Below are 144179 nucleotides of genomic sequence, written 5' to 3'. Positions count from 1 at the left end.
CACCTTGCTCTCAGTATTCAGTTCTGCTCAGTGAAGAGAGTGATCGTTCCTCTGGGGAATACAGTCAGAGCCAAGTCCATGGTACCTCGGATGGGTCAATTGCACAGAGAAGATAGAAGAAGGTCAGTGAAGGATGAGTTATAGTTCAGATAAAATTACTCTGCAAGGGCCTGCTGTAAAAATCTATTGACCTCTACTTCTCAAAGCATGTCATTGACAATGTTTGATATTTAACTACCGATGCATGTTAAAAAAAAATAGTGATTGGAGGATTCATTAGTTAGGAGAGCAGACAGTGGGTGGGCTTTTCCAGTCATAAGAACATAAGAACATAAGAAATAGGAGCAGGAGTAGGCCATCTAGCCCTTCGAACCTGCCCCGCCATTCAATAAGATCATGGCTGATCTGAAGTGGCTCAGTTCCACTTTCCCGCCTTCTCCCCATAACCCTTAATCCCCCTGCCTATCAAAAACCTATCTACCCGCGTCTTAAATATATTTAGCGAGGAAGCCTCAACCACTTCAACGGGCAGAGAATTCCAGAGATTCACCACCCTTTGAGTGAAGAAGTTCCTCCTCAACTCCGTTCTAAACTGCACCCCCCCCCTTATCTTGAGGCTGTGCCCTCTAGTCCTGCTGTCCTTTCTGAGCAGGAAGAACCTCTCCACCTCTACCCTATCCATCCCTTTCATCATCTTATATGTCTCAATGAGATCTCCCCTCATCCTTCTAAACTCTAACGAGTACAAGCCCAGTCTATTCAGCCTCTCCTCATAGCTCGACCCCCTCAATTCCGGTATCAGCCTAGTGAACCTCCTCTGCACTCCCTCCAAGGCCAAAATATCCTTGCGCAAGTGCGGCGACCAAAACTGCACACAGTACTCCAGCTGCGGCCTCACCAGTGCCCTGTACAGTTGCAGCAAGACCTCCCTACTTTTATATTCAATCCCCCTCGCTATGAAGGCCAGCATCCCATTTGCCTTCCTGACCACCTGCTGCACCTGCAGGCTGGGTTTTTGCAACTCATGCACAAGGACCCCCAGGTCCCTCTGCACCGTAGCATGCTGCAGCTTTTCACCATGTAAGTAGTAGTCCTTCCTACCATTATTCCTACCAAAGTGGATAACCTCACACTTGCCAACATTGTATTCCATGTGCCAGGTCCTCGCCCACTCGCTCAGCCTATCTAGATCCCTCTGCAGACTCTCCACACCCTCCGCACAATTTGCTGTTCCACCAATCTTTGTGTCATCAGCAAATTTCAACACCTTACACTCGGTTCCCTCCTCCAGATCATCTATATAAATGGTAAATAGCTGAGGCCCCAGCACCAATCCCTGGGGCACTCCACTAGTCACCAACCATCAATCCGAATAGCACCCATTGACACCCACTCTCTGCCTCCTATTTGACAGCCAATCCCCTATCCACGCTAACACCCTACCCCCAACTCCATGCCCCACTGGTTGGATCTTCTGGTCTCGCCAAAGGCGACCCCCACAGTAAGCTCTCGCAGTGGTGGGACAGGTGAGCCACGCAAAACGCAGTAGACATTGGTGGGATCAGAAGATCCCACCAGTGGCCAATGGTACGACCAGAAAGCACATCATGGGGGTGGTGATGGCAGAAATTCCGGCCCAGTGCTTCTGTGGCCACAATCATACTTTCAGGATAGTATGTCCTCCAAGGTTAATGATGTCACTGGGCACCTGGAAAAACATACCTAAAAGGGGACAGTAAATAGCCAGAGATAATGGTCTAAATTTATAACAAGGACATAGCTAGAAAGAGGGAAAAGATCCAATGGAAAGATTTTAGGGAGCTAGGAAAGAAATTATTGAACAGCACCTCAAAGGTAGCAATTGTTGGGATGGTCTTTGTTACAAAATGTGTCTGTTAACAAAGGCTTTGGTGTCTTTTGTTTGTTAACGGCAAGTAGATAGGAAATATCTACTTCCATTACCAGAGAGGTCAGTACCTATATCTTTGGAGTGACTGTTAGAAGGATTAAAGGGGAGATTGAAGAAATCTTTTCATTCGGAGTGCGGTGGGGTGTCTGGAACTCACTGATTGTAGAGTAGAGGCTGAAGCTCTCATCATTTGCAAATAGCATGCACAATTTCATAAGCGTAAACATTGGAAAATAAGATGAGGCTAAATAGCTCTGTTCAATGCCACAAACACCAAGGGCTGAATGGCTTCCACGCGTGCCAGAAACTTCTTATGATTGAGATGAAATAGTGCACCACTAACAGAACAAGGAATGAATCTGGAGCCGTCTTGATTTGTGTGGCACCATGTCACTTTAGGTGACCCTAGCAAGTTTGATTTGTTTGTTTCATCTGAAAAAAGCTGTCTTGTCAAGATTTTTTTGAAGCAGACTCACATTTTTTGTTAGCAGATATTTCATATCAAGAAATTTGATAATGTTGCGCTGCCTCAGGTAAAGCTGTCTCAGGTAGAGCTGCAGAGACAGACACCCATTTCCTGGAGACAGGATGCACTGCTGGCTGCTTCCTGTGCAGCCCAGGAGACTTTGCAGCAGATATAGGACACATTCATCCTCTGCATGGGCCTGAAGACTTTAAGCTGCCATTAAGCTGACTTCACACATGGTTAAGCAATGGATGCAATGCCAGGATTCAAAACTTGGACCATGTAGGTCCTGTGTATGAATGCATTCATTACTCTTCAAAGATCTGTTGTTAAGTTACAAGTGCACTGGTGCTCTTTAAAGGGCCAAGAATCCAAACTGGAATTTTGACAATGTTTCCAAATGCAAAGTGTCTGGAAGTATTCCCCCACAAGTCAAGCTGCTTGATTTGTTACAGTGGAATAGGTAACCTGTCCACACAAAGACTCCAACAGGTAAGGGGACAGTGGTGGATAGGATTCTACAACAGACAGCAATCAACTCTGCCAGATTACCACGAGCAAAGTTGAAATTCACCCCCAAAATTTGCGACTATCCTCAGACAGAAAAGATATATTAATTCCAAGGTTTTCTAAAAATGGCAACATTTGCTTTCAATAGAGCTTCTTTTCTGTTCTGTCAATAAAGAAGAAACATTTTTGAAAGTGCAAATACTATACAGGATGAAAAGGCAAAGAATAACAAAGGCAAAGCTTCCTCAGATGGGTAATTCCAAGTAGAATTATTTTTCTTTTAACATGCATCGGTAGTTAAATATCAAACATTGTCAATGACATGCTTTGAGAAGTAGAGGTCAATAAATTTTTACAGCAGGTCCTTGCAGAGTAATTTTATCTGAACTATAACTCATCCTTATTTAACAGTTCTGGAATTCATTGACGAACAATAGGAAGTGGCATATCTTACTTTCTGCAAAAGAAAACTTTAAATTGCCACAAAATTCTAACAGAAGGGGCTTGTGCACTTATCTTGTCTCTCTGCCTCATGGCTTGAAGGTATTTGGCATAAAGCCATTGCGATGCCACTGGAGTGAATCTTTAGTGTCACTATAGAGAAAGATTAAATTTATAATCGCGACCGACAGCAATACATATGCATCATGCAGCATGTACATGAAAGTGCCAACACAATTCCAATCTACACTTCGTGGCTCAGGTCACAGGTGGGCACTACAAATTTTTCTATCATTAATGGAAGGAAAACTGCGGATAAAATCCCCGATTTCCTGATTTGCTCTGTCTGTGGACAAAGCATTGTGCCAGGAGTGACCATTTCAGAAAATCAACAGGATTATCACAAATTGCAGAGCCCCTTTTGCTCATTAATTTGTGTTGAACTTACATATGAATGTGAAATAGTTTCAGTGATTCAAAATTTGATACAACAAAACATGAATAGACCACTTGAAGATAATTGAAATCTGTTTGTCAGAAGCATATGTTGAAGCTGCTTTCTCCATTTCCCCACAGTCTCTGAAACACACTCCAACAAAGAATTCTTTACACCAAAAACATTAAAATAAATTGGAAGAGAAATGCAACACTCTTAAATAGAAGCTGTTTCTGAAATAAGTAAAAGATTTCCAATATTCCATGAGGCATTTCATGTTGAACTTCATCAAATAATTTTTTATTTACCCTGTCAGTATTTACCCTGCTTATTTCCAACATTATACACACTTTCCCTGTTACAAACACAAAGGAGAAGTATATATGACAGCAATGGTACAGAATCAATCAGCAGCTTTAACTTCTGATGACAGGAATGGTTTGAAGTTGACTTTTATTTAAACTAATGTTGCAGAAAAGTTCTTAAAAGTTATCTGTTATTGAATATCTGAATTTAAAAGCCTCTGTAAGCCAAATCATAATTCTGTCTGTAAATAAATTGAATTAAGTCTGGTGTTTGAGCTTTCGTGCATTTTTGAAAGTGGAGGAAAGATATAAGGCAGCCCAGCTACACCTCTGCTCCTTTCAAATTATACACATCTCTCCTCATTGTACAAAACCTACAGCAATGATATCTCTGGATAACTGATGGAAATTTATAGCAGAATTTGAGAATTCATTGGTTGTATACAGCATTTTTTAGTTCTTGGAACAGATAAAATCTTCAGAGTTATTCGGCTTTTAATTTTGTTGTTAAAATAGTTCTGCACCCCATCAAGGATTTAGCTTAACCTGTTCTACAACCCATTCAACAGCATTGGGTATGTGCTTCCTGCAGGGGTGGTTTGTTTGAGGGCTTTTCAGATAATTATGTGCAGAATGGGCTTGATGATGGAAATGTTATTAATTGTATAGAAAGGTCATTTACACTGTAAATGGTCCTAGTTACTATTTTGGAGTGGCTTGGGAATGAATTGTGGTGTATGAGTTTGGTAATACGCTGCATGTCAGTGGGTCGACACATATGGGCCAGATTTTGTGGTGCTGGTAATGGAGATACAATCAGCTACTTCAAATGGCAAGTATGGAACCAACACAATGGAAATTTGGACTAAAGGCCCACTAATTCCAAATTAATCGCACTCTAAAATTAACAACTATATTTCCAGGTGTAAGGGGCCTACACTCAATTTGTGAATATTTAATAAGGAGGCCCAAACATTTAGAAGTTAAAATGGATTTACTTGTTTAATGTGAAACCTTTTGAAAGCCTGCTGAATCTTTTCAGGTGGATTGGCCATGGTAAATTGCCCTTTAGTGTCCCAAGATATGTAGGTTAGATGGATTGGTCAGGGTAAGTATGAGAGGTTACGGAGATAGAGCAGGGGAGAGGGCCTGGGTAAGATACTCTATCAGAGAGTCAGTACAGAATCAATAGGCCAAATGGCCTCCTTCTTTCTGCATTGTGGGATTCAATGAAAAAGTAAAAACTTTGGTTTATTCAATTTTTAAAAATATCGCATTTAATTGATCAAAATTATTGTACTTTTAAAGATGTTGTTGAAAAACAGGTAGCAAAAAAGAGAGAGAGCAACAATCATAATCACTAGAGAAAAAGTACTAGGAAAACTAATGGGACTAAAGGCTGCCAAATCTCTTGGACCTCATGACCTACATCCCAGCATCTTAAAGGAAATGAGTGCAGAGATAGTGGAAATGAGAGGCAAACTTCCAAAAGATACCCCCTAGATTCTGGAAAAGTCCCAATGGATTGAAAAAACCATAAATTTAACACCTCCATTTGAGAAAGGAGAGACTGAAAGCAGGAGACTCTAGAGCCCAATAGCCAAATATCTGTGAGTGGGAGATAGGAGGGAATTCTCTCTCAGCCAAGATCCTTGCCATTGGGTTCACAGCAGGTTTGAGTAAGATTATATCAATGTCAGCGATGAGTGCTGCCATTGTGCTGCTGACCACAAGATCAAGGTCATTGAGCCTCATCTCTTTGTTAAGCCTTAAACAGGGAACAAGAGATAATGACATGAAGGCAGATACAGCCTCACTGGAAGGAAGAAGAAATAAAATTCTACCAGGTACCTGCTATACTTCCACATGACAGCAAGGTAAATAATACTGAGAACAGAAGGACTGTTTACATGGAGGATAAACACCAATAAGTTCTGACCAGACAGTTGCAATGCGTCACTGTGAAAAACCACACCCAACCTCCTCAGAAGACAAACATGGAACACGGCGGACAGAGTACCCTTCATCGTCCTGTACTTCCCTGGAGTGGAGAAGCTATGACATCTTCTCTGGAGCCTTCAACATGTCATGGCCATCCCCACACCCCCACCTCTTGCCTTCAAACAGCCACACAATCTCAAACAGACCATTGTCCGCAACAAACTACCCAACCTTCAGGAGAACAGTGACCATGACACCACAGAACCCTGCCAAAGCAACTTCTGCAAGACATGCTGGATCATCACATGTGAGAACACCATCCACCAGATACACAGTACATACTCTTGCAACTTGGCCAATGTTGTCTACCTGATACGCTGCAGGAAAGGATGTCCCGAGGCAAGGTACACTGGGGAGACCATGCAGATGCCATGACAACAGATGAATGAACGCCGCTCGACAATCATCAGGCACGAGTGTTCACTTCCTGTTGGAGAGCATTTCAGCGGTCACAGGCATTTGGCCTCTGATCTTCAGATAAGCGTTCTCCAAGGCAGCCTTCACGACACACAACAACGCCGAGTCGCTGGGCAGAGACTGATAGCCAAGTTCTGCATACATGAGCATGGCCTCAACCAGGATCTTGGGTTCTTGTCACACTATCTGTAACCCCCACAACTTGCCTGGGCTAGCAAAATCTCACTAACTGTTCTGGCTGGAGACAGTACTCATCTCTTTAACCTGTGCTTCACCCTTTCTCCACTCACATTGTCTGTACCTTTAAGACTTGATTACCTGTAAAGACTCGCATTCCAACCATTATTTTATAAAATGAGTTTGTGTCTTTATATGCCTTGTTTGCAAACAGAACTTACCTGATGAAGGAGTAGCCCCCAGAAAACTAGTGGCTTTTGCTACTAAATAAACCTGTTGGATTTTAACTGAGACTTCTTACTGTGTTTACCCCAGTCCAACGCCGGCATCTCCACATCATGGATAAACACCAACACAGATTGACTGGACCAATTCAATTTTTCTGTGTTGAATTTCTATGTAATTCTACATACTTTTATGAATTATAAGTAATGATAGAACAGTGAGTGAATTGTTTATGATTCATTTTTATAATCACTATTATTATTAAAAAGCATTTAGTTCCAGCCTTTGAACTTTTTTGGCCTGGTTGGATTGTGTTGTTGCTAAGTTTAATTTTGTGAAATCTTGTAACACAAGAAATCAGCTTCATGATCCTTTGTCACATGAATTCCAGGCTTTGGGTGTTTTCCCCATGTTGCAGTCCCCAGAATTAAGTATGAAGTATTCAAGGTTCTGGCCAGAAGTTTGAGCAAAGATGTTTCAATTGTTGTAATAGAATGGCCGCTACAAATGGTGGTGTCACTGAAAGTGAGTTCGCTGTAACTGACCTCGATGCACTTAGATTAATGAGTGAAAATAATCAGATTCCTACTCACTTTTCAGCCTACTGGAGAGTGTGTGAACACAGCTCAGGTCATCAAGGTTGGAATTTTAACTGTGACCTGCAGTTCCTGATGGCGGAACAGGAAATGAGCACCATTCCCGCTTTTTTGGTTATTGCTGGTTCCCACATGATTTCAATTAAAATTAAAAGTGATGGCAGCAAGCGCAGGAGACATGTGTGATCACATAGTGGGGCAAAATTTTCAGTGGCAAAACCTGCCATTTGCTGACAATGCTGCAGCTACTGCCGGCCTTCAAAGAGCTTCCTGGACAAATGGGCTGTTCATCATGGTCACAGCTTCCCACCAAACTCTATTGCCATGAACATAAGTCTTACTGAGAGCACAAAGGCGTTTTTCTAAATTAAATTTACTTGTAAATATTTTACATTACATTGGTTTCACTTAATTCATGTGTGCAGCTTCATTGTTTATTGAGACTAGCTTAGTCAGAGAGTGAAATGTACTGGTGCACTTCATGGTTGACACACATTGATGATTATAGGGACACTTTTTTATCATGGCAGAAACAATTGTTGTGTCTGAATTCACTCTTTATTGAGTGTTCATGTAAGTGTCCAATGTTGGGCTTGTCACTGCACAGACATGCATTGTAAAGGACACTGTCAGCGATTACCCTTAGTGGGGATAATTGAAATGTAGGTGAACTTGAAGTCCTGTAAAGACTCTGCCAGTTAACATCCTGATATGGACCTACATGTGGACTGTACTGATACCACCCTTTAGGATCCTCTTACCTTGATGGACTGTTCCTACCACCCATGACGTAGGCCCTTCCCACTTCACTCCTCTATGTTTCTGACCCCTGCCTTTGTACTTCCTTGGATTTCTCTTTCACTCCTCCATGCCCCCTCACATCAAACCACCCCTTTCCACCACCGCTGACTCACTCTTACTGGTCCCGGATCTCAAGATCACAAGATCACGAAAGAGCTGAAAAAATGGGTATGTGCCTGATTGCTCACCTCTTGCAATCTTAACCAGCACCAGATATCTGGCGAGATCAGCCTCATGTCCTTGGCTGATCGCAATATTTAAATTCTGTTGAAACTAGATTTTAACTATTATTAGTGAGCCCAGGATGCAATCATTCAGACTCACTTAACTTAGCAGCCTCACCAGTTAAGGTCCTCACCGGCGAGGATCACTCATGGTCCCTATCAACAGGGACCTGTCATAATGGCCTCACAGTAGGACTGGAGGCCACTGAGGCCCATCCTGGAAGTCAGGGCAGGGCTGGTACCCCTCAGGAAGTGGCAGCGTCCACTGGGAAACCTAACAGTACCACCCGGCACCCTGTTTCTGCCTGTCTGGCACACTGACAGTGCCCACCAGGCAGCAGGGATTGCCAGGGGTTTAGGGCCTAAAACAGGCAGGAGGGATGCTGCGCACTCCGCAACTGGGATTGGCTACTCTGTGCGGGGGTGGGGTGAGGGGGTGCACGATCAATCAGTCCATGATGGCAGGGGGAGGAGTGGATCGGCCGTGGAGCCCTGTGAGAGTGTGGGTGACAGCCACAGAACCACATGATAGCAGGGAACCGCTGAGGCCAGTGGTAGCTGGGAGTGGCAGTGACGGACCTCTCTCTCTCTGTGCACAGAGCAGAGAGATCTGAGTATGCACAGTAGCGCCCTCTGCTGCAATCTGCTGGCTTTTGGCAGGCTTAGACCCCCACCCCTCTTCCTGTAGATCCTGCTTAATTTTTCCTTCAAAATGAGGTAAGATTCAATTTTTAACTCGCCCAAAAAAAGTGTGATGCTCTCCTGGTTTCTTGCTTGTTCAGCATTTAGAACCTTTTTGGTAAGATTGCCCCCTCTATATTTCAAATTTTATATTTTTTTATATTCTTTCTTCCAAAGTAGATTAGCTCACATTTTCCCACATTACATCCCATCTCCCAAATTTTTGCCCACTTACATAACCAATCTAAATCCCTTTGTAAACCGTGGGCAAAATCTTACCAAAAAATGGTAGGGTGTTGTTCCTTACAAGAAAACAGTATATTTCTCTTCAGAGAAACTGGTTGGTTTCTTTCCGTGTCTTAGACACTCTGCCCAGAAAAAATCAAGGGGGTTTGTTTCATGCCGTCATACAGGGGTCAAGACCTCAACACACTGGCAAAACCCTGCTGAACTGAGATGAGGGTGCCATCTTAAAAGAACGCCCCAATCAGAACCTGAGTAACCCTTCCTCTCTGCCCACCATGGAGGTTCAGAACCACGCCTCCCCACTCCAATCAGAATTGGCAATTCTTTACTACCCCCAATCATCGGCCCCATCTCACCCTGCAGCCCTGATCACCCTTTTCCCCTCCTACCCCAACCCCACCACAGTCTGAACTGGCACCAATTTCCACCACCTCAAACTGCCAGCACTGGCATCCCCTGCTCCTCCATCCACTCCTGGCATGATGCCAACCTGGCAGTGCCAACCTGTGCCAAGGGACACTGTGACAGGGCATTGCCAAGCCACTGTTTGGCCATACCCCTCTTTCCCAGGGGCTATATTTACCTTTACACCCCCATGGAGACCCTCACAACAGGTTCACATCCATGTGAACTTGTTATAAATGACACCAGCATGACGTCACACCAGGCCCCACTAAATATGCAGTGAGTGCTGGAGAAAGTGCTCACTAATGACATACCAAAATACTAAAATGAGCAGTGTGTTTAACCGCACTCCACCAGCAAGGGGCCAGGAAGACCAGAGCTCGGACACTCGCTGGCATGAATCATGCTCTCTGGATTTTGAGTGTGTGCCACCATTCCTGCAGATGGAGACTCAAAATCACCCCCAACATATCATAATGACAATTTATTTTCATACCTCTCTTCATGACAACAGCAAATTTAGTAACCATACTTTTGGTCCCCTCATCCAAATCACAGATTTAAATTATAAATAATTGAGGCCCCAGCAGTGATCCCTGTGGCACTCCACTCTGACATTTTACCAACCTGAAAATGACTCATTTATCCTTCCCTACTCTCTGCTTCACGTTAGCTAACCAATCCTCTATCCATGATGATATATTGCCTCCTATAGCATAAGCTCTTATTTTATGCAGTAACCTTTGATGTGATGTCTTATCAAATGCTTTTTGGAAATCCAAGTAAACCATATCCTCTTATCCATGTCACTTGTTACTTCCTCAAACAGATTAGTCAACCATGATTTCCCTTTCACAAAACCATACTGATGCTGCCTGATTGCATTAGGATTTTAAAAAGCAGGTACAAGATACACCAATATATATAAATATAATTATGGTGTGATGTTACAATTTTCAATCGTTCTGAAACTGTAAAATCCTGTCTGAGGTCAACAGACCTTTCAATGTTCCATTCCTTGCCTGCTTGATTCCCCCGTGGTAGGCAGGGCGGTAAAATTCCAGCCAGATTGTCTATAAATACAATATGGTCTAATGACCATATTTGAAATCCATGGCGAAGAAAGTAGATTGGAAATATGATATGCTAAAATAATTTGAATTAATATATCCTACCATTATCTTAATAGGATACACTTTAGCCCTATGTTATTATTTTATGCTACTTCATCTTCCCTGTCTCTTAAGACAGGTTTACAATAGAATGTCAATGGAGTTCATACAAGATCTGTCCATTATAGTGCACTTAACATCAATTAAGCTGACACCAGCTTTCAAATGATTCATGTATTATTATTTGCCACCAATCATACAAGGATACTAGAAGCAAAAAGGTTACAAATAAAATGGTCTCCCAAGTTTATTCTATTCAGCAGCCCAGATTAAAAGGCAACTTTTATTTTTGAACTATTAATTCAAAAACTTATAAAAGGAATGCCTTTCATAGTGATTTTCTTTACTCTTTTGTATTCATTTCAATATATGTTGTTGAAATTGTGAGCTAGTTTAGCCCATAATTGATGCATTTTGAAACTCAGTGTTTTACATTTCTCCTTAGTTCTTTACAAAATATTCTTTAAAACTAATGAGTTTGACTCATAAACAAGACTATTATTGCAGCAGGGTACTTAGTCCTCCCAGCCCAACGCTATCATAAATCTTGACTACTTTCACATTTTGTGAGATAGTGCATTTTGGAAGGTCCAATGCATGTAGGAATTATATAGCAAATGGTAGAACCCTTAAAAACATTGATAGGTAGAGGCACTGGGTGTACATGTCCACCAATCACTGAAAGTGACGACGCACATGGATAAGGTACTCAAAAAGGCATACGACCTGCTTTTCATAATCGGTCAGTGCATTGAGTATAAAAATTGGCAGGTCACGCTGCAGTTGTACAGAACCTCAGTTAGGCCTCATTTGGAATATTATGTACAATTCTGGACACCACGCTACCAGAAGAGGACACAGAAGAGGTTTACCAGGATGTTGCCTTGTCTGGAGCATATTAACTATGAGGAGAGGTTAGATAAACTCAGTTTGTTCTCACCAGAACATCAGAAGTTGAGGGGGTGACCTGATAAAAGTTTATAGGATTATAAATGGCATGGACAGAGTGGATAGTCATGTGCTCTTTCCTAGGGTAGAAAAGTCAAGTAATAGGGGACATAGGTTTAAGGGGAAAAGTTTAGAGGAGAAGTGCAAGGCAAGTTTTTATGCAGAAGATGGTGAATGTCCAGAACGCGCTGCCTGGGAGGTGGTGAGAGCAGGTTCAAAAGCAGCATTTAAGGGGCATTTAGACAAATACAGGAATTGGATAGAAATGGAAGGATACGGATTCTGTAAGTGCATATGGTTTTAGTTTAGACAGGTATCATGACTGGCGCAGTCTTGGAGGTCTGAAGGCCCTGTTCCTGTGCTATACTGTTCTCGTTTTCTTGTTATTATTTTCAGAGAAAGGCAATGGATGGGATTTTTCAAACCCACCATAGTGAACAGACTTTTGGCTAGTCTCCAAGTTTTCATGTACACTCACCTTGATTCCTGCACGGAACTGAATGATGAAAAACACAGAGAAAAGAACCAGGCCCCAACGCATGCCAAAACCCAATAAACAAAACATGTAACCAATCAGTTTCAGCTAGCTCAATTTTGCTGAATAAAACCAAAAAGTAAGTTTACTAAAATCAAAAACTAAAGTTGTATCCATAAAATCTTGAACAAGTAGTATAGAACCTAGCAAATTGCTCATCACTGACTTATAAAACAAAGGGCATTATTTCACAATATGTCATGTCCATGTAATATGGACCTCTGAAATTTAAATTTGAAATGGGCACTTTAAAACAGAATGGAATTGAGAGGTCAGGTGACCTTCCTTTTTCCTGCCAATACACATGGAACTACAAGGCTGCTGAACTAAACTTCGTATCTGGATAAATCATTAAAATGTAAATTACCTTTCAGGCATATCTCTGCCAAGACATTAAAATGCCAAAGACATTTCCTATGGTCAATGGTCAAACTTCTCCAAATAATTAAATAAATTGTTTTCATAATACTGTTTACAGACTTTGCAACTTCAGTGTTGTAATTCAGAAAATGGGTATGAGAAAAGCCTGTTCTATCAAGGTGCTATGTGAATTGGTGAAACACGGATTTCATTGTTTGACAGCGTTATAACCATCAGAAAACTGTTTTGGGAACAATGGAAAGAAAAATTCTGGTCACATGACAGAAATTAAGAATGGTAAATCCCACCGTAGATTTTTGATAAGGAGATTTAATAAGGCACATTTAGCAAACAGGAGGGAAATATCTAGACCAACTAAGGGAACACGACTCTGCCTAAGAAACATTAGGCATTTTGGGTTAGCCATGACCTCTCTATTTGAGGAACTAAACCAGGGCTTTGTTATTGAACTTTGAATGCGCCTCAACTTAAGTGGCTCAAGAAAACTGAGATACTGTAAGCAACAAACCATGGAATCATAGAATCACTACAGTACAGAAGGAGGCCATACAGCCCATTGAATCTACACCAACTCCGTCAAAAAGCACCCACCTACATCCAACACCCCACTTCCCCCCACCCTATCCCATAACCCCATGCATTTACCATGGCTAATCCAACTAACTACATATTTTTGGATGCTAAAGGACAATTTAGCATGGCCAATCCATCTAACCCACACAGCTGCACAGCAAATCCATCTTCCTAAGTCTTCAAATACTTTTTCAGTGGACCAAAGGATTGCAGGCCTGCATCATTTTTCAAGCTTTCACCCCAGTGAAAAGCAAGCACAACAAAGAATTCTCAAACTTTTAAGACTAAATGCATGCTACTTTTGTAATCACAATATTTTCTTGAATATGTGTGTATTGATATGAGTCTGTGACTGGGTATGTTTAGTTGAATAATAAACATTTATCTTTTAAAGTTTATGAGAAAACTTGCCACTTATCTGTTCCTCTGCTTCTGCTTTAGTTGTATTAGCATTACAGACTTCTATCCATATACTACCAACGTTTATATGTATAGAGCTTGCAAAACTAGGCATGAGCTGCTGAAATGGAAGCCATGATAATGAAAACTTTTAAATGAAAAATTCTAAAGATAGCTCTTGAAGATTTCCAGTGATGGGTTGTGACTATTTCCTTTAGTAGCTTGTTCCATTGTGGAATTACCTTGGGAAGAAAGTTGTTGATACACTGTCTTGGAAACAAACCATCTTTCTAATTTGTGTGGATGGCTACTTCGTATTTTGTAATTACTGGCGGACACCAGCTATTTGTTTCTATTAATTCCCACCAGCCCATTCCATATTTTATAGAACGTGGCCAATCTTTGCTGCAGTGATTCCTATTGCAAATTGTTAATCAAGGATAGAACACTGGTGTATTTCCCATACTGATTTGTAAGAGCCATGCAGTATATCTTTGGTTTATTTAAATCTTACAGCAAATAAGGATCCCACACTAAACTCCAAAATTGAACAAACAAATGTTTGGTTTGCTATAACTTTAATATTTTTGTTGCACTACCAAAGGTTGCTCCTCAGAAATTCAAGGATCTTGTTTGCTTTGGATCTGCTGAATGTGAAATCTCCACTGAAGATTGTTTCTAGGTATGATTGTGTATCTAGATGTTGAGAAATTTGGCCATAGAATTTTTGTTAGCATATGACATTGCATTTTTTTGGCATTGAATGTCATCCACTGTTTGTCCTGCCATTTTCAGCAATCAGGCTTTTTTTAAATCTGTTGCCTTTCATCAGTCGAGGGGATCATAAAGGGGGAAACTATCCCTATCATCTCTCCCCGGTGCGTAACATATGAGACAGAGTGAAAGTGAAACTCAGTTCAATTGTAAATTTTACTTATGCATCAGACCATGCTGTGAATCAGACATTATTAGGATAATTAATAAGTTGTAATTATCTTCATCTGTAGTACCTTCACAACTTCAGGGATACCAGGGTATCAACAAGAGCCCTTTAGTAGTTTTATCCCCATTTTAAAGGATAGATCAACAACTATGTTTATATGATTTGCACATTTTTAACATCCCACTCTGTGCCATTCCAGCACAGACTGATCAATTTCAAAGACTTAGAAATTATACTTAAAATGCAGTTCAGTCTAAAAATCTTTAGCTATCAGAATAAGCTTGGGGAATTGGGTCATTTTGTGCTAGAAAAGTGCAGTTCAGGTACTTCAATTAGATTTTATTGAAGTATTTAAAATTATATGAAAATTAGACAGTAAATTCAGACAGTGGAATTCACTCCCTAACAGCACTGTGGATGTATCTCAGGGACTGCAGCAGTTCAAGAAAGCAGTTCAGCAACACTTTCTCTTGGGCAGCTTGGGATGGGGAATAAGACTAGCCAGCGACATCCACGTCCCATAAATAAATTTTTACAAAGATTATTTGAACTACAAAAGTTAAGGAGAACAAGGGTACATGTGCACAAGCTGTCTAAGCATTTAGTCTAGTCAGACAGCAGGAGATTCCTCTTTTCTTAGGGGATTATTGACCTATAGAATAAAACAAGTCATTCAATAGATGCAGATTCAATGCAAAAAGTACCAAAGCTGGACAATGTCCCTGGAGTAGGCTGACAGGTCTGCATATGAAAGGTGCATACATGCATTGTGGAGTAATGTAGCTCTGGGTCATTCTTATCCCCAGAACTTGCTTTTGATTGCTTTCACGGATCGGAGAGAAACTTCCTAAAATTCTGTTTCATTGAATTGTTCTAGGGATTTATTTTACAAACTGTTTCTTTGCCTCTTGGTAAAGCCAGGAGTTCACACTACTGAGGGTTTTCATAAGTGAAGAAACCTAACTGAGGGGCAGACTTCCAAATGCAGCCATGTCACTCTCTCTGCATGGTGACTCCCAGAGTGCAGCACTGGCAATGTACTGCTGAGCAACAACAGAAAGCTGGTAAGGGTTCTCACTGTAATACTTAACAAAATGAGGACTTTGGGACACACTATGTAAGAAGCCAATCTCCGTGTCAATCATAAAAAGCTTAAAAAGTTTAAAAACATATCCAATTTCCAAATTCAAAAAGTAAACATTTCCACTCTATTAAGCCACGAGCAGAAATCAGTTCAAGAGGGAAAGAAAATCTCACAATAGATCCCATCAAAAGCATTTTTCTCCTTTTTGCAATGGGAAATTTTTCAGCATGTATATTGAAGGGCTAAAAATCTGCAGATTCTTTGCTGGATTTTAATGCCAGCTGATTTACCATTCCTCAATATCCATACTTAGTTTTTTTGCCTTTTTCAGCTGTAATTTCCAATGGCTGGCAATTACAATTAATTTAACATGTCCATATGGCATTTGTCTGTCTGTTATTTCAAAGCAGCCATTTGTCCTTTATTATGAACCTGCCTTATTCTAAATCTCCACTAAAGTAGCTGACAATGGGATGTATTACCAGTACATTAAGCATTTGTTCACTAATATTGCAAACAGTGATTTATAGCTTACTTAATTTAGGAGAATAAAATATGCTTTATTGTCTATTTATATTATCATTTTCTATACAAAGCATTTGAGATCTGCACCTGTTGCAACATGTGACGATCCATCATCCTCCATTGCTTTGTTGTACCAGGGTGGATCTGAAACATTTTCAACCATTTAAAAATGCTTCTCCAATTAAACATAATGATCACAATTTTCAGGGTAATTTATGCATTACTGTAGAATAGGATAACTGTGACTGTATTAACAGTCTGCCAAATTACACATACTGTTTCAATGGTTGAACAGCTGTTGGGGTGGATTCACTGAGGATGGGGATGTTCATGGAGCCTCCTGTTCCTATTCATTGTTTAATTGTTCACCACCTTTCACATCTGGATGTGACAGAGCTTTGATCTCGCTGGTTGTGGGGTTACTTACCTCTGTCCATCGCACGCTGCTTCTGCTGTTTAGCATGCAGGTCATCCTGTTTTATAGCTTAACCAGGCTGTCATCTCATTTTTAAGCATGTCTGATGCTGCTCTTTCATATTTCTTCTTGAATCAGCATTGGTTCCCTGGCTTGCTGGTAGCAGTAGCATGAGGGACATGCCAAGCAATAATAATGAGATGCAATATAAATCTGCTCCTGCTAATGACCTACCATACCTCATACATGCCCATTTTTGAACTGCTGGGGCCACTTGGATTGTATGGTGGTCACTCCTGCCAACACGGTCATGGACAGATGTACCTGTGATAGTTAGATTGGAGACAAGGTCAATAGTGTTTTCCCTAATGTTGGTTCTCTCACCACAAACCTGGTCTGGCAGCAATGTCCTTCAGGATTCATGATGTGGAGATGCTGGTGTTGGACTGGGGTAAAACAGAAAGAAATCCCACAACACCAGCTTAGTATCCAACAAGTTTATTTGTAGCAAATGCCGCAAGCTTTCAGAACAGGCTGTCCCTTTGTCAGGTGGCTGTGAGTTCTGATCACACACAGGGCACAAAAACACAAACTCAATTTACATGCATAATGATTGGAATGTGAGTCTTTACAGCTAATCAATTCTTAAACGTACAGACAATGTGAGTGGAGAGAACTTTAAGCACAGGTTTAAGAGATGTGTATTCAGGATTCACCCAGCTCTATCAATACTGGTGCTGTCACACGATAACAGATATTGAAATCCCCCTCCCACAATGCCTCCAGTTCCCTTGTTGCCCTTAGTATTTCTCCCAAGTGATGTTCGGCATGGAACACTATCTCACCGACTGCTAATTCATCAGGTGAGGGAGAGTGATAGGTGATAATCAGCAAGGGCTTGACTTGTCTAAGTTTTACTGGATGCCCTGAGACTTCATGGGGTTTAGAGTAAATGTTGAGTACACCCAAAGCTACTCCCTCCTGACTGCACTGCCAGCTCTGGTGTGTCTATCCTGTCATTGGGACACCCAGGGATGGTGGTATATGAGTCTGGTAATGTATTCTGTGAGCAGGGCTATGTCAGGCTATTGCTTGACCATTCTGTGGAATGGTTGTCCTAATTTGGAATTCCCAAAGTGTTAGTGAAGAGGACTTTTCAATGTTGACTGGGCAGGATATACCTTTTTTTATGTCTGTAATCAGGTGCATAGGTGGTCCATCTGGTTTTATTCGACTATAGATTACTGAAGTGGTTGAGCCACTTACAAAGCCATTCTAGGAGTGTCACAACAGGAGAAACAATGCTGACTGAACCAAAAGCAGTGGAACAGAAACTGCAAGAGAGAGAATGAAATCAAAACGGAGGAAAAAAAATAGTTAAAGCTTAATATTTATTGTCCATGATATCAGTAGCTAAGTGCTTAAGAGTGGCATTCCTCTGTTCATTATTCTAACAACATTAAGGGCAGAATTTTACATCACCCAGGCAGGTCCATGCACCACCTGAACGTGTGAGAAATCACGCAAGAAGGTGTCAGGCCTACATCCTGATGTCATCACATAGTCACGCAATATTCCAGACAGCTGGCCCATACCAGAGTCAAAATCAAACCTGACAACAAGCAAGTGGCCGATTAGGCCAATTAGAGTGTTAATTAAAAGTGATTTCACATGGCCTGTCTAATTTTACAGTTGGCAGGTGGGCCAATTGGCTACAATCTCAATCCAGGGCAACATGAAATGACAGGGCTGAAATAAAATTTAAAAAGATGTCTGGGGACTGAGGTTGCCTGAGTCCTGCTGTCAGGTGTTTGAATGTGCTGCCTGGACACAGTGTGCTGCGTTTCTTCATCACATTTAATTCATACAAGCCTGCAGCTTCCTGAGGCAGTTCTCCAACAGCTGTCCATCTTGAGGGAGCCCATTAGAAATGACAGCCTGCACCCTCCCTTTCCCCTTTCTCATGGTTTCACCATCTTGTCCGTTAATTGCTCAGTCAGTGCAAAATTACATTCCCGGGTTGGGCGTGGCCAGAAGCATTTCACATCCGCTTCCAGGCCCACCAAGAGCAGCTTCTTCCCTGTTGCCATCAGATTTCTGAATAGACCAATCTCACATTAAGTTCATCTTTCTCTACACCCCAGCTATGACTGTAACACTACATTCTGCACTCTCTCATTTCCTTCTCTATGAACGGTTTGTTTTCTCTGTATAGCGCGCAAGAAACAATACTTTTCACTGTAATACAAGTGGCAATAATACATCAAATCAAATCAAGTACATATGCCCATGGGCCTAAAATACAGCCTAAGTCATTTATTCCAGAAGTTAGCAGCAGTCAGATCAGTATCATACAAATTAGCAAATATTCATCTAATAATATTATTCACAATAAATTTTAAGCTACAGAGTAAAGGAAGGAATTTCCATTGAGTGCAAATTAAGTGAAAGGGCCAAAGTTATGAAGTGCCATATTTTTTAGTGATATACAAATATATACAAAAACCCATTTTTATATTTCAGACATTGTTTATTAGTGCTGCTTCATATTTTGCCATTCCTACTCACATTTAGAGAGGTTTGCATGAAGTGATTAATTTAGATAGTTAGGGAACATGCCCAAATTTCAAGTATGTGCTCCTGAGCTTGAGAAATTATGGTTAATATGACTATGTAGAAAATAATTGATTAATCATTGATTAATTTCAGCATAGTACACTGCCACCTGCTGTATTTTGGATATATTCCAGTTACCATCATGCTTTTTATAGCTTATATGTACCCTCTTCACAGAAAGTGAGTAAAATGAGTATGACAGCAACCATTTTAGGCTTTTTCACTATAATAATTACATTAATACAAAACAATATTCATTTCACATTTCTTATATAATGTATTCGCACACATGCAGAATGCCATACTTTTCTCCCTCTCTATCCTTCTTTTCCTGAAGTTATTGACATGCTGAGGTAGGCTTCAATTGACCTCAAACTCCCTGGTACCCTATTCAAGTTACCTGTGACAACAGACAGAACTGGTGGAAAGATTGTATTTATATAGTTCTCTTCACAACCAAAGGACTTCTCAAAGTTCTTTACAGTCAATAGAAGTATTTTAAAGTACTGTAATACAGGAAAAACAGCAACTAATTTGTGCACAGCAAGCTCCCACAAACAGCAATATAATGATGTCCAAATAGGTTTTTTTTGTGATATTGATTGAGGAATAAATAGTAGCCACAAGACTTAGGATAACTCCCCCGCTATTCTTCAAAATAGAGTCAATGGGATCTTTGACATCCACCAGAGAGGACTGAAAGAACTTCAGTTTGATAGCTTATCCAAAGACCAAACTTCCAATATTACTGCACTCCCTCAGCAATATTCTTTCTAATTCTTTCCACACATGTATGGAATACACTTTGTTATGTGCACCAATATCTAGGTAATGTGCAGATGTACATCATCAGCAGAAACGGAAAAACATTTTTTTTAAGGTACCATCGATATGAAAGAAGAAAGGATGGGAGACAGAGTAACACCCATTGACACCGTAAAATGCTGGTCTACAAATGACCAGATTTAATGAATTCAATTTTAAATTTATCATGGTGACATTTGAATTCTAGTGGGGGGAAGTTTTCCTGTCCCGCCCACCAATGATATCATAGCGGGCAGGGGGTGGAACATGCAAAGGTTCGCTGACCTCAGCTGGGATTTTCCCGTTTTGATGCAAACACAGCCAGAAAATCCTGCCCCGTAGGTAGGGTTCAAGTTAAATATCACAACCACTACACTGCATATCTGAAAGAGGCACTTTGTTTTCGTATTGCAGCTTGTGCCTGGAATTTTCCAGCTGTTCTTGCCAGCAGGATCTTCCGCTCCCACCGATGTCAAGCCCCCAGTGCAGGTTTCCCAGTGACAGAGGGTGCATAGAGCAGCAATCCTCATTGACTGTGGCAGGATCTTCTGATCTCGCCGCTGGCAAATCACAGCCCACCTCCGCCGTGATGAGACACACCACTGGGGGTGAGGAAAATCCTGCAAATGACTAAAATCAAATGATTTTAGTCATTTGATGAAAGAAACATTGAATTGGAGCACTGGCTCAAAGCAAGACAAGGATCTTTGTTTCAATTTGACGAGCTTAGAGTTGTGGAAGCTTCACTTTTGAATTCATAGGGGAATGTGGAAAAGGCAACTTTTATTCTTTCAGCTTCCTTAAAATTGTTATGAATAGAGAGGATAACAGTTTAATAATTCCTTCACATCAATAAGCATAATCAGTCAGAGCTGAAGTGTCTCTGTGAATCTGGAGAGAGATTGGCTCTTGTGAAAGGAACGATGAAGCTCAGGGAGACAAAGGGCCGAATTTTTGTCTGGACCCAGGAAGCCCTGACTTGTGGTCTTGCATGATTTGCAAAATGCACGCCCGACTCATGTGTGACTTTACAAGTGATTTTTGTCTTTCATACAATGTGGGCTTGCAGTGCATTTTGTCAGCTATGATGGACTGCATGAGGAGTGTAGGTGCACAGGCAGCCTGGTTAAAAGGCATTCCTTGGCCCTCCAACCCAGCAATCCAACTCCCAACATCAGTTAGAGGCCCCTAAATCTCAACTGTCACCCCATCTCACCCATTCCATGCCACTTCATGTTCCCCCATGCCACTCCATGCCCTCTCAGATTTTCAATGCTACCCAATACCACCACACATTCCCATTACCATTCCATGCCACCTCATATTCCCCATGTCATCGATGCCACATCAAAACCCATGTATCTTCCACAGCAGCTCACACAGTATACACTGTGTATAGTTCTCAGAAGCTATTGCAATAGCAATGATAATTATTTTTAAATCATTATAAAACATTAAATACCTAACAATTTTAAAAACACTTTGAATTCAAACACACTATCATTGATACTGGAGCAAAAATACCTTGGGGAAATAAAAGTTGTAATCCTTTAAGTGCCTATTAGGTTTGCAAATGAAATAAAAACCACATTATAGACATATTCTGTTATCGTAGGCTTATAAAAGTTTCAATAATTATTGGTTCAATAAAACAAGTTGCTGGTCTGAGGCTTTTGAAACCCAGCCAAGCATTCATAATGAATGCTTCCAACTCTGTTACTCCATTAACAGAACAGATATTCATTTCCAGGCAAAGTACCTGTCAATCTATGGAAGGGGAATAGTTAGAGACTTCAATCCAGGAAACAACCTTCCACTGGCTGTGAAGGTCAGCTTACAGGTTATGCAACAAGATCCTTCCAGGTGGAAACAAATAATATCAGCAATGTGTCACAGTTCTCCATGGAATCATTAAGGAGGTGGCAGGAAGGGGGGGATTTCATCCTCATCTCATTGATCTGGGAAGGCCAAGAAGAAAGGGCATGCAGTTTAACCAGGCTAGTGACTTCCTAATGGTTCGGGGTCCCATTGACTTCAGGCATGCACTGTGCACCACTGCCCCCAACCAACATCAATCAGGGACAAAAGCAGGGGCTATTACTCTGTAAATGTGCATTTAGTTTGCATCCACATCAAGAATGTTTTGTGTTTAAAGACAGTAGTATTTTCTCATTGGAAGCTTTTATTGAACTGACAGCAGCTTACAGATCTTCCTGCATGACAAAGGTCACATGACAGATAGGACATGTAGCACTATTGCATTTCAAAGCTCAAACAAAGCAATTTGTCTCAGTGAATGTCCACTATCTTGATAACACCCTCAATGCTTTCATCCCATAACAGTCCGCAAGAGCAACTGTGCTCAGGCCTCCAGGTGCATCATAGGATGACTGCCCAGTAACAAGGTTTACCTCCTCCATGCATGGCTGATTACCTACTCTGCATCATAGAGTGAGTTTCCTAAAGCAAATGTTTCACTATTAAGGTTGCTCAGAGGAAATCTCTGGGTCCTCCAAAATCTTCCAATTCTGAGGGATCGCTATCTTCTGGGATCCAGGGGCCACATTTGGATTGGGGGAAAGGGAAATGAATTTTCTCACCCCCACAAGACGGACCCACCATTCTTGCACAGAATATTCATTTTAGTCTCACCAATTGCAATGTCCCATTGTCAAATATCATTCCATAAAGGTCAATCTCGAAAACCCTGCAGCAGAACTGATGTGCAACTTAACTGTCCATGGAGTTGCACACAAGCAGACCTGACCCCCTGACCTGGTTGGAGCCCAGTTGTGCCCAATGACTCATCATGTGCAGATCCTGATGCTAGTCTAATCTCTAAGGTGCACGCAATGAGCTGGAGCTGGAATTGTAAGATCACATGACAGTAGTTCTTCCTCAGACATCCGCTCTTAGAATTATAGAATCCATACAGTTCAAAAGGAGACCATTTGCTCCAGGTCATAGGAACATAAGAACATAAGAAATAGGAGCAGGAGTAGGCCATCTAGCCCTTCGAGCCTGCCCCGCCATTCAATAAGATCATGGCTGACCTGAAGTGGATCAGTTCCACTTTCCCGCCTTCTCCCCATAACCCTTAATTCCCTTGTCTGTCAAAGACCTACCTACCCGTGACTTAAATATATTTAGCGAGGTAGCCTCCACCACTTCAACGGGCAGAGAATTCCAGAGATTCACCACCCTTTGAGTGAAGAAGTTCCTCCTCAACTCTGTTCTAAACTGTCCCCCCTCATCTTGAGGCTGTGCCCTCTAGTCCTGCTGTCCTTTCTGAGCAGGAAGAATCTCTCTACCTCTCCCCTATCTATCCCTTTCATTATCTTATACATCTCTATAAGATCCCCCCTGATCCTTCCAAACTCCAATGAGTACAGACCCAGTCTATTTAGTCTCTCTTCATAGTCCAACCCCCTCATCTCCGGTATCAGCCTAGTGAAACTCCTTTGCACTCCCTCCAAGGCCAAAATATCCTTGCGCAAGTGCAGCGACCAAAACTGCACACAGTATTCCAACTGCGGCCTCACCAGTGCCCTGTACAGTTGCAGCAAGAGCTCCCTGCTTTTATATTCTATCCCCCTCGCTATAAAGGTCAGCATCTCATTTGCCTTCTTGATCACCTGCTGCACCTGCAGACTGGGTTTTTGCGACCAATGCACAAGGACCCACAGGTCCCTCTGCACCGTAGCATGCTGCAGCTTTTCGCCCTTTAAATAGTAATCCCTCCTACTATTATTTCTGCCAAAGTGGATAACCTCACACTTGCTAACCTTGTACTCCATCTGCCAGGTCCTCGCCCACTCGCTCAGCCTGTCCAGATCCCTCTGCAGACTTTCCACACCCTCCGCACAATTTGCTTTTCCACTCATCTTTGTGTCATCAGCAAATTTTGTTACCCTACACTCAGACCCCTCCTCCAGATCATCTATATAAATGGTAAATAGCTGAGGCCCCAGCACCGGTCCCTGTGGCACTCCACTAGTCACGAACCACCAATCAGAATAGCACCCATTGATACCAACTCTCTGCCTCCTATTAGACAACCAATCCTCTATCCACGCTAACACCTTACCCCCAACTCCATGCCCCCTAACCTTCTAAAGCAACCTTTTATGCGGCACCTTATCAAACGCCTTCTGAAAATCGAGAAAATCCACATCCACCGGTTCCCCTCTGTCTACCGCACTAGTCACATCCTCATAGAAATCCAATAAATTCGTCAAACACGACTTCCCCTTAACGAATCCGTGCTGTGTCTGCTCTATCAAACCATTCTTTTCTAGGTGCCTCGCTATTTCTTCTTTGATGACGGATTCAAGCATTTTTCCAACTACAGACGTTAAACTAACCGGCCTATAATTCCCTGCCTTTTGCCTGCTGCCTTTTTTAAAGGTCCTATCCCCTTAACCCCACCTATATACTCTGCTAATCCCCCAACAAAGGGGCAATCTACCTAACCTGCACACCTTGTCCCCACCTTCACTCTTGAGGGTGCAGGGCAGGTTAATATGGAACTATGAATTTGGAAACTGCGGAGGAGCAAGGGATAATTTTTAAGTAAAGTAAGATTCCGATATGTTGTCATAGTTGGTGTCAGAGAATATTCTGATGGTTGGCTGATAGGAAGCTGTGATCAGCACTTTTGTCTTTTAACCTGTATAATTAGACAATAGCAAAGATCAGGACTGTGCTATATTAACCATGTTAGCTAAAGGCTCTGCTGTTTAATAAACAAAAACATCATGCGTGAGGGACATGTAATTTAACAACACAGTTATGGGCAATAATGAAATAATGACAAACTTATCAGTCACCGAATATGGTTCAAGGCTAGATGCAAAAATAGTATAAGAAGAGTCTAGAGACCCTTGGTACACCATCAAGAGAAGATAGACTACAGTCAACAAGAACAAGGCAAAAAAACAAAGACAGCAAGAGACAGAGCCCCAATCATCGTCCTGACCCAGTGCCAGTAAGAACAGAGCAAGACTGCTGCCTTATTAGAACACGTTATTTTATTACTTGTGATTCTGCTCAACTTACAACTGCTTATGCCAAAAGCCTCAAAGCCAGAGTCGTCAGAGACTAGTCAGGACTAAAGAACCAAAGCATTGATTTAAATTTAGAGCAGTGGCTGACCAGGTGACAATTCTTAACTCTCTGAGAGCATAAAACTGTAAAGGGTGAAGAAGGGAGGGAGAGAGGGTGGGGGTGAGGGAAAGGGGATGAGGGGTGGAAAGCAGGAGACCCACAGTCAATCCAGCTGCAGCTTCTATTTCATAATGAGGGTGAGGATTGAGTGGAAAAGGTTCCAAAGGTATCAATCTCCGATCATACTCAATGGTCTTGCCAGCACCGGGTGCCACTAACTCTGTGGTATTGGTGCCGATAAACCTAAGCACCATCTTCTCCAGGGTACTGAGGGAGTACGTGCATGTTGGTGATCTGCTGGTCCTTTGGATCTCTCTCTCATTGAAGGCTGCCTTCTGCAAGAGCGAGGGTATAAAGTGAGTGATTTGCATGTCAGTGTATTGGTTGATGTGCTTGTGTAGTGAATAGTTGCAGGTTTGTGAAAGTATGTAGAGGTTTCTGTGTGACTGACATGATTGGAAGTGTGTGTGAGTGAGGTATAGTTTAATGACAATTGGGGTGAATCCTGAGTGCCAGGAAGTGATGGGAGTGGGCCACATTGAGCAACACGAGAAGTGGACAGCGTGCTGGATGTGAGATGTGATTTGAAGATCCATCCACTCACTTTGATCATCTGAGTGAAGTCATTAAACCTTTTTCTGTGTTGCTACCATTCCCTGAGAGCTACATTCTAAGCATTGTTAACCTTTATCATTCCCTGCGGAGGCTCAGTCTTGACAGCATCCTGCCTCCCCCTGCCAACTTCCCCCCCACTCCAACCCCAAAACCCCCATTGATCTCTTTGCTGCCTCCCACATCTTTAATCAGTGTATCCAGGCTGGGAATGGGAAGCTTAAAATAGGAAATTCTTTCCTTCATTTGGTGCACCATCCTCGTTCTCCCTCAGTGTAAGAATCTGGCAGCCCATGGGGCATTGCTACAACTTCCCTTTTAGAGGGACTGGGCATTTGAATGCTGAAAGCTGCCCAGAGTACAATTTCCTCATAATGTTATTCAGTCACCTCTGGTGTACTGAGGACACTGACAGCACAGGGACCAGGGTAAGTAGCAGAAACATCTTTAACATTGTCAAAGCATTTCTGCTCCATTTTAGATGTTATTTACTCTTCAGGTAGTGCAGCACTACTGTATTGCCCTCTTGCACAGCACTGAGATTCCTCTTGTTGATAGGTATCAGGCTGGGAGCATGTCATATATCCTTAAAGTATCCTTAAGGGAATGCATAAGAATCATGGTAGTGTTAGGAAGGAGGTGGGAATTTTCCCAATTGCAGTGCTACGAAGGAGAAGGAATTCTAGCCCTGTACGTTTCTAATTCCAAAATATTTCCCTACTTTTAACATGTTCTCAGTATTCAGTTTAAAATATGATCCAGCACATTTCACGCTTCAAACAGTTTTATATCTGCACTTTGAAAGTCTTTACTCTAAACACGGTAGGGAGAATTTTACCCCCACTCCCCATTCAGGTGAGACAGTGTCAAGTGTCAAATCAGCAAATTTGGGAAATCAAACCTAATGTCAAATATGCCTGCTTCTGATATGGCAGCAGCAGGTTAGAGGACATCCAAGGATTCTTGAGATTGGTTTCTGGATAGAAAGCAGAGGGTGGGCACAAGCAGAGCTTTTAAAGTTGGCAGGCAGATGCTGCAAGAATCAGTGCTGGGGCCTCAGCTATTTACAATCTATATTAATGATTTAGTTAGAGAGATAGGGATTTATGTGTGTGTCTAAGTTCACTGATGATACCAAGCTAGGTGAGGAGACACAAAGTGGCTAAAAAGAGATATTCACAGCTCAAGTGACTGGGCAGCAAGATGGCAGGTGGAGTATAATGCAGGGAAGTGTAAAATTATTCAGATTGGTCACAAGATTAGAAAGTTAGATTTCCTTTTACATATGTTTGAAAGTTGTGAGTGTTAATATTCAAAGAGATTTGGTTGTGCTTGTACAAGGAACGCCGAAAGTTACCATGTAGGTGCAGCAAGTAATTAGGAAGGCAAATGGCATGTTGCCCTTTATTGCAAGAGAATTGTAGCGTGCAAGAATAAAGGGGCCTTATTACAGTTGGTCAGACCACAGCTGGAATACTGATCTCCACGTTTAATAAAGGATATACTTGCATTGGAGGCAGTACAGAAAATGTGCATTCGTTTGGTCCCTGGGATGGGGAGTTGGTCCTACTATGAGATATCTGGAATTTAGAAGAATAAGAGTTGATCTTATTTAAAAATTAACAGGGGACTTGATAGGGCAGTTTGTTTCCTTCAGTTGAGTAGTCTAAAACACAGGGGCACAGTCTCAGGATAAGAGGCCAATCATTTAGGATTGAAATGAGGAGAAATTACTTCACTCAAACAGTTGTGAATCTTTCAAATTCTCTACCCCAGAGGGTTGTGAATGCTCCATCACTGAATATGCTTAAGGCTGGGAAAGACAGGTATTTGGTCTCTTTGGGAATTAAGTGACATGGGAGCAGGTGGGAAAATGGAGTTCAAGCCTGAGATCAGCCATGATTGTATTGAAGTAGACTCAATTAACCAATGGTCTCCTCCTGATCCTATTTCCTGTGTTCTCGAGGGGCAGTTCTGCAATCCTAATGTGGAACCGAGACTCCATTCTGAATATTTTGGCAGCTATTTGAATTTAACACTGGCTGACCCAATTTCCCAAGGCTCAGGAACCTATCAGCTAATGGGAGCTGGGAGCAGCCAGATCCAACAGCAAATGGTTTTGATAGCACTGCAGGACTGCTTTTCCCACCTCCAGCCCATCAAGCAATTCTGCCACGGTGAACCAACCACTGACACTCCTAAAGGCAAAATGTCTCCCAGTCACCCCTCTTTCCTGATTACAGTACCAGCATCTCACCCTACCAACCAATGAAGTTTCCCAGATTCCACGGACCGTTCCCCGAAGGTTCCCAACTACAGCTGTCAACTTCTGTTTAACTGCCTAGCAGATGCCCAGCCTGTTAATCTGGCCTTGCAAGGCAGGAAACAGAGTACAAAAATTATAATGTACTGATGCTATGAAATCTCAGGACTTTGGTATTTGCAATATTTCCGGCCTCTGCCTTGCACTTCCCACATCAGCCACAAGCTGGTGCCCATGTTCCTTCCTTGTAGCGGATCCTGAATGCTTCCTTACTGCCACCAATTGTTGGCAATGTGCAACTGCATCATAGACATCGCTCACCATTTATGATGTTGGCTGGAACACAGCAATCCCTTGTTGCTTTGTGGTAATGGGATTGGTTGACCCTCCTTCCTGTCCATCAATCAGGACTGACGACAGGACTGTGCCTCCAGACAGAAAGGTGGTGACAAGCCTGTAATCATCGCAATGTGTGTTCCCAACACAGGTAAAGTTTACTTGTCCCAAACCGGCTCTTGCTTCAAGTCATCACATGTTTCAAAGCTGGAATATTGTTTTAAAACTGACTTTGCTTAATTACTGCTTATCAATGTTTCTGATTCAATTCCTGCTGCTACTTTATAGATTTTAAAAACATTCTCATCAGATACAATCTTGAAACAAATACTTTGTGAAGGCAATCTCCAGCTTGTTTTTTACATCAATAACATAACCGATGGAGATTATTGCCTGGAGTGCACTGATCATGTCAGTGATGGTGCAACTCCAAGAAAAAAGAAGTCCCTCGTCTTAATAGTGGTGTTGATTTGATAAATTTTCAGAGAAACTAACATTGAAAATATCAAAATACTGATATTCTTATCGTTCTAAAAATGAGAGGACTGGCAACAGCCCATTAATGGAAGGGAAGGGCTCCTTTTCTTATATCCTATTCATTTTCTCATACCTTATTACTTTCTTCAAAAGTTTTCATAATCCTTGCATATTTCCAGGTGCTTGATAGTACAGAAGCTGAGTGTTGCTGAAAAGAGGAGCACATTGCTGAAGCTATCCGTCAGGAACAACACAGAATGCCAAATTTCTAATGATCAGAACAATTTATACTACAGGACAAAAGGACGCTGGTTAGTTGCCAAGTCAACTCTGATGGGATAAGGTATTACCACTGAGAAAGCAAATGGGGAAACTGTAGACTCTACTGATCCTGGGTATTTTTTTAAAATGTGCCAATCTTGAATGTATTCCTTTAGTTTGTAGAGTATGGGTTGCTGTGTATGAATGTATGTCGCTTCTAGCAAGTATAAATTAGCCACATTGCAATTTTAACTGATTACATTGACAACCAATTTAAGATAATTTTAATGCACTCAGGGTTGTTCAGTAAGTGCTGCCCAATTGTGGACTCACTTGATGTTTTGCTTTGGGTTTGGCAAGCTCAGGCTGGTTGAATGCAGTCTGTATTCTGTTTATTATAAATAACAAATCACACTGATTGATTTGATCAACCAATCAGAACATACGGCTTGTATATCTGGCACCTTACCAGCACCAAAATTCATACATAATATTTCTCAATTGTGTGGTCACGTGACTGGTGTTTTCAACCAACAGGATTCTTCCTTCAGTCCAGAAAGACGTTTTGCTCTCTTCATGTACCTGCTCCTGGGCCTGGCGAGACATGCCATCAACAGGTCCAGGCAGCGGGCGATCAACAGGGCCATCCATCCCAACTGTCTGCCCCTCTACCGCGGCTACGTTCGCGGCCAGGTGTCCCTGGAGAGGGAGCACGCGGTGTCCGCGGGCACAGTCGAGGCCTTCCGTGCCCGTTGGGCACCGCAGGGGCTGAGGTGCCTTATAGACCCCGATAATCACATTTTGATTTGGCGTGTCTTAAGTTTCCTTTGTACTTTTTGTTTCTGTTCCGGCCATTCCCCCTCCTTTTGGGGAGTTGCCCCCTTTTTCTTTGTCCAAATGTAATTTAAGTTTGTTTACTTGGTTTGACCCAAAAGACACCTCTATTCTCATCATAAAATAACCTACCTACATTCCAGAGCTCTGATTGGCTCTGGGTATCACACCCTCCACACCCTCTCCCTCATTGGTGCCTGGATTCATCACCAATTCCTGATTGGCTGTCTGAGCTTGCCAAAAAAGAAAAAAAAGACGTTCTGCACACCACCTGTCTGGCCCCCTCCAAGATATGCATAATTCTGACTTGGAACTATATGCTCATTTACTGTTGCTGAATCAAACATCCTTCCAAACAGCACTATGGGTGTATCTACAACAGCTTTTTAAGAAGGCAATTCACCATCACCTTTTCAAGGCCAATTAGAATTAGACAACAAATTCTGCCCTTCACAGTATTGCTCGCACCACATGAAAGGCCAAAAAAACTATATTCTCCTTACCAAAGTAAAATATACATGAAACTGAGCAAAACAATATATTATTTTTCAACAGCAATCTGATTTTATTGTTGAAAGAAACCCTGGATGTAGACTTAGTTCTTCTTCTTAATCAGTACCTTAATCTCCTAACTTATGCATAAGAGGATGGCATGGTGGTTCAGTGGCTTGCACTGCTGCCTCACAATGCCAGGGACCCTTGCATTCAATTTTGGCCTTGGGTGATTGCCTGCATGGGTTTCCTCTAAATGCTCCGATTTCCTCCCACAGTCCAAAGATCTGCAGGTTAGGTGGATTGTCCATGCTAAATTGCACCTTAGCATCTCAGGATGTGTTGGTTAAATATGTGTGGTTGTAGGACTACGGCCTGCATAGGATGCTCGGTTAGAGAATCGGTGCAGACCGAATGGCCTCCTTCTGCACTAAGTTCTATTTGACCCATATTTTCAGAAATTTCTTCCAGTCCTGCCACAAATTCCCACATGATCAGGAAAATTTCACCCTTTACATTTTTTTCAAATAGTACCATGGAACCACTTGACCATGCTCAGACCAATACTTTAACAATCAAAAGGACTTCATCCAAAACACTTATTTCTGTACAAAATCTAGTAATACTATTTTAAAATCTAGCAAAGAATGTTTCCTTTCAGTGCAGTCTGGCTAGCCATTTGTGAGCATGTCTCAGCATTTGTGTATCTGGCTAATGCAAGAAGAGATAATTTATAAGAGCACGTTCAAGAAAAATCAGTGTCTATGCTCCAGTTACTGTGGTGAGTCAGACTAACTGGGTCCAGGATTTCAGGAAAACATTTAAAAATTCTTTTCTGGAAAATGAGTGTCACTGGCAAAGCCAGTATTTGTTGCTCACCCTAATTACCCTTGAACATCTGCAGTTTATGTGGTGTAGATACACCCAATGTGCTATTAGGAAGGGAGCCCCAGATGTTTGACCCAGTGACAGATATAGCTCCAAGTCAGGATTATATGTGATTTGAAGGGGAACTTACAGATGGTGGTGTTGCTCTCCTGCTGCCCTCGCCCTTCAAGGTGGCAGAGGTTGGAAGGTACTGTAGGAGGCTTGAAGTGTTACTTGTTGTTGGTACAGATTGCAGCCACTGTGTTAGTGGTGGATGGAGAGTGAATATTTTAAGTGGTGGATGGGGTGCAAAACTGTCAGCTGCACACTGCAATATCTTTCTCCGCTAGAGTTGCCAATACCATCTTCTTCCATCGGAAGATATAAAGACCTGAGAACATGTACAACCAACTCGAGAACCACTTCTTCCCTGCTATCATCGGACCTTTAAACGGACCTGCCATATACCTTTCACTACACATGCAACACTACATTCCGCACTCTCTCCTTTCCTTCTCCCCATGTACTCTATGAATGGTACGCTTTGTCTCTATAGTGTGCGAGAAATAATCATTTTCACTATACCTTAATATGTGACATTAATAAATCAGATCAATAATTGAAAATCAGTCTCCAGGAGAAATATCATTAAAAAGTGTTGTTTATTTGAATGTGTCTCTTTATCTGATAAAAAAAATTGAAAATAGAGGGAAAGGCTATTTGGCTGACAGTCAAACATCTTCCAAGTGGGCAATGGGCTCTTTTTGCTATCCAGTTGGCAGAGGAAAGATGTTTTGAGCTGTTAATGGCAGGAGAATAGGGACAGATCATAGAAACCCAACAGTGCAGGAAGAGGCCATCTAGCCCACCATCTGCACCAGCCACAATCCCACCCAGGACCTACTCCCATATTCCTATACATTTACCACTAATCCCTCTAACCCATGCATCTCAGGAAGCTGAGGGGAAATTTTAGCATGGCTAATCAACCCACACATCTTTGGATTATGGGAGGAAACCCACGCAAACGCGAGGAGAATGTGCAAATATCACACAAATAGTAACTCAAGCCCGGAATCAAACCCAGGTCCCTGGGGCTGTAAAGCAGCAGAGCTAACCACTGTGCTACCATGTGATGGTCCTGCAGGGATTTATTGAATGAGGTTTAAGCCCTTTAACCCCTGACCTGAGGGTCACAGAGGGTATCTCTGATTGGTCAATGGGAGAGGGGAAATGATGCAGGCGGAAGTGATTCTTTGACCTTCGCTGTGAAGATGGCGGCTCTAATTGAGGATGTTCTGGCTGAGGCCGAGCGCTCTATCCACGTGGAGAAGCCACTGGAGCTGCTGCTGGACCTGGGCAACCTGACGGCGGTGGATATCAACCCGCTGAAGGCCGCCTCTTTACGGCAGAATCCTGAGCAGTTCCTGCGCTCCCTGGCCCGGGACAACACGCAGCTGCTGCTGAACGCCGTCTGGCAGCTGCCGAGTGAGCGGCTGGAACAGACCATCGTGGCCAAGCTGCCCCAGCCCAGCACACCCATCCCCCGGGAGAAAGCGCTTCCCAAACCCCGGCCGCTCACCCGCTGGGAGGAGTTCGCCAAACTCAAGGGTATCCAGAAGAGGAAGAAGAGCGGATTGGTCTGGGACAATGAGAAGCAAGAATGGCGGCGCCGCTGGGGCTACAAGAGAGCCAATGACCAGACTAAGGATTGGGTGATTGAAGTGCCTGAGTCGGCAGATCCCAACGAGGATCAGTTCGCCAAGCGGCGAACCGCCAAGAAAGAGAGGGTGGCGAAGAACGAGCTGAACAGGCTCCGTAATATCGCCAGAGCTCAGAAGAGTAAAATACCAGGCGAGGGGCTCGCCCCCACCAGCCAACCCAGCAAAGCCGAGCTAAGCAAAGCCATCCGTGTGGCCAAGACCTCCACAGCTTCCGTTGGCAAATTTCAGGCTAAGTTGCCCAAAGAAAAGGAGCAGAGGAATACTGGCAAGAAGAGGAAGTTCCAGCCCCTGATTGGAGATTTTTCAGCAGAGAGGCAGAAACAGCTGGAACTCTTAAATATCATGACCAGCAAGAAGCCAAAGCTGGACCTCACCCGAGCTGTAAATAGACAACTTCGTGAAGATGAACAGGAGCAGGCGGCGAAGCGAAGGAAAATGCAGCCAAAGGGTAGCAAAGGAGGAAAAGGTCATAATCGAAATCGAGGGAGAGGCCAGGATCGGAAATCGGCCATGAAACAACGAGGAAACAGAAAATGAGCTATATAGAACTGCTATTTGAATATTGTACTCTAGACTTCAAATAATCTAATTTTGAGAGGAAACTATCTAGTCTTTTGAAATATGGCCTTTTCGTGAACTTAAACTATTTTGTATTTCCTGTGGTATGTGTAACTGTGTAATAATGTAAGTGGAGGATTATACTTATGCAAAAAACTGAATGTCAATCTTTTGTATGGCTCAAGACTTGTTACTGTTAATCCTACTTGGTTGCTATCAAAAGAGCTGTATTGAAATTACCTTGTGGGTAACAAATAACTCCACTAAAGATTGTAAAGCAAGATCACTTTCCATGTGAGCTAGCTAGTGGGGAGGGTGTTAATCCTCTGGATAGTTGCAGTTCTGAAGATGAAAGGACTGAATGTTCCAGAAGTGGGGCTTGAGCCCACAACTAGAATAAGTTTATAATGCTCCCCACTGAGCCACAGTTGACAACTTAGCCCAGCTATTTTGAGTTTGCTTCCCTGGAATTTCTGATACTAATCAGGATTACTATTTTGGACAAGTAGAAAGAATCTCACGATCTTCAGAACATCACAACCAATTCATTATTTAATTGAAATTGCCTTCATCACCAGCAATGCCTATAATCAGATGGCTGTGAAATGCCTCAAATTACTAAACTGACCATCATTCAACTCATCTCCCTTTGTTTTTTACATCTGTTGGAAAATCCAGCTGTTGGATTTTCACCTATTTCTTAGTTTGTTTACCAATCCATAGCCATTCCTCATTTGGAGTTTGTGAGGTTTTGTTTTACATAAATTGTCTGAGTAGCCAACTGTTTAAATAAAAAGGCTGTGAGGTCCTAAAAATGTCATTTTTCAAGAAAAGTAAAAATATGTTTTAAAAATTGCTTCAGTTCAGTTTCCGATTCAATTACTCATGAATTCTGTGCCTTTGCAAGTCACCAAAGGATACTTAAAAGTACAGAGTATTTTAACTTGAAGCATTAAAAGTTTTGATTTTGTTTTATTCATAAGTTGCACTATATGAAAAATTGGAAGGCATGTTTGGATCACTTGAAATGAAGTATCAGCATGCTTTTTTTAAAAGTAACAAGATGTCAGGAGGGAGTTAGAGTTGTCTACCTCAGAGAAATTAATTTTTTTTCTGAGATGCTTTGCGAAGAAAATAGCTTTGCAGTAGGGGCTGGAGGAGGTGGCTGAAGGCTAGGTTGAAAAGTTGGGTTGGAGACATTAAAGGAAATGAAATAGACACAGGAGATAAGGGTCATAGTCATTAAGACACAGGAGGCCATTTGGTCTGTCAAGTTCTCTGTGGAGCAATTCTATCTCCCTCTCTATTTCCAGTGGCATCAGTGAATAGAAATGAATTCTATAGTGGCACTGAGGCAACTGAAAACAGTGCCCTCACAGTGTAGCAGATAGGGAGAAAGCTGCGAAGACAACTGAATGAAAGGATGATGGAGGGAATGTAAGGTTTTTGGAGGTTGCAAAGACAAGGAGGGCTGAGTTGTGTATAATTTGAAGCTTGGGTAATGGTCCAGATTTTGGCATTACTTGTTGACTTCAAAGAAAGCTACTGACAAAGCTCTGGTGAACTCTGTGGCATGAATTTTCCCTTTTCTGACAATTTGAATCTGATGCCGGGTCAAAAGGACTGGTATCCAGCAACAGTGATGTCATTGAGCAAGGCAAAATGGCCACTCGGATTGAAGAATTCTCACCAAGTGCCAAACCAAGAGGTTAAAAGGCAGTGATTGTCCCTCACCTTGTGATATTTTGCAGAGAGCAAAATGAAATTTGGATCATATGTATGAAATTTCGGAAGATGAGCAACTTTTTTTAGCACTTTTAAAAAATGAATGTTTTATTTTATCATAATGGAGAAATTAGACATTCCACAGATATAAAGTTAGTTTTTCAGGGTTACACAAGTTATTCAGCAATAATTTATGAATTTGGTGCAGAATTAAAAATATAGCTACGCTCATTCTACAAGATGTAACTATTTCAAAGATTTTTACAATGAGAATAGCAGTTTAGGAGTAGAATTTTACTTGAATGATTTTGAATTGATTGCAGTCAATGGGAACCTCTGCAGCCCACCTAGTGGAGAAGCAAAGCATTGCTGACCACAACTTTTAGATTGTTGCTTTTTAACTGCGCACTACAGAAGTTCTCTGTTTCAAAGGAGTAGATGGTGACTGACGGTTTTGCTGCCATTACTACTTTGAATCACTTTGAGCGGATGCATTTGAGCTTAGAGAGTTAATATAGGGCAACAAGGATGAGAATAAAGGACAAGTGTGAATTAGTTAACGTACAGGTAGCTGGAGATAAATCGGAGCTTTTTCCAAGGTAGATATGGAAGAACTGTAAAGGTAGTATTTGCATCTAGATAGAAAAATACGGTTAGGGGTATCAGTGGTAGGAAGACCCAGAGAGATTGGCAATGCTGCAAAGGTGGAAGTAATCAATCAAGGAATTGAGTTTAGGAATTGAGAGATAATGTCGCAGCTATATAGGACACTGGTTAGACCCCACTCGGAGTACTGTGCTTAGTTCTGGTTGCCTCATTATGGGAAGGATGTGGAAGCCATAGAAAGGGTGTAGAGGAGATTTACAAGGATGTTGCCTGGATTGGGGTACATGCCTTATGAGGATAGGTTGAGGGAGCTCGGCCTTTTCTCCTTGGGGAGACGAAGGATGAGGGGTGACCTGATAGAGGTGTATAAGATGTTGAGAGGTAATGATCGAGTGTATAGTCAAAGGCCTTTTCCCAGGGCTGAACTGGTAATTACAAGAGGACACAGGTTTAAGGTGCTGGGGAGTAGGACAGAGGAGATGTCAGGGCTAAGTTTTTCACTCAGAGAGTAGTGGGTGCATGGAATGGTGGTGGAGGCTGATTTGATAGAGTCTTTTAAGAGACTTTTAGATAAGTACATGGAATTTGGTAAGGCAGAGGGTTATAGGTAAGCCTAGTAATCTCTAAGGTAAGGACATGTTCGGCACAACTTTGTGAGCTGAAGGGCCTGTATTGTGCTGTAGTTTTTCTATGTTCTATGTATGTGGTCTCAAGTCACATAACACGAGCTACAAACCATATTTGCTATCAGTTCCCAACTGCTATAGGTGGTACGTGGCTTGGGAAGAATACACTTTTCCTGTCTTATAATTCTTATTACAGAGAACATTCAATGTTTCTTTTGCATCAGATGCTGGAAGTTAACTGAGAGAAAGAGGAATCATGCTATGCTCTGCTTGTGCTGTGTCAAATAGTAGCATTCCCATGATTATTTCCCTCATTTCAGTTTTTAAATTTTGTGATCTAATATGTTTTACACCCCATTTCTACCTGTAATTAATTTTATAATTCATTGATATCCAGCCTGTAACTGTAATCAGATTCGTACTGGACCAGGTGAATTTAGGCAGCAGTTGATGTCACTTTTAACAGACCATGATTGTCTTCTTGTCTTTTGCATTCGGGTTCTTCATGACATTGAAAACCCTGACTAGGAATCCCAATCAGAGCAGATGCATATTTGGACTTCATGCCAAAACTGGTTGGCACAGACTGACCTGAACCAAATCAGAAGATCATACAAGGGTAGCCAGGTTCTTATGGGACACAACTTGCAAGACAGGTCTTGAACTCGGTTCAGCACCAATATTTCTAAACAATTCCCTGTGGACATGCTCAAAAAAGGAAAGCTTTTGTGGAATGATCGAAAATAGTGCATTGGAGGAGGCTAATCATCCCTGATATTTGTACCAGCACTGGGGCTCTTTCCTGGATCCCCATTTCACCCAACTCGTTTTATATCCTTTCCCTATTCAAAAACCTGCTTTCCTCATAGTCCCCTTGATTATTTTTTCCAGTGAACATCCTTGGCCTCAGTCCTTTCGTCCCTCGTTCATCCACCAGATGTCAGCTGTGGTTCAATCGGTAGCACTCTTGCTTCTGAGGCAATTACTTGCAAACTCACTTCAGGACTTGAGCACAACAATCTAGTCTAATGCTGAAGGACTGCTGCATGTCAGATGTCACCTTTCAAATGAGCCATTATGTCCAGTTTACACACAGGGTAGATATAAAAGATTCCAAGGCACTATTTTAAACAATAGCAGCAGAGTTATCCTGGCTAATACTTAATCCACAACATCAAAAAAATAGATTATTCGGTCGTTATCACATTGCTGTTTATGGGAATTTGCTGTGTTTCTGACTTTCCAGCAGTTGCTATGCTTGGAGAAAGTACTTGGTGTCTATAAAGCACTTTGGGGTGTTTAGTGGTTATAAAAGGCTCCCATAATGCAAGACTCTTTTCAGAGGTAACAATCTCCCTGTATTTAATATTGTGCCTTCAGTTGCCTAAACTCTACATTTTGTAATTTCACCCCAAAACCATACTGCCTCCCTCTCTTCCTTTAAATCCTCCTGAAAGCCTACATGTGACCAAGTTGCTGGTCACCCTGCCAATATCTGCTACTTTGACTTGCCATCTATTTGCACCTCAGCAAGAGGCCTTTTTAAAGTTCTTTTAATGTTAATGGTACTGCATTAATGTATGTCATTGCCTGTCCAACTAGGACCAGTTTACCTGTTGAAGCATCATGCAGAGCTGAGAGAGAGCAATCTTATATCATGTAACCTGTCAGTGACTGAACACTAAACCTGGCTGGATGGTGGATTGGAACTGTGTCCTGGAATATTGTATTTATGCCAAAATCAAATATCACATTACTGAGTCTGCCTCAGAGTTTGCCTTGGATCCAGCCACCCAATACCTGAGGTGTCATTTGGGAGCTAATTTGACCCAAGAAATCCCACTTCAAAGAAGTGAATCAATATAAAAATAAAAATGATAGGAACACTCAGCAGGTCAGCAACAGCTGTGAATACACAAATGTTATTTCAAGGAAATGATCTTTCATCAGAACTGGAAAAATACATCAAGCAGATTCTAAGCAATTATAGAAGTCAAGTGAGTGACCAGAGGGTGGGTGGTGGAAAGAGAGAATAAGAAAGAAGGACTTGCATTTACATAGTACTTTTCACAAGCCCAAAATCTCAAAACAAGATTCTCAACCTGCAGCCTTAACTTGGGTTCCCTCTTAGATTCTGCATGAAGGGTAAGTCAATTACTGTTTCCTTTAAAAGTAGTGCTTGGGCCTTGGATAATTGGGCATGAAGGATTTAAAAGAACAGGTGTTGCATCCCCTACATGGGCAGAGGATAGGGGAGGGGATGCTGGGGGTGATTAAGGAGTGGGTCAGACTTTAACAGAGGGAACGGATCTTTCGAGTGCTGAAAGAGAAGGTGACAAGTTTGGTGGTGCCATCACACAGGAGATTACAGGAAGAGAGGAGGATGATCAATTGAATTTGGAAGCTGATGGAAAGGAAGGTGAGGGCAAGGAGAATCCTAACATTCTGAGCAGAAGAGGCAGGACTGACAGCAGAACTGCAGAAAACAGAATGGAATGGGGCACTGCTGTCTCACAGTGCCAGGGGCCTGGGTTCGATTCCCAGCTTGGGTCACTGTGTGGAGTTCGTATATTCTCCCTGAGTCTGCGTAAGTTTTTCCGTGTGCTCTGGTTTCCTTCCACAGTCCAAAGGTGTGCAGGTTAGGTTGAAAGGGCAAAATTGCCCTTTAGTGTCCGGGGAACTAGATAGGTAAATGCATGGGGTTATGGGATAGGGTCTGGGTGGGATTGTGGTCAGTACAGACTTGATGGCACGAATGGCCTCCTTCTAACTGTAGGATTCTATGATTCCAGCATAATTGAAAACCCTGCCAACCATAGTAGAGAGAAATCCTTGGTTGAGGAAACAGGAAGATATGGGAATCATTGGTTGGGCAGATAGGTAGTATTATTCAATTAGAACAGGTACAGAGAAATTGAGGAAATGGACTAGTGTCTGTACAGGAAAGAGGTGTAGTCAAGGTAGTTGTAACAGTGAGCTTACATTGGATATTAATCAATAGCCTATTTCAAGAAATGGAGATAGAAAAGTAGGAGGAAGGGAGATGAGGGATCCAAGATGGACCATGTAAGACGAATGAAAGGCAAAATTTAGAAGTCAATCTGTTGAAATGTTTTAGTTCAGGGTACGAGCAGGAAATAATACCAAGATAGTCATAAATATACCAGAAAAAGAGGTAAGGAAAGGGATCTATGTGGCACTAGAACAAATAATGTTCCACACATCTGATGGAAAAGGCAGACATTGTTAGAACCCATATGGAAAGACGTTTGTAGTCACCAGCCAAATAAAAGCAAACATATCTTGCGACAACACAATGGAGGCAACAGGGAATTAGGAACTCAGGAATTAGGTGGAGAGAAGTCAGAGCTGCCACATTTTATACATTTGTTCAGCCTCCAGGAGTTAGTGAGTGTTCATAGTCATTCATTAGGTGAGCAGGTAGGTGGCTGGTGAGTTTTAAGATTTTATTCCTGTAGCCAGTACTTGGGACATATAAATATTGCATTAAATTTATAGTTTAACTAGTTAAACCACTTAATATAACCACAGATAACAGTTGAGTGATTTTTAAACATATTTAATTAGTTAAATATATATAATGAAGATGGTAGGGTAAGTGATGTGTTGCTGGGGGGCTGGTGGACATTAATGTAATCCATGGCAGCCACATCTCCAGTGTCTGCAACCTGAGGAAATTCAGCTCAGAACTGATGAGCTGGAATCCAAGCATCAGATCAATGCATTGGTTTGGGGCAGGGGGTGGGTGGGGGGGCAGTAACCTGGACACTTTGTGAGGAAATGGCAAATGCATTGAACAAATATGTTGCATCTGTCTTCACAGTAGGGGAGATATGTTACATACCAGAAATAAAGGGCAACCTAAGGGCTAATAAGAGCAAGGAAATTAATGTAATGAATATCGACAATGAAAAAGTATAAAAGAAACTCAAGGGACTAAAACCTGACAAAGTTCCAGGACCTGCAGTGCTATTTTCTGGAACTCTAAACAACATAGCTGCAGAGATGTTGAAGGCACAGACAATTTTTCAAAATTTCTTAGATTCTAGAACCCTCCTGGCGGATTGAAAGTTAGTAAATGTAACATTGCTGTACGAGAAAGGAGAAAAAGACAGGAAATTGCAGATCAGTTAGACTAACATCAGTCATAGAAACTTAGAAACAAGAAGCAGGAGGGGGCCATTCAGCCTTTTGAGCCTGCTACACCATTCATTTTGATCATGGCTGATCATTGAATTCAATATCCTGATCCCCCCTTCCCCCATATCCCTTACTTCTGACCCCTACTTCTGGACTCCCCCACATTCTTTCTGAATCTACCTTGTCTAACCCTGTTAGAATTTTGTAAACTTCTATGAGATCCCCCCCACTCTCCTAAACTCCAGCGACTATAATCCTAACTGACTTAGTCTCTCCTCATATGACAGACCTGCCGTCCCAAGAATCAACCTGGTAAACCTTCGCTGCACTCCCTCTTTAGCAAGGACATCCTTCCTCAGATAAGGACACCGAAACTGCACACAATACTCCAGGTATGGCCTCATCAACTCCCTGTATAATTGTAGCAAAACATCCCTATCCCTATACTCAAATCCTCTTGCCAACATACCATTTGCCTTCTTTACTGCCTGCTGTCCCTGAGCACTTACTTTTAGCGACTGATACACGAGAACTCCAAGGCCTGGTGAGTATCCACCTCTCTTAATTTACACCCATTCAAGTAATAATCTATCTTCCTATTATTGCTACCAAAGTGGACATTCACACTATACTGCATCTGCCATGTATATGCCCTCACACTCAGCCTGTCCAAACCATGCTGAAACATCTCTGCATCTTCCTTACTGCTCACCCTCCTGCCCAACTTTGTACCATCTGAAAATTTGGAGACGATACTTTCAGCTCCCTCTACCAAATCAAATCAATCCCGATCCTGCCTAGGTGTAACCCATCCAGTTTGTACATGTCCCACTTCCCCAGAACTGGTCCCAATGCCCTAGGAATCTGAAACCCTCCCCTTCACATCATCTTTTCAGCCACGTATCCATCCTTATGTATCCTGTTGTTTCTACTCTGACTAGCACATGGCACAGGTAATAATCCTGAGATCACTACCTTTGAGGTTCTACTTTTCAACTTGCTTCCTAGATCCCTATATTCTGCTTTTAGGACTTCATCCTTTTCTATCAGTCATCAGGAAAGTTCTGGAATCTATGAAGGAAATCTTAACAATGCATTTAGAAAAGTATAGTATTCTTAGAACAAGTTGGCATGGTTTTATGAAAAGGAAATCATGTTTCACTAATTTGTTAGTCTTTTTGAGGATGTAACTAATAGGATAGATAAAAGGGAACCACTAGATGTAGTATACCTGAATTTCCAAAACAAAGTGCCACACAAAAGATTGATACAAAGGATAAGGGCTCATGGATGGAGCGATATATTCAATAGGACTGAAATCAGATACCAAAACTTCTGCAGAGACTGAAACAGTTTGAAACAATACAAAAAGGACACAGAGTTCAGATGAAGATAATTATCCCAGAGGTGCAGTACAGGTGGCTGAAGAAACTAGATCAAGAAGCTGTGCCTGATTTTCTATTTGAAGATAACATTGATGGATCTGTGTATTCCAGACTGTCATGAGCAGAGTTGATGAGGTTCTGCAGACATGTACCAATTCTGGTCAAGTTGTGTTGGTGGAAGTCAGGTTGGTTGTGCCCTGCTGTCTGCTGAAGGTCAGGATAAATCCTAGAAAAAAAGGACTGAAATTCTTTGTGAGGAAGACAGTTTTGAAGGATTTTGTGTCTGAGATTGATCTATATGCTGAGTGGACTGCCGAGCCAATTTGTAAAATCTGTCTTAGTTGTATCTGCCATGTGTATTTATAGTTTACAAATGACTGCAATTTGACCGTAGGTTCATGCTTACTTTATGTTGATTCTAGGTTTTAGAGTATCGATGATTACCCAAGATAGTATTTAATATTTGTTTTGTTTGATTCTTGTTCTTTTGTTTGAACCATGGAATCTTGGTTTCAGCCTTTTGGATTTATTTCGTTTTACAGATTTCGGCTGAGGTCATTATGTATAGTTAAAAGGAAATTTGTGATGGAGTACAGGGAAAGACAAGATAATTCTTTAGGAGAAAGAAAACTCCTAAGAGCTGGTACAGACGGGCTGAATGGTCTTCTTATGTGCTTCAGAATCTATGATTTTGTTTTGTATTAATGGCTGGATATCAGTAAACGCTGCTGAGATTTTGGAAATACTGGAGTAAGGTTTGAATATATGTTCAGTTTATTCCATATCCCATAGTTCTTCACTGTGTAAAAGTCATGGCCGGTCGGGAAAGGATTGTACACTTGTTGAAGCAGCTGCTACAGGCGTCGTAAGTGACCGAGACCAAACCAATGAAGTGAATGGAAGGGATCGATCTTTCCGCATGGCTTATGGGCAGTTGTCGGCCGATCAGAGTGGCCGGGATCAGAGTGGTCAATGTTAGTGTACTCTGGGTGTTGGCAGCCAGCGATCCAGCCCCGTTCCAAGCAGGAACAGCCAGACCTTGAGCCGCTGCTGTGGGCACTAGAGGATATTGCAGCCACTGTAAACATAGATGTCAGACCCTGAATCGTATTGTGTAATTTCGCTTCGATTGTTGGCGACGCCCCGACCCGCCGCACCTGCAGCGTCAATGCAGCAACTTCTAATGTAGAACGAAACGACCGGCTGCACATCCAATTCGGGCCTTACGTGCAAGAAACTAGCCAATGCCAATGAACCCACAGCATGCGTACTGTATATGTGTATATTAAAATCCACAGTAGATTATTTTACCAGGAGGTCAAACAACAATTTTAAATCTTTAACTGATCATTTTTTTCATTCAAATACCATTGGTGAAAAGTCATGACCAGCTTTTTGGAGCGATTTTAAAAATTTGTTCAAAGGCTGTGGCTGTCATTGGCTAGGCCGACATTTATTGCCCATCTCTAATTGGTGGTGAGCCACCTTCTTGAATTGCTGCAGTCCCTGAGGTGTAGGTACACACAGTAAGAAGTCTCACAACACCAGGTTAAAGTCCAACAGGTTTATTTGTTAGCGAAAGCCACTAGCTTTCAGAGCGCTGCCCCTTCGTCAGGTGAGCCTAAGGGGCAGCGCTCAGAAAGCTAGTGGCTTTTGCTACCAAATAAACCTGTTGGACTTTAACCTGGTGTTGTGAGACTTCTTACTGTGTTTACCCCAGTCCAACGCCAGCATCTCCACGTCATGTGTAAGTACTGTGCTGTTAGGGAGAGAGTTCCAGGATTTTGACCCAGCACCAATGATGGGACCGCGGTATATTTCCAAGTCAGGGTGGTGACTCTTGGTAACTCTTTTTTGGTTAGCGCACTCTTGATAGGCTAAATGACCTCCTTCAATGCTGAAATTTTCCATGTTGCGATGCGTTTGCTTTATAAATAATGAAAAGTCACTCACAGCTTTGCACGCAAAGCAATTTCAGTTAACAATGACCCTGAAGCTGTAATATGAAAATGGAAGTGAGAGGGGGTAAAGAGAAGAGAGAGTGTTGATGCTCAAAATGTATCAGCCTCCTTTCACCTCTCACCACTTCTGAAATTTCTGCGATTTCTATTGGACCACTTCTTCTGAGATGAGGTGTATTTACATAGATTAGAGTGTAAAACATGGAAACAAATAATTTAACTCAGTCAGACCATGCAAGAGGTTTTGTGAGACAATGTATAGCATCCCTGCCTCTGAGCCAAAAGCCTAGGTTTCAAGTCATACTCCAGGACTTGATGGCCACATCAGAAGCATTCATAACATGGCCAAAGGGGTTAATTATCAACTTGTAAATCTTTCCAATCACCTGTGATAGGCAGTAAGAGCAGGAAGTCTCCTAGTCAGCCATGCTTGATGTGGAGTGGCACCCCTCAAGCTATAGCCTCTAACAACATGTTCCTGCAGAACTATCTATAGAAACAAATGTAAGCATGTGTTTTGTTTGCCTCAAGCACATCTAGGCCTGGGGAGAGAATCAAGAAGATTTTTGCTGATCTTCCACACCATCCTCTCGTCACCCTTTTTTGCTAATTCCATGTGCATAACTATCTATTCCTTATTCTTTTATAAGGTTATCTAGCTTCCCCCTTAAATGCATCTATAATATTCATCTCATCTACTTTTTTTAGGAGTGAGGTCCACCATATGACAACTTTTTAGATAATGACGTTTCACCTGAATTTTCCATTGAATATTTCAGTGACCCTGATTTTGGAGCCCCACTCCCAGGTTTAAGCATACTCCCTATATATACCTGATCAATCCCTTTCATAGACCCCTCTATCAGGTCACCATTCAACCTTGTATTTTCCAGAGAAAAGATCTCCAGTCTGTTCAGTCTTTCCTGCAGGTATAATCACTGATTTATAGTATTGTCCTTGTAAATCCATGTAGCTTTGTATACAAGTTTAATGTAACTTTTCTGCTTTTCAATTCTGTCCCTGTGGAAATGAGCGCCAGTATTTGGTTTATTTTTTTTAATAGCCTCATTGACTTGTATTGTTATTTTTAGCTATTGTGTATCTGGGTTCCAAGATAATTTTATTCTGCTAGCTCATTTAGATTCAAATTTTCCACTTGTGGCCTTCTCTTACCAAAATGCACCATGTCACATGTATTTGTATCAAGCTTAATTTGCTCCATTCTGCAAGATTCATAACGTCTTTTATTTTGTCTTAGTCTTTCTGAGTTTTAACTATATCTTCCAATTTGGGGTTGGATTTTATTTGGGGGCCATATTATTTGCTCACCCCGCTGGAAGCAAAGTCAATCAGAAAAGGACCAACTTTAAATAAGATAAAGGCAAATTCCTGCTGGAATCTGAAACAAAAACAGAAAATGCTGGAAAATCTCAGCAGGTCTGCCAGCATCTGTGGAGCGAGAATAGAGCCAACATTTCGTGTCAGAATGACCCTTCATCAGAGCTCTGCAATGACACCATACTTAGGTAAACTTAACAAGCTACGGGTGGAACTTCTGCCCTTTGATCATATATTTTTCTTTGCGGTTAGATGGAAGAACACAAACAACAGTTTTGATAGACTGGGTAACATTAGACTGCAATGCCTTTAAAAATGCCTCACTTCGATCGTCCACCTCAATCACTTAATGCCTCTCCATCCTAATGTCAGTTGCATTTACCACTTTGCCTAGAGTTTGGAGAAGTTTCCTAGCTCCATCCACATTCCTTCAGAAAAACTAGCACTCAATTATCCAGTGGAATAGGATTAATTAAGAGCTGTCAGACAACCTGATTGGGAAGCAAATCTTGCAGGTCCAGAAGAGAGCAATGGGTGCTGCTGGGTATGAAAGGAGGCCCACAAAAAGTGGGAATGCAGTCTGGCTCTGACTGGAAACTGGAATCAAATGTGATTTCTTGGAAGAATATGTCTTGCCATGCTTCACCTCAGAGTTGTGTGGACGTTTACACCGATTTACACGGTTGAGTGTTGATGCAGATGGAAAGTGTGGTGCACTAGTACTGAACTTGTCATGTAAATGCACCCTAAGGGTCAGATTTTCACCTCCAGGCAGACGTAGGAATGGCTTAGAGAAAGTAAAACTAGGTGTTTTGGCAGCAAATTTAAATTTGCAATGCCTATTTTTGTGTGGTCTTTTTGCAGGTTGGGAAGGCCTTGAGTGAGAATCCCACACGCACACACCCCCTGAGGTTGAGGTTGCTATTGTGAGGACTATGAGAGATTTGAATTTCCTTCCCAATTCTATGTTCATGTCCTAGTGCAGGTTTTGGAAGCCCTAAAAACCCTACAAAGTTTGAGAATTCATGACCACTGAGGGAAGCTTTTAGAGACGTCTGGAACATGTTAACAACTAAGGATTGAATGAGTAACACTTTCAAATATCACTATTACACACTGTATTGTAATATGGAAGTATTTTTAATGCAGTGGTTGATCATGGGGCTCTGTCCTGCAGAGCCAAGTTGACCATTACACTGGCTACTATTGTGTAAACGTTGACATGCATTACAGTACTTTTTTCCAATGAAGCATGTGCCATAATTAATTCAAAATTGCAGAAAGATATGCTGGGAAACTTTGTATTATGTTTTGAGGTGTGGTTTAAATGTCCAGAGAATTTCAGTTTTGGAAAAATGACACTGGTACTGAACTTAAAAAAATTAAGCAGCTGTTCCACTCCATTGACTACAAGCATTGTGCTTTGAAATGAAACATCAATTGCAGCTTTAAAAAAGCTGATCTGATTTTTCAGTTTCAATGGACTCCATTGTTTACATTTCCTAGGGTTTGTTATTACAGCTGAGACCATTATGAACATTTGGTTGGGTTTCAAATGGTCCAGAATCACTTATTGTAGTTCATATTTTAATCAACAGTTTTAGAGGTTATTAAAGGATGATATTTCTTTACTATGATAAGTAGGTGAGTGTTTGTTTCTACAATGGATTAACCACTTGTGGGTATTTCCATTTTTGAGTGGTTTTATGAATGAGAGTTTTTACAACATAGATTGTATATTACAGCTCTTTAGATTGTTAGAAGTTTATTTTTTTAATGTCCATTTCAGAGATATCCTGAGGTCTGCCCTTCGTGGCTACTGAGTGAGCAGCTATGGAGAATACATGGGAAGCATTGAAGGGGGCTTTGGGGAATATGAAGGAGCATAGAGGGATGTGAAGGGACATAGATTGGGTTGGGGGCATGGAAGGGGCGTGGGAATATAGGATACATGGAAGGGACCTGAAGAGTGTGAGGGAGAATGGGCTGGCATGGAAGCGTGGTAAGTATGAAGTGACATGGGGATTTGAGGTGGCATGGAGTGTGGGTGATGGAGGGGAGAGACAGGCTGGTGAGAGTGTGAAGGATGAGTGTTAGCGGGCATGAAAACTATGTCCCCATGAAATGCAGCAAGCTTCTATCCAGTCCACCTAGGCATCTGCATTCTTCCAATCTTGTCTTGGGACTCAGAGAAGCCAAACTCTGCCTGTCATGTCTCCGGAAGGTGAAGATATGAGGGGTATGGGCAGAGATGGTGGGCATGGATTTCCAAAGTCAGATAATGGGACGACTTGCATTTCTCAAGCCCCACATGAAAATCCAGCCCAAAGACAGCAACTCAAATGTTGAAAAGTATTTGACACATTTTAAATATCGGACGATGATTCAAGAATGATTATTAACTGCAGCAGTTTTTGTAAATGGTTTTTTATGTTAGGTAGAAAAAAGTAGTATGATTTAAATATCTTCTGTTTTGTGTCTAGATGTCGGTGTCCAGCTCATTCTCACACTTACTCACAAGGTAATACTCTTATTATGAGAATGTTGTTAATTATTGAACAAAGAATACAACTTGATAGTAAATAATCCTTTCTCAGATTAAATAATTCTAGTTAAAATGTACTTCAGCAATCAACAAGAAAACTATAGCATGTTTACAACATGGGCAGATGCCTAAGGATCCACTAATGAGTAAAAAGCGTAACATTATACAATGACTGTGTACAGTGAATGACTGAATCCACATTAAGTGAAATAAACAGTTATAAGAATTTTTGTGTATCTGATTAAACTGCAAGTGGAGTTTGATGTTTTAACTGCTGCAAATTTTGGTAAAAATCATTTGCAATTTTCTGTGGTGGTAGAAAGTGAAACTGACAGCCCATTATAACACAAATATAATAACCTTCAAATATAAAATTGGATTTAGACATAGATTTTGCAGCTTTAAAGGAAACAGAGTACCAACAATTTTTGTCTGCTTCCTGCTGCTGAAATTTTGGAGTGTGTTTTTTTTAGGTGAAAACTCCAATTGTTGTTATTCACCTGCACCTATTTTTGTGAATCAGATTCAAGTGCAGATCTATATTGTAATTTAAAATGTCCTCATGTATTTAGCAAGCATCTGATATCACAGAGATTTAAAATTGGTTAATCTCTCCAAAACTGTAACAAATCTCACAACACCAAGTTAAAGTCCAACAGGTTTATTTGGAATCACAAGCTTTCGGAGCACTGTTCCTTCGTCAGGTGAGTGGAGGTACGTTCACAAGCATGGCATGTGCGTGTTTGTGAACCTACCTCCACTCACCTGATGTAGGAGCAGTGCTCCGAAAGCTCATGATTCCAAATAAACCTGTTGGACTTTAACCTGGTGCTGTGAGAATTCTTACTGTGCCCACCCCAATCCAATACTGGCATCTCCACCTCATGGCTCTCCAAAATCGTTGATTATTAGTGAATATAAGTGGCAAACATCAAATTTGTTACACCTTTATCTGCACATCTGACCTTCTGTTGGGAAAAAGATACAGAAAGTCTGAGGTCACGTATCAACCGACTCAAGAACAGCTTCTACCCTGTTGCCATCAAACCTTTGAATGGACCTCCCTCACATTAAGTTGATCTTTCTCGACACCCTAGCAATTGCTATAACACTACATTCTGCAATCACTCCTTTCCTTCCCTATGTATGCTTTGTCTGTATATCGCAAGAAACAATACTTTTCACTGTATATTAGTACGTGTGACAATAATAAATCAAATCAAATCAAAATCAGTTAGAGTTAGTTACTGTATTGTAGGAACATTCTATACAGTCTGACCAGTTAATGTGAGTTATTGTGCAATAGAAACATTCTATACAATCTGGCCAGTTAGTGTGAGTTACTGTACTGTAGGAACATTCTATACAGTCTGGTCAGCTAGTGTGAGTTACTGTACTGCAGGAATATTAAATTGACCAGTCTTCTTAAATGGATTGAAACCTAGAGGTTCTCATTATTCTGCAGTATCATTGGAAGCTGTGAATGTATTTCCATATCGGTGTTTTTATATTCCAGCTCCAGGACATGTTACAACCAGAAAAACAGACTATGCTTTTGAGGTACAAATATTTAATTTAATGAGTTATGGGGGGAGTTTCTCCGACCTCACTGCACAATTAGTAGATTGCGCAGGTCCTAGAGAATAGTGTGTGGGCCTAAAAATCCATTTTGCACCCAGAGCAAAACAGTTTGTGAGTCTCCTGACCCCTTCCTGATGGTGCGATTAACATAAATAAAGTAATATTTAAATATGCATCGCCTGCTTAACTCACAGCGCATGGAATTCATTAGCCTTCAGGCGCAGCGTGGGAATGGCAAGAATCGCTACTTGTCTCCAACAGCAGAGACCTGGCGCAATGGTCATGCAGGGAATCTCGGAGGCTACTGAGGCTCCTGGGTGGTCAGGGGCATGGTCAGGCAGTGCTCACCTGACAGCGGCCATCAGCCACTCTGGCAGTGGCCGTTAGGCACACCAGCGTTGCCAGTTGGGAAGTGACAAAGGGATGGGATCTGAGTGAGGGCTATGATGGTGGGGAGCTATCTGGAGAGGTCTGGTAGGGAGTGCTATGCAGCAGGTCTGACAGGGAGGAGTTGGGCAGCGGTGGATCATGGACGCAGTCATGATGCAGGGGTGCATGTCATGGGTCAGACAGGGGGACCATTTGGGAGGGTCCTTTTGCCCCAAGGCTGGTGACTCACGTTTGGGAATTGGGGAACATGCCGCCAATGGGGAGGGTTCCCGATGTCCGGGGGAAGAGAGGGATCTTCCATTGCACTGTGAGATTGGGACACCCTTCTGAAACAGTGCCCAAGTGCTCTGAAGCCAGGGTCACTGGTCTGTTTAATCCTAACCTCCCAGTACCAGCACAAAACTCCCAAATCTCCAGAGAAGTGACTGAATGTGGGAGGATTGCGATGCAGAGCATGCCAGAGAGTATTGCGCACATTTTCATTGTTACAACACTTAGAGAAGTTGTTTGGGAGAATTCAGCCCCTGATCTTTCACAACTTAATTATTTCATCAATCATAATGCAGGGAAAATTCTGAACATTATTTACAGTTTTTTCCCCCAAGACTGATAATCCTGTGGATGTTTGTTCTGTTTCAGATGGCCTGTTCAAACATTCGATATGGAGAAGGGGTGACAAATGAAGTTGGTATGGTAAGAGTTTGACCTCTGAAATTACAGAATTAAAAGCTCTTTTTTACATGGGATACATGACACAGACACAGGCCATTCAGCCTAACCTATCCCTGCTGGTGTTTATGCTCCACTTGAGTCTCCTTCAACCTTTCCTCATTTAAATCTCTGTGCTGCTTTAAATAATTGACTAGTTTCCCTTTATACGCATCTGTACTATTTGCTTCACCGACTCCTAGTGGTGGCAAGTTCTACATTCTTGCCACTATTTGGGTAAAAATGTTTCTTCTCAAATTCCTACTGGATTTCTTGGGGGGTGTCAATCTTACAATGCTGACCTCTAGATGTGCCTTACTTTAGAAAAGTAAACATCCTCACTCTTTCAAATGCTTTCATAATTTAAATACCTCTATTTCTTTACCTTTCAGCCACCTTTTTCAGGAGAAAAGAGACCTAGTCTATCAATCCTTGAACTGTATCACATTGACCTGCATTGAACTTCATTTGACAATTATTTGTTCATTCTGCAGGTTTATTCATACCCTGTGGTGATTTATTACAGTGTCCTCAGTATTAACTATTCATCCCCCTAATTTGGTGCAATCCACAAATTACGAAATTGTGTTTGATTCCAAGGACACTATGTCCTTTTTGAGTTTGTTTAGTTTATTCAATTCATCCTTTTTTGTTGTAAAGCACCTACCTCTTTGTCCTTCTCATCATTCAATGTTTTGTCTACCTGCTCTAGTAAATGCTGAAGCCAAATAATTCTTTAATATTTTTACTATATCCTGGCCATTACTTGTGGTATTTTCCTGTTTCTCCCTTACTGATCCTATTCCTTTCACAACCTTCCCTCTTTTGTTGATTCAGTTGTAAAAATAATTTATTATTTTGTTTTATGCTCCTTGATAATTTAACTTAATACTTCTTCTTTCCTCTCCTAATTGTTTTTCTTTCACTTCTCCCCAAATCCCTTAGTATTCTGTCTTGTCCTGCACACCTGTGCTCTCTATATGTTTAATGTATGGCTCCTTCCGAGCTCCCAGTATTCCCTTATGTCTTTATCTATCCACAACTTTCTACTAGTCATTTGTTTCTTTTCTCTTTCAATGGAATATATTTTTTCTGTCCTCCATTAAATAGTTTTAAATGTTTCCAACTTCAGCATCTTTGTTTGCTAAGCATGTCGCCCATTTTAGTTTTCCAAGGTCTTTTCTCAATCCCTCAAAATCAGCCTTTCTCCAATTCGTAAACTTGGTTTTTACCATACTTATGTCATCCTACCTCATCAATGTAACGCATATTATATTATGGTCACTATTGCCCCTACTTCTCTTATCTGCTCTGGTTTATTCTCATTACTGAATCCAAAATTTTCCCTTGTTGAGATTTTGACATACTGCATTAGAAAGGAGCCCTGTTCACATTGTAGGAACTCTATTCCCTCATTGCCTCTTCAGTCCAATTAATATCAGGGTAATTGAAATCCCCGTGATTATTATTCCATGTCTTTGTACTCAATTCCCTAATGTGTCTGTAAATTTCTTCCTCCATCTCTGTTCTATTAGGAGGTCAGTAGACTGGGTTGCCATGGCACTGCAAAACCACTAATGAATTGAAAGAGAGATTGGACCACAGTTTGAGTGATATGTAAGCTTGCCATAGCTGTAGCTGAATAAAATGTCACTTATTGCAGCTGGGGTCTCAGTTCCTTCTGGTGAGATTTGAAGAGATTTTTTTATTCAACATTCCAGGCCACTTGGCAGAAATGCAAGCAGAATTTCGGACTGGCCCATGAGAGACCAGGAATATCCCCTTTATCCTCTTGGCTCACGACACCAGTGAGAAACCCCAGCAGTAGAGTACAGGAGTGGAACAGTGAGAGTCATATGACTTCCTGTGCCTCACAGAGCAAAGTGTTAAAATATTGAAGGTGCACTTCACATGTCTTGATAGTCCAGGAGGCATCCTTCAATACTGACCAGCAAGGATGTATGGAATAATAGTGGTGTGCTGCATCCATCACAACATTATGGAGCTGAGAGTATTGCATATAGAGGAAGACACACCACTGGTTGAAGAGAACGCAGAGAAGGTGGAGAATAAAAATGGAGTACCCACCACTAAGACCTCCTGCTTATATCACCGTCAGGGCTGACCTAATAACACACAGGCATAAGAAGTGAAATCTTGCTGTCTGTTTCCACCACCAGCTGTTATAATTCAAGTCAGGAACTCTAAAGTGTTTTATGATGTCTGCCTGGTTTTGCAATTTGAATGTGGTGGGTAAGTATGAGATATTTCGCTTCAGATATGATTCAACTGATCCACTAGGGAATTTTTATCAAACAAAGTTTATTTAAGAATACAGTTAACACATTGAAAGAAAATTAGCAATAACCTTTACCAATTACAAACAAGAAAAGAAAAACCATGATATTGTATAAACCTTAACAGCTAAATATCATTCCAACTAAACAAATCCCATAAACAAAACCCTTGCTACAGGTTTAGCACAGAAAATTAAAATGCTAACATGATGCTGGAATTTAGTCGTTTGGCTGGATGCTGCAATTCTCTTGAAACACACAAAGTCAAGTTTGAAGTTAGAACAGTCTCCCAAAACACCAGGGAAAGAGAGAGACTCTGGGTACTAACTAGCAAACCAGCATCATCAGAATTTTCACTCTAGGAAGTCAAGAAGCCTTGCTTCCAGGTGACCACAGAATTTCCAATACCGGAGAGAGAAAGAAACACTGCTTTTCAGTCTGATGTCCAAACACCTTCTAAACTAAAACATTAGTTCAAAACTGAAAACGAAAGAACGCCTGTCACCTGACCCATCAATCATTTTTCCCCCTAACAATGCAAGGTCATAATAATCCCAGAAAGTACCTGAGGCCCAGAGTAAAAATAAACAAACTTCCATTTAAACTGTTGAAGCAGCAATAAAAGGACTTCTAACAGATGGCTGAGCAACAATGAATAAAACCAAAGCTGTTTAACTGCAGAGAGCATGATCTAAAAAAAAATCATTTCTTAAAGGTACACTAGTGTCACAAGGTCTATCACTCACCCATTGCACTCTCTTTACAATCTTTTAACCACACATCAACCCAGTGGATCCCAACATTTATTGACAATGTGAAGCAAGTGAAAGGATGAGTTAGCAGTCCAAATGCAATAATAGGCAAGACATGAAATTAAAGCTAATGTATAAATTCTGTAAACCATTATTAAAAAATGAAATTTAACAACACATTTTTCTATCGCCCATATATAGAAAAGCAGAATACTGCGGATGCTGGAAATCAGAAATTAAAAACAGAAAATGCTGCAAACAGTCAGCAGCATTTGTGGAGAGAGAAACAAAGGCCAGAATTCTCTGATCATTCACACCCCAGCATCACTGCAAGCGAGGATGGAGAATTTGGCACTTAGCCAAATCTCTGTTCACTGCAGGGGGAGCAGAGAATCCCCTGCAACAACCTGAGATTTCCGGTCAGAGTTAATGGCCGGAACTTTCCGGCCGTTCATGCCGATAGAATCATCTGGTCCTGCCAATAGTGCACCCCCACTGTGGGTGTCCTGGCAGTGAAGGTATATTCAATGGGAAACCCCATTGATAACGATAGGATCTGAAATCCTGTCATGGGCTAATGGTGAGCTGCCACCTACCACCAAGAAACACATGGCAGGTTGTGCAGGAAAGCCCAATGTTTCAGCTCTGTGACTTCTCATCATAAGTTCTGATGAAAAATCACATGCTGAAATGTTAACCCACGTGCATACCCTCGATGAATGACATTTTCTTGAAACTTGATCTTCCTACCACTTCTACATAATACGTCCATGTGATTTCAGCAGATATAAAGACAGTCAGTTCAGATCCCTGCCTTGCATGTTTAGATGCTCTTGCGTTATACTCTTTGATTTTGGAGCCTCTGAGAAAAACACTGCACCTGTGCAGAGGCAGAAGCAGCATCTAGAGCTGAGGCAGCAGTTTGGATACTGGTTGGGGGAAGGGGGCAACTGATGAGAAGTGGGGGTACTTTGAGTGGACTTCCCACTTCCATGTCCTGTTTTACCATCATCCCTCTCCTGGACCAGCACTACATTACTCCTACCAATCAGCTGGCAGAGCAACTTATTCCCAGGCCAGTGAATTATTGTAAGGCCACAGATATAATTTCTCATCCTGTTTATGACACAGACATCTGCAGCTATGGTTGATTGAGATTGATTTGAGAACTGCGCTTGAACTCCATAGAGGTAGCCACTCTCTCCATGGCAAACAAACTCACAATTCCATGTGTCACCAATCCATTAGAAATCAAATTCATTCCCCCAACTCCCCACTTTAGTGGGGAGAGTTTATGGCATGTTGATCAGTATCAGGGTCAGTATCAGTCTAAGCTTCTTGTGCACCTCTCGCATTCACCTTCTCAACAATAGTCCCTAGGGTTTAGCGTCAGTGTCCTGCTGAGCAGAGCTCCTGCCATAGACACTCCACAGTTGTCCTTGTTGCCAATATCTGCTGCTGCTCACTTGTAAAGCATAAATCACTCAGTGAAAACCTCATGAAGCTTCGAAGTGAAACCACTGAAGTATGACTATCTGCACTGTATATTGTGTAATGTTGCACTCTTAGAAGGAATGGGATTCTCTGAGGATTCATCTACATGGATGTCCTGCACTGAATGTGAAGGCTCTGGAAGACGAAAGAAAGGGACATGATTTAGTCGTGGCAGATTCATAATCTTGACGATCATCATACTCAGTAGGTGTATATCTGAGACATTTGTATTCAGTCACCAGTTATCTGCAAGCTTCCTGTGGCTGAAAGAGGAGCAGCTCTGCCACTTATCTCCAGGTTCTGTTCCTCTGCATCTATAAGCTGGACTTCTTGTGGTGGCCAACCTCCAAACCTCTTCCTTTCTCTTGCATTTTGCACCCTCTTCTGCAAGGTGAAAGAACAGATTTGTGAGTGAGTGAAGGTCACCCAGTGGATGCAATGCACACGATGAGGGAGATTATGAGGCAGATGCATCACATCGTGTGAGAGTTGAGGTGAATAGCAGTGCTGATTGGATGAAGGTGAGGTGCTGAATCATATAGAAGATGACAGCTGGAAGCTGCTGTAAATTTAAGTGGTGGGAAGTGATGTGATGGAGAATCAAGACAGAGTGAAAGGATATAGTTGAATCAACAAATTACTCACTTTTGTTGGCCTGGTTCAATCTTTAAACTGCAGGATGCAGAGCATCCTGTACTGCATCCAAGACCTGGGGACAACTCGGCCACTGCTCACCTCCTCAGCAATTTCTTCCTCCTATTCCTGAACAAAAACATGTCTCCCTAGCACTGTCCTGCACCCAGGAATAATCATAATGATGTATCATTAAATCTGGTCGATGCTTTATATCCACCATCCATCCTGAACACATCCAATGTCTATTTGTGCATTATCCTTTAAGTACACTGAGGATGCATCATGCGGGCATACTTCACAACTGCAGCTTCGAGACACAAAACACAGAAGTCAAAGTTAATTATTACAGTTGAATTGACACTGCGGACCTGTTGGGTTAACCTCCCAGGTTTTACCTATGCTATTCCCCACCTTCCCCACCTCTGAAGACATCTTCATTTGAACATTGAGCACAACGTCATAAGTTCATAAGTGAGTCCTCGTTCAAGCAAGAACATCAACATTGATTTGTCAGCCTGCCATTCATTAAGCACATTGGCACAATCATTCTGAGCAACATATGATAAATAAAAGAAGCCAAATCCTGTGACTGCCAGGATGGTAGAAGGTGAACTTGGAGGTCTTTTTACAACAAGCAATTCCTATTTTTCTATCAATGGAATAAGTACACAGTTGGACCTTGGCAAATGCTTGAGCTGTTCATAACTAATTGGTTGGTTGTTTTTTGCATGTTTTTCAAATTAAAAAATGTAGCTTTTGATTTCTATAGGATCTTCAGAATATTGGAGCCAGAAATGTTTGTGTGATGACTGACAAAAACCTAGCCAAGCTCCCGCCTGTTAAAGCTGTCCTGGATTCATTGGTTAAGAATGGAGTAAGCTTTAAAGTGTTTGACAAGGTCAGAGTGGAACCAACAGATGGAAGGTAAGCAGTACCTCGTTGGGAGAGCAATTTTAAGGGGCAAGGCCTTAATGATGTTATTATTGGTTGTGCCCTTAATCTTGCTATTACATTATTAACAATCTGTCAGTGAAAAAAATACTTAAAATGAATACTTTTTTAAAAAGTGTGCTCCCACTTTACACTTTTAGAACAGGTTGTCTTGTCACATGTCACCAGAGACTACATCATACAGATATCTCTCTATTAAATGGCTTGTGTGATGGTTTGGATTCTTCTCTAGGCAATGGAGAATAACAACAATTTGGGCAGCAAGGCTGATGCTTCACAATCTTGACGAGGATTTATCTCATTGCACCACTTCCTTGGTCACATCTAGCTTCTCCTTCCTGCCTGTTGCTTTAAAACGGGCCCATGTCCTCAGCAGATTTCCTTTGTGTCCACCCGTGACACTGCAGCCTCTTTGGCTCATTGTGTGCAGGCGACAGTGAGCTCCAACAAAGGGCCTAATAACATTTGAATCCACCTCCAGTGACTTACTTATGCCAACAGTGACAAAGCTGCCATTCCTGCCTCTCCATTTCTGTTACCAGTGAACTGAATGGGACCAGTGTCCTAGCAGAAAGGATACATAGGGAGATGGCAAAAGCTTTAGACTAGTAAGATGATGGCATGGATCGACAAGGAGTAAAACAAGCCAAAATATAAATGAAACAGGAAAGGGGAGCTTAAAGCAGACGAAGTTTAGGAAGCATTATGGAACAGGAAGTAAAAAGATGATTTAAAGTAAAGTGAGGAATTGTTATCAAAAGTGAATCAAATCATAGAATCCCTACGGTGGAGAAGGAGGCCATTCGGTCCATCAAGTCTGCAACAACCACAATCTTATCTGCTAATCCCCCTAATACCAGGGTCAGTTTAGCATGACTGATCAACTTAACCCAGATATCTGTGAGAGGAAACCGGACAAAACCCATGCAGACAGGGGGAGGATGTGCAAATTCCACACAGACAGTGAACTGAGGCCAGAATTGAACCCGGGTCCCTAGCGCTGTGAGGCAACAGTGCTAACCACTGTGCCACCGTGAAACTACCTAAGCAGCAATGAACCCAGTGTCCATATTAAAACAGGAAAGCTGGAGGCAATAATACACTGCAAGGAACCAGGTACAGCTGGGATTACTGAGACATGGCTACAGAAAAATCAAAAGTCAGAATTAAACGTTAGGGGTTATTACATATTTAGAAAATATAAGAGAAATATAGAGAAAATAGAGGAAAGATGGGGCAGCTGTAGTTAATGTAGATGGAAGATAATAAAGGACCAAACGTGTGGAATAATATTCATGTGAGATTCTGACTACTCCAATATTAATTGACCTGTAGTTGAAGGGGCCAAGGAAGTGGAGTTCCTAAAATTGTACAAGACTTCTTACTAAGCTGGTATACAAGAAGCCCAGCAATAGAAGATTCACCACTGGATTTAGTAATGGAGAATGAACCGGAGCAAATAAGACAAGAGAAGTAAGAATTTGGGCCATAGTGACTACCATCTAATAAGTAATGAGATTGATATAAGCACGACAAAGACCAAAGTCGTAGATTGGAGAAAAGCCTGAGAATAAAACCTGAGAAAATAAAATAGATAACAATATTGGCAAGCAATAATGCAGAAAAACAAAGGAAAATAGTTAACACTGTGTAAAACAACAAGCCCAGGAAATATAAACATATTCCACTAAAAACAGAAATAATCTAAACAGAATTGAGGCACTGTGGATGAAAAATGACATAAGAAAAAAATGAACAAGGAAACAAACATAAACTATGTCCATAGATAGCAAGGAAAATAAGGACAGAGAGAGTACCAAGAGATTAGGAGAAAAGTCAAACAATTAAGTAGGTAAAGAGAAGCTATGAAAGTAAATTATGGAGCATAAGACAAGGTAGTTATAGATTCTACAGGTATGTAAGCAAAAAAGTTTGAAAGTTGGGATGGGAATAAGGGTGGACAGTGAAGGGAAAGATTTCTCCCAATCCACAGAGACCAAGCAAGACTCAGGTTCTTTGTGATCACTGTTTATTCAGGCAGCTGCAAGGCCCATACAAGATAGAGTTCAAGCTCCCTGAAGAATTACAAAACACTAGTTTTATACTGATTTATAGATAGTGATCATTTTAATTTTCACCAATTAGCAAATTACACAGTGGTGCTCTGTTTTCTCAGTCCAATTGTGTCTACAAGACGAGATTACTTCATTACATTCCAAGTGAGTACACGTGATTATATTTTGCAATCACTGTTAATACTTGTTAGAGTCCCAGACCAGAACCCCAAGTTACATTCTGAAGCCAGAATAGAGCTCAACAATTTTTGTATTTTGGAATAAATGTAAGGATAGGATGTTAGGTTCCAGGAGAGACTCCACTGACAAAGTATGGATATTTTACGGTAAAATAAACTTTATTTAATAACTCAGTTTAAATATAACTCCAACAAATGAAACAGCTTAACCATTAACAGTTGAACACTAATTAAAAATATAAGGAAGCAACTTTACTTTTTACTTTATGACTGTTACAGTTCCAAATAAGTCCCATTCATGCATAAATCAAATTACTTTTAAATAAATGTAGTTAGCAAATCCAGGCATACTTATTTTAGAGAGAAGTAAAGGTCAAAAAGACTGCAAAATCCTTCTAACTTCAACCAGGTTTCTGCTACAACTCCCTACTTTCTGCAAAGTGTTTTTCTCTCTGCTACAGACCAATCTAGTAAAGTTAAAATAAGTAATTATCCTGCCCTCCTAAAATCTGAGCTGTGTTCCCTCCAGATATACCAACTGTTCGTTTCACAAAGCTGAATTTTTAAACATTCCCCTTAAACATGAAAGTGTGCATATTTATATCAATTGCACTTTTATCATCATATACTACATTGTCCAGTCACTACTAAGGCATATATATATTGTAGCACATGACTACCTATGGTTAATCCTGCCCACTCCTTTGTCCAGCTTGCTGTTCAAGTTTCTTTTCACCCCCTCAAATGGGATAAAATCTCAGAAAGTAATAGTGAAATGACTGAAATGTTAAGAAATGACTTCAATTCAGTACTGACTCAGAAGCAGAGCAGATGGACATGATACCGGGGGATGAATTTAGAAATGATGGGCTGAATTTTCCCAGTGCTTTGGAGATAGCCTAGGAGGATGGAGGCCTGGCAATGTGGTGGCAGAAGGCATTGGGAGGGGAGCTTGCCATCCTCCTGTTGCATATTGTCAGAAGCGGGAACCTCAATGGCACAGCCTCCTACCAGATGGCAAATTGAGCCAATTATTGGCACAATTAAGGCTACATCTCATCTCCCAGAGACATCTTACCCACATTGGATGGACCCGTCATCATGTAAGAAGATTGGCAGATAAACACTGGTGGCCCCACAGCAGTTCCTTGGGGTGTGGGGGCGATGGGGGACCTTCATTAATGGCTGATTTATGGTCCATTGAGAGACCATCCAGGAGTAATGCCCCCCCACTATGGCTTTAGCACTGCTGCTTGCAAATGCTCCTCCCCTGCCATCAACAGACCTACCTGACTGAAGGTGGCTCTTTAAAATGAACTTCCCTGCCTTCAATGGTGCCTCAACCTATAGGTGACCTCTCCTTTAATCTGAAGCCTAGAAGATGGGCTCCCATTCTATATTGAATAGGCCTATTAATAATACCCAGAGTCTTGACTGGAGCAGGGTGTCACTGAGAGAAAAGAGTTCCTTTGGTGTGCTGAAAGGGGAAGAAAGGGGAAAAGATGTCTTATAGAATCATCATACTGGAGGTGATGGAAATGGCAAAGTATGATCCATTGAATAGGGAAGCTGATGGATTGGAAAATTATGACAAGAGTTACCCCATCATGCTTTTGGAAGGGAGGGTGAGAGCAGAAGTGCAGAAAAAAAGAACCACAGTGAGGTGAACCACAGTGGGGAAATCCTTGGTTCATGGAGAAGGAAGACATATTGGAAGGACTGGTATTGATGGTTAATCATCAGAATAGATGTAATGGAGATGTCAAATGGAGTAAAGTTCTTACAGGAAGGGGTGTGTAAGGAAGTGTAGTGAAAGTAGCTGTGGAATCCTGTGAGCTAATATTGAATATCTGTCGATAGCCTATCCCCAGAAGTGGAGACAGAGAAGTTAAGGATGGGAAGAATCAGAACTGGATCAGGTGAAGGTGAGAGGGGATGTAAATTTGATAAACATTTTCCAGTTCAGGGTGAGAGTAGGAAATGACACCGATACAGTCATCAATATATCAGAAAAGGAGATGAGGGACAGGGCCTGAGTAGACTGAAGGAAGCAATGTTTCACAAACTGGCAAGTATGAGAGCCATGTGGGTAGCAATAACAACACCTTTTATTGGAAGAAAGCGGATAGGGTTGAAGGAGAAACATGTTCAACTAGGCAGAGGAGGCTGGCGGTGAATGGCACAAGTTGGGCCTCCTTTCGATGAAGAAGCAGAGAGCTCTGAGTCCATGGAATTGAGGAATGGAGGTGTGGAGAGACTGAATATCCAAAGTGAAAAGCTGGCACCAGGAACTGTTAGCAATGTAAAGCACTAGAAGAGTCACGGAGACGGGTGGGAAGGGATTGAGTAGGAGAAGGAGTAGGGTGGGATTTTCCCAAAAAAATTCCAAGTGTCAAATTCGTATAAAAACTTGAGTAAATCCCACTGGTTTATTCCCTGGGATTTTCAAAATGAATCTCCACACCTCGTGAATCACAGAGTGCTCTGGTATGAATCATGATGAAAATCTGTAGGTGGGACCTATTCCCGCTGGAGAGGCTGGCAGCATAGCACTAAGCGGGCCACCGTGTATGCACTGATCTGTCAGTGCCAAGATTGGACATATGCAGTAACCCCTCACTGCTGGCCTCTCGATCACTGGCCAATCCCACGACCCTGCATCACTGGTCATGTGACCCCTCACCCCGACCCCGATCGCAGACCTCCCGGACATATCCAGGCCAGCCCCAACTCCTCACCTCCGAGCCCACCTCAATTCTCACCCTCCCCCTGGTAGACCTGATCTCCCGCTTTTCCCACCTCATCCGCAGCCCTGACCCTTCCACTTTCCAGGCTAGCCGACACCCACCTCGTCCTGATGGACAGCCGCGATCACTGGCCTCCCTTTTTCTGTCACTGTTGAATGCAAAGTGGCAGCGGGACCCCCACCAGTCTCCCCTGGAGCCCCGCCCCTGGCCCTGCCCCGTGGTATTGCTCGATTACTGGTGGGCAGTGCTGAGGTGGCCCCAGGGCATTGCCACTTTACCCATTGGACAGCGCAGGGGGCCAGACTGGTACTGCCAAAGTGGCAGTGCCTAGGGGGCACTCCCCTTTGTCCCAACCTCCTGGGGGTGCTAGGTGGACCCCCTTCACTTCAGTGGGCTCAAGCCGCCAGCTCCCCACTAGTGGGATGTTGTTATAAACCCTGCTGGATTGAAAAACCCCTGACAGTGGGGAGAGGCTAGCAGACTTCAGTCCTAGACTTGCTAATTAGATTAAAAGCAACACTTAAATAATTTATGCAGCTTTGCATCAATTTCTGGTGCAGAGCTGATAACGCCAGAAATCCAGCAGTCGGAGATGCATAGGGACCGTGGCAGCCGGCAGGAAGCCCGCTACATGGCCTCCACTTGAGATTTTCGGTCAGCGCAGTGGGCCAGGAGATTCGCCCTCGTAGATACAAAATAGGAAGAAATCTGTTCAGTGGGGCAGGAACAGGCTGAAATGATGGGTCTACTGGGGAGATCCTGTGGACTTTAGGACCAATGTAGAAGTGGGCTGTTCGAGGTTAGGGTCTATGAGATGGAGATGCGGTGTTGGACTGGGGTAAGCACAATAAGAAGTCACACAGCACCATGTTAAAGTCTAACAGGTTTATTTAGTAGCGCGAGCTTTTGGAGCACTGTCACTTCATCAGATGAAGGTGAAGGGGCAGCACATCTGATGAAGGGGCAGCGCTCCAAAAGCTTGTGCTACCAAATAAACCTTCTGGGTTTTAACCTGGTGTTGTGAGACTTCTGATAAGGTCTAAGAGGTTGGAGGCTGTGGAGGGAAGGTCTCCAAAGGAAATTAGTTCAGTGAATAAAAATGAGGCCGATTGATGTCTCCTGTTGGGTTCAGCTAATTCAGCAGAGATTAGGAATTAAATCTGGATGCTTTCTGATCTCTAAAGCTCATTACAGCCTCCATCAGCACTTACCCATAACTCTCCATTTTTAAACAATTAAAGATGTCTCATCGGTTTAATCTTTCAAAATGTATTATTCTGTCGTGCTGTTTTATTTTGAGTTGGTCATTCTGTATTTTTTGGAATGTCACTAGTTTCGATGAAGCAATTATGTTTGCTCAGCAAGGACAGTTTGATGCCTATGTAGCTGTTGGAGGTGGATCTGTGATGGACACGTGCAAAGTGGCGAACCTGTACGCCTGCAGTCCTGATGCTGAGTTCTTGGACTATGTCAATGCACCAATAGGGAAAGGAAAACCTATCACTGTTAGTCTCTGTCCTTTGATAGCAGGTGGGTCCAGGCAAATGTATTAAAAATGGAGTTGGCATGAATTGTACCATTAGCAGTTTTCTGTATGGCATAAGAATTGTGATCACAAACTGCAAATGGCTTTTGTGTTTGGAAATAGATCAGTGTAAGTGAAAAATGTTGATGGCAGAGAATTGCCAGGAATACTGTATCGCATACAAATATTTTAAAATAGGGATATTAATTTAAACATTTGGGAATATTTAAACCATTATAGAAACACCTGATTCATCTGCAAATACAAATGTATGATCCTGTTATAAATGTACCAGCCTATACTGTTGATATATTAAAGTATGCAGTCTATTTTTATTATGTATTTGAAAGCTTCTTAATCACCAATTTATAGCCCCCTCGAAACCTTCGTCAAGCTGCACATCTAAAACCATTCAAATTGTGGATTGATGGCTGTAGGAAGGAGATTTTGAACTATTTTCACTTAACCATCCTTTACTATGCCACACTCCACAGCACTAAAGGCCTACTGGTATGATACATGGGAGTTCACCTTTAACAATTTAAAATAATTATCTTGACTATTAGAAATTTGTTACCCGTGTTTGTTTTCCCACAACTGGAGGCAGAAGTTGGAATTATTAAATCCAGAACAAAAACAGAAAATGCTAGAAAATCTCAGCAGGTCTGACAGCATTTTTGGGGAAAGAATAGAGCCAATGTTTTGAGTCTAGATGACCCTTCATCAGAGTATTTTGTTTTTTATTAAATCCAGAAGTGGGTAAATTTGGTTCCTGTTTCAAATTTTTAAACTTGGCCTGGAGTCAAACTTGTCAAGGTTAGATTTATCTCCTTAATGTCAGTAGTTAAAGGAAAAAAAGGAAGATTTGCTTATACATAATATTCTTCATGATTTTAGGATGTCTCAAAGTGCTTTACAACCAGTTAAATACTTCTGAAGTATAGCTACTATCGTAATGTTGGAAAAGCTGCACCAATTTGTCCTAAGCAAACTTCCACAAAAGTGATAATGACCAAACAATCAGTTTTTTGTGGTGTTAGTTGAGGGATAAAAATTGACCACAAAAACTGATCTCCTAACTAAGCTCTTCATCAAAATTGTACCATGAGATGTTTTACATCCTCTTGAGGGGGCAGACAGCACCTTGATTTAATGTCTCATTAAAAAGATTGCCCTTCCAACAATGCAGCACTCTCTCAGTATAGCATTGCTATGTCAGCCTAGATTATGTGCTCAAATATCCATTGAAAGCATGGAAATTCTTTACAGCATCTGTGGTGGGAGAAACAAAGTTAATATTTCAAGTTTGTATGACCTTTTTACAGAGTTAAAGAGGGGGGAAGTGATGGATATTATATTGTTATAGCGGGGGTGGAGCAGGTGAAACAAGTAGAAGTTCAGGGATAGTTGTGAGCAAGAAGAGATTGTTCAAAAATATTTTGGGCAAAAGGCATAAAGAAGTATTAATGATAGCGTTAAAGACTAAAGAAGGTGCTGCTTGTTACGTTAAGGCAAGATAGTAGCATGTGTTAATGACAGAACAAAGAAGAGCTCTGTGAAAGCAAAACTTAAGAACAAGTGATAGATGGCCCAAAGAGAGAGAGAGGTGGGGATGGTTTTATTTTGATAAAAAATATTTAGGATTTTTAAAAAAGGTCATAATGGAGGAGAGAGTTCACAGTCTGAAGGTGTCGAATTAAATTTTGAGTCCAATGGGCTGTAAAGTGCCTAATCCAAAGATGAGATGCTGTTCCTCCAATTGGTGTTCAGTTTCACTGAAACATTGCAGCAGGCCTAGGACATGTGCACATGAGAACAGGCAATAAATCTCACATCCTCTCCAACCCATAATCTGAATGTTCCCTACCCACTGTGACCAGACACCCCTCGTCACCACCACCTTCCCTCCAACACCTTTCCTTTTCTCCCTCAACTGCAACAGGCCTGCAACTACCATCTGCTCACTCCATCGACCAACGTCTGCCCATCCACTGACTGCTATCTTTTCCACACTCCCCCACCCCAAAATCAGGCCCTGCTTCTCCATCTTGCCCTGAATGCAACCTTCCCCACCAGGATGTCTGCCTGTTCTCCACTAGACTCACAACATCAGCCTCTCCCTGCCTGCTCCTTCGCCGTGTGCTTTCCCACCTGGCATTAAAATTTAAATACATTTATTTATATTTAAATTATTTAATTTTAAAAAGTAAAATATGTCTTGTAGTTATAACCTACCAGGTTTCCCATCTATAACTCATCTGACCCTTCCCCACACCTGCTTCTGCTTACACATAACACATCTTCGTGGTAATATTGGGGCTTAAATATTACAAAATTGAACTTATTGTGTCAGACAAAATAATATTTTATATAAGATGTTATTTAATCATTAAAGGAAAAAAGGAAGATTTGCATTTCTACAATGCCTTTAATGGCCTCAGGACCTCTTTCAACCAGCGGAGTGGTGTAATATCAGAATTTAATCTTGAAATTGAGATATATGGAAAACCAAAAATACAATTCTTAACTAATCACATTTTGTTATTTTTCCCAGTCCCCACTACAGCTGGCACTGGAAGTGAGACCACAGGTGTGGCAATATTTGACTATGAAGTTATGAAAGTTAAAACAGGTAAACATGAGTAACCATGGGAATGCAAATTGTAGTGAAGCTAATGCTAATAAGGTAATAATTCTTTAAATAATTACAACACAACTTGGATCCATGGTATCTCTTTTTGGACACTGGAAAAGCCATCAGAAGTCCTAAGTACTGCATGCCCACATTATCAATATAATCACATTCCCCCCACCCCCATTCTACTCCTATTCATCTCCTTGCCACTCACTTAACCTGTCTATTTTCCATTCATTGCAGCTTTATTATATCCTCTTCACAGCTTATGTTTCTTCTTAGCTTTGTGTCATCAGTAAACATGATAGGGTCAAACATTGTAAGCTCTTCAACAGGAAAAGCTGGAGGATGTTCAGCCTATGATGTGCTTGAAAAATGTGCTAAAGAATGAAATGAATACATCTGTGATGATCGGAGAGAAGGGAAGAATTGATATTGACATTTATATATTCAATTTTGCTGGCTGCAAATTCATTCCATAGTTACCAGTTTCAGACTAGTATCATTTCATTACATCTTTGGATGTTCGCATGCGTGATCAGAAATTTAAGGATGTATGTTAAATTGTAAAGCATAGCCTTCACTACATATTTATGTGAATTCACATATTAAGATCTGTTCAGCTTCCTGAAATCTTTAAATAAATTGGATTGATTTTATTTTAATAAAAGATTTAACAAAGTATTGTAATTTTTTTTAATGTTATCTAATTTGGACACTTGCACATATGCTAACTGCCAGAATTTTTAGCTTTGATGCCTCGTGATTATGCTTAGTTCCCTCAGCTAAGGAAATGGTATAGAGTGTAAACAGGTGGGTTCCAAGCACCAATCCTTGTGGCACTCCACTGGTTACACGCTGCCATCCCAAAAGTAACTCATTTATTCCTACCCTTGATTTTCTGTTCATGAATGAAAACTTAATCCATGCCAATACATTACCCCAAATGACATAAGCCCAAATTTTGTGCAATAACCTCTCAGATATACACTGCAATTCAAATATGCTACATCCACTGGTTTTCCTGTCACCTACCCTGCTAGCCAAAAAGGCCAGAAACTAGTCCAGGACCCAGTTATGCTGGAAATCAACCTCCTTTCAGAGTTTTTTTCTGTCACCTCTTAGAGGCTTCGATAAAGTCCCACCATCGACCCTTCCATCAGACTTTCTCATTTCACAGTGGCAGGTCCCCTAAAAGCAGCCCTCATTGTAAAGGTGTGCACCAAAGGTTGGGTCATGAGATCCCTGTGCCCAGAAAGTACTCATGATGTAGAGATGGTGGCGTTGGACTGGGGGTAAACACAGTAAGAAGTCTCAGAACACCAGGTTGAAGTCCAACAGGTTTATTTGGTAGCAAACACCACTAGCTTTCGGAGCACTGTTCCTTCGTCAGGTGAGTGGGGATTCTGTTCACAAACAGGGCATATAAAGACACAAACTCAATTTACAGAGTAATGATTAGAATGCGAGTCTTTACAGCTAATCAAGTCTTAAAGGTACAGACAATGTGAGTGGAGAGAGCATTAAACACAGGTTAAAGAGATGCGTATTGTCTCCAGACAGGACAGTTAGTGAGATTTTGCAAGTCCAGGCAAATCATGGGGGTTACAAATACTGTGACATGAACCCAAGATCCTGGTTGAGGCCGTCCTCATGTGTGTGGAACTTGGCTATCTGTCTCTGCTGAGCGACTCTGCACTGTTTTGTGTCATGAAGGCCACCTTGGAGAGCACTTACCCGAAGATCAGAGGCCGAATGTCTGTGACCACTGAAATGTTCCCCAGCAGGAAGAGAACAGTCTTGCCTGGTGATCTCACTAACTGTCCTGTCTGGAGACATTACACATCTCTTTAACCTGTGTTTAACGCTCTCTCCACTCACATTGTCTGTACCTTTAAGACTTGATTAGCTGTAAAGACTTGCATTCCAATCATTATTCTGTAAATTGAGTTTGTGTCTTTATATGCCCTGTTTGTGAACAGAACTCCCACTCACCTGACAAAGGAGCAGTGTTCCAAAAGCTAGTGGTGTTTGCTACCAAATAAACCTGTTGGACTTCAACCTGGTGTTCTGAGACTTCTTACCCAGAAAGTACAGCAGAGATCACAAAGATGTCCTTAGTGGATGGTGGTCTGATATAAATTCGGGGCCCAATGGACTTTCAGGGTTATTGTGTTTAGAGTTTGATCATGGTGCTGCAACTATTACTGGATTTTTTCCTGATTCATATTACTTTATTTCAATATTAATAATTTTAGCTTTTTCACCAAGGAACCATTTTTTTAATTTAGTTTTGTTACTTTCTGCACAATGTTCCTTTTTAGGCATTGCCAGCAGGGTTCTGAAACCAGTCCTTGGAATAGTGGACCCTTTGCACACACTGCACATGCCTGAACGTGTGGCAGCCTACAGTGGATTTGATGTACTTTGGTAAGTCGACCTGTCAAGTTAAAAATTGATGTCTCATTTTTTACAAGCTGCCCCCTCTCTGTCAGCACACCTTTGGGAGAGATGTGCTGGAAATCTTGTTTCCATCTTACCCTTGCAGATTTACAACAGTAGCAGCTTTGACGAAATAGTCAGCCACTGTTACAAAGGTTTAAATAATAGAAAGAATAACATTCCTTGTTGAAATTTAATGATATCTGTAATTATTTAATAAGCTTTGATATTTTTCTTCGATTGATTAACTCTGAGCTTTTTCCTCATAGCTTGACAGATTAATTTGAAAATGCACATCTTGTTATTGATTTTGGAAGTTTTCGCAGTGTGAATTGTAGCGTAAATTTCTTTTAGTTGAAAAAGCTCCTTTCCCGTAAACATTCAGAAAGCTGACACTTCATTTAAGTTATACTTAACTATTTCTCCAAACTTCAGTGTCCACGGAAACCAGATATAAAACCCTGTTAACTTTATACAGCCTTAATCAAAGTCTAGGAACTGAGCTGATAAAGCTGTGGATCATTGGAATTACTGTAAAGTGCTCCCGGTAGTATTTTATCTTGTGTTTGTTTTTGGTCAATGACATGAGGGTAATTTATTATTTTGAAGTTTTTTTTTAACTTGCTCTTTAAAGAATTACACTGACACTTTCAGTTATATTCTCATATGATTTTCTTCCACCTCATTGAAATGTTCTAGCTTTTGATCTTTCGAACTAACTTTAGAAATGTCCGCAACATATGATCATTCATTATGTTTGGTTTTGTGTTATTTCGGTTTGTTGATCACTACAATTGACACAAGAACGAAAATCAGGCAGATTCCAGCAGCTCAGAGGGGAACTTCTCCAACCTCACCATTGAAGAGGCTTCACAGCTGTCACCTGCACCCGGCACCAGTGCAGATACTCACACCTCAGTGGGTCCAATAAGTAGACAGGCCTCTGGGTCACTTATTGGTGAGCACCGCACAGCTGAAGATCCACAGCAGGCAGAGGCAGAGATGCCCAGGAAACTTGTACTCAGAGGGATGCTAGAGCCCAGGACTGCGCACCATGGCTCAGCTCATGACCTCCATGTCTGAACGCGTGAGCTCCATGGTTCCGGGCTTTGGGTGCATGGTGCAGACACTGGTGGGATTCCACGAGTGTCAGTGCCAGAGGACGGTGGGGCTTCTGGATCTCACTTCGCTGCCCCTCTATCCCATGGAGGAGCACAAGGGCCCTCGGGAATCCAAAGGATCATCTCAGGCAAAGGACATAGAAATTAACAGGCTGCCTTCTTTACTGCCTTGCCAGTATGGGAGGAACATAGCACGTGCATTAAGCTCTCTGTCAAGCAGGAGTCAGACATATCGCCGAGGATGAGAGGAGCATCGCTCTGAACTCAATGCAAGTCATCATCGTTCTCCCACAGAGTCTGGCCACTGGCTTCAACACCCTGCCCATGACGCTTGGCATCAGCATGGGAGCACACTGCTGGTACCACATAACTGGTTAGGTTAGTTCCTGTAGTGGAAGATTGAGTTGATCCCAGTCCTGCTTGTCCCCGAAGCAAAACGCCATGATGCCACACCTAGTGTGTCAGCCCATTCAAACCCTGTCCATTACCAGGGCTTCTTCCACCTTCCTTCTGTGTGTGGTCACCCTCGCCATCCTCTTCAACACTCCTCCATCTCCGCCAGGTCAAGGTGGTCTCCCTCTGCAACACCAAGTTGTAGAGAGCACAGAGACTACAATGATGCAGGAGAGCTTCAGGGGGATATATTGTAGCGCATCCTCAGATCTGTCCAGGCACCGGAACCACATCTTCAGGCCATTTGCACACTTGATTAGCACACGCATTGAAGTGTGAGCCTCATTGTATCAAGTCTCCGCTGGTGTTTATGGCCTGCAGACTGGCGTCATCAGCCAACTCTGGAATGGATTCCCCCTGACCCCTGCAGTTATTACTTTCCCTCAAAGATGACTGGGATCTGAGAGTGCTCCAAAATGTAGCTGCCCTGGATGTTTCCTGGGGAATGGGCACACACCTGCATGAAACGCCCACAAGCTTCACATTGAGGGTGAGGTATCCCTTGTGATTCATGGATGGCACAGTGTGGTGCCCTGGAGTGTGCAGCGCCACATGGGTGACCTGGGTGCAGTCAATCAAATCTTTCACTGGGGCAAGCCTGTAAATCTGGCTAAGCCAGTGGTCCCAGCATCTTGGCTTACCTGTTCCCCGTCCAAATTGATACACGTGTGAGCCCTCACATAAAGGGCATCTGTAACCTCCTGGATACATTTGTTTTTAAAGTTTATTTATTATTGTCACAAGTAGGCTTACATTAACACTGCAATGAAGTTACCATGAAAATCCCTTAGTCGCTACACTCCGGCGCTTGTTTGGGTACACTGAGGGAGAATATAGCAAGGCCAATACACCCACACCTTTCAGATTGAGGGAGGACCCGGAGGAAACCCACACAGACACAGAGAGAATGTGCAGGCTCCACACAGACACTGACCCAAGCCGGGAATCGAACCGGGTCCCTGGCACTGTGAGGCAGCAGTGCTAACCACTGTGCCGCCCTATGTGTGTGGCTGACTGGGAGATAGCACACAGGTCATCCATGCTGAGCTGGAATGAGCCACTCACATAGAAATTCAGTGCGGCTCTGAGTATAAGGGCTACAGGCAGTGGATGTCGTCCATGTGGTGCCAGCAGTTGCAGGGTGCAGCAGGGGTGGTCCATCATCGCCAGGGACAGATGCAGCGTTATGCAGCACTGAATCCTTGACATTTGCACATACAATGACCGATATCAGAAAACCCTCAGCTGATACTGATGCATATGTGATGCAGCGACAGGTCTAGCCCCCTCCCTCCTTCTGGTCTTGGCCAAGTGCTGCCAATGTTGGTTTCTCTGCTGCTGCTCTATGCCAGCAAGTTGATAGCCAACTCAACAGGCTCCATGATCCTCCAGACCATGCACTGTAAAGAAGAAAAGGCCACAGTGAGCTATAAGGGTTGGCAAGAGAATCCTGATCCTTATCCCTCAATTTGTCTGGGAGTACCACCCAATGGCAGCACACTCAGTAGGTGCCTCAATGCTATCCCTCGCACCCTCCACTCTGATACTATAGCCTCATCTCCACATCAGTCCCCTACAACTCCAGAAAGATGCAGTGTGTGGACCCAGCAGGTCTCAATGGCACCAAATGCCTGCGTCCCCCAGCCCTCAAGAGCCCCCACCCCGCAAAGAAACCTGGTATCATATTAGAGGGCAGTTGAGTGGCTCCATGTGACCAGTATCCAGACGGAGGGTCTCGTCAATGCACTCTACCATAACTTCGATTGGGGCACATGATGATAGTCTTCATCATCACACCTTGCCTTGGCGAGCACATCAGTATTACCTGTGTTATTTTACAACCTTTCTGGGAATGACAGCTCAATGTTTGGGATGTACGCTTATGAAGGGTTAAAAGTTGACCTCCACTAACTGGCAGTGTTTCTTGGCTGTACTCCACTTAGTGGCATAACCACTGGTGAGGGGAGGCTGGGATAGCTGATCAGCCAAGTGTCTGCTACTGGCGGCAGACAAGGCACAGCCGAATCATGGAACCAGTAATTAGCACTCTGACTCATTCGCAGAGGGCACCCTATTTCTCCCAGGTCACAAAAGTTGCAGAACTGAGCATTCTTCCACAACACATTGAGATTTACCGTTAGACACAAGCACTCCTGATAATTGGTTTTGGGTTGCCGGGCAGATTCTCCTCTTTGTCCGCACACTGCTGCCTGAGTGTTGGTTCCAACCTCACTGCAGTTATCCTCCCTGAGTGTGAGGCTCTTCAGGCTGCATAAGAGGATATGCAGCCCATTCCTGAATCCGCCATTCTGTCCTTACAGCCTGACGTCACACGGGATTTCAACTGGATAACTCATAGTCGGCCCCAGCACTGAGCGTCTTGTTTACAAGTCCTTCCTTCAGGCTGGCTGCCTGAGCGCTCACCTCCGAACTCCCACTTGGAGGTCAAGGCAACAGGTTCACGCTTATGTCAACCTGTTGTAAATGGCACCGGCGTGATATCATACTGGAGCCCATTGAATATCCGGTGAGGGGGAAGTCTCAGTGAGAGTGCTCACTAATAACATGCTAATGTATTAAAATGAACTTTCTGCTGTCCCATAGCATGTTTCACATCAGTCCACCAGTGAAGGGCCGGGAAGCTCAAAGCTCACCACGGTGAATGGTGCTCTCTGAATTTTGAGCACCTATCTATGTGATTCTGGTGATTAAGTAAATTACATCTCATGCTCAGTGATGAGAATGCACATCATTTTTGACAGCAGGTGCTGCTATTAGTCATCTCTGCTAACAACTGACCACTGACAGGAGGTGTGGACTGGAGTGCTACTTAAAGCCATGCTCAATTTTCACTGTTTACTTGCTGCTAGAGATCAACTGACTGTACTGCATTGGAAAGGGACTTTTGATGGACATTGAGAGAATTTCTGGATTCTTTAAGCCTTCACCAATAATATCAATATTTATGCTGGTAATTTTCAGAGAGCGGGTGCTCTGTACTCAACCTTATAGGAGAAAAAAAGAGTGGGAATTACTGGAAGTAGTTGCCTTGGGAAAGAGTGTGGGAGGCCAGAATTTGGAGTTGCACTTAGGAGGGAGGGTTCAAGTGGGAGCACAGGCTGAGCGAGCACTAGGTTGGTGCCTAGCAACAGAGAGTAGAGGTGAGCCAAATTCACCCCCATTTCTGTAGCTTGCAGTGGATGGCTGTGAGGTTATCAAGGCCATCAAAGGAGCATCTGTGGAACAAGGCTGCTGGCGATAGGCTAGATTGGAATTCAGATGGGGCAAAGCGTGAGAAATATTGCCCAAAAATAAATACTCATCATCCATGATTTCCACCAGCCAATCACATTGCTAAAAGGTACGTGAACCTCAAACCAATCAAAGTGCTTGAATAGTAACAGATGCTGAGTCTAAAAAAACAACCAAATAGTTCAAGGAAACTCTGAGCTCAGTGTTTTTACTTGTGTGGAAACTTTTTTAAGTTTAAAAAGTAAAATTTAAATTTCTTCACTCTACTCCAAGAGGTAAAAATGTTTAAAGTTTTTGATGTTCTCTCTTCTTGTCTGCAGCCACGCACTGGAATCCTATACAGCTCTTCCTTATAACTTACGATCACCATGTCCCCCAAATCCAATCAACCGCCCAGCTTATCAGGGGAGCAACCCAATCAGTGATGTATGGTCCAAGCACGCCTTAAGAATTGTGGCCAAGTATATGAAGCGGTAATGCAAAGCCAAGCTACTACAGCTGTAGTCTTTCATAATTTTATATTGTTTTATGTGCGGGGAGGAGCCCTACTCATGAAAGAATTACTTAAAATTTTAATTTTTAAGATAGAAAATATTCTTCCACAAACTGAGAATTTGTGATGTTGTCTTGTCATAGTGTCGCTTTACTATTGGTTCCTGTTTGCTGCCAATCACAAAGTAACAGCAGAGGCAGCATTGTAGGATTGAATTTCAGAACAGTTCCTTTGTTTTTAGGGCACAATTTTGACCTGGATGTGTGGATTGAAACAGATTCAGAAAATGTTGGAAAAGCTCAGCAGGTCTGACAGCATCTATGGGGAGAGAATAGAACTAACATTTCAAATCTAGATGACCCTTCGTCGGAGCTGTGTGAATTGATTCCACATGTTGGGCATACTTTAATGTCCCCCAACTCCCACCCATCCCCAGAAGTGAGTTCTGAGGAGGGAGGCAGTAGTGTATAAGGTGAGGACTGCCCACCTTCCTGTCATTCCGTGATTAATCTGGAATGGGAATGCTTGCAGATGACCTTTCTACCCAGATGCTAAGTGAGGCCCTTAAGCAATTAATGCCCATTTAATGGCCTCATTGCACCATTGCTAGTACTTGACAAGAGGTGGGTGGGAGACTTGCGGTTTGCTTATGGCCTAGTTGTGATGGTACCTTGCTGTTGAAGGACTCCACCTCTGGAAGAAGGGGGCTGCTGAGAGTTACCCCTTACCCTCTTTCCCAACCTCTATTGCCCATCCTCGCTGGCAACCTCCTCCCCACTACCTCTAACCAACATCACTTACCTTTCTCCAGGGATCCCACAATGAACCCTGGTAAAAACCCAAGTCCATCACAGGAAACAACCACTGCATCTGGTGGCAATGTTGGTATAAGATAATGCATGCCTGATTGGCTGGCAGGTCTAGGGGTGCGATCTCCATCCTACTGGGGAAAGTCCTGCAATTGATGTTACCAGTGAGCTGGGAGCCCCAGCAGCAGAGGTCCCGCTGTCAATTGGAGATTTCACCTCCATGGGGCAGCCAGAGATCAGGTTCCTGCCACTATTAAATTCCACCCATCAAGTGAATCAGCCCTTCACACATACCAGTGACCTCATGTCTGCTGTCACAACCTACTTTGATAGTTCAAACCTTTGTAGGCACTAATCAGGGAGTGTGGGTTCCAGTGGATGGGCACACAGCATCTCTTGACCGCTCTTTAATCCCAACAGTTTGATGGGATTTTCCAGAAAACCTGTTTGTGCTCGAGCTCATTGGGGCCCTTCTATGTTGATAGTCACACTCATTTAGAGTCACAGCATCATTTACAGCACAGAAAGAGAAGAATTGGCCCATGGAGTCCCTAATAGCTCTCTGCAGAGCTATCCAGGCAGTCCCACTCCCTCACTCTATCCCTGTGGCTCTGCAGGTTTATTTCTCCCAAGTGCCCATTAAATATCCTTTTGTTATAGTCCTTGGATCTTCATGTATGGGGAGTCACTATGGATTGAAAACTGTGTTTGCTATCAGTGAGATCCTCAACTGTGGGAAAATAATTCAATAGAATCAAAACTTACTGCCCTCATCAGCTTTCCTATTACCCATGGGAAGAGAAATGCAATATTTTTGCTTTATGCAGCAATGCACTTCAAATGATACTGACACCACCAGTGACCTCCCAAAAGAGCATGAGGCAATCAGGTTCAAGGCAGTTGTTACTTTCACTATCGCTGGACTTGTAAGAAGTCTGACAACACCAGGTTTAAGTCCAACCGATTTATTTGATAGTAAACTCACAAGCTATTGAGGTTTCCCTCTTTGTCAGGTGAATGGAGAGTTCTGGCCTCAGACAGAGCATATAACAGCACAGACAGTTTACAGATTACTGATTAGAATGCGAGTCTTTACAACTAACCTGCTGGTCAAGTCTTAAAGATGCTGACAATGTGAGTGGAGAGAGCGTTAAGCACAGGTTAAAGAGATGTGTATTGCCTCCAGACAGTACAGTAAGTGAGGTTTTGCAAACCCAGGCAAGTCATGGGGGTTACAGATAGTGCGACATGAACCCAAGATCCCTGTTGAGACCGTCCTCATGCGTGAGGAACTTGGCTGTGTGTGCGGGACTTCACCTGACGAAGGGACAAACCCCGAAAGCTTGTGAGTTTACTATCAAATAAATTGGTTGGACTTAAACCTGGTGTTGTCAGACCTCTTACTGTGTTTACCCCAGTCCAATGACGGCATCTCCACATCAGGATCATCCTTGCCCAGTTATTCTGCTGCCAGGCATTTTGCAGCATGTGAAATATTCAGGCATGGTTTCCCTGATCATAGTGGAGCCATCTGGAGAAACCACTACCTGGTCGTACAGTTGATACAGTTCTGGTGATACAGTTGATAGGTGGCCTCATTATGTATGCTTTGCTGAGTTCCAAGAATCACCAATGCAATCAACTTAGCAGAGGTCTGTTTACACAGGTTGAAGGGGAGTGCTAGCTTGGATTCAGTGGCATCTTTTCAAGGTTATAGTGAGTTATTTTCTATTTAATTTGATTTATTCAATGTTTTATTTGAACAAGATTAAGAGGTGTGAAAGTTTCTGTTATTGATATTATGAAGAGCTGTTGTATGGTTGTTAGAACAGCAATTTCTTTAATGGAAATTTTTGAGTATGTCAAAGATTTGCCGTCGTTGGTTCTGTACATTGTGTACATTGTGCGCGCTGAGGGTCAAGGAGAAATGGAAGGTATATGGAAGGGGCATGGAGAAACATGGAGGGGCCCATGGGGACTGGGTGGTGATGTAAGGGGCAAAGAATGGAGAGCTAACAGCCTTTAATATAACAGGGCCGAAGTCCCAGAGAACTAAGGTAGGCCTTTTAACCACCTGTGGCTGTCGCTGAACTGTTTCCAAAGGCAGTGGGCCTGATTCCGTTCCGTCATCACCTCCCCAGAACAAAAATATGGTGGGCAGAGACTGTTTTAAAGGAGACAGGTCTGCTGAGTCGCAAAGTCTCCCAACTTGACTTCTCCACCTCCTCTATGAAAATCTGGCCTAATATATTTGGTTAGCAGGATACCTGCAGTTAGAAACCCACATCCTACAATGTTGTCTCTCTTTCTTTTCATCTTGCAGTTTTGCTCATCCTCATTTTCTTCCTCTCTCTTGCTCCAAGTAGCATGGGTCTAATGGAATCTTGAATGAGGCAACCATTGTGTAAGGAATAAATTGTCCCCTCACATTGAAGGATAAACTTACAATGAATAATTCTAACATTTCATAACAGCTTCAAAAACAGTAGCAGCAGTAAAAATAAACCACAGTCTTCGACGCATTCAAAAGAATTTTGTTCGAAACATCCCATTCAACTTTAATTCCTTATTTTATGTCAAACTGGGGAAAATATTTTGGATGGTATCGTCTGGCAGAATTGGATATTGCAATGATCTGACAAGGTTAATGGGACAGCAGTCTTGCAAGGAACAGGTCCAGAAAATTGAACTTTGGATTCTGTTGAATAATCAGACCCCAATCCCAGTGATATTCCTTCTCATCGGCCTCTTCTGCTGAAACCATCTACAGTTTTTCTGTGCGGTCTAGACTACCCCTCCCTCAGCCCACAGCTGCATCTCTTCCCCCACCCTTGCGCCCCCATTATTTTCTCTGTTGTCAACTATTTCTTGTCTGTGTGTTGCATTCAGAAGTCAATTGTCCAGTTTGTAAAAGGAATGGATGAAAATGGTGACTGGAGCTGCATAATTTCCTGACGTGGCCTTGTGACGTGCACCAGTGACACAGAATTGAATCTTTAATACACTATTCCGAGTTTTCTAATTTTTTAATAAACATAAATTTTACAAACAAAGCTACCTTATAAAATACTAAAACAAAATTGAATTTTATGTATTACAAAGCTGTTTTAATCCAGAAAAATGTTTAAAAAGATAAGTTGTTTTACTGAGTTTTCAATAGCAAGTGAGTGGCTAATAAAAAAGATTGTGCTAATAACAGGTGTTGCCCATCTGTGACTTGTTCATATTCAAAAATAACAGTTTTAAGTAAAATTCAACACCTGTCTAAAATAAAGCTTGGAGAATTTAACCTCCAGTTTATTTTAAAATCTTTTGGAGAAAATAGAAACTCTTCAATCCTCACAGGACAAAGAGACCCTTCTTATCCTTCACCTCATGCTGCTGCGTGAAGGATAAATTCTACCGCTGAGCTTACTCAATGCACAGGTGTGATTGAAAGCTCTATCCAATGGTTGAAATAAAATTATTAAGACAAATCCAAGCCTTGGAAACAGGTTGAGTCCTTAAAGTAAAAATGATGTATTAAAAGATAGAAAAGACAATCTAGTGGATGTATTTGATCACATTATTGAGGAAACTTTGGAGATAAAGATGGAAATTTTTCAAAAAAATCACTTTCAGTGATTTAGTTGATTCATCAAAGAATGAGGAAAAATGTTGGCCTGTTTATGGAAAACTTTCCCAGTAAGAATGATTACATTTTCCATTATTTTAACATATAAGATTTCTATTGTAAAGCAGGAAGTGAGGATTATGAACAGGAAGTGCACATCATATACAAGTGCCTAGAATTTCCATTGAGTGTCTTCCAACCACCCATTTTGACATCCATATCATTATAAACTGTTATAACTTGAGTTTTAAATTTCCCTCTGAACCCAAACCTACATCTGGGGTACATCTGGAGACTACATCTGGGGTAGAATTTTCAGAGTGTTGAACGATTGGTGCTCACCGTCCTGAGAGTGGGCCTAACGTGCAGCCACCGACTCTGTAAATCCCACTGCCATCTATCACTCACTTGAGTGTTGACTGGCAGCAAACAGGACTTCCATCTGCCCTTGGAGGGAAGCCCCACCCATTTGAGCCAATCTGATTGGCCAGCAGCTCTTCAACACAACCAGGTACAGCATTGCAGTGGCCAGAAGTGGTACTGCAGCACTCTGCCTGAGACAAGTCCCAGGACCTTTGGAAAGGTAAGACCCGGAAGTACCAGAGGCAGGAGGGTGGGGGCATTCACAGTGTCAAGCAGTAAGCCAGGGTGAAAGGGAGCCTTCAGAGTGAGACCCGTCTCCCACCCCCTTCCTTTCGAACTTAGGAGAAAGTGTAAATGTCACTTTCCCACTCTATGCACACCCTCCCTCCTAATAATTGAGGCTGGGTGGGATAAGGTCCTTAAGCGTTATTAAGTTGATGAATGGGCATGTTTTCCACCCATGTTCCTGTCCGCCCCAAACATGACATTGTGTCTGTGTTTGGGTGGGCAGGTTCCTGGGGGAAATCCCATCCATTCAATTTTACACTCCCCACCCACCTAAGAACCTGCCAGTGGGGGAGTTTAAAATTCTGCCCTTGGTCTTAATTTCACATGTGCAACGCCATAGGTGATTGCTCAGGTATTTGACTTTCAATGTTATACTGCATGTAACATCTTAATTTCTCATTCAACCTACTAGTGCTATCAGATATCCTGATGACTTTGAGGCTAGATGCAACATGCACCTTGCAAGTGTTTTTGCAGGAATTGGCTTTGGAAATGCTGGCGTTCATCTGTGGTAAGCAGTGTGATGTACTTATGTTATGAAGCCCGAACAAGTAGATAAATTGCATTTATTTGCTCAAGATGGAAAGAGGCTCAATATTTTAGAGTTTTATAGACTGATTTGTCTGTTATTTTCTCTGCTGTGAATTAGATAATAACAAACCTTCAAAGTCCTCAGGCTGTGCAGCAACTGGGCTAAAAGAGAATTCCCCATCCAATGGCACTGCAGTGTATGTGCACCACACAATCCTGTCTAAAATAAATACTTGCTAGGATCCATCAAGTCACACCCTAAAGGATATTTTTTAAACCTTAAAATGAGTATGTACTGCTATATGTTCTTTAAGGCTTAAGCACATATGTTTTATTATCCTTTGCTCCTATTTCTGGTGTACAGCACAATACACACGCTGGCCCCACTCTGGTACTTTGTCCAGATAGCCATTTTCAGGTGGTAACCAGGACAATAGGAAATGACAGACTGTTCAACCTTGAGAAAATCAAGATTAAGTCTGATCTGGTCTTTATTCGTTCACAGGCTAACCGCGATGCTTTAATTGAGATAAGTTAAATTAGGAATTTACCTTACTGCTACAATATGCAGGACCTTTCCCCCATAGATTTTTCTAGGCTCAAGCATTCAACTTCTAAATATAATTTCTGATGCAAACTAGAACTATTTAATACATATGTTATAACTAACAACCTATATTTTCCTTTAGTTTGAATATTTTCCTTTAAATTGGTATGTAACCCTATGGGAAAGCATTTCACGCACCAACAAACTTTAGTGTAAAGAAATATATCCGAACCACTTTCCTCGCAATCTCTTTTTAAATCGGGAACTCCCTTTTCAATCAGAGGAGCTAGTACTTCCTTATTCACTCGATCAAAAATTTTTCATAATCTGCGAAACCTCTATTAAATCTTATTTTAGTCTTCACTGCTTTAGTCTAAATAATCTTTACATCCCACGTCTCTCTTCATCACTCTAGTTTGCCATTCCTGGCTTAATCGTGATGAGTTTCAGCTGTATATCATCACTGATTTTAATATCCTTTCTATAATTCAAAATTTGATCCCTGAAATCCCTAAAGTATAAATGTATGCTCAAAATCCTATTGTTTGAGACCATCTAACTGTTTGGTGTGATTTCTGATTCATATCCCACGATGTAGCTGTTCTGTGAAACTAACCCCTTTAAAACAAGCTTCAAGCATATTTATATCTGATCCATAAAAAGTGTCATAATCATTACAGCCCTATATTCATTTGAACCCCTATGTGCCTCAGTTCATCCACCTTACCATTAGGTGTATACTCTCACTGTTCCTCCCAGTGTGTGCTACATCACATTTACCTGCAGTAAACTGCATTTTCACCTGTCTGTCCATTTTGCTAATGTGTTTCTGGTGTCCTGTGGTATTTTGCAGTTCTTCTCACTATTTGTGAAATTAACACAATTTGAGATTGTGCTCCCTATGACCAAGTCTAATTAAATGCACAGAGATCAAATGTTGAGGGAAAACTACTTCTAATCCTTCTCTGGTCTGAGCAAAACCCATCTATCTTTGTGTATTGCTTTTCACCAACCGACTTTATATCCACAGCACAATACCTCCTTTTAAACCCATCGCTATTAACACTCCAATCATACACTTACCTAGGCACCGTCAGGCCTCCCATCTGATTAATCCCCCAGTAGCAGGCCAGTACTGGCAGCACTACCAGGAGCGGTGGCCACTGCCAGTACTGCAGTGGCCTCCCACAGAGATTGCCAATGGATCCAAAGATAGAAGTGACTATGAGAAGGAAGGAGGTTGTGCAGAAGGGGAGTGCCAGTGAGGCACATGGGAGGTAGGTGAAGGATGTCAGAAGCAAGGGCAGAGTGATGGCTTCCTGTAGGCCCCCCACTTCCTGGTGCTGGGCTCCTTGATCAGACGCAAAGTGCCTGTGAATGGGAGAACTCCTGCGAGGGCCTGGCAGACCTGATAGGGTTTTCTGGGTGGCCTCCCTGCATGGCAAGCCCTCACCCACCATAGCAGCGGGAAGGCCACCCTCAGGCCTTTCCCAAAGATTTCCACCCACACCCTCCATCTAATCAAACTAGCCTTGCCTCCACCCATCCTTAGCTAATGCCTTTTAAAATTCCCTTTGAACTACATTTCTCTCCTGAACTTTTTTTGTCCATCGTTTCTTAAAAAATATATTAAATACGTCAAACACAACATGCCTTTAAGTAATCTATATTCACTCTTAAATGACCCATGCATTTCTGAAAGCTTACTAACTTGAATCTGTAATTATGCATTCTGTTAGTTTTGACATGAGGCTTGTCAAATTATGCTGAATTTTCACAACTCTTGAGTTACACAAGAGCAAATACAGTAACTCAAACTGTATGTTTTATGTATTTAGCCATGGAATGTCCTATCCAATAGCAGGAATGGTGAAAAACTTTAGAGCAAAGGATTACAATGTCGATCACCCTTTGGTGGTATGTATTTATTTTGAAATGTGCATGCAATATTAGAGTGCATATATCTTGCAGGTAATATGGTAGAGGTGTATCTCAAAACTATAACTTATTTTTGGATTTAAGTGATGTGAAAGACCATAATAGAGATTGAACCCTGAATCTGGGCCAGCAAGAAATGCGTTCTTGTCTATTTACATTGGGATGCTTCAACCCCATTGTTCTAAACCATTTCCTGTCTACTATTGATAACTTTGGGCTGATTGGAAAATAGGGAGTGATGGGAAAGGAGAATGTGCACTTCAATGGCAAAATGACTGCAAGAGGCTTAAATAGAAACTAAGCAGTACAGTGTGAGACTAAGTGAATCTTGTGTGATAATATTTAATAATGACTGGGTGAAATATAATATTGAGTGAATAGCTCAATTGTCCCCTTTTGGACCTAACAAAGTGATGGGGACTCCGGGGTAATGGCAGGGTCAATAGATGATGTATGATTGGGTTGTAATAAAGGCAGAGACTAGGAATTGGAGGTATGGTGGTGGAGAACACAGTTGAAGTAAGTGGTGAGGATGAAGGAACCCAGGTTGGATGGTAAGGCAGACAACAAGGTAGGCAGTATAATTGAGTCCTCAAGGTGGTAATATCAAGATTACAGGATATCCATGGATATGGATGAGAGAATTCGTGTGAAGGGTGAGACAGAATGAACACAAGAGGATGGTGAAGTCAGAGAGAGGACAAGATATAGACTGAAATCAGCAGGGATGAATCATAGATAAAGGAGATTTTGGTGAACATATCAATGTGTGAATTTGGAAGGAGGTTTATTTTAATCATTTTCTTTCTTTCAAACACGTTTGTTGCAAGTTGCCACCTTACATAATCAGTGCTGTTCTCTTTCTTTCAGCCTCATGGCCTTTCTGTGGTTTTGACCTCACCTGCAGTCTTCACTTTCACAGCCTCGATGTGTCCTGAACGGCACTTGGAAGCAGCAGAGATACTAGGTAGGAGGTTGAATTCTCAGACACCTTAAACAGCATTACAACTGAGAGTTTGTGAATTTCTAAATTTGTAGAGCATACCTTTTATTTACTTCATAAATTCCTTTACTAGTAATGCCCTTCCATCAACATATTTATAGAAATCAAACATAAAGTTGCATACAGAAGGATTATTAAACAAGACATCATTTGATTTTTTTTTGGAATTGTGCTTGTTCATTGATTGACCTCAATGATGAATTGAATAAAGTGCAATGTATTTAGTTGGCTGAGATTTTACAGATCAGATTAGCAGAGCTAGATATAAATCCCATCTGTACAACAACTTTCATTCATTATCTTTCTGATATATATCTACTGGTAAACTTATATTTAATAACATGAAAAGTCTTTATTTTAGAACTAAAAACACACCAGTGGACATTGCTAAAATTAAGTTTAAAATATAATTAGTTATAATTCTTTTGAAAACCTATACAACTTACAATTAATAAAATTGATCCAGTATAATGAGGAATGCATTAAATGGTGCCATGCATTAAAATTTAACAACAGTTCTTGTCAGATGACAACTTTTAATAGTTTGATTTCCATAATAAGTTCTTTGTAAGGACATAATCAAAATGGAGCTTAGAAAGAAAACAAGGGCTTTGTGAAAGTAGCTATTTCATTCATTTTACTTGTATGAATCATAGAATTCCTACAGAGCAGAAGGAGGCCATTTGGCCCATCGAACCTGCACCGACAACAGTCCCACCTAAGTCCTATGCCCATAACCTCAATATTTACTCTCTTAATCCCCCTGACACTAAGGGACAATTTAGCATGGCCAATCAACCTAACTCGCACATCTTTGGAGTATGGAAGGAAACCAAATCACCCTGAGGAAACCCACGCAGACACAAGGAGAATGTGCAAACACCACACACAGGCCGGAGTGGAACCCAGTTCCTTGGTGCTGTGAAGCAGCAATGCCAAACTTTATGCCACCATGCAGCCCATGAATTCTGTATATACTGGAAACAGACATTGAGGAGAGTAAATGAAGCTGTAATTGTGACTGTCTTTCTATCTGATACTACAGACTGGGCTCTGTGTTTTCCAGGGGCTGATGTACAGACTGTGAAACGTGAAGATGCAGGGTTAGTTCTGGCTGATACTCTTCGGAACTTACTGTTTGAGCTAAATGTTGAAGACGGCCTGAGTGCAGTTGGTTACAGCAAAGAAGATATTCCAGCTCTAGTCAAAGGAACCCTGCCTCAGGTGCGTACTGGACTGATTCCTGGAGCTGTCCCATGAGGGAAGGCTGGACATGTTGGGCCTGTATCCGTTGGAATTTATAAGAATTAGAGGCAACCTTATTAAAACATATCAGATCCTGAGGACACTTGAGAGTGGATGATGAAAGGATATTTCCCCTTGTGGGAGAACTAGGGGAACTGTTTTAAAATAAGGGTTGTCTCATTTAAAATTAAGTTGAGGTGAAGTTTTCCATCTCAGAGATTTGAGGGTCTGTGGAACCCTCTTCTCCAGAAGCGCTGGAGACAGGTTCATTCAATATTTTTAAGCTGAGTTGAGTAGATTCTTAACTGGCAATGGAACCAAAGTGTATAGGAGAGAGGAAGAAAAGTGGAATTGAGGCCACAATCAGATCAGTCATGATCTTATTGAATGATGGAGTAGAATGGGCTACTCCTAATTTGCATTTGGTTTGTATGTAGTTTAAAGCACTGCTGCAGTAAGAAAAGTTTAATTTTGAGGTTTACGAAAGTATTATCCATTGGAGTTACAAAAACAAGCTAAACTAAAACTAAGAAAAGAGAGAAATTAATTGAAAAGTGGAATTTTCCATGCTAAGCTAATCACAGAATCACACAGTGCAGAAGAGGTCCTTCAGCCCATCAAGTCTGCACCAACAACTGAGAAACATCTGACCTACCTACATAATCAGTTTACCAGCACTTGGCCCATAACCTCAAATGTTACAAAATGCCAGCTGCTCATCCAGGTGCTTTTTAAAGGATGTGAGGCAACTCACCTCTACCACCTTCCTAAGCAGCACATTCCAGACCAACACTACTTTCTGGATAAAAAAAGCTTTTCCTCACATCTCCCCTAAACCTCCTGCCCCTCATATTGAACTTGTATTCCCTTGTGACTGATCCTTCAACTAAGAGGAACAGCTGCTCCATTCTGTCCATGGCTCTCACATGCTTGTACACCTTGATCAGGTTGCCCTTCAATATTCTCTGCTCCAAAGAAAGCAACTCAAGCCTATCCAACCTCTCTTCCTAACATTTCACTCAGAGGGGCGGTGAGTGAGTGGAATCGGCTGCCATCGGTGGTGGTAGAGGCGAACTCGTTGGGGTCTTTTAAGAAACTTCTGGATGAGTACATGGGATTTAATGGGATTGAGCGTTATAGATAGGCCTGGTAGGTAGAGATATGATCGGCACAACTTGTGGGCCAAAGGGCCTGTTTGTGCTGTTGTGTTCTATGTATGTTCTATGTTCTATAAATGTTCCATTCCGGGCAACATCCTGGTGAATCTCCTCTGCGTCCCCTCCACTGCAATCACATCCTTCCTGTAATGTAGCGACCAGAACTGCACACAATATTCCAGCTATGGCCTCACCAAAGTTCTACACAACTCCAACATAACTTTGCTGCTTTTGTAATCTATGCATAGATTGATAAAGGTAAATGTCCCATATGCCTTTTTCACCACCCTAAACACACAAAGTAGGAGAATGGTAATGCTAGAAGAGTCTGTAGTCAGGAAAATAGGCTTTTGGATTCATAATGAGGACTCCTAATTGACATATTGCACCCCCCCCCCCCCCCCCCACTTTTCTAGTTCTTCCAATCCCAGATGACGTTATAACTGGACGGAAAGATCCCACAATGGAACCCTGGCTCAAGAAACCATAACTTTTACTTTTTGTAGAAAACATAAAGGAACAGAGTCATAGGACCACTAATTAGTTCCAGCAACAAGAAAAAAATCATATATTAAACATGAAAAATTGGATTATTATAAAATACACCTTTATGTCCCTCCCCCCTTACCTTCACAATTATATACAGATTTTAATGTTAACACGGATTACAAAGCATGTCTTAAGCTACCATGGTCTCAGTAACACAATGTCCCTTTAAGCACCTAGATTAGCTGTGGTCCAATACACACTGCACCCTGAACCCAAGTTAATGCCTGTGGATTTCTCCTCAGGATTTCCCAGATGATAAAAGTTTCCAAACACCACTCCCAAAGCTTCCTTTAAAATCTTCTTTCACAATAAAGCTTTCCATTAGTGGTTTGTATTCCGAAATCCAGTCCTGTTTTCCAAACAACTCTTTTAAACAAAGTTTTCACTCTTTTTAACAGTGGATCCAGCATCTGGGTTTTAAATTGCACACTTCAGGATTTCCTTGTCTTAACTGCTGTACAATCTATTCAAGGTTGTTTTTACTCTCGATTCTCAGACTCTATTAAAATGGCATAAAACTTTTGATTTACCTCTGAAGCCTGCATTCTCACTTTAAATCTGGTTACTGTGATAGTGTCTTTAACTCAGAACACTTTGTTTATTCTTCCTTGAATTCTTGTGAACAGTACCTTGGTCTCTGTTCTCTTAATTTCAGTCATTTTTAAACATTTGTTCTGTCCCTGGTTATCTGGACAGTAACTGGTTCTTCAGGAAATCTTCCTCTTTGCAGTTCACATCCTGCCCAGCCTTCCTTCTGGCAGAGTTGAGAGATGAGGGGCCCGTTTTTACCATCAAGTTAAGCCCATTTTCGGGTGTGAAAACTTGGTAAAGTCGGGTGTGAGGCGAGTAATGCAATCTACACTCTCCGCCATGCTGGTTCCCCCTTTACCAAGGCCCAAAAATGGCCACGACCGGGACCGTGCCCAAAATGGGCACGATGGCCATTGGAATGCATTTGCAAGCATTTAAATTGACTTAATGTGCTGCATGCCCAACTTAACCGGCACTTCCCCTTTACCACCACGTTTAACCATCCAGAATCGGTGTGAAACAGACATGCTCCATAAAAGTCCAATTCAGGCGCTCCAGTTAATGAGGATGTAAGTGCCAAGCATCCAATAGCTCTCTGTATGAGATCAGTCGGGGGGGGAGGGGGGGGGGTGCCACTCTGCCTGAGATTGATGGAGGGTGGTAGAGGGGTTTGCTGCCATTCTGCCTGAGATCGGTGGGGGGAAAGGGGGGTCTGCTGCCACTCTGCCTGAGATTAGTAAGAGGGAAGGGGAGGGGCCTACGATCGGCCTGGATGGTGAAGGGGTGGAGGACAAGGGGGTCAGTAACGTTGGGGGTGGTGCAATGTCTGTGGTGGCTGGGGGAGGCATGATCCAGCCTAGGAGGGATGTGGTAGGGAGCTGCATTCTGTCAATTTTTAGTACATGCGCAGTTGGAGGCGCCAATTGGAGCTGCAGTGTTTCAGGCACGATAAACCCTGCCACAGGCTTGTGCAGCGCGATTCAGAACCGCTGATATTTTTTCAAGCAGAGTGCGAAGGGTGGTCCCGGAGAACGGGTCTAGGAAGAAAGAGTAGGGGGGAAATACGTAGACAGTTCAGGGAGTTGGGAGCCAGGCTGAAGTGCAGGGCCTCCAGGGTGGCGATCTCTGGGCTGCTGCCAGTGCCCAGCAATAGCAGGGATAAGAATAATGAGATCCTGCAGCTGAATGCATGGCTGAGGGATTGGTGCAGGACAGAGGGTTTTAGTTTTGTTGACCATTGGGAAGTCTTTGCAAAGGAAGGGCACTTGTATAAGAGGGATAGGGAACACTTAAATGGGAAGGGGACACATATTTTAGCTGGGAGGTTGGCTGGAGTGTTTAGGCAGGGTTTAAACTAGTATGGAGAGGGGGTGGGGAGGAGAGAGACAGCTCAGGCACTGGGAGTGGGAGTGAGTTGGAGGTCAGGATAAGTCTGGATGATGGGAAAATCTCCCAGGAGAAGGAGGATCCGGGAGGGCCTGAGGGTCTGCGGTGCATCTGTTTTAATGCAAGGAGTGTGACGGGAAAGTCGGACAAACTTAGGGCCTTGATGTTCGCGAGGAATTTAGATGTGGTGGCAGTGACAGAGACGTGTTTAAAGGAGGGGCAGGATTGGCAGCTAAATATTCCAGGCTATAAGTGTTTTAGGCGTGATAGGGGAGGGTTGAAAAGAGGAGGGGGAGTGGCGCTCTTAGTTAGGGAGCAGATCACAGCGGTACAGAGGGAGGATAACATGGAGGGGTTGGAAATTGAGTCTCTGTGGGTGGAGTTGAGGAATAGGAAGGGGGCCATTACTATGCTAGGAGTGTACTATAGGCCGCCCGATAGCCCGCGGGCAATGGAAGAGGGTATATGTAGGGACATTTTGGATAAGTGTAGGAAGAACAGGGTTGTTGTAGTGGGAGATTTTAATCTCCCTGGGTGGATTGGAAGGTGCCTAGAGCTGGGGGGTCGGATGGGGAGGAATTCGTAAGATGTGTATTGGAAGGATCCTTGCAACAGTATGTAGATAGCCCAACTAGAGAGGGGACGATACTGGATTTAGTTCTGGGAAATGAGCCGGGTCAGGTGGTTGAAGTTGCGGTAGGCGAACATGTGGCTAATAGTGACCACAACTCCGTCTACTTTAGGATACGATTGGAAAAAGATGAGAGCTGTCCCAAGGAGAGGGTGCTAAATTGGGGGAAGGCTAGATACAGCCAGATTAGGCAGGAGCTTAGGGATACAGACTGGGATAGGCTGTTGGAAGGCAAGACCACATTAGGCATGTGGGAGTCTTTCAAGGGAAAACTGCAATGTGTGCAGGAAAGGCATGTGCCAGTTAGGAGAAAGGATGGGAAAGGTAGGATTAGGGAGCCGTGGATTACTAGAGATATAGAAGGCCTGGTTAGGAAGAAACGAGAGGCGTATGTCAGGTCTAAGCAGCTGGGAACGGAGAGAGCGTTGGAGGAATGCAGAGAGAGTAGGAGGGATCTCAAACGGGGAGTTAGGAGAGCAAAGAGGGGGCATGAGATGGCTTTGGCAGGTAGGGTTAAGGAGAATCCAAAGGCGTTTTACTCCTATCTTAAGAACAAAAGGGTGGCTAGGGGTAAAATCGGTCCTCTCAGGGACAGACATGGGGAATTGTGCTTAGAGTCTGAGGGAATGGGGGAGATCCTGAATGAATACTTTGCGTCGGTATTCACGAAGGAGAGGGGCTTGATGTCTGGTACGGTCATTGAGGGAGCGGTAGACCAATTGAAAGATCTATCGATTACGAGGGAAGAAGTGTTAGGGCTTTTAGCTGGCATTAAAACTGATAAATCTCCGGGGCCCGATTGCATTTATCCTAGGCTGCTTAGGGAGGCGAGGGATGAGATCGCTGGGCCCCTGACGCGAATCTTTGTCTCTTCTTTGGACACAGGTGAGGTCCCAGAGGACTGGAGGATAGCGAACGTGGTACCGTTGTTTAAAAAGGGTAGGAGGGATAGCCCGGGTAACTATAGGCCGGTGAGTTTAACGTCAGTGGTAGGTAAGTTGATGGAGAGGATTCTTAGGGATAGGATGTATGAGCACTTAGAGCGTTGTGATCTGATTAAGGATACGCAGCATGGCTTTGTCAAGGGGAAGTCTTGCCTTACGAATCTGGTAGAATTCTTTGAGGAGGTGACAAAAACGGTCCATGAAGGACGAGCCGTTGATGTCATCTATATGGATTTCAGTAAGGCGTTTGACAAAGCCCCTCATGGTAGGTTGGTACAGAAGATTAAAGCTCATGGGATATGTGGTCAGGTATCTAGATGGGTAGAGAACTGGCTTGCAAAGAGGAGTCAGAGAGTAGTAGTGGAGGGGTCTTTTTCTAGCTGGAGGTCTGTCACTAGTGGTGTGCCGCAGGGCTCAGTACTGGGACCTCTTCTCTTTGTAGTGTATAGAAATGATTTGGAAGAGGAAGTAGGTGGTGTGATCAGCAAATTTGCTGATGACACCAAGATGGCTGGATTGGCAGGCAGTGAGGAGCAGTGACTGGCAATACAGCGGGATATTGATAGGCTGGTTGATTGGGCAGATACATGGCAAATGGAGTTTAATCCGGATAAATGTGAGGTGATGCATTTTGGCCGGAATAATGTAGGGGGGAGTTATATGATAAAGGGTAAGCCCGTAAGGAGTATAGAATCGCAGCGAGACCTGGGGGTGCAAGTGCCCAAGCCTTTGAAGGTGGCAGTGCAAGTGGAGAGTGTGGTGAAGAAAGCCTATGGTATGTTAGCCTTTATAGGAAGGGGTATAGAATATAAGAGCTGGAGTCTAATGTTGCAGTTGTACAGAACATTGGTTAGGCCGCGTTTAGAGTACTGCGTACAGTTCTGGTCGCCTTACTACCGGAAGGACATGGAGACTCTGGAGAGAGTGCAGAGGAGGTTTACCAGGATGTTGCCTGGTATGGAAGGACTGGGGTATGAGGAAAGATTGAAGAAATTGGGGCTCTTTTCCCTTGAAAGACGCCGACTGAGGGGGGATCTAATAGAGGTATATAAGATTATGAAGGGTATAGATAGAGTAAACAGAGGTAAGGTATTTCCTATGATAGAGACACGTAGGACAAGGGGCCATGGACTTAAGGTGAGGGGGGGTGAGGTATAACACAGATATTAGAGGGAGGTTTTTCACACAGAGGGTGGTGAGGGAATGGAATGCTCTGCCAAGTAAGGTGGTGGAGGCAAACACGCTAGAGTCATTTAAGAGTAACTTAGACAGGCACATGACTGGGGTGGAGATGGGTGGATTTAGGAGGTTGTTTTAAATAAGGGTCATTAGCATTGGGGCATCCCTGGTAAGGTAAATGGATATGGTACAATAATAATGTTTTTTTTTCCCTTTTCATTCACAGGTTATAAGTCGGTCCGCCTCGTGTCCAACGAGGGGCATACACGCGATGGGTCATACTGGGGCTGCTCTTGGTTGTTTGAGATTGGCCTAGTGCTTCATGTCGTTAGCGTGTGCCTAAACTGGACCAGATACTGGGCAAGACGACAGCTCAGTGACTATCGCTGATTGCTGTGCAGACACATGGATTTGGGCCGGTGTCTGTGGGAGTTTGTGCATTCTCCCCGTGCTTGCTTGGGTTTTCTCCGGGTGCTCCGGTTTCCTCCCACACCCCAAAGATGTGCTGTTAGGCTGATTGGCAGGAATAAATTGTCCCTAAATCAGTTTCCCTCAATCTGGATGGCCATAAAACATTAGACAAGGGTCGTGGGTGGAGAGGGGGACTGGTGGTGTTGAGATGGCGGCGCAGGCTCGTTGGGCCGAAGGGCCTGTTTCCCGGGCTGATTTTTGTTCTTTGTTCTTTGAAACACTCCCAGTTTCAAGTCCACCCAGCACTTAGAATCAAAATAGTAAAATAGGGCCTGATCGCTCCTTGGTGTCTTTATTCAACTGTCCATAAATTCAGATAAATTAAAACTTAAGTGTTTCTATCTTACAAGGCTCCCCAATTGCTAAGCAACCACGGCTAGTTTATTTACTCTTCATGCCATAACCCTCTATAAACATATTAGAAACACGAAATGAAGCAAGCCCCAGCATGAATCTAACTATAGGTTTTACCCTTCCAGGCATGGAAACATTCAATTTAACACAGTTAAATCTATACCTTATTTCCAATGTTTGAGATTTATCTTTCAGAAGACAAGACAATATCATTGTGTTCTTGACTTCACAAAACCTAAAGGAGAGTTTGTTCCTTATGGATTTATTTTCTCTCAGCAACATCAGCGTATTCCCAAGGGTATGTAGGGCACATATACTGAAGGAGAATTGCCTTTAATGATTCAGAAACAATAAATAGTTTTTTTTCTGTTTTAGGAGAGAGTAACAAAACTGGCACCAAGGCCTCAGACAGAGGAAGACCTGGCAGCTTTGTTTGAGGGCTCTATGAAACTATATTAACGTTGTCACAGAGGATAAAGAAGTCAAAACTTTATTAGGTATGAGGCAACCTCACTGAGTTCAAAGAAACACAGGCAACAGGTACTTGGTAACCAACTTCTGAAAGTAAGTTTTAAATATATCACTGTAGATGCTTTAAAGTTGAAAATGGCAACCAGTAATTACATTAAAACTGTGGAGCACTGTTTTCTGATGGTCACTAATTGTCATACAGATTCACATCCATGTATTGATTGCTGAGTTCCAGAGCTAGGCCAATAGAAAGAAAAATCAGCCATGATGTAAAACTGTGACTGCCAGAATTCTTGACGTTGAAAGATTCAAATCATATTGTGTCCAAGTTGAGCATCAGTTTTATTAGAATGTCAATACCTTTGTGGCAGTGCCGAGATGATTTACTAGACTGATAACAAGAATGAGAGACTTCAGCTTTGCAGAGAAGGTTAAGGGGAGATTTAATAGAGATGTTCAAAATTGTAAAAGATTTTGTAGGGTAATTAATGAGAAACTTTTTCACTATGATGAAGTATGGTAACCAGAAATCACAGATTAAAGATAATTGGCAAAAATGTCAGAGAGGAGATTAGGTTTACTTTTTCAGAGTTATTATGATCTGGACTGCATTGCCCGAAAGAGTCACGGAAGCAGATTCAATAATAACTTTCAAAGGGGAATTGGATAAATATTTGAAAGGTACATAAAATGAGTGAAAAGCAATTATTTCCTGCTCTTTTCCTAGTGACAAGGTGACCTGGACAAGTTAAGTTAACCAGAAGAACGACCAAACAATTTAACCTCACTTCCCCACAGAGAGCAACGGAACAATGAATTTCAAGCTGCCAGGTTGTCCTGTAGATCTGTCACTAATCCTGAGCCATACTACAGGCAATTGGTTGGTAACAATGTGCTGCAGGAGATTGTATGTTACTAGTTGAAAAACCTGGCATAGAAAACACTGTGAAAAGTCTGACAACACCAGGTTTTAGTCCAACCTATTTATTTGATAATATGCTGGCCAGGGGCAACTAGACAATAAATTCTGGCCAGCCAGCGATGCCAGTGAACCACAAATGAATAATAGAAACAAACCTTAAATGCACCTTAACTTTCAAAAGTCTTGCATTTAAACCAACCAGAAATCATTCACTACCAAAATATTTTACTATCTCTCATCACACATTTCACAAGACCTGCTTTGAACTCACAATGATTATCCCCACAGAAGAACAAATAATCCTTAGACAGAATATATTCTGTCTTTATTGCATAATATTTCAGCAAATAAAACAAAGATTGCATCAAACTTACAACACAGAGGCAGGCCATTCAGCACAACCAGTTTATCCTGGTTTTTATACTTGACATGAATTTTCCTCCCACTCTTATGTACTTCATCTCACCCTAACAACATGTCCTTCTACTCCTTTCTCTCTCAGATACCAGTCTAGCTTTCTCTCAGTTGCAACTTTGCTTTTTGTCTCAACTACTCCTCATGAGAGTGAGTTTCTCTGGTTATTGAGTAAAAAAGTTTATTCTGAATTTCTTGTTGGATTTATTCAAGACTATTTTATATTTATGGTCCCTCATTTTAGATCTTCCAGAAGTGGAAACATCTTCTCCACACATACCCTATAAAACCGCTTCATAATTTTAAACACTTCTAATAGGCTACCTACATATTTTCTAAAGTGAGTGATCCAGCTCAGGCCCATCCTAATGTTTCTACTCTTATCAGTTCTCTTATCATAATTCTGAACCTTTTTTGAACTTTCTCCAATGATTCTATCTCTTTTGTAATGTGAAGACTAGAATTGAGTACAGTACTCTTAAGTGTAGTTTAACTAAGGTTTTATAAAACAATTAAGGTTGTGGAAGAAGGTAGAGGTGGGGCAGAAGATCAAACATGATCTTATTGAATGGCAGAGGAGGCCTGAAGGGCCAAATAGCTAACAGTAGCTCCTTTTTCTTAAGTTCTCATTTTATCTTAACATATCTTCTCTGCTTTCAAATTCTATATCACTAGAAATGAATCCAGTGCTGTTTTTCATACTCCACATTAGTCTCCTGCTAGTCCGTCAACTTGCCTTTAATCTTTCTAATCTTTTTTCCCTCATATTCTCATCTGGTTTCATTTTCAAAACATGTATTCCTTTTACTCTAGTAATGAGTTCCACATTCTAACCACTCTCTTGGTAAGTAAATTTCTCCTTATTTCCCCACTGAATTTATAGCAACTATCCTTTAGTTATGCTCCCATGTTTTCCACAATTGGAAACATGCTGTCAGCACCTAGCCTAGTAAGAAGTCTCACAACACCAGGTTAAAGTCCAACAGGTTTATTTTGATAGTAAACGCCACAAGCTTTCAGAACACTGTTCCTTCGTCAGGTGAGTGGAGAGTTCTGATCAGAAACAGGACATATAAAGGCACACACAGTTTACAGAATAATGAGTAGAATGCGAGTCTTTACAGCTAATCTGCTATTCAAGTCTTAACGGTGCAGACAATGTGAGTGGAGATAGCATTAAGCATAGGTTAAAGTGATGTGTATTGTCTCCAGACAGGACAATAAGTGAGATGTTGCAAGTTCAGGCAAGTCATGGGGATTACAGATAGTGTGACATGAACCCAAGATCCTGGTTGAGGCCATCCTCATGTGTGCGGAACTTGGCTATCAGTCTCTGCTCAGCAACTCTGCGCTGATGTATGTTATGAAGGCTGCCTTGGAGAACATGTACCCAAAGATCAGAGGCCGAATGCCCGTGACCACTGAAGTGTTCGCCAGCAGGAAGGGAAGCATGGTACATTGGGGAGATCGTGCAGATGCTACGACAACGAATGAATGAACACCGCTTGACAATCACCAGACAAGACTGTTCCCTTCCTGTTGGCGAACACTTCAGCGGTCACAGGCATTCGGCCCCTGATCTTCGGGTTAACATTCTCCAAGGTGGCCTACACGACACACGACAGCACAGAGTCGCTGAGCAGAAACTGATAGCCAAGTTCTGCACACATGAGGATGGCTTCAACCGGGATCTTGGGTTCATGTCACACTATCTGTAACCTCCATGACTTGCCTGAACTTGCAACATCTCACTAACTGTCCTGTCTGGGACAATACACATCTCTTTAACCTATGCTTAATGCTATCTCCACTCACATTGTCTGCACCGTTAAGACTTGAATAGCAGATCAGCTGTAAAGACTCGCATGCTAATCAGTATTCTGTAAACTGTGTGTGACTTTATATGTCCTGTTTCTGATCAGAACTCTCCACTCACCTGATGAAGGAACAGCATTCTGCAAGCTTGTGGCTACCAAGTAATCCTGTTGGACTTTAACCTGGTGTTGTGAGACTTCTTACTATGTTTACCCCAGTCCAATGCCAACATCTCCACATCACGCCTAGCCTATCCAACCCATTCATGATTACAAATTAACTTTAAATATCACCTCAAAATTTTATTTTCTGGGGAGGAAATGCCTACATGTTCAATCTTTCTGAATAGCAATAATCTCTCAGTGGTAAATCCCTGTAAATCTGTTTTGTTCTTTTCTGCTGTGTATCCATGTCCTTTATATTGTACGGAGACCAGATATGTGCGCAGTATTCTGACTATGTCTTATATAAACTTAACACAATTTTTGAATTATGTACCTCTCAAAGTAAATCCCAACGCATTGTTAACATTTTAAATTGATTTTTGGGCTGTGATGATGATTTGTTATCACACCTACTAAAGTGTGTCACCTCACATTTATCTATGTTAAAGTTCATTTGTTGTTTAATTGCCCAGCCTGCAAGTATTCTAATGTCTTCTTGAATGATATTGCATTTCTCCTCAGTGTTAGTTGAATGCCTCCAGTTTGGTATTGAGTTACTAAAGAACAAAGAACAGTACAGCCTAGGAACAGGCTCTTTGGCTCACCAAGTCTGTGCCGACACGATGCCTCTCTAACCTAATATTTTCTTGCCTCTACATGGTCCATATCCCTCTATTCCCTCCTATTCATTTATCTATAACTGTTATAGAATTTGCTTCCACCACCTCCTCCGGCAGCGCATTCCAGGCATTCAACACCCTTTGTGTGAAAAACTTGCCCCTTGCATCTCTTTTAAACTTTTCCTCTCGCCCCTCAACCTATGCCCCCAGCTAATTGACCCTCTGGGAAAAAGACTCTGTTTATCCATTATATCCAAGCCTGTCACAATCTTGTCAAGCTCCATGAGGCCCCTCCTCATCCTCCAACACTTCAATGAAAACAATTCAAGTTTGTTCAGTGTTTCTTCATAGTCCAAATCCTCTGGATGAAGCAACGTCCTGGTCAATCTCTTTTGCACCCTTTCCAATGCATCAACATCTTTCTGGTAGTGTGATGACCAGAATTGTACACAACACTCCAAATGTGACCTAACCAAAGTCTTATATACAGCTGCAACATGATTTTCCAATTCCTGTACTCACCGTCCCAACAGATAAAGGCCAGCATGCCATATGCCTTCTTGACCACCTTGCCCACCTGAGTTGTCACTTTCAAGGAACTATGGATCTGAACACCTAGATCTCTCTGTGTGCTAATATTTCTAAGGGCTCTACCATTTATTGTATACTTTCCTTCTGCAATAGACCTTCCAAATCACTTCACCTTACATTTGTCCGGGTGAAATTCCATCTGCCATCTTTCGGCCCAGATCTGCAGTTTCTTTAAATCCTATTGTATCCTTTGGCAATCCCCCTCGCTATCCGCTACTCCCCAATTTTTGTGTTATCTGCAAATTTACTGATCAGACCACCTACATTTTCCTCCAAATTATTTATATGTATTACAAACAGCAGAGGGCCCAGCACTGATCCTTGTGGAACACTGCTTGTCACAGTTAGAAAAGTAGCCTTCCACTGCTACTGTCTGCTTTCTATGCCCAAACCAGTTTTGTATCTATCTTACCAACTCACCTCGGATCCAGTGACTTCACCTTCTGTGTCAGGCTGCCAACCTAATCGAAGGCTTTACTAAAGTCCATGTATACAACATGCACTACCTCTTCACTTCTAAACTTCACTTCACCTCTACCCCCTGTCACTTCCTCAAAGAACTCAACCAAATTTGTGAGACATTCCCAAGCCTAAATCATTAATGTGAATTATGAGCAATCATGGTGGATCACTGATCTTTGTGAAATAACACTTTCTTTCTTACTCCAATTTGAAGAAATCTATCCATTATTCCTACTTTCTGCTTTCTATTTTTAAGCTACTTTTCTGTTAGATATATTTGGCTATTTGTCCCTTGACATACTGCAGCCTTTGTCATCAGCCTACCATGGTCATACTTTATCAAAGGTTCTTTCTCCCCTCTACCGTATCCTTTCCTATTTCTGTAATTTATCAATATCTTCTCTTGTTCGTTGTCCTACATGTAGTTCCTCTTCCCAACACCTGCATTGCTTTGATTTTTTAGCCGTGCACGCCCCAAAACTGGAAATTCCTGCCAAAGCTCAACGGACCTTTAAATGGTCCATCAAATTTTCTGTCTTGCCCGCTACGATTCCTGCGGCAAGTGAGACAGGAAATTTTCAGCCGAAATCTCTGTGTAGTCTTCTATTCTTACTCACTCTTTACCAGAATTTTGAAAACCGTAGAAGTCATTGCCTCCTTCACTCATTCTTTCCCCCATAATCTTTTTGTTTTCATAGATAAAATTTGACATTACACACAACTTCATTTCTGAACTTTTATTCAAACTCGTCCCTGTACAATGGGCATTGACCCTGTTATTCTGTTTCTCAGTGACAAAATTTAGGGCAATCCATTTAATTTCCAGATGCCAATGTTAACTTACCAGACAGAAAGAGTTGGATAATGCAATGTATTAAGACACTGGCCTTTTGCCTCTGTGATTCAAACTGATTAGATTTAAAATTTGCGTAAAACTGGCACTAAATTAGAAATCTCATGGTCACGGAATAGCTGATGTGGGAAATGGAAAAATACCTCACTTGTGAACTTTAAGGTGCTGGGCTGGTTTTGAAGCTGAGTAGTGGCATCTTTACCGTGCATCTAACTGGACGATACTTGAACTTGGACCACCTTATATGAACATTGTGCACAAAATAGAAATCCTGCACCTCAGTGAGTGCAGAAGCTACACAAAAAATTATTTAATAATTCTTAAGAGCAAGAATGGGCTGTAACCCTGAGCACTCTGTCTCTACCCAATGGATAATAGATAATATTCTCCTCCAGGTATTAATGTGAACAAAAAAAGTGCACAGCGATCAAAGGAAAATACCCACATGTATGTGACAAGAAAGATAGATGGTTTTTGTGTGTCGCTAGTTGAGTGCTTTGGAAAACTGAAAACCATTGTACAGGGTAACATCTCTGATATTATGGACTAATGAATGATTGAAATTCTATTGTATCTTATTGTGCCTTGTCTTGGTGTTTCTGTAGCAAAGAAAATAATTGAAGTCTTTTAACAGTAACGGACAAGCTGTAAAAGAAACTCACAAATGAAAATGTTGGTCTAGGATTTTAGCTATTGCAATGTGTGGTTTTGTGACAGGTTTGACTGCAGATTCATTATCACTGCATTAGGAAGGATTTCAGTGCACTTCAGTAATAAACAGAAGCTTTTGTTCCAAAACTGATCTCATGCCTGGAATAAATCACTGTATCTTGGTCTTGTCATCTGTAAGGAAATGTCCTAACAACATTGCACTGCCAAACAATATTGCATTCTTTCACTACCATAGAGGTTCTATTGTATAAAATATCAAATGCCACAATTTTTTGTTGTTTTTCATTCCAATGTGATTTTAAAATGGAAAATACCAGAAATAAATTTAGTTTGGTATGATTTCACTGGTCAAGATTTTATATATTGCTAAATGCATGGTCAACAAATAACACTAAAACTTAATTGTAGTCAGCGATTTTTGAAAAGTGCAGTGTTCAAGGAACAATTGCTGGAGGATAGTGGTGAAGATGTAATATTACTGTTTCGCTAAAAACACTCCGGTGATTTTAAAATGGATTTTGGTTTCCATCTCTATTACTTCACTATCTAAAGTATTATTATTGAAATTGTTATGTCTGTATGAATGTGATGTTGTAGAGCTCGGTCAATCAATCACTTTACAGAGCAGAAGAGCAGATCTAGAGATTGTTGGCCAGATCTCAGAATCATCTTTAAAGTATCTTTTCTGAGTTTCTAACTGATTGATTCAGTCATGACAATCACCAATTACATTATATCATCCAACAGATCTGTGACATGTAAATCCATAAGAGTTCCTCATTTCCCCACTGTATCTTCCTAAATAATACATTTTATCACCTAAACGTGGTAGCGTGGGCTTGTTGGGCCGAAGGGCCTGTTTCCTGTGCTGTGGTGTTCTTTGTTTTTAAACACACATTACAAATTCAATAATAAAGAAAAATACAAATATATTTTATTATCCCACTTTTCAGTTGCTCCAACACCTGTATGACTGACATATGCTCTCACTAATTCTCACACATTACAATGATTACACTTCGAACACTTTGAATAGTGTGGATGAACAGAGGGATCTAGGTGTGTGTGTACATAGATCCCTGAAAGTTGGGAATCAAGTAGATAAGGTTGTTAAGAAGGCGTACGGTGTATTGGCGTTTATTGGTAGGGGGATTGAATTTAGGAGTCGCAGTGTAATGTTGCAACTGTACACTACTCTAGTGCGGCCGCACTTGGAGTACTGTGTGCAGTTCTGGTCCCCGCATTACAAGAAGGATGTGGAGGCGTTGGAGAGGGTGCAGAGGAGGTTTACTAGGATGGTGCCTGGTATGGTGGGGAGGTCCTATGAGGAGAGACTGAGGGATTTAGAGTTGTTTTCGTTGGAAAGAAGGCGGCTAAGAGGGGATCTTATTGAAACATATAAGATGATTAGAGGTTTAGATAGGGTGGATAGTGATAGCCTTTTTCCTCGGATGGAGAAAGCTAGCACGAGGGGGCATGGCTTTAAATTAAGGGGGGGTAGCTACAGGACGGATGTCAGGGGTAGGTTCTTTACCCAGCGGGTGGTGAGGGATTGGAATGCCCTGCCTGCTGCAGTTGTAAATGCGTCTAGTTTGGGGGCGTTTAAGAGATCTCTGGATAGGTTTATGGACGAAAAGGGATTGGTATAGGCTAGTGGGTCATTGTTTTTGTAACTGGTCGGCGCAACATCGTGGGCCGAAGGGCCTGTTCTGCGCTGTAATGTTCTATGTTCTATGTTCTATGTTCTAAGAGTAATTTATTAAGTATTAAGTGTTCTAGCAGTCATGAAAGTAAATGCAAGTCTTTCTTTAACATAGAATCCCCACAGTGCTGAAGGAGGCCATTCGGTCCATCGAGCATGCACTGACAATCCCAACCAGGCCCTCATCCTATAACCCCATGTGTTGGCCCTGCTAATCCCCCTGAAACTACAGGACAATTTAGCATGGCCAATCAACCCAACCTGTACATCTCTGGAGTGTGAGAGGAAACCAGAGCACCCGGAGGAAACCCAGACAGACAACGAGGAGAAAGTGCAAACTCCACACAGTCACCCAATGCTGGAATTGAACCTCAATCCCTGCAGCTGTGAGGCAGCAGTGCTAATCACTATGTCACTGGTTGGGATCCACTTACTTAATACCCTGAAAATTAATGGGTGAGAAAGGTTTGACCAAAGCTTATACTATGAGCGTACTTTAATAGGGAACAGCCCACCAGACTGAGAATAAAGAATACACCATTCACTGCAGGCATTTCCTCCAATGTACCAAGTCCTTATTTTGATGAGAGTAAACATTTATTTTTAAATATTTATGGTCCTTCATCGGTCACTATAAGAAAGAGTACACTGAGCTTGAGTACATGGGCCATAAATACTTAACCAACTGAGTAACCAAAATCTTAATTATGTTTTAAAAGAATTTATAAGTAACTCCAAGCTCATCATACACTGAGTTCCTTTCATGCATAAGGATAAGGAAAATTCTATGTTTTTTGAGTAAAAACTGGTATAAATATCAAGCCAACCACCAAACCAATACTCAAGATCTTAAACAAATCTCCAAAGTGACTGAGTCATTTAGATATCTAATTCCTACTTCTAGTCTGGCAGGCACATTGAACTGTAATGTGTTTTGACACTACATTTGTCAGGATGATATTTCAAGTGAAACATATTTTTGCCCAGCCCCAGAAACTTTTTTTTCAATTTTGTTCCACACAAGGGGGCTATTCACCTACAGCAATGTGCTTCAGTCTGCACTTAACTATTCATGCAGAATGACTATTCAACATAACAAATTTCTTACATAAGTTGAATAAACTGTATACACATGGTGGTTTGTCTCCCTGGAGCTGGGATCCGGGATGTCTCTGGACATGTCCCAGACATCCTGAAAGGGGAGGGTGAGGAACCGCAGGTTGTGGTTCATATAGGTACTGCTGACATAGGCAGGAAGAGGGAAGCAGTCATGAAAAGGCATTATAGGGAACTGGGTAGGCAGCTGAGAAAGAGGAATGCGAAGGTAGTAATCTCAGGATTGCTGCCTGCGCCGTGGGAGAATGAGAGCAGGAATGGAATGTGGTGGAGGGTGAATGCATGGCTGAGGGACTGGAGCAGGGGGCAGGGATTCTGGTTCCTGGATCATTGGGACCTCTTTAGGGGCAGGTGTGACCTGTACAGTAAAGACGGGTGGCACTTGAATCCCAGGGGGACCAATATTTTGGCGGGAAGACTGGCTAGGGCTACGGGGGGGGGACTTTAAACTAGAAAGTTGCGGGGAGGGAATAGAGAGGAGGTGACTGAGAGCGAGGAGGTTAGCTCCCTGGTAGGGAAGGACTGTAGACAGTATGAGAGGGAGGTTAGACAGGTGGTGGAGAAGAGAAATGTCCAGACCGAGGGGCTGAGGTCTGTCTATTTTAACGCCAGGAGTGCAGTAAAGAAGGTAGATGAGCTTAGGGCGTGAATTGCTGCTTGGGAACGTGATGTGGTGGCCATTACGGAGACTTGGATGTCTCAGGGACAGGACTGGGTACTTCAGGTTCCAGGATTCAGATGCTTCAGGAAGGACAGGGAGGGGGGAAAAAGAGGTGGTGGCATGGCACTGTTGATCAGGGACAGTGTCACGGCTGTAGAGAAGGTGGATGCCGTGGAGGGACTGCCTACAGAGTCATTGTGGGTGGAAGTTAGGAACAGCAAAGCGTCGATAACTTTGCTGGGTGTTTTCTATAGGCTGCCCAATAATGACAGGAAGTTGAGGTGCAGATAGGGAAACAGATCCTAGACAGATGTAGTAATAACAGAGTTGTTGTGTTGGGAGACTTTAATTTCTCAAACATCAACTGGAATATCCCAAGGGTAAGGGGTTTGGATGGGGAGGAGTTTGTTAGGTGTGTTCAGGAGGGTTTCCTGACACAGTACGTGGATAAGCCTACGAGGGGAGAGGCTGTACTTGACCTGGTGCTGGCTAATGAACCAGGACAGGTGTGTCGGATCTCTCGGTAGGAGAGCATCTTGGGGATGGAGATCATAATTCTATCTCCTTCACGATAGCATTGGAAAGAGATAGGATCAGGCAGGCTAGGAAGTTGTTTGTCTGGAGTAAGGGGAAATATGAAGACATCAGGCAGATAATTGGATGAATAAACTGGAAGCAGGCGTTCTTGGGGAAAAGTACAGAAGGAAGGTGGCGGATATTCAAGGAATGTTTGACTGGAGCTCTGCACGATAACATTCCGATGAGACAAGGAGGTTTTGGTAGGGCGCGGGAACCGTGGTGCACGAAGGTTGCGGTGAACCTGGTCAGGAAGAAAGGAAAGGTGTATAAAAGGTTCAGAGAGCTAGGAGATGGTAAGGATCTAGAGGAGTATGAGGCTTGTAGAAAGGAGCTTAAAAAGGAAATTAGGAGAGCCAGAAGGGGTCATGAGAAGGCCTTGGCAGGTAAGATTAAGGAGAATCCCAAGGCCTTCTACAAATATGTGAAAAGTAAAAGGATGAGAAGAGAAGGGATAGGACCTATAAAAGGTGAAGGGGGAAAAGTCTGTGTGAAACCGGAAGAAATGGCAGTGATGCTTAATGAGTACTTTGCCTCAGTATTCACAGTGGAAAGTGATCTGGGAGGTTGTACTACAGGTTTGCGGCAGTCTGAAAAGATTGAGTATGTGGATGTTAAGGAAGAGGATGTGTTAGAACTTTTAAACTCTATCAAGATAGACAAGTCGCCGGGACCGGATGGGATGTACCCCAGGTTACTGTGGGAGGCAAGGGAAGTGATTACAGAGCCCCTGGCAATGATCTTTGCTTCGTCAATGGAGACGGGAGAGGTTCCGGAGGATTGGAGGATTGCGGATGTGGTTCCTATTTTCAAGAAAGGGAACGGGGATAGCCCGGGAAATTACCGACCGGTGAGTCTGACCTCAGTGGTTGGTGAGTTGCTGGAGAGGCTTCTGAGGGACAAGATTTATGAGCATTTGGAGAAGTTTAGAATGATCAGAAATAGTCAACATGGTTTTGTCAAGGGCAGATCGTGCCCTACGAGCCTAGTTGAGTTCTTTGAGAATGTGACTGAGCACATTGACGAAGGAAGAGCAGTAGACATGGTTTACATGGACTTCAGCAAGGCGTTTGATAAGGTCCCCCATGCAAGACTTCTTGAGAAGGTGAGAGGGCATGGGATCCAGGGGGCTTTGGCCTTGTGGATCCAGAACTGGCTTGCCTGCAGAAGGCAGAGAGTGTTTGTGGATGGGTCTTTTTCTGCATGGAGGTCAGTCACCAGTGGAGTGCCCCAGGGATCTGTTCTAGGACCCTTGCTGTTTGTCATTTTCATAAATGACCTGGATGAGGAAGTGGAGGGATGGGTTAGTAAGTTTGCAGATGATACAAAGGTTGGTGGTGTTGTGGATGGTCTGGAGGGATGTCAGAAGTTGCAGCGGGACATAGATAGGATGCAAAACTGGGCGGAGAAGTGGCAGATGGACTTCAACTCAGATAAATGTGTAGTGGTCCATTTTGGCAGGACCAATGGGATGAAGGAATACAATATCAAGGGTAGGAGTCTTAGCTGTGTTGAAGAGCAGAGGGATCTTGGGGTCCGGGCCCACAGGACTCTTAAATCGGCTTCGCAGGTGGAGGATGTGGTCAAGAAGGCGTATGGTGTACTGGCCTTCATTAATTGAGGGATTGAGTTTAGGAGTCGGGAGGTAATGCTGCAACTTTATAAGACCCTTGTCAGACCCCACTTGGAGTACTGTGCGCAGTTCTGGTCGCCTCACTATAGGAAGGACGTGGAAGCTATTGAAAGGGTGCAGAGGAGATTTACAAGGATGTTGCCTGGATTGGGAGGCATGCCTTATGAAGATAGGTTGAGGGAGCTGGGACTCTTCTCCCTGGAGAGAACCTTTGTGAGAGGCGACCTGATAGAGGTTTATAAGATGTTGAGAGGAATAGATAGGGTGGATTCTCAGAAGCTATTTCCCAGGGCTGAAATGGTCGCTACGAGAGGACATAGATTTAAGGTGCAGGGAAGCAAGTACAGAGGAGATGTTAGGGGTAAGTTTTTCACTCAGAGGGTGGTGAGTGAATGGAATCGGCTGCCGTCATTGGTGGTGGAGGCGAACTCGCTGGGGTCTTTTAAAAGACTTCTGGTTGAGTATATGGGATCTAATGGGATTGGGGGTTATAGATAGGTCTATGGCTTAGTAGGTATAGAAGTGATCGGCGCAACTAGTGGGCCGAAGGGCCTGTTTGTGCTGTAGTGTTCTATGTTCTATGTTCTATTACAACACACACATGCTCAATGTAATGTTATAGTTATCATGATTGAGAGTGTAGTGAAAGATTTGCCAAACTGATGAGCCAGCCACAGCACAGTTCTAACATAAGAACATAAGAACATAAGAAATAGGAGCAGGAGTAGGCCATCTAGCCCTTCGAGCCTGCCCCGCCATTCAATAAGATCATGGCTGATCTGTCGTGGCTCCGTTCCACATTCCCGCCCTCTCCCCATAACCCTTAATCCCCTCTCTTATCAAAAACCCATCAACCCACGTCTTAAAAATATTTAGCAAGGTAGCCTCCACCACTTCAACGGGCAGAGAATTCCAGAGATTCACCACCCTTTGAGTGAAGAAGTTCCTCCTCAACTCCATTCTAAACCGCCCCCCCTTTATCTTCAGGCTGTGCCCCCTAGTCCTACTATCCTTTCTGAGCGGGAAGAGTCTCTCCACCTCTATCCTATCCATCCCATTCATCATCTTATACGTCTCAATGAGATCTCCCCTCATTCTTCAAAACTCTAACGAGTACAAGCCTAATTTATTCAGCCTCTCCTCATAGCTCAACCCCCTCAACTCCAGCATCAGCCTAGTAAACCTCCTCTGCACTCCCTCCAAGGCCAAAATATCCTTGCGTAAGTACGGTGCCCAAAACTGCACACAGTACTCCAGCTGCGGCCTCACCAATGCCCTATACAGCCGCAGCAAGACCTCCCTACTTTTATATTCAATCCCCCTCGCTATGAAGGCCAGCATCCCATTCGCCTTGCTGACCACCTGCAAGCTGGGTTTTTGCGACTCATGCACAAGGACCCCGAGGTCCCTCTGCGCTGTCGCCTGCTGCAGTTTTTCGCCCCGTAAGTAATAGTCCTTCCTACCATTATTCCTACCAAAGTGGACCACCTCGCACTTGCCAACATTAAATTCCATTTGCCATTTCCTGGCCCATTCGCCCAGCCTATCTAGATCCTTCTGCAGATTCTCCACACCCTCCGCACAATTTGCCGTTCCACCAATCTTGGTGTCATCAGCAAATTTCAACACCCTACACTCGGTTCCCTCCTCCAGATCATCTATATAAATGGTAAATAGCTGAGGCCCCAGCACCGACCCCTGGGGCACTCCACTAGTCACCATCCGCCAATCCGAATAGCACCCACTGACCCCCACTCTCTGCCTCCTATTTGACAACCAATCCTCTATCCACGCTAACACCCTACCCCCAACTCCATGTCCCCTGACCTTCTGCAGTAACCTCTTGTGAGGTACCTTGTCAAACGCCTTCTGAAAATCAAGAAAGACCACATCCACCGGCTCTCCTCTATCCACCACCCTAGACACATCCTCATAGAACTCCAGTAAATTTGTCAGACACGACTTCCCCTTAACGAAATCGTGCTGCGTCTGCTCTATCAAGCACTTTCTCTCAAGATGCCTCGCTATTTCCTCCTTGATGACGGATTCTAACATCTTACCTACAACAGACGTTAAACTAACCGGCCTATAATTCCCTGCCTTTTGCCTGGCACCCTTCTTAAACAACGGCGTAACATTAGCCGTTTTCCAATCTTCCGGCACTTCCCCAGAATCCAGCGACGTCTGGAAAATAACCACCAAGGCATCCACTATCACCTCCGCCATTTCTTTCAGAACCCTCGGATGCATTCCATCCGGTCCTGGGGACTTGTCCACAATCAGCCCCTCCAGTCTGTCGAGCACCGCCTCTCTAGTAACAGTAATGTCATTAAGACCCTCCAGTCCTACCACCTTTCCATCTTTTAATACCTGGCAAATTATTCACGTCCTCCTCCGTGAAGACAGAAACAGAAAAGTTATTTAAGACCTCAGCCATATCCCCATCCCCTACCACCAAGTCCCCCCTCTCATCCTGTAAGGGACCAACGTTCACCCTAGCCAGCCTCTTCCTTTTTATATATTTATAAAAACTCTTGCTATCCTTTTTTATATTAAGTGCTAGCCCAGCTTCATAGTTTCTCCTACCCTTCTTTATCAACTTCTTTGTCAATCTTTGTTGACATTTAAACCTCTCCCAATCCTCTTCTCGCCCACTACTCTTAGCTACTCTAAACGCCTCCGCGTTTAATTTAACACTTTCCTTCACAGGCTTTAATTCAGCTAAAGTGTCAAAATATCATTTCTACACTGATTTCATTTTGCAGTTATTTTATTTTGTAGTTTTTAATGAGGGGGTGGGGGGTGTAGGGTGGAGGGGTCATTGTGAAGGGCAGGGGTCTTTCTTCCCTCAGACTCCTACCTTGCTGCCAGTGAGGCAGGTTGGGCACAGGATGCCTATGAAACATAGAAACTAGAAGCAGTAGTAGGCTTTTCAGTCCTTCAAGCCTCCTCTGCCATTCAATATGATCATAGTTCATCCTGTGTGTCAATGCCATTTTCCCCACTTTCTCCCCATACCATTGATGCCATTAAAAAAATTATCCATCATTTTCTTGAATATATTTAGTGACTTGGCCTCCACAATCTCCTGTGGCAGTGAATTCCACAGGTTCACTACCCTTTCAGTGAAGAAATGTTTTCTCATCTCAGTCTAAATGGTCTATCCTGAGATTGTGTCCCTAGTTCTAGATTCCTAAACATTTAAGACCAGGGGACAGACATAACTCTCATTAAGTTCAGATAACAGAAAGGAGAATTGGCATAAGCTCTGCGTTTAAAAAGTAGCTATAAGGAGCAGACACTGAACAAAGCGGCCTGGAGAGAAACCCTGAAGATCCAAAAAGACAGCTGTAGCTTGGTGACTCTGTGCTGTGGGCCACGGGGGAAAAGGTAATCCTTTGGAGCAATGGCGTTCTGCTTGGCACGGTCGAAGACCTGAAATTGCTCTTGGAAGGTGAAGCTTGAGTGTACTTCAAGATCCAGGGAAAAAGAATTTCAGAACATGAAATTGAAATACTGAGTTGAGTTAAAAATATCTGAAAGGAGCAACTTTTGAAGAGAATTCCAAGGCAAGGTCTTCAGGTCTGGAGATTTGAAACTCTATTGAGAAAGACAAAATTTCAGTGAAGTTGGTTGGCTCACAGTGTGGCAATCATCTTGTTGGGCTGTTAGGGAATCCGTGGAATCTGTTTTGGTCACATCCGACATCTGTTGCGTACTGTGTTAATTCACATGTACCTCATACTTATCCAGAATGTTAAGATAGATATAGTAAATTATTTTAACTTTCTGAACTTGGATTCTAAAGTTTAGTTTTATTTGTTCCAAACCTGTGCAATCATGTGGTTTTATTCATTAAGTATCATGAATCTCAAACTTAATTTAAACAAAACATTAATTGTCTCTAACCAGATCTTCCCTTACAACTCAAGGTCTGACCAAGGACCATAATAACATCCAATTAATTAGTTTTGAAGTCCATCACCATTATTATCTCTGCAAACAAAGCAGCATTTTTGCACATTACCACTAGATCATTATAATTGACATTCAACCAATAACATGTCTCTGTCCTAACATTGGAATGGATTCATTGCGATTTTTTTCATTATGCCTCATTTTCTTTCTTTGTTGTTGTTGTAAAAGTTTGAGTTTAATGATTACAGAACTTTAGTAGATGTAACAAGTTATATTTGCACGCAACAGATGACAGAAAATTTAATTACATGCTCACATACTTCTCACATTTTGAGTGGTGTGTTGACAGGATTCACAGATAACTAAGATGGTGATTATTTTTGGGATGTGATGCCCTTAACTGTTATACTTTATCTCTGCTTAACAGAAGTTCAGATAGCAGTCAATAGCTTTGGAAAGGCATGTGACTTAGTGGATAGGATCAAAACCTTCCACGTTCATGGAAATGCTACGCAGAATGTTATGTGATTGTCAATGGAATGTAATTTTGCTGTTGAGTCTTAACAATGATGTGGGTATGCCGGCGTTGGACTGGCGTAAACACAGTAAAAATCCTGACAACACCAGGTTTTAGTCCAACCTATTTATTTGATAATATACTCACTAGCTTTCGGGGTTACCCCCTTCGTCAGGTGAATGGAGAGTTCTGGCCTCAGACAGAGCATATAAAGCACAGACAGTTTAGAGATTACTGATTAAAATGCGAATCCTTACACCTAACCTGCTGTTCAAGACCTGAAGTGGCTGATAATGTGAGTGGAAGGAGCACTGATCACAGTTGACAAACCATATGTCAGTTGTGAGTAAAACATTTCTGACCAGTTTGTTGGCAAAAAAAAACAAGCTTTTAAAATGTAACTGTCTCATGTGAATGTAAGTAAAAGTATAATTCATACAAAATGAACTTTGACATTTGTTATCACAGCAGTTATTGCTGTTGTCAGTTGTCATTGAGAGGGTGGTGATGAGCTGCCTTATCATAGAACAGTTACAGCACAAAAGGAGGTCTTTTGGGTCAGCTCTCCGCAAGAGCAATTCAGCTCATCCCAATCCCCCATTCTTTCTCTTCAGTTGCTTATTCCACTTAAAAACCACAAGTGTATCTGCTTCTACCTCATGTCACCATTGGTTCTTTGACATTCACCATAAGTGGGTTCTCAATCCTTCCACCAATTGTAAGAATTTCTCCCTGACTACTTTGCCTGGACCCCTCATGATTTTGAACACCTCTATCAAACATCCTCAAAGTTCTCTAAGGAGAGTAACATTAGCTTCTTTAATCTATCCATGTGATTGGAATCCCTCATCCCTAGAACCATGCTTGTAAATCTTCCTGTATCCTCACTAAGGCCTTCATATTGTTCCTAAAACATGCTGCCTAGAATTAGAGACAATTCTCCAGTTGAGGCCAAACAAGTGTTTTAGAAATGTTCATCATCATTTTGTTATTTTTGTACTGTCAGCCTCTATTTGTAAAGCCCATGATCCTACATCTCATTAAGCACTTTCTCAATCTGCCCTAACACCTTCAATAATTTCTGCGCATGTACTGCCAGGTCCCCTTTGTTTATTGGTTTGTTTGTTTAATTGGTATATTCAAAAGAGTATACGCTCAGGTCACTCTGTTCCTGTATCCCTTTTGAATTGAATCCTTTATTTTATATTTCTCCTAATTTTTCTTACCAAAATTTAGAATTTCATATTTGTGTACATCAAATTTCATCTGTCACAGGTCTGCCCATTTCACCTGCCTAATCCTCTTGAAGTCTATCACAATCTGAAAGACATGCGGGTTTGGTGCATTGGCAATGCTAAATTCTCCCTCAGTGTACCCAACAGGCACCAGTGTGTGGTGACTGGCAGATTTTCACAGTAACTTTGTTATGGTGTTAATGTAAGCCTACTTGTGACATTAATAAATAAACTTTAAACTCATCTTCCACAAAACGCACATTTCCTACCTTTGTGCATTTGCAAATTTTGAAATCACACTCTCTGTACCTATGTCTATATCATATCTATCAAGAAAAGCAGTGATCCTGTTTTCAATCTCTAGGGAACTCCACTGTCTCCTCTAATCCAAAAATTAACTATTCACTAAGACTCTGTTTCTTGTCATTCAACAAACTTTATATCCATGCTTCCACTGTCCCTTTAATTTTGCTGGTAAGCCTATTTTCAGATAACTCTCAGATATCCACACACACCACATTAATATCCTCAGCAACCCTTGCTGTTATCTCAAAAAACTAAAACCAATTAGTTAAATATGAAGTCATTATTAGGCCTGTGCTGACTGTCTTTGATTAAGCTACATTTGTCCAAGTGACTGTTAATTATGTTCCAAATTGTATTATCTACAAACTTCCCACCATTTATCCTCACACCCTTTCTGAACAAGGGTGAAACAATTATAATTCTTCCATCCTCTGGTTCCACTCCTGTATCTGAAGTGGATTGGAATATTATGGCCAGTGCTCGTGCAATTTCCACTGTAAATTTCCTTAGCATTCTCTATCCTATCCAGATCTGGTGACTTATCGGACTGAATATTCCCATGATCATTGGGAATCCCAACATCAGAATCATTTTCAGGTCCCGTTCCTTCATGTTTTAGATGCTCACTTCATGGCCTCATCTTATGAGAGGCAGCTGAATAGCAGGCCTTTGTTGCATTCATCGGTTACTGGGCAGGTTCCAGAGTACAGGCTTCAGTGGCCCTCTACAGTTGCAGGCTCACAGCTCCCATTGTGAGACTAGTGGAAACACTGCTGAAGGCCAGACTGAAAAGCAGCAAAGACACACTCTTAACATCCATGAAGTGACTGAAAGATTGCATGCAGCTGGTCATTGGAAATATCCATCTCCATTATATAGGAACTCAGTAACAAAGCTGTGATATAAATACACTGCAGTCACTGAACTCATCAGCCTTACGAGGTTCCAAGGCTCCAACTACTGGCTGTGAAGCCACCACCTCTCTCATGCAGAGTGAATACAGTGAGGAGCTCACGTGCTAGTTCCAACACCTAGTTTAATGAAAAATAGAGACAACCCTACTAAGTGACTTCACTTACTAGCAGCTGCTTCCATGGATAACCACTCCCACAATGAGCCTCCAGAAAAAGTGCTCAGAATCAAGTGGATGTTATGGCACTGAGCTGATGCACTGCATTCTAACTTTCTGCACCCCCTCATCTCTGAGGCTGTATCCTCAAGGACTGGGAAAATTAAGCTCATCAATTTTAAGTACAGCCAGCCTTTCTAATTGCTTCTATGAATTTCTAGCCCTTCCAGTATTCCAATAACCTCCTCTTTGACAGCATCTTCTTCCTTAGTAAAGACTGATGCAAAGTTCTCAATTGGTACTTAAGCCATGGCCTCAGCCTCTGTGTAATTCCCCTTTCTGGTCACTAATCAGCCCATCCCTTCCTCTTACTATCCTTTTTGTTATTTATGGAAAGTGTTGTCTATTTCAAATTACCCTGCAAAAGCAAAGTATCTCAAAAATTGTGAGAGGTTAAGTTCAAGATGATTTGCGTTGCTGCAATACAGCAGCACTGCAAATGGTATTTTCCACTAATGCTGCCATCACTTCCCAACAAAACGACTGCCTATCACACAATTCAGCAATTTGGTGTATGAATTTCAATGCCAGGTACATAACCCACACCTCCCAATGACTGGTCAAAGAAATCAAACAATACATTCCTCCAGCCAATCACAATATAGAGTACAGACCAATAGCAAATCCCAAAACATCTGCTGTTAAACATGATTCCACATTTGGGCAGCACTTGTTGAACAACAGAGTGCACTAATAGCTGCACTAACAAGTAAGTTCATAACTTGGCCCATTTAGACTTGAAGTGAAATACATTCATATGCAGTGACATATTCCTCTGCAAACAAAAGGAATATGTTCAAGCCTTACATTTTTTTCTCCATGACAATGGCTTAGCCAGAGATGACTTGCCAATGTCAGCAAGAATTCGTATACCAAAATTGATTGAAATACTACGACTCTTGCTACATTATTGATTTTTATATTTTTAAATGTTAAAACATTTCTAGCATTTTGGTTAAGCTCCAACATGCAAAAATACAGATGTTTCATGCCTCTCTCTAATCGACCACTAAAAAAAAGTCCCCATCTCTCCCCCCCGCCCCCCCACAAACATTATGAAATTTTCAGAGACTGACACTGATATAGTATTGCAAGAAAAATGGCCCATAAATTGCCTGAAAATGTCCCCTAAGATGGAGTTTTGGCTTAAAGATGTCCACACAATGTGTAATCGATATACTGAATGTTGTTGAAGGACAGGGGAAATTGAAACTAATAAAAGCCATTAAGATACCTATTTAAACCCAAGTCTTTATAGTGAATGAAGGTTAACATTTAAGAACTGAGCTCAGGAATAGCTTGTTCATGAAACAAATATATATCATTCAATATCAGGTGCCACAAAGAGCCCTTTGTTACAAGAAAGTTGAAGTTAATGATGTAAACATAGAATTTGGTATAGCTAGGTATCTGTGACTCATTAAGTTTAGTATCTTACAAGACTTACTTGACAGTAAGGAGTACTGGTGCACAGTGGTCTTCTTTTAAGGTCAAACCAAATAAACCAAACTAAAATTAGGACAAAGTAAAAGGGGCAGCTCCCCAAAAGGAAGGGGAACAGCCCAAACAAAAACAAAAGTACAAAGGAAACTTAAGACACATCAAATTAAAATGTCTGATTATTTGGGTCAATAATGCACCCCATGGTGCCCAACGAGCGCAAGGCATCAACAGCGCCCGCAGACACCACACGCTCCCTCTCCAGGGACACCTCACCACGAACGTAGCCACGATTGCAAGAAATGGATTTTCTGAATTAAAGGTATATCAAAGTATTTGACATGCAAAGCTGCAAACTTTTATCTTTATTAGATGAAAATTCTCTTTGCCTCTGTTGTATGTAGGTGTTATCTACTTGATAAAAACCTTTACGAATACCACATATATCCAGAAGTACATTGCCTGCAAAATGTTTTAGGATTATCAGAGATCATGAAACATACTGTATAAAGGCAAGTCTTTATTTTTATAACCAGAACCTGCTAACCTTCACCTATGCTTTCTGAAATAGGATTTTACAGGAAGTCCAAATGTTTTAAACCAATTTCCATCCATGTCAGACCCACTAAAAATGCTTTTATGAACAGTTTTAGACAAAACAGCCAGTTGTATTTATTCTGAATGTCATGCTATTTACTGATCTGTTGCTGTTTTAAATCAATAAAGATGGAGCATTTTGTTACCTCACTAAACCTACAGAATGTCTAAAGTTCTATCACGCTACCCTCTCTCATTTGTAAAATGCTGGCTCATTACAGTGTAGGAAAGACAAGTTCAATCCCTCATTACTGCTCAATTAGTTGATTTCAATTAAGGCAGCAGTCTAGATACCCTGAACCTTTCCTTTGTTTTCAATGTCAATTAAGATATGGAGATATGATGTGGAGGTGCCAGCATTGGACTGGAATAAACACAGTAAGAAGTCTCACACCAGGTTAAAGTCCAACAGATTTTGTAAAAGATGTTTTAATTTTTATACATATATACGGAATGAAACAAAATGTGTAAACAAAGTTCAAACAGATCCATCGCAACAGCAATGTGAGTTCCAGTTCCACTCATTATTTCTGCTGCGTGACTGCAAGAGAAGAGAAGAGATTTAAACATAGACTGATGTCATCAATAATAATCAAGGTCCTATCACAATGTTTTAACATACTTTAAATATTCTCTCAATAAGATTGTTAAACAGCTTTGGAAACACAGTTCACTGTCCCCTTCAATGAAGAAGAATTTCCCCTCCCACCAAAACACAAAAACATTAATTCCCAATGCCTCTCAAAACACACCACCATAAAATCATAGAAGCTACAGTGCAGAAGGAGGCCATTTGGCCCATCAAGCCAGCACTGACAGCAATCAATTCCTACCCCTGTAACCCCATATATTTACCCTCCTAATCCTCCGGACACTAAGGGGCAATTTAGCATGGCCAATCCACCTAATCTGCATATCTTTGGAACTTAATACCTAATTCCATTCCAATAAAGAGACTACTATAGAGTAGTCTCGATCTTTGATATTCAACACCAGATTGTTAACCAACAGGTTGTGTTTTGCATCTTTTCAATGGCAAGATTGAAAATTAATTCTTTAAACCGGTATTTCATGGGTTACCAAAAAACCTAATTGGAACATTGATGTCCTTCAAAGGGGGCAACCAGGCCACCATGACTCCAGTTCCACATTTCATCTTTCAAATAGGAAGGTAAACAAATACCTGATCTTTCTCAAATGGATGTAAAAGATCCTGTGGCACAATATGAAGAGTAGCAGGTAATTCTCCTAATGCGCTGACTAATGTTTATCTCTTAACTGAATCAAGAGATTGACTGGTCCTTATCACCTTACTTGTGGAACAATGCTGTGTGAAAATTGGCTGCCATATTTAAAATATTTCAATAGTGACCACAATTCAAAAAATTCTTCATTGGATATAAAATGCTTTGGGACATCCTCAGGTCATAAGAGGCACTATATAAATGAAAACTGTTCTCATCTTCACATGGTTGACTCTTATGTCCTGCCAATGGATAGCACTGTTTTGCTAGCATAGCCCACATCCCCAAAAAAATTCAAACACACAAACCGAAAGCACCATCATAAAGATTTTCTCATTTGCGTAGCAAGTTATCACCCCCCATAAAATACTCCAAATACGTTAGTCCTCTCAACCAAGTTAGCAATGAGTACTTCAACTTAGAAAGGGGACTGACCACTCTAGCACAACCTGATTAGCAAATGCAGAGAAGAGGATAGACTATCTAATCACCCACTCAGCTATAGATAATGCAGACCACACATTGTGACCAAGGTGGTCATTATTTGCCCACACAGAAACTACATCTCTTTTATTAACTAAAATAATTTTGCCTCGTTTGTCAACAAGATGGGACTATGCTCAGCACTCAGCTACTGGAGGATGAGTGAACATTGCCAAGGGTAACATTCACTTCTACTTTGGGAGAGAAGCTCCATAGACATGGACTTGCATTGTAATGAATCAACTTCCTGAGTGGTGTCTTAAAGATATTGATGTGTGGCAGTAATCAGACCAATATGACCACTGTATTCCAATGCACTCCTAACCAGCTTGCCATATTCTACCCTCCATAAACCTGAAGTTCATCCAAAACTCTGGTACTCTATTCATACCAAGTCCCATTTGCCCCATCAGCCCTGTGCTCACAAAACTACAATTAAGCAACATTTTGATTTTAAAATTCTCATTTTCAAATTCCTCCATGCCTCATCTATCCCATCTGTTTAATCTCTTCCAATATCACAACCCTCTGACATAGCTGTACTGATTTTATTCTGACCTCTTGAGCATCGGTGATATTTTAAATCTACCTTGACCTCCTCTGGAGGTCCTCAGCAAAAAGTCTGACAACACCAGGTTTTAGTCCAACCTATTTATTTAATATACTCGCAAGCTTTCGGGTTAGCCCCTTCGTCAGGTGACACATGACGAAGGGGCTAACCCGAAAGCTTGCAAGTATATTATCAAATAAATAGGTTGGACTAAAACCTGGTGTTGTCAGACTTTTTACGGTCCTCAGCAACACAGATGTCAGTCTTCAGTCAATATGATTCATTCCACAGGATATCAAGAAACACCTGAAGGCACTGGATACTATGGACCCTGACAACTTCCTGGCAATTGTACTGAAGACATGCTCCAAAACTAGCCATATCCTTTGCCAAGCTGCTCCAATACAGCCAAAACACAAGTCTTCCTGACAATCTGGAAAATTACCTAGTTATATCCTGTTACAAAAAACAGGTCAAATCCAGTTCAGCCAATTACCATGCCACCAACCTCCTCTCTTTCATTAGCAAAATGATGTTAAGCATTGTTGACATTGCAATCAAGTGGAACCACACAGCAATAACCTGTTCACTGATGCTCAGGTTCTGCCAGAGGCACTCAGTCTAGACTTCATCACAGTCTTAGCCCAAACATGCATAAAAGAATTGAACTCAAGAGGTGAAGTGAGTGACATAAAGGCAGCATTTCACCAATTGTGGTATAAAGGATCCCTAGCAAAATTGAAGTCAATGGAAATCAGGGGAAGACTCATGAATTGGTTAGATTCATATAAAGGCAGTTGGTTGTAGTTGTTGGAGGTCAATCAACTCAGTCCCTGAACATCACTGCAGGAGTTTCTAAGTATGGTGTCCCAAGCCTAACCATCTTCAGCTGCTTTATCAATGATCTTGCCTCATGATCTAACCATTGCCTTATGACATTCAACTATCAATATCATAGGGATTATCACTGACCAGAAATGGGGATTACCACTGACCAGAAATTGAACTGGACCTGCCATACAAATACTGTGTTTACAAGAACAGGTCAAAGGCTGAAAATTGTGATGCAAGTAACTCACCTTCTGTCTCCCAAAAGCCTGCCTACTATATACTAGCCACAAGTCAGGAGTGTGATGGATACTCCACTTGCCTCGATGAATGCAGCTCCAATTTAATTCAAGAAGCTCAACATCATCCAAGACAAAGAGACCTGTTTGATCAGCACCAATTTAACCATTCACTCCCTCCAACCCCAATGCACTGCAGCAGCAGTGTATACCATCTACAAGATGCACTGCCAATAATGGGGAGAAGATGGCATAGTGGTAATGTCACTGAGGAGTCACCAGAGGTCAAGTCTAATGTGCTTTAAGGACATGGGATCAAATCTCACTATGACAACTGGTGAAATTTAAATGCAATTAATTCATCTGGAATTGAAAGCATATCTCAGTAATAATGACAATGAAACTATCATTGATTATCCTAAAAACTGATCTGGTCCTTTAGGGAAGGAAACCTGTCATCCTTCCCTGGCCTGCTCCAGATCCATAGCAATATGGTCGATTCTCAATTGTTCTCTGAAATGGCCTACTAAGCTACTCAGTTTGCTGGTCATTAGGGATGGGTAACAATGCCTGGCCTTACCAGCAATGCCCACATCCCAGGATTTTTTTTTACATCACCAAAGCTCTTTAAACAGCACCTTCCAAACCCACGACCCCTACAATCTGTAATGGCAAGGACAGTGGATGCAGGGAATATTAATACCTGCAAGTTCCCCTTCAAGTCACACACCACCCTCATAACATGTCACTTTGTAATGTTTGTAAATAGTGTAAACATTAAGTTTTCTTTACACTGCCCCACTGTCAACAGTATCAAAAATTAAACTGCCATTTGAATTATTTTCTAATTCATACTTATAGAAAACTATGAAGAGTCTTGTATCACAATCAGGAAAGGATTCATAGGACAGGATTTTCTGGCTATGTTCACCCAAAGGCCAGATAATTCTGCCCAAGATCAATGGACCTCTGCATGGTCTGTCCCCTCCCCACCCACTACATTTCCTGTAATGGGTAGGATGGCAAAGTGTCCCCCATAGAATCTTACAGCATAGGAAGTCATTTGCTCCAACATGTTACAGAGTTCATTCATTGAAAGAGTGATTCAGTTAGTCCCACTCCACCTCAACACCCCGCACACTTAAGATCAGTTAAAAAGAATACCTTTCCCTCTTCTACACAGACAGTACCTGAGGTGAAAAGATAGTTAATTCCCCCTCTCATTACTGAGTTAGGGCAATCTAATCTCAGCATGATTTTATCTCCAATACATTAGATAATTCCATCTGATGACAATTAAAAAATGATCTCAAAAGACAGTGACAAAAGAAACTCACCAATGTGTACACTCAACCTATGAAGTTGATCACCACCAGATGAAGAATGGTGCTAGCAAAGAGAAAGTCTGCAAATGCTCGCTCAGGTGAGATGCCAATGAAATCTCCTTTATTCTGAGGGTTGATCTGTATCCGCAAGCAAACTGTAGTCACAGAGGGAAATCAAAAGTAAATAATTAATGACAAATACTGCAGTGTTGTATCATATACAAATAAACATGCACCAGTATCAGTTCAGGTTATGATCAAGAAACCATACACTCTGCAATTTAAAATCAATCTCATAGAATCACAAAATCCCTACATGCAAAAGGCAGCCATTTGGCCCATCAAGTCTATCGACCACAATCCCAACTAGGCACAATTCCTGTAACTCCACACATTTACCCCGCTAATCCCCCTGTTACCAGGGTCAATTTACCTTGGCCAGTCAACCTAGCCTACACATCTTTGAACTGTGGGAGTAAACAGGAGCACCTGGAGGAAGTGCATGCAGATGTGGGGAGAATATGCAGATTCCACACAGACAGTGACCCGAGGTCCCTGGCGCTGTGAGGCAGCAGTGCTAACCACAGTGCCACTATGCCACCCTTAAATGCCAAATATTAAGAACACAACCTATTTCATCTGAGGCAAACACACAAAACCAATAAGTACATCATCAAACAATGGTCCAAATGACAAAGGCCAACTGACAACAATAAAATCAAGTCATTCTATGTAACCTTAGTCAGAACTCTTGCAACACCAGGTTAAAGTCCAACAGGATTATTTAGGATCATGAGCTTTCGGAGCACTTACCTGATGATTCCAAATAAATCTGTTGGGCTTTAAAATGGTGGTGTGTGACTTCTTATTGTGCCCACCCCAGTCAACATCAGCATCTCCACATCATGTAAACTTCAGCTGCAGACCACTAAGTCACTACAAGTCTCGGATTACATAAAGTCAAAATAGTTAGCTTCCCATCAAGAACAAACCATCACCTCCTCTTCCCGCACTGTGCCCACCCCCCCCCCCCACTAAACATAAAGCAAATGACAAGTTCTCAAATGTCTATCACCCAACAATGCACAGTTCCCAGTGGCAATAACTACCTCACCCTGGCCTTACTTATGTCCAGTAAGAAGTCTCACAACACCAGGTTAATGTCCAACAGGTTGATTTGGTAGCAAAAGCCACTAGCTTTTGCAGCACTGCCTCTTCATCAGGTAAGTGGGAATTGTGTTCACAAACAGGGCATATAAAGACACAAACTCACTGTCTGTGAACACAACTCTCACTCACCTGACAAAGGAGCAGTGTTCCAAAAGCTTGTGGCTTGTGTTACTAAATAAACCTGTTGGACTTTAACCTGATGTTGTGAGACTTCTTACTGTGCTTACCCCCAGTCCAACGCCAGCATCTCCACATCTTGTTTAGTTCTACATTGGCGCGGGGGGGGGGGGGGGGGGTCTGCCATGGGAGAGTTCCTTACACAGGCTGAGAGAACTCGCCTTCTTCCCGGTGCAGCCCTACCCCCCAGACCCGCAGTAAGTCAGGCCCTGGGCCTGGACTCGGGCCTCGGCCTCACCTGCCAGCACGAAGGCCCCCACACAAGCGATGAAGCCGGAAAGGAAGGAGTTGAAGGGGAAGGTGCCGACCAGCGCGCAGTAAAGGAACTGAGCCACCCCGCTCAGCGCCATGTACAGCAGGTACGAGTCCAGCAGCTTCAGCCTCAGCGGGGTCCCCGCCGCATATTCCTGAGAGAAACGGCTGAGCACCGACAACACAGAGCCGCGCATCATTACAGAGAGGCCGAGCCGGGGAACACAATCACCCGGACACTCACCCCCACATCAGCAAACCCGCCCACTCCCCGCGCCAAACCTTCCGCCCAGAGCAGCAGCCAGAACAAACAGGACCGGGGAGATAACGTTCCGACACACACACACACACACTTCATTCATGTTTCTGTCTATTTTCAATCCTGAACCTCATCCTAAATCATAAGAAGAAAACGTTCAATCATTTTACATCTTTTAATTTTACTTATTGTAAACTATCACTTCAAAAATAAATAAAATAATCTCTTCTGGTTTTGTTGATAAACTTTGGAGTAACACCATCAAGAGCAACAATAACTTGCATTTAAACATTTTTAAATTAGTAAAGTCGTCAAGGCATTTCGCAGCAGTGTCATCAAATCACACAAAGAGATATTAAGACACAACCAAAAGCTTGGTCAAATAATTTTTAGGGAAATCCAGAATTTAAGGCCTTGACAACTGAAGGCACAGCTGGCAATGGTGGAGCAATTAAAATTACACAGGTGGCCAAATTACAGGACTGACCATATGTTGGAGGACCTACTCAACTGAAGAATACTACAGAGAGGTAAGGTCATAGAGGGATTTGAAAAGAAAGATGAGAATTTAAAAATTGAAGCCGGTGAGTCTAAATTAGCATACACGTGGGGACAACAGAATGGAACTTGGGCAAATTACAAAACATCCAAAGTTTTTGGTGACCTCAAATATATGGATGATGCAAGGAGACAGACCAGGCAACAAAGACTTTCATTTCCCTTTGCATGACCACAGGGTGCCTGCCTCAAATTGCTTTACAGCTAATGAAGTACTTTTAAAATGCAGTCACCATTGTAGTATTGGACAATGTTGGAAATCTAGAGGTAACAATAATAGAAAATGCTGGGAAATCTCAGCAGGTCTGACAGCACCTGTTGAGAGGGAACAGAGCTAACATTTTGAGTCTGGATGTTCCTTTGTACGAGCGTTATAGAGTTAACAATGGCATGAATGTGGATTTCAGCAGCAGATGAGCTGTCATCCTTTGCTGTTAAGAATTGTGTACTGCGAGAAACTTGTTAGATGTCAAATATTGAAGGCCACTATTGGAAACTAGTATTTGTTACATGTCTATGTTTCATACCCACTGCTATCAGTCGCATTTGCTGAACGTTGCAAAGCATCTTTGCTCACCCAACAGCATATAAAATGTTGTTCATTTAAAAACAATGAACAACTGAAAAGCAGCCCAGAATTTAAGGCAATGGTCCATTGGAATTGCTTTAACATGACAATAGTTGTAATTCCTCCCCCATTACATTGTTTTTGTGTCTGTGTATTTTTTTCCCCGAAAAAGAAACTGTGTTGCCTCAGGTGTGCATATGAAGAGTACAAATGTTTACCAATCTTAGTGAAGCTCTGTACTTTCCCATCCTATTGTCCATCGGGTGCAAAACACTGCAACTGGCAGAATCCTAATTGAACTATCTATGGTCTAAGTACATAGTTAGTAATTGCAAACCATTGGGGACAGATTCATTCTTGAGGCATATTCACATACAATTTGGGTATGAATACATCTGTACACAAAAGCTAATTGAAAGGATATGCTTTGTTTGAGGTTTGGACACCACTTTAAAGGGTAAAAATGAATTACGTATAACAAATATGTGGGGGTTTTGAGAACTAATTAATGAAAATATATCAAAGATCATGGAGCAGATCAACTGGTCCTCAAGCCATCCAGTAATGGCACATAAGCCATCAGAAAGCAGACTGGCACCATTTAACTGTGGAAAGAGTGAAGATCAGAGAAGAAAACTTGCGTTATTTAATCTCCACTCATGATGTACAATTATGGAAACAATCTATAACAATGATCTTGCTCATAAAATTATAAAAAGTAAAACAACAATAATTATCTTTATTCTGAGCCTTTAATGTACAAAAGCATTTAAGGAGCTTTACAATATCTTTATCAAAGAAAATTCGACACTTTGCCACATGAGATATTAGAGCAGCAGATCAAAAGCTTGATCAAAAAGATGAGTTTTCATGAGCATCTTCAAGAAAGAGAGAGAAGCAGAGAGGTTTGAGAAATTAATTCCAATGCTTGAGGCCTAGGCATTTGAAGGCATGACTGCTATTGGTAGAACAATAGAAACTGGAGATGCACAAAGGGCAAGAATTGGAGAAGTGCAGTATTCTACCAGTAAGGACCACTCTATTTTGAGTGCATAAGTTATGGCAAATGAGATGAATAGGCTTTGGCAGGAGACAAGGTGTGGGCACCCACTAATTAACTGTAGTGGGATCGTGAAGAGAAAATGTCTTCTTTACAAGTAAGTGGACATATAGGGAAGACAGGGAATGATTGTTGATCTGCCAAGAGCCCAAGAATGGGAGATGGATAATGCTTTCTCAGATAGGCAGCTACAAGTTATAACTTTATGTTATGGATTAAGTAAAAATATGCATATTTTAAGAGGTAGAGGGTCTTAAATAATGAGGTAAAGGAACGACGATAGTAATGGATAGCCTTGTTGGAGTTGCAGAGTTCCGTAGTTTGACCGAGAATGTTGTAAATGGGGAAAGCAAACCGTCCCTCTGTGTTCATTTAATGGACAGCTCAGCAATTACCGCAGGAAATCTCACAGTAGAATCCCTGAAGTGCAGGAGGAGGCCATTTGGCCCACCAAACTTGCACCGACCACAATCCCATCCAGGCCCAATCCCCTAACCTCGCATATTTACCCTGATATACCCTGACACTAAGGGACAATTTAGCATAGCCAATCCACCTAACCTGCACATCTTTGGAGTATGGGAGGAAACCAGAGCACCCAGAGGAAACCCACTCAAACACGGGGAGAATGTGCAAACCCCACAATCACAATGCAGCAGTGTAGCTATTAGCTTCTTGTGCAAGTGGTAATAGAGTCTAAGTAGCGAAATGTTTGTGTTGGCAATGTAAGTGTTGTAGTTTCATAATTAAAAGTCAGTAATTCAAAATGTGAAGGGTTTGAAGAAATCTGATTTGTAATCCATTTGCAACATGTTTTTCTCATTTTGCTCATACTGTCTGATTTTTGACATTTAACAAATGTGCTCGACAGTCAGATCAAACACCATTTCCTGTAGCAATTTAAATTGGTAATGTGTGAAATCCCAGCTGGATAGCTTTGAAGTGAATATCAGTCTGGGATCTCTGACTACTTTAAGAATGAAGTTCTCAAATGCCAAACAAAATTATTCAGATGAAAGTATTTCCTAGAATAATGCAGGAATTCTTTGTTATTCTAATGGGAGTTATTTCTGTTCAAGCAGGAAAATCTGAAAAAGTGTGAAAGAGACTTTTAGGGGTGGATTTTACCACTCCTCTGGGGCAAGCTGGGAGCAGGGGATTTCGTGGGAGAGTGGCATGTAAAATGGCAAGGGAAGGCTGGGCGTTTGGAGTGCCCATTGCCGCTGGTTAACATGGTATTTTGTTAATGTTACAAAAGGTGGAGGTCAAATCTCCAGCTATATGCCAGCTGAGCTTTGGTGCCCACCCTACAAGCTTGATTGACACCTTCCTAATCAGGCACTTGCCCACAGGTGGTCCCCTGACCATCATGGCAGCAACCATGGCAATCCACTCTCCCTCCCCCACCAACATCCATCAAATGCAGCAAACTGCCCTTGCAACCCATCTCACCAACATCCTCTGCCATACACCCTCCCTCCAACCTGTCTGACTGGCTCTTTGAAACCCAACCACACTTCCCGCCTGAGCAGGTGGCCTATCACCATGATGTCCTAGCTGTCAGATGCAGTTCCAACAGTGGTTACCATTGCCACTGGTGCTATTGAGCTGCAGGCCCTCCAATTGGCTAGCAACTTTCGTGTTTAGGCCCCTGTTTGTTTAAAGAGATGGGAACTCCAATGACAACTAATTCGTTGCTGGGCAGCTGAAAAATTGGCAGAGATGAGGTAGGCCCTGGCTTTCAGACCCATCATCCAACTGCGTTGACATATTTCCAGCCATAGAGTGCATCAAGCACAGAAGCACTTGGTGCCAATGAAAGCTCAATCCATTCCCACCTCTTCGACAGACAGGGGCTCTTGGCATCACTGAGCCTGAACAAAGCTGCTGATTCATTCCCAACTGCTATCCAACAATAGAGGATAATTTCACCTCTGAAGTTTGTTTTGTGGAAATCTGAAAGTAACAGTACAAAGCCTGAAATGTACACATTATACTTCATTGTGCAACTCTTTGGTTACATTGCTGGCATGGCATTTCTAAAGGGCAGTATCGGAAAGATTTTGTGATTCAAGTTCCAATATACCCTGGCTATCTCCACTAAGAGATAATGGGGTTCATATCCCAGGATCATAGAATCAAACCCTCCTTTTTTCCACCTAGTTCTAGCCTGTATCATATTCTTGTGTTTTGCTTTCAGACAGTGCTGACCTTGTTCTGCTATTAACACCTACACGAACCAATACTTTATTTCTTTACAATAAGCATTTCAACTCTCTTTGCCTTTTGTTTCACAACATATTTGTCATTTAATCTCCCTATCCTCTAACCTATCCCTGACCTTCTCCTTAGTACCACCAGACCCTCCCCCTTTTATAAACAGCATAAAACCCATCACATTTCTACCCTTCTTCGGTTCCAGAGAAGAGTCATAGAGACTCAAAACATTAATTCTGTTTCTAGCTTCACAGATGATGCCAGTCCTGCCGAGTATCTGATCTTATTCACCCTGAGCTCCATGTTGTGTGACCCTATTTTTATTTCGTATTTTTCATCTATTATTTATTTTTTTAATTCAAAACTGTAAAGGAAAATACACCATACACTTTGGAAATACATTGGGCAATTCTCCCAAAAAAATTCCAACTGCTGAGTTAGCGGGAAAAAAATGATTTAAATCAGGATTGTTTTTTCAGTGGGAATTCACACTCAAACCTCCCGCATTCTGTGTAATTCAGAGGTCCAATTGTGAATCTCATTAAAAGTTCAGGGTGGGGGCTGCTATTCATGCTGGAGTCTGACAGCTCCCAAACTCTTGCGCATGCGCAATAGTCAAAATTAATCAATCGGCAGTTTACTGGCCAGTTCAATTGTAAACCCCACAACAAGAGGCTGATGCCCCCCCCCACCCCCCCCGCCCAGAAGGCTGACTCCCACCTCCCCTCGTTCCCCCCACAGAAGGCAGACCTGCCCCATCCTCCCAAGGGAGGCAGACCACCTCCCCCCTCCACCAAACCCCACAGGAGGCAAACCAGCCCCCCCTCCACCAAACCTCACGGGAGGCAGACCCACCACTTGACTTTGAATAGTAAAGTTTATTTTTGTTTATTCAAAACCATGGGCTCTTGTAGCTTTATTCAGTTAATAATTGTTTTGAATTTCAAAGTTTGTCTTGTTTAAACAAAACATTATTGGTCCCTAATTAGAACTTACCAAACATTTGGAGGTGATCTCTCAGGTCAAATCAAGTAAACAAACTTAAATTACGTTCGGACAAAGAAAAAGGGGGCAGCTCCCCAAAAGGAGGGGGAACGGCCCGAACAGAAACAAAAGGTACAAAGGAAACTTAGGACCAAACATTTGGAGGTTGGTGCAGGATCAGAACACAACTCAAAAAATGTTGTTGGATAAAGCTGAAGTGGGATGTGGGAAAGACTTCAAGGTCATCTTCAAATTTTCAGCCCCACCACTGTCTTATACTCAACTTGACATGTATCCCCGAAGTGTCAGGAGATGCGTCAATGCCAGATTCATCAGCCGCATTCACAAGGCAGCCCCGAGCACAATGCAGTGCCATTCGCACTCTCAAGACCAACCACAACATAGTCATCAAACCAGCAGACAAAGGAGGGGCATCGTCATACTGAACAAAACGGATTACTGTAAAGAACTGTACTGACAACTGAACAATGAGGAACACCACAGACCCGCGGATCCAACCAAAGAACACACCCATCAACTTAACAGACTGATCAAGACCTTTGATCTGGACCTTCAGAGCACCCTCCATGCTCTCATACCACGTACTCCCTGCATTGGAGATCTCTACTACCTTCTGAAGATACACAAGGCCAACACACCCAGCCCTCCCATTAGATCAGGCAATGGGACCCTGTGCGAGAACCTCTCCAGCTACATCAAGAGCAACCTAAAGCCCATAGTACAAAGAACCCCCAGCTTTTGTCGCGACACTACGGACTTCCTACAGAAACTCAGCACACATGGAGCAGTTGAACCAGGAGCACTCCTCATCACATTGGATGTCTCAGCGCTCTACACCAGCATCCCCCACAATTAAGGCATTGTTGCAACTGTCTCAGTACTCAACGCCGACAATGGCCAATCTCCAGATGCAATTTTACAACTCATCCACTTCATCCTGGACCACAACGTCTTCACTTTCAACAACCAGTTCTTCATCCAGAACAGCCATGGGGACAAAATTTGCATCTCAATATGTCAACATTTGCAAACAAGACCTCTTCACCGCACAGGACCTTCCACTGATGCTATACACTAGATACATTGATGACATCTTCTTCCTTTAGACTCATGGTGAACAATCACTGAAACAACTATACGATGACATCAACAAGTTCCATCTTACCATCAGACTCACCATGGACTACTGTCCGGAATTGGTTGCATTCTTGGACATGCATCTCCATCAAGGACCGTCAGCTCAGCACTTCACTGTACCACAAGCCCATAGATAACCTCACGATGTTCCACTTTTCCAACTCCCACCCTAAACACATTTAAGAAGCCATCCCCTGTGGATAAGCCCTCCATATACACAGGATCTGCTCAGATGAGGAGGATCGCAATAGACACCTCCAGACACTGAAAGATGTCCTCATAAGAATAGGATGTGGCGCTCGACTCATCGATCGACAATTCCAACGCGTCACAGCAAAAAAACTGCACTGGCCTTCTCAGAAGACAAACACGGGATACGGCGGACAGAGTACCCTTCTTCGTCCAGTACTTCCCCGGAGCGGAGAAGCTACAACATCTTCTCCGGAACTTTCAACGTGTCATTGATGAAGATGAACATCTTGCCAGGGCCATCCCCTTACCCCCACTTCTTGCCTTCAAACAACTGCACAACCTTAAACAGACCATTGTCTAGAACATAGAACGCTACAGCACAAACAGGCCCTTCGGCCCACGAGTTGCGCCGATCACATCAACACCTATCTATAACCCCCAATCCCATAAAACCCCATATACTCATCCAGAAGTCTTTTAAAAGACCCCAGCGAGTTCGCCTCCACCACCATTGACGGCAGCCAATTCCATTCACTCACCACCCTCTGAGTGAAAAACTTACCCCTAACATCACTTCTGTACTTTCCTCCCCGCACCTTAAACCTGTGTCCTCTCGTAGCGACCATTTCAACCCGGGGAAATAGCCTCTGAGAATCCACCCTATCTATTCCTCTCAACATTTTATAAACCTCTATCAGGTCGCCTCTCAACCTACGTCTCTCCAGGGAAAAGAGACCCAGCTCCCTCAACCTAACTTCATAAGGCATGCCTCCCAGTCCAGGCAACATCCTTGTAAATCTCCTCTGTACCCTTTCAATAGCTTCTACGTCTTTCCTATAGTGAGGCGACCAGAACTGCGCACAGTACTCCAAATGAGGCCTGACAAGGGTCTTATAAAGTTGCAGCATTACCTCCCGACTCCTAAACTCAATCCCTCGATTAATGAAGGCCAGTACACCATACGCCTTCTTGACCACCTCTTCCACCTGCGAGGCCGACTTAAGAGTCCTGTGGACCCGGACCCCAAGATCCTTCTGCTTCTCAACACTACCAAGACTCCTGCCCTTGATAGTGTACTCATTCATCCCGTTGGTTCTGCCAAAATGGACGACTACGCATTTATCCGCGTTGAAGTCCATCTGCCACTTCTCCGCCCAGTCCTGCATCCTATTTATGTCCTGCTGCAACTTTTGCCATCCTTCCAGACCATCCACAACACCACCGACCTTCGTGTCATCAGCGAACTTACTTACCCATCCCTCCACTTCCTCATCCGGGTCATTTATGAAAATGACAAACAGCAAGGGTCCTAGAACAGATCCCTGGGGCACTCCACTGGTGACTGACCTCCATTCAGAAAAAGACCCATCCACAACTGCAGCAAACTACCCAGCCTTCAGGAGAACAGTGACCCTGCCACCACACAACCCTGCCACAGCAACCTCTGCAAGACGTGCCAGATCATCGACATGGATGCCATCATCTCATGTGAGAATACCATCCATCAGGTACACGGTACATATTCTTGCAACTCGGCCAATGTTGTCTACCTGACAGTTGCAGGAAAGGATGTCCCGAGGCATGGTACATTGGGGAGACCGTGTAGATGCTACAACAATGGATGAATGAACACCGCTCGACAATCACTAGGCAGGAGTGTTCTCTTCCTGTTGGGGAACACTTCAGCAGTCACAGGCATATTCAGCCTCTGATCTTCGGGTAAGCGCTCTCCAAGGCAGCCTTCACGACACACAACACAGAATTGCTGAGCAAAAACTGATAGCCAAGTTCCGCACACATGAGGAAGGCTTCAGCTGGGATCTTGGGTTCATGTCACACTATCTGTAACCCCCCACAACTTGCCTGGGCTTGAAAAATCTCACTAACTGTCCAGGCTGGAGACAATGCACATCTCTTTAACCTGTCATTAACCCTCTCTCCACTCACATTGTTTGTACCTTTAAGACTTGATTACCTATAAAGACTCACATTCCAACTATTATATTGTAAATTGAGTCTGTGTCTATGTATGCCCTGTCTGTGAACATAATTCCCACTCACCTGATGAAGGAGTGACACTCCAAAAGCTTGTGCTACCAAATAAACCTGTTGGACTTTAACCTGGCATTGGGAGACTTCTTACAATACTCTAGATAGCCAAGCAGTAAAGAAAATAAGTGGAGGCCATCTTTATACACTTAAGTGTTTATTTACAGAAACACACATTACATCACCTCCAAAACCAACAAACACAGTTTGTATTAAATCAAAGAAAAATACTGCGGCTGCTGGAAATCTGAAATAAAAACAGAAAATGCTGCATAAACTCAGCAGGTCTGGCAGCATCTGTGGAGAGAGAAAAACACAGTTAATGTTTTGGGTCCAAATTTGGTTTTTATTAAACACAGTTTCTATCTGTTGCGGCACATAGGAACATAAGCGAATCCCCAGTTAATACCCGCCCTGAATACAATTAACAGCCACTTTATATACAATTAACAATTTTGCAATCTGGTAAATCCCATCTGTACCTGGAAACAGAGGCAGATGGGATATAGTGGATACAAAAGTCAGTATCCCTTTGTCTTTAAGAGCTAGGTCTCCTCACCAAATGTCTCCAGCTTTCAAATGATAATAGTATCTTTTAATACTGCCTCCCAGGACATGGCTTGAAGGACAGTTGCCTGTGGAGATACAATTTTGATTGATTAAGTTTGAACTGTGAATGAGCTGAAGTTTTTTTTTAATAATAAAGCTTTCCCAAAGGACGTAATAATTTCCTTCATGTGGTTCAACTTGTGGAAGGACATTTTCCTGATCTTTACCAATTAATAAAGCCACAGAGACTGATAGTGTGAAAATGATTCATATTTTATTTATAACGATAGTAATTAGAAAAATCACTTTCTCTAATGCAAAGGGTATGTTGCTGGCAATGCAGTGGAATTCTGTTTAATTCTGAGATAGGAGAATGTGCTTTTCTTCCTTTGTGCGCTATCCTGTTTTGTCCGTGCTTTTTAAACAGCTGTTTTATTTTCTGCTGTCTGTCCATTTTAAAAAATCCTGTAAAACTTTGTTTTGCTATTCTGCTAAAAGCAAATCTCACTTTTTTCTCTTATTACATACTTTGTCACTCTCCTGCAAAAAGCCCTTTCAAATATTTTCTTGAATTATATGTATTCCCTGGGCACATTGTTTTCATTATTATAGAAAGTATTTGTTTGTGAGTTGGAGTCATAAATTATTTTCTGCATGAGTATATGTAGTTCCAAGTGTTTCTGTGGGCTAGATTTTACGGGATGCCCCATCTTAAACACACCAACAAGAGCATAAAATGCAGCCATTTGTGTCCATTCAGAGCACTATAATTATACATGGTAACACTAGCACCTTGAATTATGTAACAGTCCAGAAATGATAACTGACCATAATAAGTAATATGTCATTGTTTCATTTTACATGTTCTGTTTTTCTTAAAATTAAGCACACCAACATAAATTGATAATTTATGGCATTAGTGGTTCAATGGATTCAAATTCATAAAACTGAAGATTAACTATTGCCAGTGCAATCAGTAAGATGGTTAAATATTAATTTTAATTAATTAACAAATACAATGTTAAAGTCAGATTGAAAAATACAAAATGGGAATAATAGAGCTAAAATTACCCAAATCAGCTAGTATGATTTTTCTCCTCAGAAGTGAAATTACCCAAAATAAAACCTTTAATGGTAAAACTGATTATATCCTTAGCAATTGCATATAACTCATTTATCTTCCAGCCTAACTGACATTATGTAAAAAAAAACACAACTGTCATTTAATCAATGTTTAATCTTCCATGGAAAGAAGTTTCCTTTCATTTACTTGACATTTGTACAATAGAAGGATTAAAAAAAACCTAAATTTCAGTTAATAATGCTCCATCTGTTGAGAATATTCAAGCTGCTGAAACCCCCCCACCCCCCGCGACAGACAAAATCACAAACTGACCAAAGCTAATGTTGATGCTTAACAGTTCTGTGTACACATTTTGTAGCCAGCCTGGTGATCATAACAGATATTTAGGGTTATAGTACGTCATTAACAGCAATACAGCAATCTTCAACAATATTTGTCTAATTACTTCACAATAGCAAAAGTTAATGTAAATCATCTTTTCCTTTAATACATAAAATACTCGACTAAGCATAAAAAAGACTAACATTGATCATCTTAATCAATAAACAATGCCAATTACTTTACACTATTAAACTTGGTGACTTTTATTTTACGGTACAAAAATTTGAATTTTTTTCCATGCTTTGTCACATTTAATAGTTTGCAAACATGTAATTATGCCTTTGTACACACTTAAATCCAGATTATTAATATATATCAAAGAGCTGTGATCCTAATTATGTTAAGTAAGGATGTAATTCATATTCATACCAGAGTCAAGCTCCTACTAGAGTACAATATGTAATGTAAAAATGAGCAAGAAATGTGTTTACACATTTATGATATAACATAAATGTATCTAAGAATTGCCTACTCATTACAACTGACATTGCGATGTTTTAAGTTACATTGTGATTGTCAGTTTGTCTCTTCGGACAACCATGCTGTCTTCGTTGACCTGAATGTTGGTCTCACACACTGTGTACACTGTTGTATACCACAACGCACTTATGGTAGCAAAGCAGAGCATGATACACAGCAGTATAGTGAGAATTCAGGAACGTGGAGCATGGGGCTGAGAGCCCAGAGTGCCAGTTGAACACATGTCCAAACTCGCATTCTGTTGAGATGGAGTGCAAGTCCAAGCTCACGAGCTCACATTGTGGCGGTTGAAGGGCAGCAGTTGGAGCTCAGCAGTTGACCCCCATGAGTTGAAGAGTATGGATGTCTTCAATGTCCTCCATTGTAAACAGTTCTTTCTGAATAAATAAATCAATTATTTTCTCCTGCCAATAATTGTAGAACCTTATGATTATTACAACAGTGTTACTGATTATGGATTAATTATACATGAGATGATGCATTCGGTGACTCCTGACTATCCGTACAACAGCAGATGTTCTGTGAAGTAATATAACTTAAGTAATTATTTATATGCATGAAACTTGAGGTCAGTAACACAAGTAGCCTATTGAATAGTTGTAGCCTTTGATAGATGATTCAAATTACCCTGAAGCCGTCTGTCATTATAGGAAATGGCAATGACACATAACGAGAGCAAAGGCATTTGCCAGTTTCCCCAAGCACCAAAATATTAAGGTCTCTTCATTTAATTGGTCCATATGTTGTTGTGGGATAATCCTGAGACATTCAACATTCAGCCTTATAATGCAAATTCTAGTCTCCATTCTAGTACAGTTAAACAAGGAAATCAAGAAGTTGCTTTCTGATTTTCCCTAATTCACCACAAGTGTCACTATGCTGTTCCTTACCGAGAAATTCAGCATTCCATAACAAAGAAGGGCATGAAGTTGTTGTGCCTACCCCTTTGGTGCCCACCAGACACACAAGAATAAATTAGGGCTTAACCAACAGGGTGGAAATTCTTCATTACTAGCAACCTCCCTAGCACTGAAAATTTACTTTTCATGTTTCCGTTATTGCTGGAAATTTTAAATAAATACAAACTAAATTTGTTTTCTTTCTGTCTTTTTTATTTCTTGCTTTTAATTTGTTTTGCTTTCTGCACATTATTTTACACTGAGTTAAATATTTAAACTTGCATTTCCTGGTTTAGATTTGCAAAGTGTTCTATGTGTGCCAGCCTATGATACTTCATGCACTTCATCCATACCCCTCTTGCCCTCCATGTTAACCAATGCCCCTCTATCCAACCTCCATGATTCCTCAAACCCTCTATGCTGACCTATACCCTCCACCACCTTCCATAGCCCTTTATAGCCCCTACGCTAAAGTAGTGAAAACTCATTCCAACCCATGCACCCCCCCGCCACATACCACACTTTGCTCTTACACCTACCATGCCAACTCACCCAATATTCACCATGAAGATATATCAGGAGTCATGCTGTGATTAAATAAAATAAAGTTCTATGTGCCTGTTGCAGCATTAATCTGCTAGGAAAAAAAACTGTCTCATAAAATCCCATTCAACACATTTACATTCCTTCACCTGCAGAATTCCTAATAAGAACAAATGTTTCATTCAAGTGTTTCATTCCTTGTAAAACAAACATTGGAATTCGTAGTTCTACTTCAAAGAGTCTATAATCTACATGAGCTATCGTTCAGACTGTGAAATTGATAATCTTTGATCTTACATTCAATAGACAGTAAAATAGCAAGGAATTGTTTTTCTAACACACCATGCAGTTTTTTTTAAAGATTTAAAGGGCAAGAATTTTCAATGCCTTGACAGTTGCTTTTGACAGATGCTTTTGATACTTTTGACTATTCCCCTTGACAATTTATTGCTAGTTCCATTGATTTCATGTATTTTTTATACACACTCATGTCAAATTTTAACAATCCCAAGCACACCTCATCTCTCACAAATGGAAGTTTACCTCCTTAAAATTTGACCTCCCTGAGTGGTGTCCTGGTACCAAATCCCAAGGGGCATCCTATCTCTCCAAAAGGGTACCGCACCTCTCCAAAGGATTCTGCTACAACCAGGTCCATTCTGTACAAATTGTTTTCCCACTCCTGGCTAATGAGAATCAAGACATGACCGGAGGCAGCTGCTGTTTTACACGGTTAGTTGCCTCCATGAAAAGCATGTGCATTAATCTTGACCCGGCCCCATTCCTGCCTCCGTGAAAATGGTAGGTGTTATGCTCAAGGTCCAGACTTCCGAATTTGAGGCCTCCTCTGCCATTTTTCACTTTAATGCCTGCCTAAATAGATGGTAGAAGCACCATTTTTGGATAGTTAAAGTAGTAAGGACGTAAGCCATTATACTACTCATTTCTACTTCATTTCTGCTTTACCATCATCAACAACATCATAATATTTCTATCTTATGTTGCTAGATGCTATATTGAAGATTTTTAAGGACATTTCAATACAGCTACAGTTCAGGTATTATTACATTGAGTACTTTTTGGCTATTTTGCCACTGTACCTACTTTACCTGCCAGTGCTTTGTTAGTTGCCTTGTGTCAGCTATTTCTCCCATTGCTGATAGAAAGTTTCCCTTTATGAATTCTCTAAATCTTTGTTTTGTGAAAGGAGGAGGAGCGACAGAGAATGCTGTCCAATACTCCACACCAGAGTATATGGGCAAAGGGGTTGTTATCTTCAGTAGTGTCAACCACGCTTGGGAGTCATGCCACACGTTGTATGCACCCCAGAGGCCCACCCTAAATGTTGTATCAGTGGGTTCTAAAGGTTACCACAGCTGGCATTTCTAAAGTGGTCCTGGGCATTTCCCCCTAGAAAATATTGCATGTATTTACAAAACACTGACTGGAGTTTTACTGGCATGCCTGCCCTGATTCTGATGCAGGCGAGACTCAGAGAATGGCATTCTCTATTGGCCTTGGGTGGGATCGTACAAACTTCAGCAGACATGCCGGTAAAATTCTGCCCTGTAAATTGTAGAACATTTTTCACTTCACATTTGATAGCATTTTAACTTAAAAGGTGAAGGGGAAAATAAATTGGATAAAGTTTCCAGTTGTATGATCCCAAGTGAAGTCTTGTCTGGCAGGCCAGAATATTGGGAATTCATATGAATAGCTTAGATTTTTCCATTCATTAATTTTAATGAAGATAAATCATTGGCTTCATGTAGATGATTTCCTGACATAAGCTGCTAGGAGTGCACAAAGGGAAAATTTATCCTGTTTCATTTATCCAGACCAACAGACCAATCAAGAAATCTCTTTCTTATTGTTGTCTGAATTCCACTATTCACTTAAAAGGAACACCTGCCTTCCTTCACTCACTGCTGACTACAGCACCAGCACTTACCTGCCTGTATTTTTCACCTCATGAGTGACAGTGGCTGGAATTCTCTGACTTCGCCTGCAGCAGGGATTCTCCATTCCTGTTACTATTAATGGAGATTTGGCTAAGCACCAAGTTCTCTGTTCTCACTGTCAGTGGCACATACAACACTAGTGAATTCCTGTCTGTGGACGTGAAAATCTTATGGCTGAAATTTTCCAACCTCACCCGCAGCTGGATTTCTCTGGTCCCTGTGAATGGAGAATTGGCTGAGTGCCAAATTTTTGTGACCCTCACAAGAAGTCTTGGGCATGTTTTTGGAGTGGCCTGTAGTGATTCCTTCAAAGGCCACAGGTTACAGCGCTTAACACCAGGACACGTGTGTCATACACTCCACCCTATTTGTCCCTGTAAATTACAATTAGAGTCCTAACAATATTATGTGACCTCAATTTGCATAATAAAAATGTCTACCTTCTGATACAAACAGGTGCTCTGGCTGCCCAGGAGAAAGTCCTCTTTGAAATGGCAGCAGGTGGAGCATCCCATTAATGGGTGAATAAGTCTACCAACCCATTTTGAGGGTGCGGACACTCTTGTCACCAAATCATATGTCATAAATTATAAGTAATGCTAGTCAAAATTAGGCCCCAAATTATGATGACCTTAGACAATGTAATTGTGTCCAAAATCTTGAATTGGCTTGAAATACAGTAGATGTGTGAGAGTTTGCTGTGATGCACAGTAAAGGTGAAATAAGTTTAATAGAACATAGAACATTACAGCGCAGAACAGGCCCTTTGGCCCACGATGTTGCGCCGACCAGTTAAAAAACAATGACCCTCTAACCTAAACCAATCCCTTTTCGTCCATAAACCTATCCACGGATCTCTTAAACGCCCCCAAACTAGGCGCATTTACAACCGCAGCAGGCAGGGCATTCCAATCCCTCACCACCCTTTGGGTAAAGAACCTACCCCTGACATCCGTCCTATAACTACCCCCCCTTAATTTAAAGCCATGCCCCCTCGTGCTAGCTTTCTCCATCCGAGGAAAAAGGCTATCACTGTCCACCCTATCTAAACCTCTAATCATCTTATATGTTTCAATAAGATCCCCTCTTAGCCGCCTTCTTTCCAGCGAAAACAACCCCAAATCCCTCAGTCTCTCCTCATAGGACCTCCCCTCCATACCAGGCAACATCCTGGTAAACCTCCGCTGCACCCTCTCCGAAGCCTCCACATCCTTCCTGTAATGTGGGGACCAGAACTGCACACAGTACTCCAAGTGCGGCCGCACCAGAGTTGTGTACAGTTGCAACATGACGCTGCGACTCCTAAATTCAATCCCCCTACCAATAAACACCAAGACACCGTATGCCTTCTTAACAACCCTATTTACTTGATTCCCAACTTTCAGGGATCTATGTACACATACACCTAGATCCCTCTGTTCATCCACACTATTCAAAGTCCTCCCGTTAGCCCTATACTCAACACATCTGTTATTCCTACCAAAGTGAATTACCTCACACTTCTCCGCATTAAACTCCATCCGCCACCTCTCGGCCCAGCTCTGCAACCTGTCCAAGTCTTCCTGCAAACTATGACACCCTTCCTCACAATCTACCACACCTCTGACTTTGGTGTCATCAGCAAATTTACTAATCCACCCAACTATACCCTCATCCAGATCATTAATAAAAATTATAAACAGCAGTGGCCCCAAAACAGATCCCTGAGGCACACCACTCGTAACCGAACTCCATGACGAATATTTACCATCAACCACCACCCTCTGTCTCCTATCTGCTAGCCAATTCCTGATCCAATTTCCTAGATTACCCTCAATCCCATACATCTGCATTTTCTGCAGAAGCCTACCATGGTGAACCTTATCAAATGCCTTACTAAAATCCATATATACCACGTCAACTGCCTTACCCCCATCCACCTCTTTGGTCACTTTTTCAAAAAACTCAATAAGGTTAGTAAGGCACGACCTACCCGCTACAAAACCATGCTGACTATCTCCAATCAATTCATTACTCTCCAAATAACTATAAATCCTATCCCTAATAATTTTTTCTAAAACCTTGCCCACAACAGAAGTGAGACTCACCGGTCTATAATTCCCGGGGAAGTCTCTGTTCCCCTTCTTAAACAATGGGACAACATTCGCTAACCTCCAATCTTCCGGTACTATACCAGAGGCCAACGACGACCTGAAGATCAGAGCCAGAGGCTCTGCAATCACTTCTCTTGCCTCCCAGAGAATCCTAGGGTAAATCCCATCCGGACCAGGGGACTTATCTATCTTCAATCCCTCAAGAATATCCAGCACATCCTCCTTATCAACTGTAATACTGTCTATTCTACTCCCCTGCAACCCAGTGTCCTCCTCAGCTATATTCTTGTCCCCCTGCGTGAACACCGAAGAGAAATATTGGTTCAATGCCTCTCCAATCTCTTCCGGTTCCACACATAACTTCCCTCTGCTGTCTATAACTGGCCCTAATCTTGCCCTAACCAGCCTTCTGTTCTTGACATACCTATAGAACGCCTTAGGATTCTCCTTAATCCTATCAGCCAAAGTCTTCTCATGTCCTCTTTTAGCCCTTCTTAATTCACTCTTCAACTCCCTCCTAGCCAATCTAAAGTTTTCTAGTGCAGTACCCGAGCCCTCAAGTCTCATCCGAACATAAGCCTCCTTTTTCTTTTTAACCAACGAATCAACTTTTTTAGTGCACCACGGTTCCCTAGCCCTACCAATTCCTCCTTGCCTGACAGGGACATACCTATCACAGACTCGCAGTAGCTGCTCCTTGAAAAAACTCCACATTTCGGACGTTCCCAGTCCCTGTAATCTCCTAGTCCAACCTATGCTTTCTAATTCTCTCCTAATGGCCTCATAATTACCCTTCCCCCAGCTAAAACTACTGGCCTGAGGTTCATGCCTATCCCTTTCCATCACTAAGGTGAACGTAACCGAATTGTGGTCACTATCACCAAAATGCACCCCAACTTCCAAGTCTAGCACCTGGTCTGGCTCATTTCCCAGCACCAAATCCAATATAGCCTCACCTCTAGTTGGCTTATCTACATACTGACTCAAAAAACCCTCCTGCACGCTTTGTACAAAAACTGACCCCTCTAACGAGCTAGAGCTATAGCAATTCCTGTTTACAGGTAACATTCTGTATCATTCAGCTGTCTTATTTTGTTGCATTTCTTGAGATGGACTACCTTCTAAGTCTTTAATGTATTAATTTTGTTCTTGAGGTAATGGTTGAAAGAAGATAATTATGATTATCGTTTTTAGCTCTTCACAAACTGGTGTCCCATAATTGTTAATTAACTCGCACCTTTTTTGTTTTACAAGAAGTATTAGAACATATAAACTTATTTTAATGGATGTTTTAATGATATAATTTCCCCAACCGAAAAAAAATTCGTCAGTAACTGCAGTGGCAGCACTTGGCGACAGAGGTCACTATGGGTTATAATTATTACTGCGTTATTCACAGCACCAAGAGCTCCATACAAACGCATTACAGCAGTCACTGGACTAGAGGTCATTGTATGTCATGGGAATAAAAACCGAATTGAAAATTATGCTAAATACTGCAATCGAGGGAATCTCTTAAAGTGCTTGAAACATCAAAAGGAAATTTCAAAATGCGACTTGCAAAGTGAAACATTTTCTGTACATCTTTTCTCCTTTTGAAGACACATTTGCAAAGCAGGTGTATCTTGTAACTGAGACAGCAAGGCATTGCCAATGAAAGCTTGCAATTAAAGAAAAAATCAATTCACTTGGCGGATACAAAAGGGGTATTTAAAAATGAAAAGTATTTAATAAAAAGAGAGCAAGGCAGAAATACATAACTCGGGTAGAAAATAGAGAAAGAAATACGCCAGAAAATGTTTTTCAAGATTTCACAGCCGGTTATCCAAGCTTCACTCAAACCAGGTGTAATCTCTGGGCCAACTCCAGATGTCAGCAGCTTTACGGAAGGGTAAGTGCTTCTCATCCAGCCCAGAACCCGAGTCCTTTTTCTGACCACAGCTGTCACTAATCTGAGAGGGACTGTTGCTGAGAGACAGCCTTCTGTCAGCCATTCAGCGGAACGGCAGGTGGCACAAGTCAGAGGTCATCTGTTTATTACACGGTAATGTCAACTGTAATTATCCTTTTTGTACAACGAACCCTCATTTAACATAGCCTGCCCACAATCTATTTCCAAAACACATGTCTGCTCCTTTGTGTTTGGACATAGGGCTCAAGCGCTAAGCATGACTGAACATTCAAATGTTTGTGCTGAAAATAGGGCAATCCTGTGAAGCTACATTTTCAAAATAAAATTGGTTATTTAACCCTTCAAGTATTGTATTTCTTTTCAATGTGAATCGACATACGCAGCTTTCCAAATTTGTTTTTATTGACAGTATTTGGGTAGACTCTTTATATAGGGGAAGTGGTGGCACAGTGATTTTGTTCCTATATTCCTATAATTGTTAGGATTAAGTTTGAGATGGACACCTCAAGGGGTATGGGTCTGAGACATGGAGTTAGGCCACAGATCAGACATGATTGTATTGAAGGGAGGAGAGAGCTCAAGGGGCTGAATGGCCTATTCCTGTTCCTATGTCATCATTGAACTAGATGCTGAAATTTGAATTCAATAAAAATTGAGTTAAATAATAACCATTGTTGATTGTCATAAAAATCCATTCTTACCAAGGAACTCTGCCTTTTTGTGACTCCACTCCAGATCCATAGCAATGAGGTTGATTTTTGTTTGAATTGCCAACTGAAATGGCCTAGTAAACCATTCAGTTCAAGGGCAATTACGGTTGGCCCAGCCAGAAACACCCATGTTCACTGAATTTAAAAAGACATTATCCTCTTTGCCACTCTGCAACTGAAAGGATGGGTATAAGTGATAGTCAGAGAGATGCAATATAATTCCTGTGACTAATCAACGGAAGACATATTTCAAAAAGAATCAGTGTCAATAACCAGTTCCCATTTTGTGTGAGGTGTGCTTTATCATCTCACACTTCCACGGAGCAATCTGGCTAAGAAATTATGAAATTGGGTATTATGGGCTAAATGATTGTTTAGTTGAACTATGGGAATAATTTGTGCTCACAAAACTCCATGCTGGGAACAGATTCACATTTTATGCATATGATATCTCAGGGGCATTGAACTTTATTTAAGCATTGAATGTATCATTATTTAGAAGCAACTTTTGTGGCATTCCTCTAAGAAAATGAAATATTTCCAAAGCTGAAAAAATATACTATTGCTAGGAATGTCTGTGATGAAAGTCTTTCTTCTGCAATGTTTATAAGAAACGCTACAATTAAGTAGGATTATAGGACAGGTGGTACTGGAACAGCAGTCAAATCATCATTTGCTTGTGCCATCAAATCTCAACTCATTTCATGTTAGTACTTCCTAATATACAAACAGGCACTTTCTCTTCCCATTCCCCTCTTATTATGACAGTACTTTGGAATGGTTTCTCAGGCTACCCTGGGAATTCTTGCAGACTGAACCCAGTAAATATTATAGTTACTAAGCCTAGGCTCTGATGTTTAAAAGTCATACAGTAATCAATCAATAAGAATTGGCTACTGTTTCAAAGTTATAAAGTTCCCTTGGACGGAAAAAAGGAAATTAAATACTCTTTGCTTGAGCATGACCAGTTACGGTGTTATTCCATTTGCACCTTCAACACAAGGCAGACCTATTTCTTCTGCCACTTCAAACATGGGCAACTGCCTGCAACATTTAATGACCTTGCCTCTGGGATCTGGGACAAGATCATCATTGTTTGAAAGCAGCTATTGCTTCCTGCTGCTCTCTAGCCAGCAGAATGGTGTCTTTACACTTCACATAGCCAGAAAAACAGGTTGTGCATTTCCAACATTTTTCATTTTAAATTCAAATATCTAACGTTTGCAGCTTTTTTTGTTATTTATCACTAGTGCCTTTTTGACGTTTACACTGATTTATTACTAATGTCAATAAATGGTGCTGCTCCTGAACATTTTATCTGGCTCATATCATTCAAGAGGATGTGACTCTTAGAGTGTGTATTCACTTTGAATAAGGCCGTTGTTATCCTTGAGCTAATTGTGGATGAGTGCGTAGCTATTGTGGTCTTGACAGAAACCTGGCTGATAGATTGTAGAAAATAAAAGCAGAAAATGTTGGAAAAACTCAGCAAGTCTGGCAGCACCTGCAGACAGGAAAACAGCCTTAATGTTTTGAGACTAATATGAATGACTCGTCTTTGCAACTGAAAAGAGGTAGAAATGCAATGGGTTTAATGCTTTTGAAAAAAGGAAGAGGGGCAGTTGGGGTATAACTGGAGGTCAAGGATAGATTAGAGTGCTTTAATCCTGCATCAGTGTGCAAGACCAAGTACCTTCTGTCCTCCCAGATACAATGCAAAATGGTTGCTCACTGACAAGGGCTACCCCTTTCATACATGCTTGATTACCTCCCTCCCACCAGATGAGGTCAGAGGGACCTCAATCAAAGTCATAGAATAACGCACAATACCTCAGAGGGAGTTAGTTATCTGTCTTCTAAAGCAAAAGTTTGCTACTAAGATTGCTCAGAGGGATCGCTGCAGTACATGAAGCACATCGGATTGCGGGTAGTGTCTTGAGATAGATAGAAAGCTGATTAGCAGATAGGAAGCAAAGAGTTGGCATAAATGGGTCTTTTACCCATTGGCTACTCACCCAGTGAGTAGTGGAGTACTGCAGGAATCTGTGCTAAGACCCCAATTGTTCACAGTATACATTAATGATTTGGAAGAGGGAACTAAATATATTATCTCCAAATTTTCAGATGATACAAAGCTGGGTGGGAGGGTGAGCTGTGATGAGGATGCAGAGTTGCTTCAAAGTGATTTGGACAGGCTGAGTGAGTGGGCATCATCACGGTAGATGCAGTATAATGTGGATAAATGTAAGGTTATCCACTTTGGTAGCAATAGTAGGAAGACAGATTATTATCTGAATGGGTGTAAATTGAGAGAAGTGAATACTCAGTGAGACTTTGGTATCCTCATGCAATCAGAAATTGAAATCAAGTGTGCAGATACATCAGGTAGTAAAGAAGTAAATGCTATGTTGGCGTTCATCGCAAGAGGATTTGAGTATAGGAATAGGAATGTTTTACTGCAATTGTACAGGGCGCTAATGAGGCCATGCCCGGAGTATTGTGTGCAGTTTTGGTGTCCTTATCTGAGAAAGGATGTCCTTAGTATTGAGGGTATGCAGCGAAGGTTTAGCAGGCTGATTCCTGGGATAGCAGGTCTGTCATATGAGGAGAGATTAAGTTAGTTAGGATTATGTTAATTGGAGTTTAGAAGGGTGAGAGGGGATTTCATTGAAACTTATAAAATTCTAACAGGATTAGACAGCACAGATCAGAAAGAATGGTGCCAATGGTGGAAGAGTCTAGAACGAGGGGGTCATAGTTTGAGAATAAAGAGTAAACTGAGGTGAGGAGAAATTTCTTCACCCAGAGAGTGGTGAATGTGTGGAATTCACTACCACAGAAAGTAGTTGAGGTGAAAATGTGAGATGTTGAAGATTTGAAGAAATTAGATATAGCTTTTGAAGCTAAAGGGACACGGGAGTGGCAGGGGGTGGGGGGGAGGGAAGATCAGGATATTGAATTTGATGGCCTGCCATGATCAAAATGAATGGTGGAGCAAGCTTGAGGATGCAAATGGCCTACTCCTGCTTCTATTTTCTATGTTTCTATAGACTTAACCTGGTCAACCATATCAATACTGGCACTATACAAGAGCAGGCCAAAGACTGAGAATTCTGCAGTGAATAACTGAGAGTCTTCTTGCACTATTGCCAGGTCCTGGAAGTCACAATCTAGGCATTAACCACTCTTGCCAACTACGATCATTCCCTTCTAAGGCTCATTCAGGAAGGCTTCCTTTTCCCTTGGTGGAAATGGCCTGCTCCTGTTTCTATTTTCTATGTTTCTATAAACTTAACCTGGTCAACCATATCAATACTGGGTCTATACAAGAGCAAACCAAAGGCTGAGAATTCTGCAGTGAATAACATTCCTATACTCAAATCCTCTTGTGATGAACACCAACATATCATCTGCCTTCTTTACTGCCTGCTGTACCTGCACACTTAATTTCAGTGACTGATTGCATGAGGATACCAAGGTCTCACTGAGTATCCACTTCTCTCAATTTACACCAATTCAGATAATAATCTGTCTTCCTATGATTGCTACCAAAGTGGATAACCTCACATTTATCCACATCATGCTGCATCTGCCGTGACGATGCCCACTCACTCAGCCTGTCTAAATCACACTGAAGCATCTCTTTCCTGGTCTCCATCTGAAACTTCCAGGATGGTGTCACTGAAAGGGAGTCCTTTCCTGATGTGATGTGATCTCCTCTTTGACTCTTGGCATTCCAATGTGATTATCCAGCAGCCTGCAGTATATTGCTGCTGACCTTACCAGCACCGTACTTCCAGTCCAGTCAGCCTCTTGCCTATTTTCTGGCAAGAGGCTGAATAATTTATTTAAATTTATTAAAATGCTGATTTACATGACATTAGTGAGCCTGAGATGCAATCGTCCAGATTGACTTGCCTTTGTAGCCCATCAGGAAATGTTCTCCTGGGGAGGAAAACACCTGCTCCTCATGAACGGGAAATAGTCATGTTGCCATCACCAGTAGACTCAGAGGCCATTGAGGCCCCCAGGGAAATCAAGTGCAAGGGGGTGTGCCCTTGGGCAATGCCAGCCTGGCACTTGACAATGCCCACCAGGCACCTTGGCAATCTGCCAAGGGAAGGGTCTGAAGGGGGCAGGGTCTGAAGAAGACAGGGCCTCTGGGAGCTGAAGGGACTATGGAGACTGGGGCCTGGAGGGAGGGAGAGGACCCCACTGTGCACTTTGCATCATGATCAGTGGAGGGGGGAGGAGGGAGGGAGGAAGAGAGCCCATTGCTGCTCTGGTGGGGAGGGGGTGTGGGGGGCACGATGAATCTGAGTGATACGGGCTATATTTTCGGATGGTGTTGAGTTTGTGATCAGCTGTGGGCCCCCACAATTGCAGGGATAGTGCGGTGGGTTGAGACTAGCTGCAACAGTAGAGGCCTGACAGACCACCAGACTTCAAGACTGCTTTTTGTTTTATTGGCTGCAATTCTCTGGCCTGGAGCACTCATACACAGATTGCACTGGGGCCATGTCACAGGGAAAGGATCATAGCACATTTAGCACCAGGAAGAACTCCCTTTCAAATCCACCCAGCCCTGCACCCCAACGTATTCTGGTTCATGCCCAACAATGGAGTGAATTAGACCAGCATCTGTAAATTATTTAAATATGCAGGGTTAGTTTGGAGCTGAATTCTCCCAGCTCCTGCAATTCTCTGACCCTCGGGCACATTGGGAACTCAGTGTGAATCAATACTGGTCTGTACAAAAAAAGACCAGTCATGATGGTCACGCCAGGGGCTTGAAGGCCATTAAAACCCCAAGTGGTCAGGGACATAGCTGTGCACTGCTCTGGCATTGGCTCTTGGCCTCAGAGAGAGGGCAACGTAGGTTTACCAGAATGATTCTTGGACTTCAAAGATTAACTTATGAGAAATACACAAACTAGCATTGTATTTCTTGCAGTTTATATGGTTAAGAGGTGATTTGATCACAGTCCAGTCCATCAG

At 42.1% G+C, this 144179-nt stretch overlaps 3 protein-coding genes across 6 annotated transcripts; 2 read left to right on the top strand and 1 right to left on the bottom strand.

Annotated features, from left to right (window-relative positions):
- The first annotated feature begins 32817 nt into the window (after positions 1-32817).
- rrs1 (ribosome biogenesis regulator 1 homolog) lies at positions 32818-34800 on the top strand. Its single transcript, XM_080194894.1, has one exon. It carries the CDS (start codon positions 32818-32820, stop codon positions 33802-33804), a length of 987 nt encoding a protein of 328 aa, XP_080051020.1. The 3' UTR covers positions 33805-34800.
- Positions 34801-43125: 8325 nt separating this feature from the next.
- On the top strand, positions 43126-94248 carry adhfe1 (alcohol dehydrogenase iron containing 1). 4 transcript variants are annotated; one of them, XR_013887724.1, is made up of 15 exons: positions 43126-43193; positions 48111-48148; positions 49689-49732; positions 50783-50836; positions 56800-56954; positions 63316-63512; positions 66062-66139; positions 68467-68572; positions 73731-73883; positions 79389-79487; positions 81893-81971; positions 82863-82959; positions 84062-84219; positions 91818-91982; positions 92641-94247. XR_013887724.1 is itself a non-coding variant. In XM_080194142.1 (15 exons), the coding sequence occupies exons 1-14, from the start codon at positions 43141-43143 to the stop codon at positions 91899-91901; spliced, it is 1395 nt and encodes a 464-aa protein (XP_080050268.1). In that variant the 5' UTR covers positions 43126-43140; the 3' UTR covers positions 91902-91939; positions 92641-94247. The 4 variants fall into 4 exon arrangements, 3 of the variants coding, with proteins under 3 accessions (XP_080050268.1, XP_080050267.1, XP_080050269.1); XM_080194142.1 differs by having other exon boundaries at positions 91818-91939; XM_080194141.1 differs by having other exon boundaries at positions 91818-94247.
- A 19406-nt stretch (positions 94249-113654) lies between these two features.
- Positions 113655-119785, bottom strand: dad1 (defender against cell death 1). The gene is made up of 3 exons (XM_080194893.1): positions 119511-119785; positions 117938-118080; positions 113655-113797 (listed from the first exon to the last, which is right to left on the bottom strand). Exons 1-2 carry the CDS (start codon positions 119722-119724, stop codon positions 117950-117952), a joined length of 345 nt encoding a protein of 114 aa, XP_080051019.1. The 5' UTR covers positions 119725-119785; the 3' UTR covers positions 113655-113797; positions 117938-117949.
- Positions 119786-144179: the final 24394 nt, after the last annotated feature.

This window comes from Carcharhinus amblyrhynchos, chromosome 8 (assembly GCF_965287045.1).
Source record: "Carcharhinus amblyrhynchos chromosome 8, sCarAmb.v2.hapA, whole genome shotgun sequence".
In the NCBI taxonomy this organism is placed as follows: Eukaryota; Metazoa; Chordata; class Chondrichthyes; order Carcharhiniformes; family Carcharhinidae; genus Carcharhinus; species Carcharhinus amblyrhynchos.
The sequence above is the reverse complement of the archived record's forward strand: the minus strand, read 5'-3'. Positions and strand labels throughout refer to the sequence as shown.

What these genes read in the sequence shown, in the direction of transcription:
- rrs1 (XM_080194894.1), top strand. Translation starts at nt 32,818, where the DNA reads ATGGCGGCTCTAATTGAGGATGTTCTGGCTGAGGCCGAGCGCTCTATC.
- adhfe1 (XM_080194142.1), top strand. Translation starts at nt 43,141, where the DNA reads ATGGCCGGTCGGGAAAGGATTGTACACTTGTTGAAGCAGCTGCTACAG. An exon ending in TTCTCACACTTACTCACAAG is followed by an intron (nt 48,149 to 49,688) that starts GTAATACTCTTA and finishes TTTATATTCCAG; the next exon opens with CTCCAGGACATGTTACAACC. An exon ending in AGTGGATTTGATGTACTTTG is followed by an intron (nt 68,573 to 73,730) that starts GTAAGTCGACCT and finishes TCTTGTCTGCAG; the next exon opens with CCACGCACTGGAATCCTATA.
- dad1 (XM_080194893.1), bottom strand. Translation starts at nt 119,724, where the DNA reads ATGATGCGCGGCTCTGTGTTGTCGGTGCTCAGCCGTTTCTCTCAGGAA. An exon ending in GGGGGCCTTCGTGCTGGCAG is followed by an intron (nt 118,081 to 119,510) that starts GTGAGGCCGAGG and finishes CTGTGACTACAG; the next exon opens with TTTGCTTGCGGATACAGATC.